General features: G+C 36.7%; 1 pseudogene; it reads left to right on the forward strand.

Annotated features, from left to right (window-relative positions):
- Positions 1–49,043: 49,043 nt before the first annotated feature.
- LOC121829668 (small ribosomal subunit protein uS2 pseudogene) lies at positions 49,044–49,801 on the forward strand (annotated as a pseudogene).
- The last annotated feature ends 94,378 nt before the right edge of the window (positions 49,802–144,179 follow it).

A 144,179-nucleotide genomic window follows, 5' to 3' on the forward strand; every position in this document is an offset into this window, starting at 1 on the left:
AGGAGACAGGGACATAAAATGAACATGATGTGAAGACAGGGTTAATCAAGACAGGGCTCCAAAGAAAACAACCCATCCAAACTTCATCTTGGACTCTTAGGCTTTAAAACTCTAGAAAAAAAATCTCATTCCTCTTGTTTACCCACACAATCCATGACACTTTGTAGTGGTTGTCTTGAAAACCAACACAGTGTGACATACACATTCCAATATTACTCACTGTTACAGCAATAAATGTCAGGAGTTAGAACTCAATAATCCATTTCATAGTACCATTTACTATACCAAACTATACCAATACAAATTGGCAAATTCACAGTCCCTTTAATTCCAGCACCTAGTTTGTTTGTTTGTTTGTGTTTGTTTTTCATTTGTTTGTTTGTTTTCTATGCTACTTTTGGTGTTGTATTGCAAAAAAGGAACAATTCATATTTGATGACATATCTTGGGATGTTAAGTTCATCTGGGTGGTAAAACTAAGATTTGACATTCCTTCTTGATCTCAGCCTGGCAGCTGGTACACAGAAATAAGTGAGTGGCTAATAAAGGATATGGATATATACTTACTTAGAAAATGAACTTTGGTCCTATATTTGCTCTCACCCTTTTCTTTCTTTTTTTTCTTTTTCTTTTTTTCATTTGACATAATTTCTTTGTTGATTCTATGGGAATTTCACATCATGCACTGAAATTCCACTCATTCTGAAAAAGCCAACCAAACAAAAACCTCTTTGCTCCTCTGTCTTTCCAGCACATCATGGGGCAGATGTTAGGATAGGTCAACCCAAGGCCCTGGATGTGAGCCTGAGTAGTAGCTGAGCTGGTCAGTCCAGGCCACTGGGGCCACTCCCTCCAGGTGAGGGACAAAGCCATAGTTCTTCTATGCCCATGCTATCGGGGTCAGTTCTGCCACGCCAGATGGTGAGGGGTGGAGCCATCCCTCCAGAGTGAGGTGTAGTGGAGGGGGCAGTAGCTCTCCCATGAGGAACTGGGCCAGCTCTCTTGTTGCAGTGTCAAGCTAGGAGCAAGGCCAGTTTTCCCACAGCCAGCAAAGGGCAGGACCAGATTGGAATGGCTGTCTGACTTCATTAGGTGGGATTCCTATGACCTCCTGTGGTAATATAGGCCATAGGCATCAAAACATAACCCAGCTGCAATGAGACCATGAACCTTGGCAAAAGCTTGGGTAGGATGACCCCATGACTCCAGGTCAGAGAGCAAGCATGACCCTGGTGCAGGCATGGCCCTCGGACACCAAAAAACTACAGGTTGCAGCCCAGAGTCAATGCTTCCTTGTGGCCTTTGGTGGCTAAAATAGGCCATGGACTTCAACACAGACCCTGACTTGTGGTTCCAGACATAGTCCTTGGAAGCAGCCTGAGCCTAAATGTCACCATGGTCCCAAGTGGCAGTGCAGGTCACTCAGATTGGACACCAATGTGGTCCTAGTTGGAAGCCCAGGCCCAAGTATCCACATGGCCTGCAATGGTAACAGGAGTGATAAACATCAATACAGACCCTGGTAACAGTAGTGTTATGGACCCGGACATGGCCCTCAGTTGAAACTCTGGTCCAGATGTCACTATGGCACTGGGTAGCAGCATAGATCTGTATGTCCCAGGCTTTAGCATGACCCTTGGACACCAACATGGTCTCATGGTGTTGCCAGACCACAGGCAATCACACAGCACTCAGTTGCAACAGGAGTCATGGATGTTAACTCAGACCCTGGCAGCAGCTCAGGCCTAGATGACACAATTGCCCCAGGTCTCACCCTTTCCTTAAGTTATGCTCAGTTTGAGCTCATGTTCTTTTCCTTTTTGACATTGATATGCCTTTATATTAATAGTTCTTAACCAAGGACAACAAATGAACAGCTTGGCAATACTTGGAGATGTTTATCATTTCCACAAATGAGGAAGTGTTACTTGCATTTATAGGAAGAGGTCCTGAGTGTTGCAAACTTATCACAATGTGAAAGGCAGCCTCTCCTATCAAATAATCATTGAAGCTGAAATACCAATCATTTCAAAGATCAAGAAGCTAGTTGTGATGGTGAGTGTCTATGACACAAGCTGTTTTTCAGTAGAATGCTTCCTGAGAACCACACATATTGAGTAATCTGCATACTATCGAACTCTGATTAGCAAATAATGAGATAACAGCCCTCATTGATGATATAATGGTTCTCCAGTTGGGAGCCATTGTGTGGTAGTACATTTTATATAGGCATGTGTAGATCATGAGAGGGAAAAGGAGCTACAGTAGATTCAGCCTGAAAGTTACACTCACATGCTTTTGTGAACAATGAGGCCTTTTTGGGTACTGGTGTCCAAATTCTGTGGGAGGTGAAGACTCCCTCTTCTAGGGAAGCCATCTGCTTCCCCCCATGAAATGACTAATGAGCTGAAGTTCCTGGATGTTCTACTTATGTCCCAGCTCAAGCTAGCAATCTGTGAAATTCACATGGGACTGGCTCATAGCATGGATTACAGCTCCAGAAAGGGGTGATTTCAGATGTATCTACAAACCTTGACTGCAACAATGTTAAGAATGATTTCATTACCATCTTCCATTTGCAATTCAGTTTCCTAAAAGGTTAGTTGATTGAAACTGGTAATGTCTGTCATGATTCCACAATACCAACATCATCTTAAATGATTAACCTGGAGATAAGTGGCATGGCTTACACTAATAAAAATATTTTAGAAGTACTATTTCGGTTAAATTATTTACCAAAAAAATTTGAGGGAGGAGGAATGTTTACCAATTGCATGGTGTACATGGAACTTGTTTCCAAGACCACTTCTAGAAATTAAAATTCATAAAACTTCATGATCATTATACAAATTAGAGTTGTATTTTCATGTGCTTTGTAACCTATATATTTAATCATATTTGTATTAATTACAACACACAAAATAATGCTATAGAAATACCTCATCCTATGTCTTTAAGAGAAATGATAGAGAAAATATTTTACATTGCAACCTTTTTCAAATATTTCCCATGTGCATATATGTAACATGGAACTAGTTAAAACAGATTGCTGAATGCTAATAGGTGATAATGATAGAATCCAATATCTCCATTACAATGATGCTGAGACTACTTTTAAAATTCATTATATGGGTTGTTATAAACCTGTAGGGAAGGTAATTTATTTTTAAAAATGTCCTTTGTTGTTATATGAGACCACAGAGCTGTAGAGCATCAGTGAAACAATATGCAAATGGCTGTGTGTTATAGCTACATATTTATCAACTTATTAGCAGCCCTAAAAGTACACATGACAAATTTCCTAGAGTGAAAACATTATAAATGATGTGTAATTTTCTTTGGTCGTTTCCCTGCTCAAAGCTCCTCACACAGTGACAGATGCCAGGTAGAAATTTAGTTATTTATCTGTTGACTTAATGACAGAGCAAAAACATGCAGGGGTTAAGGAAATTTGTTGAAAGTCAATAAACAACAGAGGTTTGCTAGGTTTCAAAATTATATTTGTTTAAATATCTAAGCCAATTGAAAAGAAAATCTTATTGGAAAGCAGAGTAGAGATTTATATCATTTATGTATTTTATTATATTTCTAGAAAGATGAAAGAAAATGAGTCGAAATAACTAGGTTTCATTTTTGTGAACTGGAAATTTAGATTTTTCTCAGTCATGTTTCTCTTCTCACAAAAAGTTCTTGCAAGTGTGTGTGACCAACCAAAGGTTAGGTTGATGGCCCTGCTCACTCTATACATAAGTCCTCTGTGGGGGAAAAAGAATTCTGGCATTGTCACAATGTCCTGAACACTATATTTAATGCATCAAAACAAGTCCTTAAAAGTCAAAGAAATTTAAAGAGTAAGGAAATGCATGCCACATCTTAATCAAAAATACTTCAGTTACATAGAAACGAGGAAAAGATACAGGGAGGAGATGAATTGAGCAAGTTCTTACCAATAATCAATCATAGAAGGCTCTATGTAGATCAATTCATCAATTTTTTCCCCTTTATCAGGATTAACAGTTTAGTAATTCAAGTACATAGTTATATTTCTGATTATTTGGAATATCAGATAGAACAAGATTGTTAAGTTGTTTTTTTTTTTAATAAAGATTCTTATTCTTGGATTAAGTATATTGAACAAATTGATATAAATCCTTCTTGGAAAAGAGCCAAAAATGATGGCCACATATTACCACAATACGAGACATTGCAAACAAGGAAGGCAGATTTTAGAAGTACTCCTGGAAAAGCTCAGTTACTTAAATAAGATGTTGATGACCAAATAAGCAGTTGCCAGTATTTGATCTCAAGCATGGGGACCTTCTGAGCCTCTAGAAGCCAAACCTGCCTAAGGAATGTAGCCCGCTATGTGTACATTTACAATTCCAATGTGAGCTGCATTGTCTGACCTGTGCCAATGCAGTTCAGAATCTGCATTTCGAAGGGACACCTTGGATTATCTGCATGCAAACCAGAACCTCAGGAAAAAAAGTAATTTCTATTGATTGTGTTATTGTTGTTTCCTTTCTGATACTAATTTTTTCCCTTCTTTTATGAAAAAGCTGGACATCCAAGATCCAGCTGAAAGGGAAGACAATGGGTTCTGGTACCTTTGAAACATTTAGTCTCCTAAAGACTTTAGGAGCATCTCTGTTGTCTGGGAAGAAAAAGATTTGTCTCTTTCTGTCTCTGTCTCCCTCTGTGTGTCTCCTTTATCGTCTACTTCTTTTCAAACCATTCATCAATATATTATTATTTATGCAGAGAAGGAAAAAAATCACTAAATTTATGCCTCCCCTTAACTCATCCACTCCCCACCCCCACAGGCACAATTGGGTTTTGTAAATTACCAGGGGCCTTATGGAGAGCCTGCTCCAAGGCCACATCCAGGGTAATGCAAGAAAATCCCTGAAGGCAGCGAGGGCTAGACCTTTTTTATCTGAGGGTATTTAGAAATAAGTTTCTATCTATCTGACTGGTAAAATAAGAAAACACACATGCTTTCTGATGTTAACTTTCTCTTTTCCTTCTTCTTAAGAATGGTCTCTGATTCTGTCTCCACATTGCTACATATCTCCACACTGCTATATTTTATACATGCAGCTGAAGATCTGTCTTCATATACAAATGGCCATACATCTCTATACACAGTTACATCTGATTTCACATGTCTACACATCTATCTTTTACATACATTTCTCTTCTACATCTCTTTTCTAAACAGCTTCATCTTCCTTGCCTCCACACAGTCACAAATCTCCACACAGCCACAGCTAAACATCTCGTTTACATAGCTCTCTCACCACAGAGCACTTTACACAGTTCTTAGGCACAGCTCCTCTATGTAGCAACAGCTCTTTCCCATAGCTCTCTCTCTCTACTACTCACACACATACTTCTAAATTATTTCCTTACTCTTTACTCATTCTTCTACCCACTCCCTTCCTCATGCTTCTCTCCTGCTTTTTCTCCTTCATGCTTCTTTTTCTTCATCTCTCTCAGCACACATACACTTCACTCATATTCTGCATAGCTTCCTCCTCTACGTTGCTGCTGTCCTCATCTCTCACTCTCTCACACTCAGTTCACATTCTACAGCAGCCCTCACATAACTCTATACACCTCTCTCTCTCCATACCACCTCTGCTCTCTGACAGCCAAATTCTGGACAATTATAAATTACATTTCTAGGGTCCTATCCATTCTCAAATCACAAGGTAAGTCACATAGTTTCTCTTAGGCTAGTATGTCACATTGATCTGTGCACATAACTCTAAGTTGGTGAAGGGTCCCAGACACTGTACAATTGCTGGACCTTGAGCCGTCAAGGTATATGCACAAAGAGAGCTACTGCAAGTAGCTTTGTTTCAGTGCTAACAACCTGGCCTTGATTTAGCAATAAACAATACCTGGGAATTAGTCTTCATGTATATTCTGTAGGGGCAGCTCAGTCTGTTTTGGACTAGTTCTAAGGTCTCTGCAAAATGTGTAAAAGGCTGTCTTTGAGACTGACAATACTGTTACTTTCCTGTGTTGGTAAAGAATATTCTGGTAATATTTCTGTTCATCAGAATTATACAGCTTAAACAGAAATCATAACCTGACCATTCACAGCTATAAGTGTGCCCAAAGATGTAAAACACACTACCAAAGGGCTGTGGAAAGCACCCAACACTGTTCTTATTAGGGAGGCATGACAGTGGCACCTGAGAAAGATACAGACAGAAAACAGCCGGTTTCCACAGCCAGTGACCCCACAGCTTCGCCGGGTGGGGCTCCCCATCAGGGAGTTATACATCTGGAGGGTCGACTTGTCAAACACTAGTTGTCACCTGCTGTATAATCCCATGGCCTTCTGCAGTAAACGTTTAATAAGACTCAAAAATACTTTTGTTGACTTTGCTTAGATCCTCATAGGAAATAAACTTAAACCTAATAAATACTAATGTCCATATCATTTATATTGCATGGATACCGATATATAGATATATAATTATAAGTCTATCTCTATCATTTATCTGGTATATGTGTTTATGTGTGTGTGTGTGTGTGTGTGTGTGTGTGTGTGTGTGTGAATATATGATTTAAAAGACAGGATGAGTAAAATTCTTTACTTCATGACATTTTCATAAAAATAGTGAAGTTTCCATTTTAGGAGTTTTAAAGTAAAAAAAAAAATCAAAGAAATGGTTAAAGTGAAGGGAAATGCAGTAATAAAAGGATTATATATATTAAATGCTATTGAAAAGTCCTGAGTTATGAAGTTTCACTCACTATGTTTTTTTGTTTGTTTTTAAATTATAAGTTAAATGTGGTATAATAGGTTTTAGCATATTGTTGTTGTTGTGAAAATAATTGAAATCTCTCTTTGTCTGCATTTTATAGTAGAGATCAAAAGGTGGGGCAAACTGGAGTAAAGCACATGCGTGATGATTTCAAGGATGGAGTTGAAGAATGCTTACACATTTCATGGACTTCAGACTTCTCCCTGCCCCCCGGCCCCCCAAAAAATGTGAAACTAACAGTAGAATGGCTAGTTTGGTCTTATGGTCCAAAAATAACACTGGAATGTCATGCTGAAACTTGAGGATTCGGATAAACAGACAATGGGGTATTCTGGGAAGTTTCTTCTGAAACCAAGTCTCCTGATTCTTAAAAAAAAAGTTTCTGTTTTGTTAGTTTTTTTAATGTTTCCAATCATATTTCCCTTAAAAAGTTATTCATCTGTAAGAATGTAAAAGAAGGAACAAAGTATTGAATAGAGTATGTGATATAGTTCTTTCTAAGAAAGGGCAATAAAACTTAGATCCAGGTTCTTTACAATGTAATAGTAATCACAAAGGAACATGACTTCATATGATTAAAACCAAAACTTGAAAAGGAGTTGAAGTGTAAATGGTAGGATTTGGAGGAAGGACAGGGAAGGAGATAACAATATAAAATTTCATTTTAATTTTAAAATAAAAATTAGTCACATGAGATGTACCCCATTAAGGCAGGGAATACAGTAAAGAAGGGTCCAGGTGTGGCAATGTCCCTGCCTAGAGCTCGGTGTGACACAGCCCCTCAAGAAGATTATGTAAGCAATAGCTCAGTGTGCTTCCATATAAGGAATTTTCTGCCTCTCTTCCTCAGTATTTTTCTCATCAAATTTCACTTTAAAACAAACAAGAGTAACAGTAGAGATTATTGAAATGATTACTACCAATGCATAATGTTATCCCTTTTTTCTCTACTGGCCCAGATTGGTAAAAATTATTTCCTCCTGGGAAATCAGACTAACTCTGGAAATCTTTACAATGACAGACTTTAACAGTTTCTTTGGAAGAAGCCTTTCAAGTAAATTCAGGTAAATATTGTTTTTTGTCTTAGCTGAGATTTCATTTTCAGCTTTCTGATAACTTGGTGCTGTCAGAACTTTAATTAAATTGTAAATTGCCTATGTGTTGAAGGAGGGCTATTTCTGAGGCAGTTTCATGTCATAAATTCAGAGCTACCTGAATAAATGTGTGGGGGTGGCACACAAGTATTGTTTTTACAGACACAAAATGATTTAATGACATATTTACTAGTAAAATTCTCTATTTCAAAGCATTGAAACAGCATGACTAAGTAACAGAAGAATAATGAACATAGTAAAATATTACTCACCTTTAAAATTGAAAATAAGGTGAAAAAGGAAGAACCAGAGAAAGAGAAAAATACAAAACTTCTCGTGTTTAGCATTATTATATAGGGTGGTATGGATTCCCCCAATAGCTGTGATTCTCATGCTGTTATAAATTTGATAGCTCATGTATTTGTATGTTACCTTAAATAAAAGGTAAGAATTAATTAAATTAATAAACTGACAAGGTATCATGTACAAGGTAAATGAAAACAATATTGTACAACAGCTAACTGGGATAAACTATTGAGTATTAATGCTTATGAATATGAAGTGAACAAACAGAAAATGAGTAGACAAAGCAAACTGGACAGGAAAAAGCCCATGAGGTTCAAGCCTTGACAAAGAACTTCAGACAACTAAGGAATCATGAGTTTTAAGGAAGAGAACACCACTTGATTATCATATACCAAATCGTCATCCTTGAAATAATATACATACAAGTAACATTATACATGCTGAGAAGGCCATATTTATGAATATATGTTTGTATGCATATGCATATATACATGTAAAAACAACTAATGAAAGTATTATAATAAAATAATATGGGCCATAAATTTGAAAAAGAGCAAGAAGGATGTATGGGAAGTTTTGGAGGAAGAAAAAGGAAGGGAGAAATGATGTAAATATATTATAATCTTAAAAAAACAAAATGAAAAAGGCATTAAGTTTGTTTTCTATTTGAATGTTCTCTCTTTCTCTGTCTTTCTGTCTCTCTCCTTCAAATGTGTGTGTAGTTGCTTTTCAGTTTGACACAGTTTTAATCATGATGCCCAGGCTGGCCTTGTACTTGCAATCGTCCTGAATCAGACTTACAAATTCAAGGATTTCAGGTCTATGTTACATTTTGCTGAAGATTCTTTTAGATTTTAGCAAACACATGCATCATTGTGTCATCTTTAAGTAAGGGAAGTGTTATTATTTACCTTTCCCCAATTTATATTTCTCATTTTTTTGTTGGTGATAGTCTGGAATACTGAAAAATGGATAATATAATGATGACAGGTGTCTGCTCATGTCACTGACTTCAAGAAAGGTGTTGGATATATATATATATTTTTTTTTTTACCAAAACCGATAAACAAGTAAGATGCTTGCCATTGTGTTATCAAAGTAAAGATGTTGTTTACTCTTTTTCATTAGATGACATCTTATAAAAAGTGGAATTCCAAATTTGAAAAAGGTAGATGACAATTATTGGGTATTAGTAAGTATAAATTGTTGAAGAATTTACTATGAGGACGTCTGATTTCTTTTCCCCTTTTATTGAAAATAGATTTTTTTTTCACATAATATTTCCAGATTACATGTTCCTCTTGCTCTACTCTTCCTGATTCTTCCTCATCTCCTATCCAATCTGGATCCACTCCCTTTCTGCATCTCATTAGAAAACAGGCTTCTAAAGGATAATAAATAAATAAAATTAAAAAAAAAACTAACACATGTAATACGAATCTTAAAAGGTCTTATTAATTAAAAAAAAGAAAAAATCAGAGCCTGAATCCTCAGACTGGAAGCCTCTGAGTCTTCACCACTGAGGGGTCAGATGATCTGCTTTCGCCACTAGCTTTCCTCTACAAAACCCTCATTCTAAAGAGAGAGACTTCCTGTTTCCTCATGCCTTATACACCTTTCTGTGCCCTGCCATCTTACTTCTTTCCTAGTGCTTGGGACGATAGAATTTGCTTTTCCTCTAGTACCCTGGCCTAGCCAGTCTCAGGTTCTTGGTCACCTGTGCAGTGTCAAACACAGGTTAAAACTCTAGGAGTAATTCTTAAGCCAAATCAAAAATTGGTTGGTTACTTCCATAAGCTTTGTGCCACCACTCTAAGCATATCTTCAAGCAGGACAGCATTGTGGATCATAGGATTTTTGGCAGGGTTGGTGTTTATTGTTCTTGTTTGTTAGCATACAGAGTACCTCCCTGTGCCAAAGACCCTAGCACATACAGGTGAAACACCATGTTAGCACAAGGTCAACTTCTCCATTTTCATTGAGTTGAGTAGGTGTTGCAGGGCCTTGCAGTCAGTTTGTAAAGAGAAACTTATAGTCTTAGCAACAGCCGAGGTTGTTTGGGGGTTCCCATGGGACCTCTTTAACAAACAATTCAAAATTGATGTAATCCAATTGTGGTATTGGAAGCGTCATTTGGTAACAAGAGATGTCCCCCTGGCTCCTTATTCTATGCCTAATTTCTGTGATTCTGCAGTTATAGCTGGGTTATGAAGGATTTGAAGGATTAACTCTCATTTCCTCAAATGGAAAAACAATTCTTTAAAAAAATTCACTTACAACAGCTTGTATATATATATATATCACAGAAATATTATTAACTCATAGAGAGGTTGCTGACAATCATGGTGTTTTGCTCAATAAAAGAATAAAAGTGTGGGCAAAAACCTGTGTTTTTTTATTTTGGAAGTTGCAAGTCAGTAGATCTATTATCAGATTCTTTCTAACAATTTACATTGTATACTTCTTGCATTATTTATTTTTTAAATGTAAGTAATTCTATATGGAAGTAAGATCAGACCATTGCCTCTAAGTTTTAATACACTACATTTAAAAGAAACAGTAGTCTTCACTACTAAATATAAATATTTCAAGGATAAGTAAAGGTGTGAGGGTTATAAAAACAGAGAGAGAGAGAGAGAGAGAGAGAGAGAGAGAGAGAGAGAGAGAGAGAGAGAGGATGAATGAACCGTGCATATTCCTAAATTCTCAAAGGAATACTGCTAGAAGAGCTGCAAGTAACCATTCTGTATGGAAGACTCAAAGATGATTAGTTCTTCATCTTACCTCTATGCTTTCTCCAAAAACATATACGTTTCTAGGGCTGCAACAAAACATTTTATTTTCACATTTGGCACTATTATAAATATTCATAACCACACATCTCTCCAAAAAGAAAACACCATGGAAAGTATTCACAGAGGAGGGAAAATTCCTTGAGTGGTCCTTGAAGAAACAACAATGTATGTTCCAGCCAATTGTTCTACCACTTGAGTTAAAAGTCCTGACCTTCAATAAATAAATAGTGTTTACCTAATGAGGAAGCTTCAGAGAAAAACAAAACCTTTTTTTTTTTTTAAAAAAAAAAAAAAAGGAAGAGTGGAAACAGTATCTGACTGTAGCATTATTTAATCCAGTGTTTGTATAATTTTGATTTTTGTGATTTTACTTTTTTGGAGACCATTTTCAAATGTCAAGGTTTTGTTTTGGGGTTATTTTTCCTTTCTTTGTTTTAATTAAGATTTTTTTTTTCATTTTACATACCAATCACAGATCCCCCTCTCTTTCCTCCTCCTGCCACCCCAAGCCTTCTCCCCAACCCACCCACTCCTAGTCCCTCCTCCAAAAAGGTAAGGCCTCTCATGGAAGGTTGACAAAGTCTTGTACATTCAGTTGAGTCAGGCCTTCTGCTTAAGGGAGACAGTTGCATAGCTTGAGCTGCTTAAGAGGACCCCTGGCAGTAAAATCGGGATCCGTCCCTGGTGCCTGAGATGGTCTCTTGGAGCCCATTACCTATATGGGGACATCTTGCACAGCCTTGATGCAGGGGGAAGGGCTTGGACCTGCCTCAGTGGAATATACCAGGCTCTTTTCCCTTTCTTATGTCTCTATTTTTCTACATTTAGCAAAACATGCTTTGTTTAAAATCCTGACCCACATACTCCAGGGATCCTGAGAGTTGAGGAGGAGTGGTCAGAGAAGCTGTCAGTGCAGGCTCATCACAGAGATTCAGGACCTATGCTGTGAACTCTGAATTCTAATTAACATGGAACTCATGGCAACTGACATAGAAAGAAAAGACTTAGGCTCTACAGGAAAAATAAAAATGCAATCTCAACCTTGTTGTTTATATTAAGAGTTCAGGATTTATCACCTTACCTTTTTCTGAGATTGTTTATTTTATGACTTACTTTTCTAGCTATATCAACCATGTATAATTTTCCTATTATACCAAGATTGAAGGAGGATCAGTAATCTACCAATCAAATTCAGAGCATCTAACTATGATTTTGAAATCTGAAGCACACTGCCCATGAAAGCACACTTAGTCAGATTTTTTTAAGACCACTTTTAAATGTGCCTTCATTCTTAAATACAAGAAATGTTTCCTTGAAACATCTGGAGTTTTCTTTAATGGTATTTAAATTATATGTCTGCAACCAGGAGTCTCGAATCATAATCTTGAAACCAAACATGATTTGTAAAGAGCTCATGATTACAAGATCAAAAAGACTACATTAATATGACATCAGCTCATTAATTTGTACCTTCATCTGTGCCCTCCTGCAATTTAAAAATAGCTTCACTGATTATGGCAAGGTTTTCTTCCTTTTGGGGCAAAAAAAAGGTAGCATAATTGAATTTTTTGATGTTATCTTTGATGAACATTTAGAAGCTTAGAGCCAAACCTTATCTTGGAAAAATTTAAATTTATCTATACAAAACAGAAGAAGAGCATAGACCTGAGGAGGAATGTGAATTGGATATGCTGCTGCTGCACATTTCAAAGAGTACAGTCTAGGAGTTACGTCTCAGCAAGCACCAAGAATTGCCATGCCTGCTATCCTGTTAACGTTTGTGTGTTCGTGTGATTTTCTGAGACCTACCATCATTTAAAACAAATGAATCTAAATCTCTCTGTAAGTACCTAGAGGTACTTACAAGTGAAAGAATTCTGTGTATTGGGTACTTTCCTCTTCTCTCCCATCCTTCATTTTTAGGAAAAGAAAAATTCAAACAGCTCTATGGTAAATGAATGTTGTTTGTTGCTATTTTAATGTAAGTCCAGTTGTTTTCTTTATAAATCTGGAATATCCAGAGATTAAGAAAGCTTTATTTTGTAGGTCAGAAAGCTCTAGAGAATTAATGATTTCTCATTTTGTTACTTTGTTGTTGATTATTTTTTTTTGACAAGAAAAATCAGTAACCCAGAGATATAACAACTATTGTTTTTTAATATCTAGAAAGAACTTTGCTATGGCCCTTTTCATGCAGAACTTTTTCTTAATAGTCTGGCCTAACTGAAGCCCCACTCATTCTTAGAGGTCTTTGCTAACTACTATCCTTAATGCCCACCATTTCACACCTTGGGCTCAGAGGAATAGGTGGTAACCTCACAGCTTTTTCTCTATTTACTTGTGACTCCTTGTTTACTTCGTTTTCTAGTGTATTCCTAGTACCTAAGCCCCGTCCCACATGTTTGTATTATTTGAATAATGCAAGTTCTGATTGAACTGACTACTAACTGATGTTCTGCCATATGGAAGGTGAAAAGTGGTGGAGGAGACAATCACTTGCTTTTGTATGGAACAAAGTAAAGAAATAGGGAAAAAAACTTACTTTGGTGTATTTTCAAAAATATATCAGGGCGTTTAATAAACATTAAAATAAAATAAGTTGTCATCTGCTGAGTTTTTTTTAACAGATATTTGTACTGAGGAACTCAACCTTTAGAAATAATTTTAAGTAATATAAAATATTCCTAGTCATTACAGTGTGAAGTATTCAGAAGCAGGTAGTATCTTCATGATAAAGGCATAAGACCAAACAAATCTTCCATCATTTGAGCTACCAGCTAATTTTTCAAAGATCTAAAGACCCTTCCCACTATTCAACTGGTCATAGCCTCCTGAATGCAAAACAGACTCTTGCATTCATTAGAATATCTCTGTTTTCAAGAACATACTATGCTTGTAATTACAGATTATTTTATGAGGCATACAACTAGGATCACCAAAAAGTGTATAGTCCATGGTTCTGAGAGTTCATGGCATTATTCATAAGTTTCCTCTTCTTTTGGAATCAGATTCTTATCACACACAACTATTAATGTGGTCATCAACCATGATATGTACCCAAGATATCTGCTTTCAATATTTGTACTGGGGTTTTGTTATATAGGTATAACTGAATGAGTTAGTGACTAAGTGATTGAACACAGTCTACTGCTTCCGCTCCTCCTCAAGTCAGTCTATCACTTGTCTTAGAGAGCCAATCTTTTAATCACACAATTAGTCATTTTCACTTGCCTCACATCCTGAAACTGTCTAGGAACCCCCTATAGCTCATCATAATCACAGATTGAGTTGAAGAATCCCACCATTAATAACAGAAATAAAAGCTAATATTGAAACTTTTCCACGTCTCAAAGGTTGTGGTGGATATATATTGTGCACCCCAATAAACTTATCTGGTATCAGAGAACAGCCACTAGATAGACATAGAAGCCAGGTATGGTGAGAAACACCTTTAATCCCAAAACTTGAGATCTTATATCTTGCTTGGGAAAGACACATGCTTTAATTGCAGGAAGTGATGGGAGGATTCATAAAGGTATATAAGGCATGAGGACTAAGAACTAGAGGCTTTTTAAACTTGTAGACTTTTGAGGAGAAGTTCAGCTGAAATTCATTCAAGTGAGGACTCAGAGGCTTCCAGTTTGAGGAAACAAGATCAGCTGAGAAATTGGCAAGTTGAGGTTAGGTGTCGTGTTCTTTTCTTTTCTTTTCTTTTCTTTTACAATATAATTTAGTTCTACATATCAGGCACGGATTCCCTTGTTCTCCCCCTCCCACCTCCCTCCCCTTTGCCCCCAACCTACACCCCATTCCCACCTCCCCTGAGGATTGAGATCAACCTGGTAGACTCAGTCCAGGCAGGTCCTGTCCCTTCCTCCCCGGCTGAGCCAAGCGTCCCTGCATAAGCCCCAGGTTTCAAACAGCCAACTCATGCAATGAGCACAGGACCCTGTCCCACTGCCTGGATGTCTCCCAAACAGATCAAGCCAATTAGCTGTCTCACCTATTCAGAGGGCCTGATCCAGTTGGGGGCCCCTCAGCCACTGGTTCATAGTTCATGTGTTTCCATTCGTTTGGCTATTTGTCCCTGTGCTTTATTCAGCCTTGGTCTCAACAATTCTCACTCATATAAACCCTCCTATTTCTCGCTAATTGGACTCCCAGAGCTCCACCTGGACTGCTACTCACATCACCAGGGAGGCTACCTGGAAAACAGGACCCCAAGAAAGACACAGGGATCGCCCAATGACGGAAAAATGGATGAGATCTACATGAACAGCCTGTACATGAGTGGTGTAATGAAGGGCCAGGGTTGAGGAAAAGAGAGCTTGGGGGAGCAGGAGATCCCAGCTGGATCAAGAACAGAGAGGGAGAACAAGGAATAGAAGACCATGGTAAATGAAGACCACATGAGAAGAGGAAGAAGCAAAGAGAGGCCCACAGAAATCCCCAAAGATAACCCCACAATAGACTGCTGGCAATGGTCAAGAGACAGCCCGAACTGACCTACTCTGGTGATAGGATGGCCAAACACCCTAATTGTCATGCTAGAAACCCCATCCAATGACTGAGGGAATTGGATGCAGGTGTGGTGTGCTTATATCTTTTCAGGGTGATATATTTTCTTTGAACAAATACTGTGAATTGTGAAGTTATAATATCACATATACATATAAAACTATATAAAATATCAAATAAGTCATTTAATATAAGCTTTCCTGGTATGTTTGATGACTTTTAATGGATAATTATCATTTGGATATTTAAAGCCAAAAGACCATACATTAAATCACATTATTGTACAAATTATTCACACACATTATTCTTCATTAGTTTCTTCATTCATCATTGTCAGCAGAAGAAACAGAGGAATAGAACAGGACAAAAAGAACTAATATATCTTTTACATAAAAAGTTCAAATATAACAGGAAATTAGAGTTGCTAGCTGGGCTTCTGGTAGGACTCCAGAGATCATGCGCAGGCAACTTATTTTGTTGCCAACTATCTAGCAGATCAAGATAATAGTGCATACTACTTTAATAAGTAAACGAAAAACCACATAAAACAAGTGCACCATCAAATGTCAAAGAACTTCTATGACATGAGATGAAACCAGTCATAATCACTATATACTTACAGTTTCTTGGAAGCTCCAGTGGAAGCCAATATCTTCCATCAACCCAGTTAACCTTTATGTAGTAATAACCCATCATTATTAAACAAAGCATCTAAAAAGACTGCAATCCCCTTTTGGGAAGGCTTGCCTTCTATCCACTTAAATGATAAAGCTTGATGCTACTGATGATTGAAAGAAAAAGAATTAAGAAGAAATACATTAAAATTATTAAATGATTAGTTTAAAAATCTTAAATACATTGACTGTTGAATTGAAAAGAACTAAAGGGACCAATACATTTTATCTAATGTGGATCTAAATTGCAAACCTAAAAATAATCCTGCCAAATCAACCCCATTATCCTGTTTAAAACCAAGAAATTTTAGACTTAAAAGGAATGCCAGAACTGACCAAGGTTACAGAAAAACAAATGGATGTTCTAGTGCACCAGTTTGATTCTTAACCTGCCAGACCATTAGTTATTATTTATTTTCACTGCACAAATTATGAATGAACAAATTATTATTCCTTTTTTTTGTTTCTTCATTCTTTTAGTGTTAAAATAGACTGGCATACTGTAAACCAAAGCAAGTATTTATGACTTTACATGTGTTTCACTGTCACATATCTCTTAATGGACAATTTGATGATGGTAATATACCATAATATGTCTTCAGGAATGATGAAGATAATCCCTTTGGATGTTCAACATACATCATTTTCTGGCAACTATGCATGAATGCGTGAAGAATCTGGTTGATACTGTAACTAACTAAATATTGCTATTCATTAAATATTCACTCCTATTTATATGAAAACTATGACTTTTTCTGCTAGTAACAGTTTATTTCTCCTCCATTATTGCATATATAGACATACTGTTATAATAAGATATGAATTATTTATATATTTATTTCTATGTCTTTGAAATGTGCAAGGAAAGGAAGAAACTTTTTGATGTTTGGATCATTTTCATTTGACTCATCTGTTATTTGTCAAAATATTCCATATACATTTTGATATTTTGATCAATGTTGGTGCTCCCTTGCTTACATTCAATCACACTGAAATATTCAATATATGAGTTTTGTTTTATTGCCCTAAAGTGTGAAATCTTTCAAAGAAGCAGACACTTGTCTGGAAACAAATAAAAAGTTAATCTGAAAAGTATTTTCTGAATCTTAACAAGAAATATGATCTGTATATTTGTTACTCCTTTTAATGAAATTATACTTTCCTACGTCAATTATATGTAAAATTTACTTGTCATTATTTTATCATAATCCCGTGGGCAAAGCCTATATGGAACTTTTTTTTTCTAATCACTAGTTTGCATGTTTGCTTTTTTTTTTTTTTTTTTTTGGTTTTTTCAAGACAGGGTTTCTCTGTGTAGCTTTGCGCCTTTCCTGGAGCTCACTTGGTAGCCCAGGCTGGCCTCGAACTCACAGAGATCCGCCTGGCTCTGCCTCCCGAGTGCTGGGATTAAAGGCGTGCGCCACCAACGCCCGGCGCATGTTTGCTTTTTTAATTGATCCAGGGTTCACATAATATAAAATTGACCTCTTTATGATAATAAGGCAGAACAATTATGCATTTTATGCATATTTTATGAAGTAATTTCTGTAGACTAAACTGTATTCAAGTGACAAAAATACTAGGTGAAATGAGAATTCTAACATTGGATTCATTCATATAGCAAAGGATAAAGTATCACTTAGTTATTTGTAAGCATTTCCTGCTCCTAATGTCCCTATATGTCTGACTCATCTTCTTCTGAAGTTCAAAGTCATATTCCTTCACACAGTGTTATCCAGGTGGTATAGACTTAAGAAATTATTAGTGCTATAACAATCAGTGCTAATTAAGTTGGGTGTAAAAATTAGTGATAATCATGTGTTTGTTTGTTTGGAACCTCCAGCGCTATCCTGAATGGTCTTAGAAGGCTTATTCCTGTCTCTCCAAACCATGCCCACTCAGAGAATTTGCTGAATAAAGGGAAGGCACCAAAAAGCCTAGTTCCACATTCTTGCCAGCCACTCCAGCTTCCTCCCCTGAAGTTGCCATCCATTCAAGCACTCACCTAAAGTGTTCAGGTTTTTACCATGCTTAGGCATAAACCCAGCTTGTGGTGGACACATCATTACCCCTTGCCTACAACCTATATAGTCTCCCTGCTTTCACTTGTGGATACAGCTTCTCCAGCCTTGATCTCCAGGACTGGAGAACCGGTCCTGGAGTTGTCTTGCTCAATAAATCTACTTTCGTACTTTTTCAACTTGGCTTGATTTGGCTTATTGAGTTGGCCGAGAAACCCTTAATGGGGGGAGGAAGAAGTGGAGGAAGAAACCCTATTAGTATTTGTTACCAATTCATCACAAGATAAGTATCAAATTTAAAAGTAAGAACTTGAGAAATTTTGTAACTGTCTTAGCTGAACATTAATATATACATTGAATCTAATAATGAACAATCAATTGTGTTATTTTATTTATTTTCTACAGGGCTGAAAGGGTCTAAGCATTCCTAACATATCAGATTTCCTCATCCTGAGAGCATCAGGAGTGGCTGCTCCCCCACCTTGGGCATCAACAGACACCTAAAGATAGGCTTCCCTGGGGTGCATATGCCCTGGTGCATGTAACAACTGATAAGCTCATGCATCTCCAAGGCTAAGAGATACCTTATCTGACCCCTGAAATATCCCAGGCATGACTTCCTTTCTTTTCTATATGACCTTATAAAGTTCCTTCCCCTGACCCCTGCTGCTCCTGAGTATACAAATAAAGCACCCAGGATGTTCTTGCCCAAATCAATAACATACCACTGCATGGATCCAACTGGCTATTCTTCTGGGAGTATAACTACCCCCTGCCCCTTCTTTAAAAACAGCTATCCTTCTCTCCACCCCCATTCAGGCTAGTGCACAACCGTTCAACCATATCAGAACAAGATGAGACTCAAGCCCAGCAATTTTCAAAATCTTTTTTACAAAATCATTAATTCCCCAAAATTGGATGGCAGAAAATTGAAGTAGTTTCTTTTCCTGTACAAACATTGTAGTTGAGTGTGTGCAGGAGCTGATGAAACAATGACTCAGTTTAGAAAGAAAATAGAACATTGATTCATGGCAATGGAGCCAAAGATCAGACACAGGCTAGCAAAGTTGTTTATGTGAAGGGCTTTGATTTCAAGGAAGACATTATGGTCTAGACCACTAATGGTGAAAATTCATATAAAATAATTAGAAAAGTAACATAAAAATCCTCCAACTAAACGGATTCCTTTATTGATAACATAGGAGGAAAGAACTGGGGACAAACTTTCTAGACGGTCAGAAATAATATCAACTATTAATATTCTCCTAGAATTGATAAAATTGATATATCATGTAGGAGTCAAAGTTTCTTCTAAACACATATTTCTTTGTTTGTTTGTTTGGTTTGATTTGGATTTGGGGGGTTGTTTTGTTTTGTTATTCAAGACAAGTTTTGTCAGTGTAAATCTTTTCTTTCCTGGAACTCACTTTGTAGACCAGGTTGCTTCAAATTCATACACATCTACCTGCCTTTGCCTTACAAGTGCTGGAATTAAAGGTGTGCACCACTGCAGCCCAGCCAACCCATATTAGTAAGCCCTCATATCCTTTCTAACTTTCTTGCTTCTTCTTAGATACGCCTACCTTAGCCTTTACATGTGAGAAGATATGAGTTTTTAAGGCTTTTTTGAATGATCACTGAGTGGGTATCTGTGAAATCAAACCCGAGCTCTCACACTCACTGCTTCCATAATCGTAGCATGTCATCTCCTTGAGTCTTGAACTCTTCTTGGGAAAATATCAAAAACATCTTCATAGAATATTCTTAGATTTGGAAAACGATGTCTGTGAAACAGTAATCAGGTTGCAGATTTATCTATTAGTGTTTCCACACATTTTTAGCAACAACGTCCATACTTTTCATTAGTCCAGAGTCAAAATTCATCCTTGTTCGTACAGAGGTTGTGACGAATGTCTGAAATTCTACCACATGTTTTCCTCTACCAAAGACTAAGGCATTTTATCTAATTTATTTCCAAAGTTACGCACTTATTCAGGAACATGCTATTTATCCTAAGGCACCAATATCTTTGCTGATTAGAACCTTGAAACATTCTTTTCATGTTATATATCTCTCTCATACACATGCATATGTTTCAAATAACATTTATATTTGGAGAGGAACAGAACAGTTGGAAGGGAAAAAGAAAGTTCACTAAGCCATGGAACTTTAAAATTGCTTATTGAACTTAAAAGTTGTATTCTGTAGAGATCATTAGTATTATCTTTATTTTTCATCTTTGAAAGAAAGATTAGAATGTAATATGACTATGGGGAATGTTTATGTGTGGCAAAAAAGTGAAATAGAAAATATTTTTATTGGCTTAAAATTGTTATTTTCTCAAAGCAATGCATATTTAAAAATGTACATATGCTTATTTTTGACATAGTGATTACCTATTCCATTTGGGTACAACATGTCATTTCAATACACGTATACCATAAGTGATGATCAAATCAGGGTAGCTGACAAAGGATTTCTAAATCATACAGATAATAATTTTGTTTCTAATTATTTGAGGCATCTCCTAAACAGGTGAACTAATTTTATAATTCCACCATCATTGTATTGCAGACCCTACAAAGAGAGAAGGGATTCTGAATGAAATCATATCTCCAGACATGGCCAAACATCTCCCATTGAATGATGCTGACCTTGATTGATAACTGTTATTCTAGTTGTCCTAGCAGTTTTCAATGTTTTTCTCACTCAAAACCACTAAAGAGCCAGACAGAACCCAGGATTATCAGAGTTTGAAGGTAGCAGATGTGTTGAAAGATACTGTAACCCTAGAGATTTTGAAGGTGGTGCTTATGATGAGTGTCTCAGGATACAGTTTGAGAACACTTGCTTTTGGTAGTCACTTGCTTACAAGAAAACACTTGCTTTCTTCAGGATCAGTTCTCAGCATATGACGTACTCCTCTATGTCCTTGTGTACACATTACATCACCCCTTTTCTCTAGGTCACTAGAGAATTTTGATCTCTCATGTGAAAGACGCCCATGCTATCACCTTGTCTTCCCATATCAGCATTCTGGTGCAGTCTATAACTGAATGGAGGCTGTGAGATTGTTTTCATGTGATCCTACCTCACTCTCGTCTTTGCTAAGGAATCCTGGAATGTATGACAGCACACCTCTGCATCAAGACTGTTATTGATGAATTCTTATTGGACTGGACCTAAAGTTTTCACTTTGATATAATAATGGAACTTACTTTCCTCAGGGCTCACTACTCCTTGACAATTCTGCTACATTTGTTTTTAATTTGCTCTTTGATATGCAGCCCCGACTTTGAGCTACCAGTACAAAAGGACATGAGAACAAGAGGGAAACTCTATGTTCTAATCTGCTGTTTTTAATATCTTAGCTGCAAGACTATATAAGCCTTTTATCCCCCATTTGACTGATCAGAACATCGAGTACTCTGACAGCTGGTTCTATAGGAAATTGTAGATAAGCTTATATACATTATCTTATTTGATACTCACAAAATTTTCAAGTAGTCACAATGACTACTAAATTCTGATTCCCATTTTAAATTTTCCTCTTTCTGATGGCATAGTGGAACTCTTAGGAGATATATTTTTAAAAATCTGCTGAGATAGAAAATACTGCTTTATATATAAAAATATTTCACAAAAAGATGCAGTCTAGGAAGAAAGGGCAAATTATTATTTACTTGAACTGTTGAACTTTCTTTTATATGTTTTTTATATAATCTTCACATTCTCAGGGACTTTGAAGATAATGGAAGTGAAATGGACTCTTCCCACCTAAGCTAACCATGGTAACAAAGTCATTGTTTATTTTCTGAAAGAAGACACAAAATCCCAGACTTTCCCTTGCTGGAGTCTCTGCTGATTTTGTAACATTCCTTTCCTTCCTTCAAAGCTTTAAGAACTGAGAAGCAATAAGATGGAGAATCTGGAAAAAATTGAAGAAATTTCATGCATGAAGATCCTCTATCCCCAATCTATGGGAAAGCAGAGTAAAAATTAATTCTCATTCGAGACAACTGAGAAATGAAATAGTTGGAATTCAAGAGATAGACCAGAGAGACAAATGGATTTGACTTATTTATTTTCAATATCAAAGCATGATCAAAAATACAATGTTTGGACAGGTACACAGCAATTCACTCTGTGTTCTTACTTTTCATTCTTGAGAGTGTTCAATCAAACATAGCAATTGTTCAAACCAAAACATAAAACTATAAAACTGACCTATGCAAAAAAATAACATTTCAACATTTTTCTCACCATCGTAGTCAAATAAGACACTTCCATATTCAATTGTCAACTGACTACCTTATCCACTATTTCCCTTCTCTCACAATACTTATTATAAAACCTTACCACATCCTGCCTTTTCTAAACAATTTTTATTAGAACCCAAATGAATTATAATTGACTATATTTATTCTGACCTAAAAGCTGATGTCTATCCCTGTTTATATTTTCTCTAAGAGGGCACTGAGTATATTTTACCTCATTTGCATACTAGTACAATTTCTTAGTACTGAATCTGGGCTTTGATCCTTAAGTTTTAATTTGCTACAGTCCTTTACTGATAGTTGGAGTCCTGTAATCTAACTCGTAATTTTCACTCTCAAACTTCTAGCAGGGCCTTGAACTTGATTCTTTTCTTCATTTTATTTCACTAAATTGGCTCAAAAGACACTTGTAGCTGCAGATACCTTAGTAGGCTTATACAAGGAAAGAACTTACTAGGTGAAAGTTCAGACATAATCACCAAATACTCATCACAGAGGTTTTCCACACTGGCTCAACAACATTACTTATTCTCATCATGATGCCAGATTGGTATGAGTGTTCATATTTGTTCCAAGAAAGTTTCTACATTCATCTTGTGACTCTGTACTAGGACAGAACAGGAGTAGGTCCCATGCCATATGATCACTTCTCTATCAAAGCTACAACTAGCACCAGGCAATTTTAGATTAGCAAATACTATTCATCTACAAATCAAAATACAAAAACAGCTTATCATCTTTCTAGATGCAGAAAAGGCCTTTGAAAGAATCCAACACCCCTTTCGATAAATGTCTTTAAGAGACTAGGGATATAACTCTACAAATTTTACTCTTTTTTAAAGTGTATTTATTTTATTTTACAAGTGTGAATGTTTTGCCTAAATATATGTATGTACACAATGTGTGTGCCTGGTGCCCAAGGACACATCAGATCTTTAGAACTCAAGTGACAGATGGTTGAGGGCCACCATGTGTGTGCTGAGCTGTCTTTCCAGCCCCCACATCTACAAGATTTTATTTCATTTGCTTTCAGTAGAAAAATTTGCACTGACATTTTCTATACTAAGACTTTTTTGTAATTATCAATTTAGAGAAATAAAAACTGTAAGGATGATAAGAAAGTCTTTTTAAGAGTTCATCAAAATGGTATGTTGGCAAGTTATCTATTTTAGAAGAAATGTATTTACCTATTACCCACTGATGTATAGTTGGCAAAATATGCTACAAATATGGGTGGTATGTAGTGATACTGCTCTCCAAGACTGTTATCAGATACTCTGTGGTAACATAAATGGTTCTTACACATTTGATATGAAGAGAATTAAATAGGTCCACATCAGATCACAGACATCTTGATCACTCAGGGCATCATTAATTTTTCAAGCCTTTCTGTTAAATCTCCTTTATAATTTATTTATTCAAAAGTATCTCCAATGTCTTCAGATTTTGCTTCAAGTTTCCCCATGTTGTTTATTTACCTTGATTTTTCAACTAAAGCTTTGAAGACCCATGTGATAACCTCCAGATCCCTTCTTCCTTAGGTCCTAGTTCAGCACTGCACAAAAATTTTTATTTAAATGAAATTGACATCTGCTCCCATTAATAAAGTTTATGCATTTTTAAACAAAAATGTGTGTGTTTACCTCCCCCATAACAAATAAAATTATTTAGACATAAGAGCTAGCTAAAATCCACCCAGCTAAAACTTCATTTGAATCTCAAGGAAACTTCTGTGATCTTAAGCATGAATACCACAGGGATGCACAGTTCACATACATAAAAGACAAGAAGAAAAGAGAGAACATTCTGAAGCCACATTACATCTAGGTAAAGCCAAGTCTCTTTCATTTTGCATTTCTTCTTTGTGTTTGTTTATAAATAACATTCTGATTCTCCTATCACACAGAAAATTCTTCCAAATGATGGAAGAAGAATGAGGCATAGGTTTTCACTCTCTCTCTATTAAAACCCATGAAGTCCAGTTTGTGTTAGCTAACTATTCTTGGTAGTGGAGTCTACCATGGAGTATAAGAAATATATCAGAAAAAAAACCAAAAGAAATGGCTGGAAAAGAAAGTAATTAGATGTGCTGTGATCTTTGCATCACTAAAATATTTTAAAATGTTTGTCTTTATTAAACTATTTTCTATAAGAAATAATAATTAATAAGTTGAAAAGTGAGAATCAAACCCTTTAGAGAATGGAAGAGCCAATCATTTCTGTACTAGACTGTACTTTTGAACATGAGGTGTGGTCAATGAGGAAATGAAAATGAAACACAGTAGTTCTCAGTCCCTGAAAGCACCTTCTGTGTTCTTGCCACATGAGTTAAAAGAGGCTTTCCTCCAACACTTCCTCTTCCACAGACTCTGTCAAGTACTTCCATGTATGGCTTCTTTAGGACACTCATGTGTTCTGTGCTTCAGATTAGACAGGATGCTACATGAGGCTCCTACACAGGAAGCAACATGCAGTCCACAATACATAAGCTACCCAGATCACTGCTTTTTGATTACTCAATTTTTCACGGTGATTTTTCAATGAAATGAAAGCTTCTATGTTTTATCTAGCTGAAATATTGTTTTGTTTTCCTCTGAATCATGCTGTGTGTGTTAACAATGTTTACACATCATATGACAGAACACACATTCTGAATTTTGACAGAGAATAAATAAGGTCAGTGTTTGTTGATACCTTATGCTAGAAACACCAACACATGCATACAAACCGTGAGAATATTCAACACAAAATAATTTGTCTTTTCTATGAGCAGCTGTAGCTATAAGGACTCTGCAGTGTCAAGTCATTTTTTTTTTAAGATATTTTTCCCCAAGAAAAGAATCACACTGCTTGTGATGGGGGTTGGTAGGAGAGTATGTGAAAGCAATTGAATGTAAATATAGTTTTGATTTATTTTTTTTCAGCAAGCAAAAGGAAAACCTCTCCAATGTAATGCTAATTATCATAACACATAGCATTATCTAAAATCAAGTATTAAAAATTACCACTAAATCTTGTTGTTATTATTAGTGGCATTTACCATTTGTATTTCATTTTGTATTTGTCATATATTTCTTTAGATAGTATTCTTGTATATCAGTGTATTGGTGAAGTACATCAATTTCTGTTTTTGTTGTTTGATATCAGCTTCTTAATTTCTTCTATTAAAAAAAAACCTGTATTGTCATTGTTGCCTGACTGCTGAAATCTCAGGAGGGTTTTTTGTCTCTGATTCCTAATTAATCCATTATAGAAATTCTAATACTGGAAGTCAGATCCCTCTCAAAATTCTATATCCTGAAGAAGTCAAATATACCACATAGAAAATAACTTTAGATCTTGATATAGACCAGTAAGACCTTCTATTATTGGAAACTCTCACTAATATATGCATAGTGGCCTAAGGTATTATGAGAAAATGATGCCATCTTCATTTTCAACAAATAAATTTATTTTTGAGGTATCATAAGATGTTTTTTAATTTAATGAATTCTCTTGCAGCACTTACTATTTCATACACACCACCCCACACACACACTCACATATAAATTCCAAATCTATAATTTGACCCCTTCTTCCTATGACAATAATGTAAAAATTCTTTATAAATTCTGTTTACTAATAGAAAATGCACATAAAGATTAGAACATATAATATTGCTAATATACCACAAGCAGTAGAATGAGACTTCTCTGAGGTTATTTATGGCATTCTTGAATCAATTAGGAAAAAGAAACTAACTTATAAATTTTAATTTTATAGCTTATTATGTGATTGAGCTGGAGCTGACTTATTCTTAGGAAAGGAACAATAAAAAGGTCAGGCTACAGCTTTCCTAACCATTTTTACAAAAGAATAGCATTGGCAGAATGTTATGAAATGTATGCCTTTTGCCTATCCAGTACATATATCTATGGTGAATATAACTAAAAAAAAAAAATTAAACTCAAGTTTTTTGATGCTTCTTAAATCACCACTGGGGAACCTGTGAATAAGAATTCCCTCATCACTGATCTAACTGCTAGTGAATGGGCACTCCATGTCCTCCGACATAGGCCACCCAGGTTTCAATGACTTCAAGAGAAAAATGAAACACTATCTTAAGGAGAATTGAGGTGGGTCAATTTGGATGCCTTGGGAACTGTAATGAAGTTCGGAATACAGATGTTCCAAGGAAAGGTTAAAATATTTTGGGTTCAAAAGAAAGAGATTTCTATTAGAAGAAACTTTTTATTCCATTCTGAATTGCACACCACTCTCTTGCATGTCTTACACATTAATCAAGGCTTCTCTCATGCATTTTAGTATGATTCATTCTCCTCTTCCTTCTGTTCCTCCCTTTGACTGATAGAAAATCAAATAAGTATAAATTCCAACTTCAGAAATGAAGGCAGTCTTTTATGCCTTTTTGCTCAGTAGACTAAAAACTTAATTACGAGTTTTAACCAGGAGTAATACATATTAAGAGATATTGCAAGTCCTGGCACTATGAAAGTTGATGTAGGAGAATCAGAAGTTTGAGAGTAGTCTGGATTTTCTAAACACAGCAGGCTAGACTACAAATTTAGCACAAGTCTCTGTAATCCATAAAAAATATACTACAAGTAATGAGTAGCTCTCAGACAACACAGCATTAGGTACAAGGGGTTCCAAAGCAACTTTCTTAAAAATCTACTTGCTCAAAATAATTTTTAAGGTAAGATAAACAAGGCATAAGTAAGCAGGCAAACTTAAAAATCTTCAATATTTCTATCTATCTACTGCATAGGGAAGGTGTAGCAGGAATCTTAAAAGTTCTTATTAATAAAGTCAAACCCGAGGCCAGTTATCGGGGGTCAATGCTGGTAGATCAGAGAGACAGAACAAGCCACAGCTATCTCACCTCGCTGGATCCTCAGCTGGTCTTGTCTCCTCAGACTGGAGGCCTCTGAGTCCTCATCCGGAATGGGTCTCAGCTGAATTACTGCTCAAAAGCTTGAATGCTTAACCAGCCAAAATCTTAACCAGCCAAATGTCTCTAGTTTCTGGTCCTCACGCCTTATATATCTTCCTGCTTTCTACCACCACTCCCTGGGATTAAAGGCTGGCTTTCTGGGATTAAAGGCATGTGTCACCATACTTGGCTATTTCCAATGTGGCCTTGAACTCACAGAGATCCAGAGGGATTTCTATCTCTGGAATCCTAGGATTAAAGGTGTGAGTGCCACCATTTTCTAGCCTTTGTATCTAGTGGCTGTCTGTTCTCTGACCCCAGATAAATTTATTAGAATACACAATATTTTGGGGAACACAATACGACCACACATAGTATTTATGAAATCTATTCATGTGTGATTTTTAGTAATTTTTTTTATTTCATTGTCAAGCAATAAAATTACATTTTGATTCAAATATATACTTGAGTGTTTGGTGGAAAGTGTAAAGAACGTTAGATTTCTTACATGGTGACCTCTTGCACTTCCTTCCCACAGCCATGAGAGTTTCTTTCTTTTTGATCCTCTCTGCTATGTTATCACAGTCACCTTAAGGTTTTATTTTCATTGTCCCTACTACTAAGAATCACTTCCCTCTGCATCCATTTTAACACCTCTAAGCTCCATCAACTTCCAAACGAAAATGTACTTTTATTCTTTTGATTATTTATCTCAAGCAAGCCCACTCCTGCTCTGCACTGTAGCACAATGACTTTACTGCCCGACACCATAGAGCAATTCTCAATTAAGTCTGAAGTACAGAATCATCCACAACAAATCTGTTCCATTATGGTCTATCATAAAAAATTGCTCCTATGTCATGTCTGAGAAGATGTGGTTGTTGATAATAGATAGGGGCAAATTCCACAAGTGATACTAGAGTACAACTCTACAGTAAGAAAAGCTTTTTATACATGCATTTCATCAAATTCAATTTCTGAATCCCAAGAGGCCCTTGCTATGGGAAATTTTTAAATAAATAACTGTTTCAGATGAACTCTCTAAACAACCTATTTTAATTGGAGGACATCACAAAGAGGAACATTAAAACTACATTGAGGAGCTCCAGACCCCAGAGCACGCCATTCACTGAGGAAACCACAATTTATTCACTGCTCTCCTGGAGGCACTGCTTAATATGTCAATGAAAGAAACATCTCCCAGTGAGAGGAGGAAGCAGAAGAAAGTGGCCATCTGAACTTTGCTATGGTTTCTTCTTAAATATTTTTATCCTCCATTCTAGACACATTTCTCAATTTAAAGAGAAATATCAGGTTAATAGATTTTAATGGCTGTCTTGCTCTACCAGTATGTATAATGAGCAGGTGAAAGACTCCATTCAAACAGCTGACTGATTGATTTTGTGTCACCAGGAAGCTACACAAACCTAAAGTCATTATTTTCTTTTTCATCCACTGGCATTAACCTCAGCTAGTATAACAATGGAAATCTGTAAAACTTCGAAAGTATTTTCATTTAAAATGGCTTGTAGGAAAGGAATTTTCTTTTAATGTTTCCATACCATTAGGTAAGCTTTTAAAAAAAAATCAGCCTAGATGATTACAAGTGATAGTTACTATTCATTGAGCAATTATTACACATATCCATGGTTAAGCTTTGTATAGGATATGAAATTATATGCAGTTTTCTTTGCAACCTTGAGAGCTACTGGTCTACTTCTTAACCTGGAAGTAAGGAATTCAAACCTTAGATATATCCAGCATATTATCCAAAGTCACACATTTCTACAAAGGTGAATGCCAGATGGAATAAGAACATTTGTTGTGTTCTTTTCTAAACAAAAAATGACAGGAGTTCTCATTAAAGAACCTATAGGCATAAAAATAAGTTTCTAGCCAATAAGAAACTCAATGTTGTCCATTTCTATCATTGATGCTCAAAAATAATAATGTATTAATGTTTCCATAATACTTCAAAAGAACAATTTCCTTTGCCTTCCTTAGGATTTAAGCACATTTCACTTAACTTCCGAGAATGAATCACAAATGACTGAAGTGACAAAGTATGTTTCTCCCTAAGTGACAAATTGTTTTTGAGCCATTTGTTTTAAAGGTGTCAGAAATTTTGAGACCTTTGAGACCTTCAAGATATATTGAAGATTAAAACAGAAAAATAAATGAGTGAGGGCAAAGCAAGGTTGAAGATAAGGAAGGCTAACAAAATTTTAAAAAGCAGATAAGGGGAGGAAGAGAGAGAGCACGAGAGGGGAAAGAAGGTGAGATGGAGGAGAGGGTGAGGGAGAAAAGAGGAGAGGAGAGCGGGGAAGGGGGAAAGAAGAGAGAAGCAGAGGATAAGGTGTGAAAGAATATAAAGGAAGGTAAGGTAAGAAGGGAGAGGAGAAGGAGAGGAAGGAGAAGGGAAGAGGAGGAGAGGAGAGAGAAGGGAGGAAGAGAAGGGGAGGAGGAAAAGGAATTTGAGTCTCCCTGTTGGTTTGGAATTGGCAACATTCACCACGACTTTTCAATACGGTTTATCTGTCTCCCATCTCCAGTCCTTTGATTTCTACTTGATATACATTGCTTTGCCAGGTTTGTGGTGTAATCCACAGTTCTTACATTAAAGCTTTTCTCAGTTACTCTGGCCATGTGTCTTCCAACAATAGGTACCAACATTCCTTCTTTGTGTCCTAGTTACTGCCAGCTACCTTACTGTTGTTTATGAAGGCTCTAACTTCCCCTTACTTAGCATTTACCCCAGTCCAATTCCTGTTTACATGGGAGCCAGAATTTTCCTCAGTACATCCAGATTGAGTATTATACCTCTTTCAATGACTCCTGATACTTAGCATGAATTAAGCTCCTTAATAAGATATCTAAAGTTCTCAAAATATACCAGTGTTGGGTTTTATACATTGCTAGTTCTTATATGGGATTCTGCCATGATTTGGCTGATGTTTTAAGGATCACCTCCATCTTTGGCATTTTGCTCGGCTGTTTCCTCATTTTTTAAATTTAAATTTAATTTAATTTAATTTTGTTTTTCGAGACAGGGTGTCTCTGTGTAGTTTTGGTGCCTGTCCTGGATCTCAGTCTGTAGAACAGGCTGGCCTCGAAGTCACAAAGATCCCCCTGGCTCTGCCTCCCAAGTGCTGGGATTAAAGCCATGCACCACCACCACCTGACTTATTTCCTCATTCATAAATATCTATTGTGCCTCAAGTTTTGGTTGCTTCTGTTGGTGGTGTCAGGGATGGAGGCAGAGCTCTATACTGACATCTTCAGTAGTGTGGAAGAATCCTTTGATTTTTGGTGAACTCAACTCAGGTAAAACTAGACTTATGGCTTTCAAAATGAAGAGAAGTCCAAGGTCGACCAGTAAGGTGAATGATTTGAATTCATTGAAAATAGGTAGGAATGTGCTCAGAGAAATAATAAAGATATAACCAAGTATGGCCATAGGCTTCTTAAGAAGAGTTGCAATTAAATATCTAAGCATTGGCCATGTAGAAATTTTGATGCCCTGAAAATTACATCTCAGAATGGTGCAAAGATAATGTCCTTCTCTCTTATTTCTAAATGGTCCAACAGGATGGGACTGGAGGTATCTTTGATGTGATTATAATTTGCCAAATCAATCTGGAAGCCATCGTCATTGTACATGATTATTTGGGATATGACTTTTGCTGTAAATGTGACTTCTGGTGAGATTCCTGGGAAGTTTTAGGTTTACAGTTGGCATGGAAAAATTGCCTCAAGCAACCATCCTTAATTATATTGGAATTCTTGTGTCTCTGCTGGTAAGAAGTTCAAACCATCTTCCTGGGGCTGAGGCTCACTTCTCTTCTCATTCTCCTGTAGTTTTTCTTTGTGTTTCAATTCATCATTACTGAACTCTTGTTTTTAAATACAATTACATTTTCTCTGACCCAAAGTGCACGTCCAACATCTCTGTTTTGCTTCTGTATATATGGATGCCACTCTTAGATAATTTCCTCATACTGTATAATTTAGTTATGTATCACCCTCTCATATATATCTTCTGAGAAAAGAATAGCATCTCTGTGTATGCTATGAAGTGTGTGTGTGTGTGTGTGTGTGTGTGTGTGTGTGTGTCTGTGTGTACCAGGAAGCTGACTAACTCAGGATGTCAGATATACTAAGGAAATGTTATACCTTAGAAAAAAGTCATGTTTTTTGTGTGCTGGTTTGTTTTGTTTTCAGTTTTTCTTTTCTTTATTTTTATCTCATACAATATATCCGAACCACATCCTCCCCTACCTCCCCACTCCACAGTTTCCTCTAATCTCCACTCTCCCTCAGATCCACTGGACTTCTGTTTCCTTTAAAAAGAAACAGGCCTCTAAGTGATATCAACTGAGCATATCTTACAAGATGCAATAAGACTAGTAAGACTAGACATAAACCATTATCCTGTTTTTAATGCATTATTAGAGAATTCCATACATTCATATAGTGATTTTATCAAATCTAGAATCCATTCCCTTTTCTCCAATTCCTTTCCTATACCCACCCACCTCTTTTCTCTCCAAACTTTATGTTGTTTTTTATAGAGCCTCCCTCTGCACTAAGGCCATTTAATGCTTCCAGTATGTGTGTGTGTGTGTGTGTGTGTGTGTGTGTGTGTGTGTGTGTGTGTGTGTGTGTGTGTGTGTCAGGGGAGGTGTGTAAAGCAATCTGTCAGAGAAGGGACTGAACCCCTGAAGTAAAGGGACTGTCCTTCTCTCTGCAGCCATCAGGTAAGAATATCTCCTCATCTAAGTAGGAACTTTATGACTCCCTCTCCCATTCATGATGGAATTTTGTCTGTCTTCGTCTTGTGCAGGTCTTATACAAGCAGTCACAGCCACTGTAAGCTTATGTGTGCAATAGCACTATCATACCCATAAACACAATTTCATTGCACTCATCAACTACCTGTGGCTCTTAAAATCTCTCTTTCTTCTTCAGTGGGGATACTTGAGCCTCAGAAAGAGGGCTTTTGATATAGATTTATCATTTATGGCTTCACACTCTACATTCTCTGGGTACATGTGTATTGACCAATTGTGAGTGTCTATATTAATGAATCACTACCAACCACAGAAAAGAGCTTCTTAAGGCTTAAGGCTTTCACTGTATGTATAGAGAAAAGTACCTAGGGTTTATTTCACAACCACATCCAGAAGCATCTAAACACATACATGGCCTTAATCCAGTTGCACTTTGGTGAGAACATATCCTAAATTGAGAGTTAGGAATTGTATTCTCTGCCGTCTGGTGTCTGAGAAATGCAATGTCAATATGACAACAGAGTCTGTATCTGTAACAGGCCTGCTTCCCAATTCATGTATGACTGCTCAGTATTGCCTCACATGTGAGGACAATTTTTGAAGGGCACTAATTCATGAAGGCCAAGCTTCTGTTGTGTGTCCTAAGCACCTCCCAGAGGCGCACATTCCAGTACCTTCACATTAGGGATGGCCTTTTATCATAAATATTTGTGTGCGAGCATTGGAGTAGATATAGGCTCAAACTTCAGAACATTGCAAAAGGTCTGCAGGAATGTAAATGCAGTGAAATAGGAAACAGTCAGCAGGGCCAGGCTGCAAAGATCCTAAAAGCTCATCAGGAGTTCAGCCTTCTTACCTCATCTTTCATTCCAGACTCCCTCCTGAGATAGCAACTCAAAGCTCAGTTGGAAATTTGTTCCCTGCTTTGATTCTTGAGTGCCCAGTTCACTGACTGTTTCCACTACTTCCCCTTCCTCTCCCTTGGGCCCTTATAAAAATGCCTGCTACGTTCGGTCCTCTCTTAGCTATACGTGTGCAGAAATCCTGAGAGTGAAGCAAAAGATCACCTGCCACACTGAACAGGGCAACATTTATTCTGTGCTCTACATTTGAGTTGTTTTTCCCAAAGGACTTCTGCTCCTACAGGGAAAGGGTTTTGTCACAATAACTCTGTTTTTACCTATACATATGCAATGAAAGCGTAAGGAATATCTAACAACTTTGATAATTTCAAGAGCTGATCAATTAGAACCTGTCCATTTGTTGCCTCATTTGGTGAGTTTTTGGAGGTAATATTCACTCCATTCATAAGAACAACTACAATCAATTGACAATGTTTTCTGCATCAATTTTTAAACTACGCAATTTTTCTGTAGTGACACATTGAATTTTCACAGCAAAGCTTTGAAATAAGATGTCATTATGTCGATATGAAAAGTAAGAATAATTTAGCTCAGGGATCCCTGACATCCCATAACTAAGCAGACCAGAAATCAGATTTGAATGTATGTTGCCTGATTCCAGAATCCTTGCTCTGTTAAGTATGCGATGCCATTGTATGGAAGAAAGCAGAAGGAACCTGCCTGATACACTGCTTGTCAATTTTACCTGGACTTGTTTTGACTGACAATCATTTGCTCAAAATCCTCCAACTGATAGGGGCTGAGACGGAATGTAAACTAAAGTGAACACAAACAGAGGGGAAAAGTGAAAGGAAGGTATCTATTTGACTTTCGTGCACACAATGTTGACAATTGGAGAAAGTGGAGTTAATTTAAATGAAGTAGTTATCATCAAACTCTATATATAGTATCAAAATTGTCTACTAGTTTTAAAATAGATTCGCCGTTTTATAAATAATTGCACATTGAGGAAGGGAAACAATTGGCTTATGGAAAATAAGTAAAACAATGTACTCACCACCAAGAATATATTTTTATACTTTCCAAATAGTGGAAAATGGAAAAAAAAAAAACTTGGTCCATTACTTTTTGAATTGACTAGAGGGGACTTGGCCCAGTTGATAGCCTAGGTTACTTGGATTCTGATCTCCTATTGCTGTGATGCACCCAACACCACCCCTTCTAAAATTTAAATTTGTTTATTTTAAAAATACATTGGGCCAAGCAGGACAGTGGTGGTGCATGCCTTTAATCCCAGCACTTGGGAGTCAAAGCCAGGTGGATATCTGTGAGTTCGAGGCCAGCCTGGTCTACAGAGCAAGATCCAGGATAGGCACCAAAATTACACAGAGAAATCCTGTCTCGAAAACAACAACAACAATAAAAATAAATAAATAAGTAAATAAATAATAAATAAATAAATAAAAGTACATTGGTCCAAATGTGTAGCATGAATCTTAAAATGTCTTATTAAGCCGGGCGGTGGTGGCACACGCCTTTAATCCCAGCTCTCGGGAGGCAGAGGCAGGCGGATCTCTGTGAGTTCGAGGCCAGCCTGGTCTCCAAAGTGAGTTCCAGGAAAGGCACAAAGCTACACAGAGAAACCCTGTCTCGAAAAACCAAAAAAAAAAAAAAAAAAAAAAAAAAAAAAAAAAAAAAAGGTCTTATTAACAAGCCACATCCAACCTCACCTTGCCAAATTCTCAGCTGATCTTGTTTCCTCAAACTGGAAGCCTCAGAGTCCTCATCCAAATGAACTGAACTGCTGAACTGCTGCTCAGAGCCTAAAAGCTTAAAAAGCCTCAGAAGCCTCTAGTTCATGGTTCTCAGTCCTTATATACCTTTCTGTTTCTTGCCATCACTTCCGCGAATTAAAGGTATGTGTCTTTTTCAAGCAAAAACATGAGATCTCAAGTCCTGTGATTAAAGGTGTGTACCATCATGGCTGGCTCTGTCCCCAAGGTGTTCTTGAACTCACAGAAATCTGAAATGCTACCACTGCCTAACCTCTATGTTTAATATAGTGGCTGTTCTGTTCTCTGACACCCAGATAAATTTATTGGGGTGCATTATATACCAACCACACAAATGTCCCATAGGAACTTTCTATTCTTATCCCTAATTTCATAGAGGTCTTCTAAAGAAACATGCTGCCTTCATTGTTTGCTATGAAATTGATCAATGATGGAGATTCTAAGAAGGGAAAGGGGCTGGTTACCACTTAGGATGTTAAGACACCCATAGCTCAATGGTGTCTGTCATGAAAACTTGGTAACATAAATTGGATCCCTGGACCAAACCCAAAGCTGGAGAAAGAGAATCAAGTACACAACTGGTCCACTGTATCATATACTTAGAAGCATGTGCATGACCTTACAGACCCAAACAGTGTATGGATCTCTCTGTGTGTGCTATGCCCACGTACACACTAGTAACAAATAAAAACTTTCAAAACAACATTCTCTTGTCTAGCTTGTTGTTTTATTTCATAGTGAGAAATTTTGCCCTGCTACCTACCTCTTAGCCGTTGGGACATTCTAGAAGGGATGGAAGCTTGAGAGAAATGGTATAGCATACCAGTTGACAGCTCATTCTGGAATGGCAGTGAATGAAGGTACTGGACACAGAGAAAATACCTTTCTGGCATCTCTCATCTTAGCCTACAGAATATACCTGAGTCCAGACTATAAATGCCTCATGTCATCCACAGTTACTCAATTATCTCCTGTCTTTATTCTCAGGTCCCTAAAACATGGAACACAGAAACTGTGTGAAGGGAGGAAAGAAAGGGGTAAAAGAGTCATGAAAAATATAATTTCATAGAAACACTTGACAGTAATCCTATTATTGTATTACATGCCCCAATGAATGTGTGCAGTGGGCATGTTTAATACCTCCATGGGAGACCATAATGACAACTCTACAAGGGATGTCCATGTGTACACTGATCCTTGCTAACAAATTGACCAAATGAAAAAAGAAATGTGATCCTCATGAATAGCCAAGTCTGTATAGAGACTTTAGGCTTTCCATCTTTGGATATATCCTTTAGACTAAGCTAATCTATCACATTGCTAGATAGAGTAGCCTAACAAGTAAAGGATAATCAAAACCAAGATTGTGGCATCTAGATAAGAGGGCTGAAATCTTCAAAATACCTTAGAGTTAGCTAGCTTGCTTCCACTTTAATTAGTAAAATTAGTCAACCATGCAACTTAGCAAAATAGGAGCTTTTCCCCAAACTGGTTGCTCTTTTCACCTTTCAGATGTATTCAAAAGCTCTAGCTGTTGGAATTAAAACCTCATTTGCCTCCTGATAGCACTAGGAGATTATTTCAAGCTGCACGTGCTGCTGTTTGTTAGAACAATTGTGTTTAAAACTGAGGACAATAGCCCAATGAAATCTTTTGCAAACTTATAAAGGATTCACTGAGTGACCAAATCAGCTCCTCTAAAATTCACATGCAAAATGCTTTGAATTGGGAGGTATTTTGAATTGTAATGAATGTAGCCCTGAATACTTCACCATATTTATCACAATTCAAAAGTTTTGCCATCTTGGAAGAGGTCCTGGTTATTCTCTAAGATTAAATCTCAGAGATTCCTTATATGTCAGCTCCTCTGCTGATATTTAGCATTGCAATGCCCTCAACAGAGTTCTCACCATCTGCTCCATGCTTGAATAGTTACTAGCCAACACATACCATGCGATTTGTTATAGAATATTAACTATTAGAATCCTCTTCCTTTACACAATTATGTGCCTGCCTGCAATTGTCAGACACAGTTTTCTATATATTAAAGTTAGTATAACACATCTCTATGTACACATATGATGCTTTTATTTTTAATCTGCAATCAAAATGTAATGGTGCAGCACTCCTGACCAGCAGTCTCACTTATCAAAATCTATTCTAAAGGATGTTTCCTGCTTTATGAATTGCATTGAAATACTCCAAGAAAAGACCACATAAAGTAAAATTTAAGAGGAAAAAAAGAAAAGAAAAATTAGTCTTGTCATGGAAGCTGTAGTGTGACACAGTGAGTTGCACAGTTAAACCTTTTTTATCCATGTGTTTGCATGTGTTCATGGAAAAGAGTCATTGGTTTGATCCAAGGCCTCTGGTTTCTGCTATACTATGGATACTGGGCTCTCACTGCAACTGGTGGTGGGCAGGGGCAGCTTTCTGGCTCTTATGGCCTAAGGGCTATCTCTCCCACCTGCCTCAGACATTGATGGGGGTGGGGATCTCCCAGAAAATTTTACACTTAAATTTTAAAGACTGTAGCAGACAGTCTAGGAGGGGGACTTATGTATACAATCTGAGACTGTTCACATATTCCATACAGGAACTAGGGCTGCTGCGGCTGATGATTCCAGGAAGAAAAGAAAAGCATGTCTTTGTCCCGGGTTTAAGCCACCAGCATGTCAGCAGAGGTCTTGGTCTTACCTTAAAGGGCAACATGTGTGAGATGACAATGGAAACAGATACAAAGGACAACTAATGGAGGCAAAATGATATCCTAAATCAATGCTGAAATCCAAAAGTTTATGAAAGGAAGAGGACGGAACTCTAGGACAAGGCATCTCCACCATCATGAGAAAGGAGGTGGAAAGACAAATTTAACAAAAGGTTTCTACTTGCATCTATCCTTCTAATTATTCAATAAAAAGGGTCAAAATCCAAGGCTTCAGAACAAAGCTTTCCATTTCATTCACAGTGTGATTTAGTTGAGAAAAGTTAGAGGAGCCATCACCATAGCTAGCTAATTGTTTAAGTCTCAGATCCTGTGTTGTGGGGCTACTTCCACAGAGCTAACGAATTCCCTCTAGGAGCAAAGGGGGGGGTCATAACACTGAGAAGCTGAAGGTAGCTTAGCAGCCTCAGGAAGTGAAGATAGTTACAGGATCATCAGCTGACTCTCAGAAAGGACATTGGCAGTGTACAATTGCTAAGGAGAAGAGATTCTTTAGCAGAACAACCTGCTGTATGGGAAGGGAGCTTCAAGGGTACAGATCTTATTTCTTAGTTCTCACCCAAGCTCAAGTGGGATTTTGAGAGACACACCAGTCGTGGAGTCATCCAATCTCTTTTAAGGAACCCTAGTGTACTCAGTGGTATGCCAATCCAGACATGAGTAGTTCATCTCTCTGATCTCTCACCTGTATAGATTTTTTTTTGTCATTTATCTACAAAGAAAGTTAGCATAACTTTCTGCCCCATTGGTTTAGTTTGTTTTAAATGAACATTGAAATTTGCCCAATTCATAGAAAATTGTCCTAAATTCTGCAGCCAAAGATCTAGAAAAATTGGCAATATATATATATATATATATATATATATACATATATATATATATGTGTGTGTGTGTATATATACATATATATGTGTATATGTGTATATATATATGCTATCTAAGTTCTCCCTCTATTAAAGAAACTGAAATGGTAGGATAGTGTTGAAAATACAGATGGGGAAACACTAATGCTGTTTTCATATTGCTTAAAGCCCCCTAGAACACAAATGATATGGGGTGGACATTATCTCTCACACATAAACGTAGGTTAGCTTTTGCTCAACATGACTAAGTATGCGGTATAAGCAGTATAGAAGGCAAAATATTCAGTTTGGCTGTTATCATTTGTTTCTCTCTGAGTGGTCATTTGGTTCAGTCATTATTTATTTATTTATTTTTTATTTATTTTACATCCAGACCACAGTTTCTCCTCCCTCATCTCCTCCCATTTCCTCTCCCCACCTCCCTTCTACTCCCCACCCCATCCACCCCTCCATAGTTCAGAAAGGGGCAGGCCTCCCATGGGTGTCAAATTAGCATGGCACCTCAAGTTGAGGTAGGACCAAGATCCTCCCCCTGCCTCAAGGCTGAGTGGTTGATGCAACCCAGCATTTGGAATATGTTCCCAACAACCAGCTCAAGCACCAGAGAGAGGTCATGATCCCATTGCTATGGGTGTCAAGGTCATGATGGGAGAACCCACAGAGAAAGCTGATCTGGGCTCATGGTTGTTTTAAGACTATGGTGTGACTAAGCATCATGGCCAGGACCATATGGTATAATCAAGCTTCTCATATCATGGTTGCCAAGAAAGTGGAAATAAGGAAAAAGTAAATTTAAAAAAAAAAAAACATTCAACCTGATTACTTAATTTCATTCATTAAGGCCCAATCTCCAATTCTCCTAACATCTCTAAAGAATGTTACTTTGGGAGAAAACATCTTTGACACATTAAACTTTTAGAGGATATTTGATTTGCAAGGAGTGATAGGAAGATAACAACATGGTGACCATAGTGTAGCCAGTCGTGTTGTGAGGGAATGCTCCTCGATGGTACCACTGAAAGAAAAGCAGTTTTTAATTCACCAAAAACATACAACTAAAGAATGGGAAAATGTGGGTTTTACAGTTAAAAAAAAAAAAAACACTGATAAAGTAAACAATGCATTCTCAACAAGAGACTGATCTGAAGCCACTAGACCTGGCGCCAATATATGCTTCTGGGTTTTACATGTAGAACTGCAAACTCACATTGATGGTGCCTACTGTGTGTGTGAGAAGCACTCAAAAGTACTCCGACGGGGAGGGTCTCCTTCACTAGCCTCCACCTTGGTTCCTTATCACACAGCTGCAGTGTTGGGTAGGGAATGTTAGAAGTAACTTTAAAAAAAAAAAAAAAAAAAAGGTTAAATGTCTGTAGTTGTTTGACTGTATCTTGAATGTTTTGATTTTTTTAATTTCTAACTTGGCTCACAACTATGCTGACTGATTGTGTTCATAAAATAGGACTCTTAATAAGGGATTAAAATGAAAATCCTATTTTGGTTCCAAGTGAAATGGGTTTTTACACTAATTAGGCCATTTTAGAAAGTTTTAATTTTTCTTCTCTGTAGGTGTTTCTTTAATGCTGCCATTATGAGAAGTGGAAGCTTGGTGATATTATTCAAGAATTTCCCAGAACCCTCAATTGCAACAGATTTATACATAGTAAAACACTAGCAGCTCACACACTTAGCCACTTACTAACACATTCTGACACACTGGTATACTGAATTTTATAAACTGAATAGTGGATACACATGATCTGTTAAAACATGTGTGATAAGGCCTCAAATATCAATTGTACACTGGGCATGAACTGGGAAACATAATATAAAGGGGAGACTATTCATTATGAATTCTAACTCCACTCATTGTAGAATCTTTGAGTAAGTCTGATTTTCAGTTGTCTTGGCAGTTAAATCATGATAACTTAGGCAAAACATGAACTCCCAGTAATTGTAGGTATCTACACGGGGTATAAAAGAATGGGCCTTTCAACAGCCAGACATGGATAGAGGACAGGTTCGGGCACTCAAGCTTGCACTGATAACTCAGTTATCACTAATAGATTCAGGGAGAGGGAGAATGATTGTTATAATCGATGATCTCTAAGCCTGGAAGTGGGAAAGTGATGTGTTACAGATGTTTAATTTAAAGCTGAATATTTCACACTCTAATTCTCTGCACTCTGTCTAGCTGTGGATCTCTGCATTAACTGCAGTCTACTTGACACAAAAAGAAGCTTCCTTCTTAAGGAAGGGTTAAAGAAATGAGTTAATCTGTGGATATAAAGACAAGAACTCAACGGTCAGTTTATTATATGTCCATTTGGAAGACTAATGACTACAAATACTCTTCTATGGTTTATGATCTAGTCATCCATGGTTTCTTGGGTCACTTAATGGTACCAAGTATTGGTTCTATTGTGGGAGTCCAGCTTCCACATTTTGATGGGTTTGGGTGAAGGAGAGAGGGATGAGAAAATATTAGATATAATGAAAGACAGGATAGCTTTGGGAGGGCTTGGGTCAATACTCAACAACATCTTTGTTTATTCAAAATGGCTTTTTTATACTATGCCAAAGGGAGGGGCAAAAGACCTCCCCCTTGAAACACCAAAGCACACCATATACCCAAGTGTAGACACTTCCAAACACCTGGTAACCATACCCATGGCCAAATCATCTCCTTATGCAGGCCTGCTGGGTAAAGCAAGCTCAGATTCTCTGACCCTGAGTAAGCTCTCACTAGGAATCTTCTGTGAGCTCCCACAGGTCCTCCTTCTTAATAATTTAAAGGACCCCTCAGACTCCTGAACTGTGGCTGTCTTAGGTCTCCTTCTTCACTAGACAGCCTTACCCATCTTTGAGATACACTTTCCACCAAGTTTATTCTGCCTTAGGTTGACAGCTAGCAAGAAGGATTTACCAGTCTCTGACTACCAACTTCTGGCAGAGAAGGATGCAGAGCTTAACTCTATGCAGCTCTGAAGCTGCTTTTACACTAAGAGCTTGAAAATAGCTAGAATAATTATAGCAATACTCCAGCTCCTTACAGCTGCTATGCTTCCTAGTAAAGGAGTAGAGGATGATAAAGATGGAATGGCCTTTTTGAATGAATCTAAGATGTCTATGGCAGTCTTAGCTGCACTAAGCCCTTTTTAAAATGATAAACTCCTGATGCAAATGCATCAAATAAATCAGTGAACTTCTGATGCAAACTCATCAAATCTAAAGACTCTTTAGCATCACCATTAACATTAACAGGTTAACATCCTAATTCTAGCATAAATATTACTACACACAATTACAATTCTTATAAACTTACATCTATTTACAAAAATAGAGCTATTTATAATTTACAAACTTTAGCAAATATCCAAAAGCAATTTCTTAATAGAACTATTTACACTTTTTGCTAATAAAACATAGGGTGCACTAGCACAAATTGACATCAATCCACTCAAGGGTGAAAGAAAATTTAAAAAAAAAAATTAAAAAACTGAGGAATGTTACCTGTCTTTTACCTGGGTAGAAAAAAAGCACATATTTCTATTTCTACAACAAAACAATTCCATAAACAGCTCATTTCCAAACAGCTCATGAGTCACTACAGTCACACTACATGTATGTGTACACAAACCAATTCCATTACAATTGAACCACACCTGCCCATCCCATTTCTTAAGTCTGAAAAGATCAAAACGTCAATTGTGATACCAGTCTTAATGTTCCACTGACAGCTTTCTGATACTAGTCTTAAAGTTAAAAATAGGAAGAAACCCACAACTAAAAACTTTTTGCAGTTCCCTTGAATGCCACCCAGTTCAAAAAAGTGTCTCTGAAGTCCCCCTCTAAGCTACAGAGACAGATTGTGTTAACTTTCCCCTAAGCAATCTGCTCTAGGGCAAAAGATGATAGGTGGCTGGGGAAGACCTCTTTGTAGAGGTAGCATGAACTGCCAGTAAATAAACTGCACAGGTTTTGCTACTGGCTCCATTCAGCTTCCACAGTTCTAGTCTACCTGTGTGTCCCATAACCATCTGCCCAGGACCCCGTGGCCTGAGGCTCTGAGGGTTCCTGCCTGCATGGAGTTGAACAATTGAATGCTACCCTGATGCTATGGCCAATGGCTTTCAAGCAGCAACTCAGCTCCAGGAGGAAACCCAGCCTAAGCCAGTCATAGCCACTGCACCCCAGCTCCTTTACCTGCTTTGCTGGGAGTCCTTCATGCTCTACCCTAATTGCATGGCCGAATGCTGCCCCCAGGGCAACTCTATGGCTCAGCCACATCTTACTACTGGACACTCGGGCTGCTCTAGGTTTCCAGCTTATCTCTGCCATTCAGCCCGTAGCACAGCTATGCCTTACTCAGCAGTTCCCATGCCTGCCTTTCCACGCAGGGGCATGTCTCAGGTGCTCATTGGATTGCTGCCTCTGCTCCAGTTGCCAACACCACTCATCTGATTGGAGCAGCAGCCTTGTGTTTGCAAAGCTTCTGCTGCTCACCACTGCTGCCTCTCCCAAGGCATCTCTGCTAGGCTCTGGCCACCAGGGACTCCACCTGCTGAGGTCCAAAGTCTCAACTGCACTCACTGATCTCACAACATGGTGTCTTGGCTTGTCAAGGTTGAACACAGCTGTGGTGATAATATTGTGTACTCCAATAATGCTTATCTGGGGATCAGAAGACAGAGCCAGCCACTAAATTTGACATAGAGGTCAGGCAGTGGTGGCACACACCTTTAATCTTATCACTCCGGAGGCAGAGATCCATGTGGATCTGGGTGAGTTCAAGGCCACATTATGCTGCATGAGAGAAACAGGTAAGGCAGTAGTGGCACACACCTTTAATCGCAGTACTGGGAAGCAAGCATGCCTTTAATTCCAGGAAGTGATGTCTGGACAGAGAAAGGTATATAAAGCATGAAGAAACAGGGACTCACTCTATTTAAGCTGAGGATTTTGTAGAGGTAAGCTGGCTGTTTTGCTTTTCTGATCATTCAGCTTTCACCCCAATACCTAGCTATGGGTTTTTTATTATAAGCCCTTTTAAGATTGATGTTTCATGCAGCCTCAAGCCATGTCTCTCCAGGGCTCTGACAAGCACCCTGGATGACTGTGCTTTTTTTGCTGCAGCCCTCTCATGGCAGAAAGTATGCAGAACCCCTTGGTACACGCTGGCTCTAGGTATCTGCTGCCTCTGGAATGATGCCCCGAGAGTCTCAGCTGATGGTGCCTGGCTGTGGGAACCTCTCATGCTCTGCTACTGATGCTTTCTGAAGCTGGCAGTCTCTGAAATGGCTTTTTGTTCTCAGACTGCCAGGTTCACAGTGTCTGCTCATCTGCTCATTCCTGGATACTGCTTTCTGTGTCCCAGGTCCTGTCCATGCTTGGTGCAAAAACTACTCTACCCTAAGTTTCTATTACAGCTAAAGCCTTCACATTATCCCTTCACCAAAATACTATTCTATCCTAATATGCTTAAGCCTACATTTCCCAAACTAAACTTCACAAAACTCCTATGACTAACTTTAATAGAGAGAAAAAGAGACAGAGACAGAGACAGAAACATCGACAGAGAAATACTTGTTGCAGCCTAACTTGAACTACTTGCTGCAGCTTAACTTTAGCTATTCTACTTTATATTTACAATTTTCCTCCTGAAGAATCAAATATCACAGCCTTTCATTCATTACTGGTCATGCCCCGTAACCCATGGTGCCCCCTCTCTTTTATCCTCTGTACCTAAGTTCTACATTCAGAGCTCCATCTGTGGGAGACCAGCTCTGAACTGCTCTTACCTTTCAAAGGGTTCTTAGGTGGAGGAGGGAGGGATAAGAAAATATCAGATAGAGAGACCTAGACAATGAGATGGAAGACAGAAACACAGAACAGCTTTGGGAGGGTCTGGGTCAATACCCAACAGCCTCTTCATTTGTCCAAAAGGGCTTCTTATAATATACCAAGGAGAAGGGCAAAGGACCTCCCCCTTACAAGATCAAAGCACACTGTACAGCCAAGTGTAGACCCTTCCAAACACCTGGCAAACATGCCCATGGACAAATCATCTCCTTATGCAGCCCTGCTGGGTAAAGCAAGCTCAGATTCTCTGACTCTGAATAAGTTCTTACTAGGAAGCCTCTGTGGGCTCCAACATTGTGTCTAATGGAGCAGGCTTTAAATCCAAACCTAAAATCCTGTTACTCCCATGACATTCATGTTGCTGTTGACTAGTGCACTTATTTGGCTACAGAGGCTGTTATTGGAGTTTGAATAATCACCAGTCATATCCAGTCTGGTAGAATGTATGGCACTTTCTATCACTGGAAAAGATAGGCAGTAGGGATGAATCTTGCAGTTGAGTACCATCTTGAATTTTTTAGGTCCTGTCACTCAAGTGTGTGGTGTCTTTACTGATAGACTCTTACCACCAAACTCTGGAGGAGAATAGATAAATAGTAGCAATGTTTGGAGTATCTCTAACACTCCACAGACCATAAAAAGGTCACCCACACCATTTCATTTGTTTGTTCATTTTGATTTTCAATACTTTAGAGCCTATGATGTCTGGAAAAGAAATTTTGGCCCTTTACCAATTATGGGGTGTGAGAGGACAACCAAATCACATCTCCTGAATTATCCCTAAGAACTGAAAGTGTAAACCAAGGCAAATGAGCACAGGAGTGCAAACTGTATCAGCTGCCTCATTTTTATTGCTAAAGTTCCTTTGATAAAAGAGTTACAAGTTTACATTTTAGAAGAGAAGCCTACTTCACAGGCATGCATGGTAAAGGTTATGGAAAGCACAACAATTTGTCTTCAAAAGCATCCCAGGCATGGGATTATCATTTGTCCTAACTATTCTCTTGTGGTTGAGGAAGTTTTCAGGGATTCATTTTTTTTTTTATAAATCTTCCAGCATTAGTTGCCATTCCAAATTCCCTTTTTGAGAAATATTAACATTAGATGTACCTATGCACATGCCACCAAATTCATTATATCCTCATATAACCTTAATTCAAACTGCAACAATAAGGTAACTCAATTTCAACTCCATATATGCATGTGCGAATGTATATATGTGTTTATATATACATTTATGTATATTTGAATGTATATATGTGTGCATATGTGCATTTAGAAGTTTCCATAGTAAGTTTTCATGTGACCATTTCAGAGAACTTGAGTCTTCACTGTGCCCCCAAAATACCCTCCTCTACCTGACTTTCCCATCACCATGAATTTAACACTTTTTCTTCCATTATTCCATTTCTTCCCTCCTGTTACACATTTGCTATCCATCTTCCCGGAAATACTCCTACTGCCATGGTTATTTACTTGTGTCATGACTTTTCTCGGTACTTCAATTTAATACATGTATCTAAAGACTCCAGGCTGCCACCCACATATGAGAAAGAACATGTATGTCTTAGTTAGTTTTCAATTGATGTTGCAAATAGTATGACCAAGACAAGTTACAGAAAGAAAGATTTATTTGACTTGTGATTACAGAGGGATAAAGAGTTCATGATGGCAGAATAGAGGTGTTCTATTTTTGCCAGCTATTCCTAGCAAGCAGCAGGTAGCTAAAGCAGCAGCTGAAAGCTCACATCTCATTCTACAATTTAGAAGCAGAGTGTGCTGACTCAAAATTGGAGGGAGTTCTTTGAAACTTTAAAGCCTGACCTCAGTAGTGTGTTTCCTACATCAACACCATACCTCCTAGTCCTCCCCAAACAGCTGGGGACCAATTATTCCAATGCTGTAGACTTATGGTGGGCATCTTACTCAAACCCCTGCATTTCACTCCCTGGTCCCCATAGTCTTATGGTCATAATATAATGAAAAAAAAAATCAGCCTAACTCTTAAAATCCCCTAGTCTTTCAGTCTCAATAATATTTAAAAATCCAAAGTTGAAAATCTTTTCTGAGACTTAAGGGAATCTCTTAATTGAAATTTCCTGTAAAATCAAAAGGCAACTTACATACTTCCAACAAAAAAGGCATACAATATATGTTACTATTCAAAGGGCAGTAGTTAGAATATAGTGAGGAAATACTGTAACAAATTAAGAGCAAATCCAGAAGGAAAAACTACAGACATGGTAGCCCAAAGTCCAATGTCAAAGGGCTTAGATGACTCTATCCTTCCACCCTTATCCCCTAAAGATATGGCTTTCTCTCAGGCTGTTCCATTCACAGTGCACAGCTATCTTGGGCAGATTTCCCTCAGTTCTAGCACCTCTAATTTCTTGCTGTCTCTAGTGTAAATGAGAATTCACAGTCACAGTTTCACACAATGATCTCTCAGGACCTCTATGTAGAGACTTCTCTGCCAAGTCCCTGGCCTCAGCAGGTTTTCATATTCATGGAGTAAGAGCCTTCAATTCCTTTTCTCACTTATCCTCCATCCTTCTAAATCCAGAACACCATGTGGACAATGCTACGAGGAATGACGTCTTCTGGAATCACATTTCTAGCAGTTTTGATCTGTAGCTTTTTCTTTCTTCCTTCTTTCCTTCTTTCCTTCTTTCCTTCTTTCCTTCTTTCCTTCTTTCCTTCTTTCCTTCTTTCCTTCTTTCCTTCCTTCCTTCCTTCCTTCCTTCCTTCCTTCCTTCCTTCCTTCCTTCCTTCCTTCCTTCCTTCCTCTCTCTCTCTTTATTTCTTTCTATTCTTCTTTCATATATTACATCCAAGTTTCCCCTCCCTTCTCTTCTCCTCATCACTTCCCCCTACTTCCTCTTAGACCCAGAACCATTCCTCCCCCATTTCCCTTCTGAAAAGAGCTGCCCCCCACCCCAGGGATAGCAACCAAACATGGCATAAATATTTACAATAAATCTAGGTACATCTCCTATTATTAAGGCTTGGCAAGGCAACCCAATAGGAGGAAAAGGGTCCCTACAGCAGGAAAAAGAGTCAGAGACACCCCACTCCTACTGTTAGAAATCCCACAAGAATGCCAGGCTACATAACCATAACATATATGCAGAGGATCTAGGTCAGTCCTATACAGACTTCCTGATTGTTTGTTTTGTTTCTGCGAGTCACTTTGAGCCTTGTTTAATTTGTTCTGTTGGCTATCTTCTTGTGGTATCCTTAATCCCTCTAGTTCCTATAATCCTTCCTCCTTGAACCCCCCCCCCCCACTGTTTAGCTGTGGATCTCTGTTTCTTCTCCTATCAGTTGCCGGATGAAGTCTCTCTGATTATGATTATTCTAGGCTCCCAACTAGGAGTGTAGAAGAACAGGGTTAAAAATCATTTCATTGATCCTTTTTTCAGTCATATTTGGGTCTATTCTAGGATCTAGCCTATGCAGCATCTGGTGCCTGGCGCTCCAGGCACTGTCTGGTATGGGCCCCTCTCCTGTCATTGGTCTTAAGTTTGACCAGTCAGTGGTTGGCCACTCATAGAATTTCTCTGTTCCCTTTACCCCAGCACATCTTGCAGGCAAAACAAATTATTGATTGAAAGTTTTGTGACTGGGTTGGTGTCCCAATCTCTCCACTGGAAGCCTTGCATGATTCAGGCTATGTATCCAAAATTAATAAAAATCTTTGCTAGGTTCACTCTCATAGATTTCAGGGATTTTCCATTGTCTTTGCTAGGGTCACTCTCATGGATTTCAGAAAGTTTCCATTGCTCTGGGTTTTTACTTCATTCCTGAAATATGCTTCCCCAAATCCAGTCATTTCTTCCTCTACCACCACCACCACCTGATCCCTCCTGTTCCCATCTCTGCCTGCCCAGAGTCCACTTGCAAAATCTATTCTATTTCTCCTTCCCAGGGAGATCCATGTGCCCCCAATCCACTAAAATCTCCTTCTGTCTGGATCTTTGGATTGTAGCATGATTATCCTGTATTTTACAGCTAATATCTACTTATGAGTGTGTGCATGCCATGTTTGTCTTTCTGTGTATGGGTTAACTCACTCATGATGATTTTTTTTCTAGTTCCATCCACTTTCCTGAAAATTTCATAATGTCAATTTTTAACAGCAGAGTAATACTCCACTGTGTAAATGTACCTCATTTTTTATCTTGACTCTGACATTAAATTTTCTGTTGTTCATTTTTTCTCCAAACTGTAAATTTTGATTTTATTTTTAGCATACTTATTCATTTTCATTGTAGTTCTGAATACAAGTAAATTCTAATAACCACATGGCAGAGTCAATATTAGGATTCCTTGGGAGACCAATGCCTTACCACTTGGCCAATGTGCCTGCCAGAAGTATAGCTGGGTCATAACATAAATGTATTTATAGCTTTTTTGAGTAATTCTCACACTGAGTTCCCTAGTGGTTGTACCAGTTTGCATTCCAACTAACTATGAATAAATGTTCTTCTTTCCCCTTACTCACATAAGTATTTACTGTCAATTCCTTAATTCTATCTATCTATCTATCTATCTTAGTCATTCTGATTAGAGGCAGGTTTTCAAAGGAAGAAATACAAAGTAGAAAATAGTTTTTAAATGCTCAGCATCCTTACCCATCAAGGAAACAGTAAATAAAATCACTTTGAGCTTTTTCTCTCCGGGCCAAGAACTGTTCCATATTGTCTTGTTCTTCATTCCTATAAAAACTTAAAGGGAAGCTCATATGATGTCCTGAGGGTTTAATGTCCTGCAGATGATAGATGAGGATGCCCTTAAGTTCCTTGCCACAGGAAACCACTTAGATGCCACCAAGCTTGATTTCCAGATGGAACAGTTTATCAATAAAAGGAAACAGTATATCTGTAAAAGTGATGGTTTCTATATGAGAAATCTGAAGAGGAAGAAACTGTTACTCACAGCTCAAGCCATGCTTGTCATTGAGAACACTGTGGATGTCAGTGTCATCATCCCCAGAAGTGACCAGTGAGCTGTATTGATGTTCGGTACTGCCTCTGGAGTTACTTCAAATACTGGCTGTCTCATTCCTGGTGCCTTCATTAAACCAACTCCAGCAGCCTTCAAGGAGCCACACTTTCTAATGGTGACCAGTTCCAAAGCTGACCACCCGGCCCTCACATAGATATTTTATGTCAATCTGCCAACCATTTCTCATTTGTGTTATGTAGACATTGCCACCACAATCAGCAGCAAGGTATCTCACCCAGTAGGTCTGTTGTGGGAGATGCTGTTCCAGGGCTTTTTCCAAATGTGTGGCATCATCTTCAATGGGCACCCATGGGAGGCTATGTGTGATCTCTACTTCTACAGAGACGTGGAGGAGATGGAGAAGGAAGAGCAGGCTGCTGCTGATAAGGGAAAGACCATGTCAGAATTTCAGGTGAATGGACATCACCAGCTCCTGTATTCACTGTTTTTCAGTTCCCTAGTGAAGAACTAAGGAACTCCAGGTTCCAAGCTAGCTAATGAGGTTGGCCTGAAATTCCCACTGAATAGGCCACCAAATGGTTTGCATCTACTACTGTGTGGTCAAGAGCTGTTCTACATGCATGTAAAAAATAAAAAGAAGGTAGAATTCAAAGTTTCTAAAAGCTGAAAAAGAAAAAATAAAAAAAAATTGTGTGTTTTTTAAGAATATCTTACAGTTATATTTTTCTTGTTTACCATGTATAATTTTACATTTTGCACATCAAATTACACATGAAAAATATAAAGATTGGAAACCTTAGATTAAATTGTGCTATTACTGTGGTTGATTTTACATTTCATGGACATCCACTAGAATTGAGTATTTCTGGGGTGTGGCTGTCTCTTCAAGAGCAATTACTAAGAGCTAACTTTCATTAATTTCAGTAATCAATAGTTATATTGAAATGAAAGCTCATAAAATGTAACATTCACTGATCTCCATTCATTGGGTAATATGCTTATTGCATTTTGTCCATTTCCTTGTTTTTTTCCATCAAACACAAACTCCAATGTGTAACACCTCTGTAATGTAGACTTCATGATTTAGTCTTAAATGTCTTCTGAAGTCTCTTACACTAAGTGCTTTGTGATAAACCTGTGGCACTATCAGGAGTTGGTTGAATCTTTAAGAGTTGGGGCCTTTATATTTCTCTCTGTGTGTTTATTGCCAAAGAAGTTCTACCAGGTACTTCCTGCAATGATGTTTGGATTCACTGATTGGACAAACTAATTAGAACTAAGATATTAATAACAGATAAACCTGGAAACATGATCCAAAAGCTAACTAGCTCCCTTTAATCTGTGTGTCAGCTATTTTCCCACTATTGTGATAAGACACTATGACCACGAAAACTTAAAGAAGGAAGGGTTTATTTGGGGCTTAAGGTTCTGGAGGATTGCTGTCCTGTTGGGGATGACTTTCTGTATGCTGTGAATGTGTTTCTTTTATTGATTGGTAAATAAAATGCTGATTGGCCAGTAGCCAGGCAGGAAGTATAGTATAGACGGGATGAGCAGAGAGGAGAATTCTGGGAAATGGAAGTCTGAGTCAAGAGTCGCCAGCCAGACACAGAGGAAGCAAGATGTGAAGACATAACTGAGAAAAGGTACCAAGCCATGTGGCTAAACATAAATAAGAATTATTGGTTAATTTAAGTGTAAGAGCTATTCAATAGTTAGCCTGAGCTAATGGCCAAGCAGCTTTAATTAATATAAGCCTCAGTGTATTTACTTGGGTCCAAGTGGCTGCAGGACTGGTGGGTGAGAGAGATTTGTCCTGATCATGGGCCAGGTGGAACACAGGAAAACTTTAGCTACAGTGTCCTTAATGGTATATACATCAAATGGCATACCAGGAGGTCAGAGGCCATGCTGAAAGCTGAACACTCACGTTTCCACCACAAACAAGAAACAAACTAGGAAATGACATATAGGAAACAGAGATAATATAGGAAATGACATATAGGAAATTGACATATTTTGTCCAGTCAGGATGCGATTCCAAATCATCCCCAAAGAGTCACCATCCTAGTATTCAAGTTCTTGAGACATGGATATATCTAATTCAAAGGACCACGAGTTGTTTACCTACTAATAGTGAATTTTGTCATAGTTACTGAATGGTGGCAAAACAGATGAACTAATTAAACATGAGGCTACATGAAGCAGTGAATGTATCTATGTTTTCTGGTTTGGTTGCTAAGCTAGATATCCAAGATAGATGTAAAAAGCCAATTCAGGAACATTGACTGTTGAGCCAAATCAGTTAATGTGGTTATTGTGTTCATTTACTATATCATGTGATTCCTTACCAAATGTTGAACTCTGTTTATGTATTCAAAGAATGTTTTACTGGGGCTAATACTTCAGAAACATCTCTTTCTTAGTCAGAGGAGAATATTAATGCCTAAGTTAGAACTGGGCTCTCTGAGTCACTTTAAATGTCTGCAATAGCAATATTAATTCATGAAAATATCCAGCCCTTCTTTTTCTAATGTTCATCTTATAAATAACATTTTCCTCATTCTTCATATATGCTTTTCTTTGTCTGGATTTCCACTGCTTGAAATGGTTAAAATGTTAATGAAATTCTTATAGATATGCCACATCATTTCAAGTTATAATTAAGCATTTGAATCTTACTCTATTATTTCTCTCATTTCCTGGCCACCTAAAAATATAATTTCTTTTTTTTTTTTTTTTTTTTTTTTTTTTTTTTGGTTTTTCGAGACAGGGTTTCTCTGCGTAGTTTTGCGCCTTTCCTGGAGCTCACTTGGTAGCCCAGGCTGGCCTCGAACTCACAGCGATCCGCCTGGCTCTGCCTCCCGAGTGCTGGGATTAAAGGCGTGCGCCATCACCGCCCGGCCATATAATTTCTTATAGTATAATATTAAGCAACTTATCTGCAAATATGCTGCCCATGTCAAGACCAATAACACAGCTTGTCAGATCTATGGAACCCCTTTCATTTAACATGAAATCAGAGAGGAGGGTAGGGATAGGTATGCCAGTGTGTGTTTAATCATTTCAGAACTGAAATTCAGCATGTCTTTCTACCACATCCAAAGAATAAGTCAGAATCTTGGAGACTATGAGATTGATAAGAGATAAACAACAGAATTAACAAACTTCTAATGTAGAAAGCTAATAATGATTTGTAGTAACTTAAAAATAGAATAAAATGGAATGGAAAGGAAAAGCTTTAAAAATTGCTTAATATTCAAGCTGCTTATCCTTGAGCTAATTTTGAAAGAGCTATAAAAATAATAATTCAGATCATTCTCTTTAACAACAGATATTATTGCTTTAAGAATAATGACTAATGAGGCAACAGCTGACAATTATGTTGATCAATAATTTCATAATTAATGAAGATGGAAAAAATCTTAAGACTAGTTTAATTCTTATGTGCAAAATATATTTAAGTTTATTGTGATTTTTAAATTTAATTAAATATTCGATCATTGTATTGCTTTAAATGTCTTCATTTTCTGATTCTTAATGATATTGTGCTATTCTCATACATCAATGCCTAGCCCAATTGTCATCAGAGAGGCTTTCCCCAGAAGATGATGGGCACAGACACAGAAATCCAAAGCCAAACCTTAGGCAGAGAGAGCGCCCAAATTAGAGATCTCCACTGGGTCCTTCCCCTTAGAGCTCCAGCACCCCTGAGGAAGAAAGGGAGGAAGAGTTGTAGGAGCCAGTGATTTCCTGGAAGCCAGGTGACTACAGCCCACAGAATCAACTAATCAGGGCTCATAAGGACTCACAGAGACTTAAGCAGAAATCACAGGGCCTATAAAAGTTTGTGCTAGGCTGTCTGCAGTGTGTTATGTTTGTTAGCTCGGTGTTTTTGTGTGACTCCTAATAATGGTAGTGGGGGTGTCTCTGACTCTTTCACCTGCTCTTGGGAACCCCTTTTCTCCCACTGGGTTGCCTTGCCCAGCCCTGATATGAAGGTTTGTACCTACTCTTATTGTATCCTGTTATGCTGTGTTTTGTTGATAACCCTGGTCAGCCTGCTCTGTATTTGAAGGGAAATGCCAGAAGAATGGATCTGGAGGAGAGGGGAAGTTGGAATGGGGCTGGGAGGAGTGGAGGGATGGGCAACTGCAGTCAGAATATATTATACGAGGGAAGATCAAATTTAAAATATAAAATAACTATCTTCATTTCAAAATCCATAAAATACAATTTTAAAAATTCTGATATTTAGCCTTAACATATTTAAGTAACTAAATTCTAAAAGCAAAATGGAATTGGAATGCTTATAGCAGAGACAGGTAATTATTTTCTAGTTTACTATGGAAAGGAAGGTGAATTCCTGTTCTAGTATCTTTTTTCTTTTTTCCTTTCAGAGGATTTGACTACAGATTTCTCAAAGGTGACTCCAGACTCTGTTGAAATGTATCCTAGTATCTTTCCTTCATACTGTTAGGCTTTCAGAGACACTCTGTTAACTTTTTAGGCTATATAGTGAGCATGTGTAATTCTCACATTCTCTAGGTCACAAAACACTTTGAGGGGAGGTATACTGTCCACATGTCTTTTGTCTTTAAATTTATTTATTTTTTTATTTTTTCCTTCCTTCTAATACCCCCACTTCTCCAACCTTCTGAACATTCTGATTCACCCCACTTCTTTCTCTTTATAGAGAAAAATACAGGCTTCCACTTTAAAATAGATTTGGAATCATTCATAGGCTCATTTGTTACATATTCAACTCTAGTGTTCATACACAACACAAGATACTTGAGTTACATATTAAGCACAAGTCTTTAAACAAAGTAATCAAATGAAAAATACACAGTCAATGCTTTTTATGTGAAACAAGCCTAGTAGGCTTATTTTGAATGCTTGTTCCCCAGAGAAGTGTGTGGTTTGGGGGCAGGGGGTAGATGGGACCCTTGGGTTTGTGGCCTCTCTATCAGAGTGGGTGGGTTGGCCTTGAGTGTAAGATCAGTTTCTAATTACAGCCAATCTTGCTGCTTCCTAGTCTGTCAAGATAAAGCAAGTCACATTACAGGCGCTTGCCACCAAAGGCAGTTGTTTCTACCATGACTCCTTCCTAGGCATGATGGCATAGAGCTTCTCAAACCCTGAGTTAGAATAATTTTTTCATTCCTTACATGGCTTTTGTCACCTTTTTTGTCCAGTGACTAGAAAAGTAATTAATAGAGTTTGAAATATATTGAGTATGTAAAAAATATTGTTAAAATATGAAAAATGAATCATTTAAAATATCATATATCCTTCATAATAGTATAGTATCAGAAGAGATGAAATTTTCCTCACATTTTTCAGCACACTGGATGGCTGCATAATTTTTGACATACGTTTGTCAGAAAATAATTGGGATAGTAGATACTTTCATCTTTGGAACTGAAGAAATTGTGAGAACTCCTTTGTCTTCTGTCAGAAATTGGTCTGTGTTAAAAGAGGGCAAGAGAGTGAGCATAATTCCGAGGTGTGTCATCTTCCTGAGGCCTTCCAGCTAGATGATGTGCTGCATATTGAAATATAGAGAGGCTTCTTCCCCAGGGAACATGACATTTAATCCCCTGCTGGCATTATGAGCAAACCCTGTCATTGCAGCAGTCACAGGAACACAAGTCTATTTCTTCTCAGAAGATTCTCGCTAATATATATGAAATGCATTGGCACTCTCGCTTTGAGATATACTCTCTCTCTAAAATACTCAGAAGGTGGCCCAGTGGGTGATCTTTTCAGAATCACACTGACTGTTAAGAAAACAATCAGAAATCCCCCTTGGGGGCTCTGCACCTTAGGAATCCTTTCATGTGAATGTACAGCATCTCAGCTGTGCCACTTTCTCGTCCTAATGAAATACTGGTGAATTTATCAAGAAATTATTTTAATTTTTCTGAGAGGTCCATTAATATTCTAGGAGTTATTTATCTATAAAATATGTCTTTTCCTTAAAGTGATTTTGAATCTATATTTATTGGAAAATTGGTATTGAATACATGTATTAAATATAACTTAATAATGTATATGCATAATTATTTACTCATGATATTTTATGAAGTATAATGACCATATTTTACAGTTATGGACCCAACAAAAATTGCATTAAAAGTGCTGTTTATTTCAGTTGTCACTTGATGTGCATATATGTGTGTGTGCCTATGCAGATATATATAGATTCATATAAACATATTTTTATATAAGGTAAACCAAGTGTGATTTCATTACTATGCATTTAATAAATTACTATGCATGGTAAAAGGTTTTCCATAACTTATCATGTGAGTGTGATTGATAATACAGAGTCTAATTTTTCACTGAAGCTTTAAAATATCTAAGTGGACTTGAAACATCAAGTACACATCTTGAGACTAATATTTGCTTTCTTAATGGGATGTGGTAAAGAAGAAAAAAAGTTTGGTGGAATGGGAATGGATTAAAAAAGGCATCCGTGTAAAGGATGCACATTCTAAGAGGATCAAGAAATGATAGGTTTGCCTACTAAAGACACAGGTAAGCTGAAATGTCTTCTGCAGGCTCTGTGTTAAACGGTAACCATTGTGTGGTGGACAGTGCCCTGGCAACAGGTCTTCTTATTGAAGGACCGGTCCCTGTTTTGAGTGAGCTCTGCCAAACAGTTTCTTTCTGCTATCAGAGACCTTGAGGGATGTTTCTATTGCAAAGAGCCATCTTGTTTGAGGTCACATTAGCACTGAAAGATCAGTGAGGGAAAATAATAGCAGTGCATCTTGGCCCCATTTGGGACTACTTTTAAGAGACAATTCTATGCTCTGATGCTTTCAGTGTTTTAATTATAACATTTTTTATATGTATATTATACTTGGACCATCCTACCGTCCCCCACCTGCAAAACTGTCCTCCTTTTCTTGTGCTAACCAAACCTATACCTTAGTATAAACAAGTTGCATGCTATAATCTGAGAGCTACTTCATCTGGGAATCCAGCATTCAAATCTGTAGGATTGGGGGAGACTAGCTGTCTTTGAGGAAATTGTTGAGTACATTTGCATTATTTATCCTCATGATTGGGACACTTATTTAAAAATGAGGATTATTGTTGATAAAAGAGAATAGAATGGATTGTTGAGATGGAAAGATGTTCATTCTTTTAAAGTCTATTAAACTCTGGGAAAGAATGTAACTTGACCATTAGAGCATTCTTTTCCATGATAATTATTCTCAGAATAGATTTCCTTCTTTTGAAAATTTGTGAGTCAAAGTAAACTGCCTTTATTTAAAAATCACAGAGTAATTCAGACTGTGCTGTGGCTGCCAGATCTTGGGAAAATAATCACTTACTTCTTGTCTATTTGTGACATACTACAGCAAAAGTATGGTGTTTTAGAAAATAATTCCTATGTCTAAACATACCTTTTCCCTATTCTCCTTCTTTGGGGTGGTTAGAGATGTTGAAAGAAAACAAAACAACCCCAAATACCAAAATAATCATCCTCAAAGTAAGAAACATGTGCTAAAAGACAGACATTTCTACCCATTAGCTTCTCTACTGAGTTTCTGTTAATCAGGTTTAATAGCATTTTATATTTATTTATGTTTATGCATGTATTTGGTTTTGACTGTATGTGCATCAATGTGTACAAGTTTCCCAAGATGCTAGAAGAGTGTGTCTGATCCCCTGAAGCTGGAATTACATGTGCTTGTGTGTTGTCCCATATTGATGCTGGAAACCTAATTTAGGACCTCTGCAAGAGAAAAAAACAGACAGCCACAGAGTCATTTCTCAAGCATCATCTTCTAATATTATTTATTGTCACATGACTTATGTAAATAACTGGTACTTCCATAGACCAGGGATGGAAAACCATATTTCCAATCATTTCAAATATTATTTATTAGTATCCCATACATTATTCAATGCAAATCAAACATTTTCATCCATAGCTGCATCTCTCCAAATCCTTTTATTTATTTTTTATTAGTAAAACTGTAAGGCCAATTATTACTTCCCATATGCAAATGGACAGGTGGCTACCCACTATGGCATGGCACCCTGTCAGCATCCACAGGCCTAAAGAAGTATGACTTTCTTACTCTTAGCAGCCATCAGTAGCTTCTTTGATAGAATTAGAGCCTCAGGGCTGATGCTTCAGCCATGCTTTAATTTCAACTGGCTTGATCTTGTGCGGATAACCACACATGCTTCAAACTCATATGATACAGCCATGCCATGTCCAAATGCCAGCATTTCATTACTCTCCTCTTTTCACTCACTCTTCCTCAAGTTTAAGTTTTGATCTACTGCTAGAGGGATTGCTTATTTGAGACGCTTTCTGAATCTGTACTTTTATTTACTTTGCTATTTACTTTTTAAAATAATAGTAATCTCAAATTGTATCACTGGAATATTAGAACTGGCTTTTATATATTTGCAAAAGACAACTATTCTAAAATTATCAATGGCATGTCTCATCTATCAAACATGAGCATTGCAGAAAATAAATTCCATAAAACTTAATTTATTACTTAATACACTAAAAGTATTTTACATTGCTTCTCATGATATTGTAGATATTAAACAATGCATACAATTAACTTGTATTGATAGGTAAAAGTAAAAAATTAATTTCACCCTAATTATTTTATGGTATCTTAATAATAGCTATATTATTGATATTGTATATGGCTATGGAATATTTTCAATGGAATTTGGGGTAGCAATCTATTCTTAAGTGCAACTTACTTTTTTTTAAATACAGGAATTCATTTATTTTACATAATAGCTGCAGTTCCCCCTCCCTTCTCTCTTCCTAGTCTCTCTCCCCAACACTCCCTCTGTTCCCAGCCCCCACACCACCTCTCCATTTTTATTTAGGAAAGGGTAGGTCTCCCATGAGTATCAATAAAATATGGCACATCAAGTTGCAGTAGGACTAAGCACCCACCCATGTATTAAGGCTGGGCAAGGTGACCCAGTATGAGGAGTAGGGTAACAAAAGCCAGTCAGAGTCCGAGTCTGTTCCCACTGTTAGGAGTCCCACAAGAGGACCGAGGTACACAACGGGAACGTTTGTGCAGAAAGCCTAGGTTAGTACCCTGCAGGCTCCCTGTTTGTCAGTTCAGCTTATGTGAGACCCTTTGATCCCAGCCTAGTTGATTCTATGAGTTTTCTTGTGGTGTCCTTGACCCCTCTGGCTCTTACAATCCTTTCTGACCCTCTTCTGTGGGATTCCTCAAATAAGCCTAATGTTTGGTTGTAGGTCTGCCTCTGGTAAAGCCAGTCTCTTTCAGAATTGTAGACCAGGATAAGGAGTCCTGGTGTGTGTGTGTGTGTGTGTGTGTGTGTGTGTGTGTGTGTGTGTGTGTGTGTGTGTTGTGCTCTGTCTGGGGATTTGGGGAGAGCATAAAGGGGTATTGTGGACAGTAGGTAGTGTCTTACTGTAAGGCCTCCTGTAAGGCTTTCTGGGCTGTGGACCCTAGAATAGAACTCTGAGAAGGGGATACAGTCTGGAGTTGCTGGATAGACCTTAAGGAATCGTAGCTGGCTGTGGGCAGTGTTATAACTGGAATTCCTTTTTTGTGCCTGCCCTCTGATAAAGCCAAAACTTTTTCCAAAATAGTCGGCTGGGATATGCAGCCTAGGGGTGGGGGTGCAATCTGTTTTTTTTTTTTTTTTTTTTGACAAGATAAATGGAATTTAGCGGTTGGTAAGTGTTTTCTTCCCTGGTGTTCTTAGGACCACTCTGGCCTCTGGTAAAGCTGTCCGGGCTATGGGCCCTAATGTGGAGACCAGGGGAGGAGGCTCACAATTTAGTGTTAAGATCAAAATCATGGGTGCAGCAAGGTAGCTCAGTAGGTACAAGCATTTGCCGCCAAACCTGAGGATCTGAGTTGATCTCTGGGATCCACATGGTAAAAAAAGAACTGACTCAGGTATGTTATTCTTTAGCCTCCAAGTACATGCCAAGGCATACATGTACCCCCCCTTCCACATACCACAAACACACAAACACACAGGCATCAAATAATTGTAGCAGCATTTGAAAAAATTCGGTATATAAAGAATAATTATTTCAAATGGCAGTTCTTTTAATACCATATGTGATAATGCAACTTTGGAGCTTTAAATTGGATACAGTTGCGACTTATACAGCAGAAATAAGTAATTATTACAAATTAAGGCTAATCCTATCTCGTTTCCCTAGACACAATTGTTAAATGTTTACTAGAACACCAATACAAGACCTTTTTATTTGATACTTGCATCAAACTGAAGGAATGATTGTTATTGGCCTACTTTCCTGATGTTGTTATACAGCAAAATATTTTCCCTTCTAATGTGTATGCCCTAGGTCTGTTTGTAGGTGTTGGAGATGTTTACCAAAAGGCAGTCTTTAATTTACATGCCCTTCCTGAATTCTTTGTTTTCTTTTCTATGTTGTAGTTTATGGACATACTCACTGTTGAGGAAGAGATGAACATTACTAGAATTACATCAAACAGGGGCAAGATATATGTCCAAATTATTTCCTCCCTCTGACATGTAGGTACAGTTAGTACATCTTATGCTCTATGAGACCCAAATGAGAATGTAAAGCCATTGTTATTTTCTATGATGCTTTTGCATCATTCCTATTCTAGTTCCTTTCTTATAACTTTGTTGTATGAATGAAATCTTGAAACATGAAATTATTCAAACCAAAGGAGGCTACTCAAGCTCCTGGTTGAACCTAATAATATCTCCTTGTCCTGATGCGTGGATTACATTTGTTATAGGAAATTCTGATAACTCCCAAAGCCAGAATTTTGTGCCTTCTCAAACTTTTATCACTCCATGGAGGTTCTTTGCATGGAATTACAATCTGAGAAGACAGGATTGAATAATATTGTAAAAGAAGGTTAGGGCATGTGTTTTACTTAAATGGAGTTTCTGGTTTGATGCCTAGAAATAAGATACAGGCCATATAATTAGGCTGAATACATAATTGCATATTTATTCATGAAAAACTATGGTTTTTTGTTTTTTGTTTTTTTTTTTCAGCCAGGACATACTCCCTGTTGAGGAAGAGATGAACATTACTAGCATTACATCAAACAGGGGCAAGATACTCCTTATGTAATGTAAGGTGCTTTAAACTTTTTGGTAATCCTCATGTTTCAGCCTCATGAGTGCACTTTCCACGCTAAGGAGGAATGTGGATCAGGAAATAGGCAAGGGAATGTGAATGATTGAAGACTGACATGTCCTTTGCTCTAAGACACATGACAGCCATTTTTATACCCAATTCTTTATATGTAGCATCTGATCTTAGGAGCCTATCATGGTGGAAAATGATAGCCAAGTTTTGGGTAGATTACAGGAATAAAGCAAATGTTCTATCCTGGTTAGTTGTTGTTGTTTTGTTTGTTTGTTTTTAGTTTTTTTGCCCATTTGATTTGAGCTAGACTAATTTGAGAAGAGAGAATCTCCAGTCAGAGAGTGTCCACATTAGACTGGGTTGTGAGCAAGCCTCTTGTGTGTTTCCTGATTGATCACTGATTTGCACAGGTTCAGTCCACTGTGAGCGGTGCCATCCCCAGGCAGGTAGTCCTGAAGGGTATAGAAAAACAGGTCAAGAAAACCACAGAAAGAAGCTACTAAGCAGTGTTCCTCCATGGTCTCTGCTTTAGTTCCTTACTCCAGATTCCTGCCTTGAGTTCCTACTCTAAATTCCCTGGATGTTGTACTAAAAGCTACAAGATAAGATACTTGCACCCAAGTGGCTTTTGGCCTTGGTGTTTTATCACACCAATAGAAGTGCTAAGACAGTAAACCATGTCTTTTCAAAAGTAATCATTATTATTCAGCAAATATTCATAACAGAATTAATTCATTAATGAATTAACATCCTCATGATCTTAGAACCTCTCAATACTACTTCAAGCTGTGACTTTGTTTTTCTTTTTTTGGTGTTTTGAGACAAGATTTCTCTGTAGTTTTGTAGTGTAGTTTTGGTGCCTCACCTGGATCTTGCTCTGTAGACCAGGCTGGCCTCGAACTCACTCAGATCCATCTGGCTCTGCCTCCTGAGTGCTGAGATTAAAGGCATGTGTGACTACGGCCACGGCAGTGACTGTATTTTTCAACACATGAGTTTTGGGGGAAGGACTTCACATCCTATCCCCAGTCCATATTCACTGCCTACATCCAAAATGGATTTCCTTCGTCCATACTGAGATGATGTATGCCCATTCCCCACAGCAATACACTTTGTGAAATTTTACTCTATATTTTAGTTTATAGATTAACCAATGTGTATTTCATTCCAAGGCTTTTACTTCTCACTGTGTTTGGTAGCACTTGCATCAGGATCCATGTCATATTAGAAACAATGTAAAATGCAGCAGGTCAATTTGAGCCTGTTTTTTAATGAGTCAGACTTAAAAGAGCCAAAATTCTAATTGGAGAGGAGGGGAGCTTTGGAAGTTATGCTTGTTATTGTTCAGTATTTCTGGATGGCAGGGAAGCTTATCTATTAGGAGTCCTTGGATAGCTGGTTTCAGACTCAATGCCTTTCCCTCCAATTCTAATTGCTAATTCATGTGTAAATACTAATCCACCTCAAGAAGTGGCAATGAATGTTATCCAATATAATGTGCATTATGTGTGGTGAACTAAACTCTATAATATGTTCAAAGATCAACAGTGGCTCATGCTGTATTACTGAATCTTTCTCGTCTATTAAGAGAAAAGAAAAACAGCTGAGGCTGGGTTGTATGGTACATTGGCTTCTCATAATTTGCCCTTATATCTTTCTGTCAGCATTATTTCCCTTGGTCTATCATTTGCAACAAACAGATTAGTAAACACCATTAGCTAGAGTCTAGTAACTACAATCAAATTATCTTTGACCAGAGAAATAACCATGCCAGAAATCATTTACTACTAATGTGATCTAACTGTTCTTCTAAAGAGAAAACCCTGGTTATAATTACTGAATTACCAAGAATCCCACATATCGATTTATAAGCATCAACAACATCTCATTAAAAAGTACATACCACTTCATTAAAAAAATCTGTTTATATGGTATTTGAAAAACAATGGTCTCTATGCCAAGAAAACAGAACCTGAGGTTAAGTGGTTAGGAAGGTCAGCATTGGTTCAGTAGTCCAGCATTCTATGTGGATATCTTCATGCTCCGAGTATTATGGAGTCCCTGAACTTTACAACTGTATTTCCAAGATGAAAATTTGATCTTAGATCCTCTTTCCTTGTTGCATATTCATATTTCAAAGCACAATGTCTACTTCATCATAAATGCCTAAAATAAAATAAAATAAAATAAATCTCCCCAATACAAATCCACATCAGAGAGAATTCAGAATCTTCCAACCATTATACAGCTTCAAATTAGATTCCCCCAAAAGTCTATTCCAGCACATTTTAAGAAATAGGTAGATCAGGGCCGGGTGGCATTGGTGCAAGCCTTTAATCCCAGTACTCGGAACGCAGAGCCAGGCAGATCTCTGTGAGTTTGAGGCCAGCCTGTTCTACAGAGTGAGATCCAAGACATGCACCAAAAACTACATGGAGAAATTCTGTCTCAAACAAACAAACAAACAAAAAGAAGAAGTCAGAAGACATTCATTAGTGTTTCATAAAACAGTGTTATACTGTGGAAACTACATGCAAAAGTGAGGTCAAAGTAGAAGCAAGCAAATAAGATATTTTAAAAAAGAGGCTCCAAATATAGTTACTGGTCAATTTATGTGCAATATTTAATTACACAATTCAAGATTAAAAGTTAGAAACAATTTGAATAATGTGTATTAAAAATAATTTTCTACTTATACTAATGTTAGTTGCTTACATGGAAGGGAAGTGCTGTAGAATGAGCCTGATTAATTGTCTTTCGGCATTTGAGATAAAATAATACTATTTAACAATTTCATTTTCTCTGAAATATGTGGACAGGAAATTCTTTCTATATATTTTACAAAGAAAGTTGTTTTTATATTCTAATTTAATGTAGAGATGTTCAATATTTCTCTTAACAGTATCCCTAAGATAATCCAAATAATTACAGGTATTACCTTGAAGAATATTATCTTATTGAGTCAATAGATGTGAATTTGGATGAAATTTAGATACAACATTAGAGACAGAATTGATCTTTTGTTAATTCTTTATGTTAACAGTTGTTCAAAAGGAAAGTGGCATAAATGTCTGTTATCTTGACAACCATTCTTTTCATCACAAACTGGTCTAGATAATATCTAAAATGGGTTCTCTGATTCTGAAAAGCCTTCAAAATCCCAAGTAGTCTTACCCTAAACCCTAAGAATCTCTAAAATTCAGACGCAGAAAACACAATAATCAGTTGTATACCTTGTTTTTGCGAGGAAAAATTTTGCTTAGTATTCAAATCCCAGTTCTTTCAGCTCAGAGGACAGAGGTATGATGAGAAAGCAGACATATATTATTACATAATTACATGGATTTCTGAAAGTTTGCATCACAGTCTTTCAAGATGTTGGCTGAAGCACTCAGGATATTATACTTAGAAAATCTACATGTCACTCATGATTGTAGCCAATATGTCCACTGGGGTAGACATTTGAAAAAGAAAATTGGACTTTGTACAAGTATTTCATTAGTTTATTGGAGACTCTGTATACTTAGTTTCATCAGCACAAAACAGAAGGAGTTATACATTATTGATGCTTCAACAACTGCATGCTGTGGTAGTTCAATTGTTTCCGCTCTCTCTTGTTTTGTGACGGTTGTGCTCAAGGCTTCCCATTTTCCCAAATACTATTTTAGCTGTATCACACAAACTTTGATGTGGAGTGCTTTCATTGTTATTTAATTCTAAGTGTTGTGCAATGTTCATGGCTTCTTGATATGGAACTCAAAATTCAGTTGCAAATAGAAACCATTTTCAAATAGCTGTTATAAATAACTGAAATAATACTATTGCCATAGCACCTCAAGTATATTGAGTTTAAATAAGGTTTGGGCTGCTGTCTGCAATCCCAAACACTAATCTACTGAGAAGTTTTATGGAACAATGAACCATAACTTGAAAAGCAAGCCTTAGTAACAATGATTTCTTAGACTAAATGAACATTTTAGAGTTGATGTCTGCCTGTATTGGTAATAACTGTTATTATTGAATATAACTGTAGCATACTGAAGTGCTAAGAAAAATTCGAGATGCTGATTCTAGTTCTTTCTGTAAATATTTTATTTATATAGCTATATGGAGATTTCTTAACAGAAAACATATTCCAAATATACTATGCCAGGGCCTTCCTAAGCAAATTTCTCTACCTACACCTGTTCCAAGGCCCTTAAATTGCTGTGCAAATGTGGTAGGTCACAAACATAAATGGACAGTAGTTGTATGTAACTCAGTGGCCATTAACCCCTGCCTAGAGTTTTCAATTTTAGTTTGAAAGTCTAGTGAGTGGCTGTAAGAAGATTATTTTTAGCAAATAAGCTACTTTTCTATAACTGGGTATATTCTGTTGGTCATAGGTCTTCTTTCTTATGAAACAAAACTTTATTAGGTGGAAGATCAACCACAATACTGTTGAACTTATGAGGAGACAGTAATTACTTTCAATGATCTTCTAATTAATAAATGTATCATCCCTTGGATTTTTTATAGTGTAATTCCCTAATTAATCTATCTGATCAGAATATTAGTACATCTTTTAATTTTATCATTTCACACTGAGAGTCTATACTATTTTTATGTACTCAAATCAAGTATTTTCATTATGTTTCTGTACCTTTGATAAAACACATGACCAAAGCAACTCACAGAAGGAAGGGCTTGTGGGGTTTATGGTTCCAGAAGAATAAGTTGACCAGTGCATGTATACATGACAGCAGAAAGCTGAAAACTCACATCTACAACAAATTTGAAGAGATAGCAAACTAAAAGCTGTTATGAACTCATAAAACTCGCCATCGAGGGGTTGGGGATTTAGCTCAGTGGTAGAGTGCTTGCCTAGCAAGCGCAAGGTCCTGGGTTTGGTCCTCAGCTCTGAAAAAAAAAAAAAGACAAAAAACTCATCAGAACACAGATTTTTGAAAACTACTTTATTGAATGTAGTCTTAAGATATTAAAAATCAGCCCCAAACAGTATGAAATATTTCAGTTAACTCATTTGCTGTTGTTGGTTGTTTCTTTTTATAAACAATGCCTCATCATGCAGTCAGGCTGGCCTGGAACTTGTGTTCCTTTGTCACCATCTTCTAAGGACCAAGATTATATGCAGATGCCACTGTAACCTGCTATGAACTCTAGTTTGTTTGCTTTTTAAATTAATAATTTATTAATTCTTTGAAAATTTCATGCAATGTATTTTGATATTTGGTATTCACACTTTCTCACTCAACTTCTCCCAGATCCATCCTTTTCTCCCTCCTGTCCCTATCTACACAACCTCAAGTTTTCTTTTTTTTATTTTTAATTCATTCCAACATCTTTTGTACACCTACTTTTTGGAGTAGGGTCTGTTTTGGAATGTTTTCAAAACTGAATCTTCCTTTCACAGCAACTATAAAATGTCCATAGGGATGGTGTGCCCACCTTCCCTCTTCCAAGGTGGAATTTTCTCACACATGAGTACTCCACCTTTTGGGTTGTGGTTGAATACTCCACAGGCCCTTCTCTCTGCACAGTGACAAGTTGAGAGTTTCTGCTTAAATGGCATCTACTGCAAAAAGAAACAGATTTGATGAAGCTAGAGAGACACATTAATATATGGATATTGACAATATGTAATTAGGAATAATTATAATATTATGTCCATATAGCAGAATAATAGTAATAGATTGTCCTCTAAGGCTTATGACCTACCTGATCACCATGCTCTTGGCACCATTTACTGTACCAGTTAGGGGTTCCATCTTAGGGAGTGAGCTATAGTTCCAAGCAAAATATAATTGTTTACTCCCATTAACATTCATGCTACCATTGTAGCAATGGGCATATCTTCCCAAGCCAGCCATTATTTTAGGTTGTAAGGTTCACAGTTGGGTGAGACAGCAGTTGGTAAATTTTTAACTTCCTGTATCATGCATAGTTCCTTGCAGCATGATGAAAGCTAGGGATGATACTTGTAAATGAATACCAGCTTAATATTACCATGTTTCATGACTTAAGTATTTGGTGCATTCAGCTTTTCTCTAACACTATTCCTTTTAAGATTCTTTAAACCATGTATTCATCATTCTTCTGGCCCTATATGAGATTATTGATATTTCAAATAGATTGGTTCTTAGAAGTTCATTATCATTTATACTGAAGACAAAAGTAGTTCTGTATTTTAACTATTAATTAAATGTTTATCTCTGGATTTTATAATAGCAAATATATTAAGTATATGATACTAAATGTTTTAAAGATACACATCCTATTTACCTTATGTAAAGTAGTAACTAGAATGCACTCTTACTAGGGCACTTGCTAGATAGGAACTTTTGATTGTCATGTACACACACTCTAGCTTTATTGTAATAACCAGTTTCTTTTCCAATTCTGAGAAACCCTTAGAGGCAATGATTCAAAGAGCAAATGAATAGAAATGAATGTCATACTAGTGTGTCCTAGAGTTAAAGATGTAAACCTCAATATTAACCTGCTTCTATTTAGGAGCACAAAAACAATAATAACTAACTTTTCTTGGATAATCACTTTGTTTTTTGTTTTGTTTTGTGTGTGTGGGTGTATGTGTGTTGTTGTGGGGGTGTTGTTACAATTTTTCTGCTGGGAATTTGTTACTTTGTGAGATGAATTTTCTATTACACAATATAAAGATTAATGTTTTCCTTTAAATTTATCATAAAAAACACAGGAGACACACTGAGCTGTACATAAACCCTTATCTACCATTCTGAGCATTTGAACTTGATTACACAGTGAATATAGCATGGTTTCTGAAAAGAACAATAATTATCTGTGAGTATTGAAATGTAAATGTTTGGAAGAGAAGTTTCCATTGAAAAGGTTCTACTTTTCATAAATTATTTGCATATATCTACTCAGGTACTTTTATGTCTCATAATCACACATTTATATTATGGACACTAGAAACTTTCATTAAGAATAACTTGTTATGTGAATGAGTTCTTTTAACAAGAAATGGGGTGTGTCTAACACCCAGTACATCCTAAAAGTAAGAACTTTGCCATGTTTTATGTAGTCTTATAGGACTATCTACATCAACTTTCGTATCTGACTTGGAGGGAAATGATCGAAATATTAGCAAATGTGTAGTTCATATTCAGTTCCTCATCAGTCACTTGATAAGGAAACAGCCATATGCTCTCTCATCTCCAGAGTTATTAAAAAATAAAATAAAAATGAAACTTCAAAGTGAGCACTTCAAGTTACTTTCTATTGTCCAGAGATAAAATGAAATTCTAAGCATAAATTCAATTCATCTACTACCTAAAATGTAACTCTTGGAATCTCCATTATACAGCTAATAAAATAGTAAAAGAGGAAAGCAAGCCTGATCAATACAGGAAAGATAAAAGAAAGAATGACATCAAAGAATATTGTGGACCACAGGCTTTCAAATATACTCTCACAGTAAAGCAATAAAAACAAGGGTGTAGAGTTTCAGAACTAACTTCATCAGATTTCTGTAAATTGACTAAACACATGTTACAATCCAGGAAGCATTGATTAAGTAAAAAAAAAGCCTAAATATTAATAAGAACAGGGACACTTCTAGTGTCTTTGAATTAATTCTGTTCTCCCAAGTTCTGCAACAGCCATGAAAACCAAACAGAGCAATGTCAACAAATCAGGCAAACATTTGAGTAAGCAAAAGGGTTGGGATCCCTCTAATACTTCATTCATGAAGGCTTGTACTATTGTATCTCTCTGCTTCCTTCATAAATCAGCAATTTAATTGTGGTTAACAACTGATTGTCAAACACATCCTTAAGGAAAAGAAGTTCTGCATCAGATCAAGCAAAGAACATGACTGAAATTAGGCAGTTAGCTTCATCAGATTTCTGTAAATTGACTAACCACATGTTGCAATTCAGGAAGCATTGATTAAGTTTAAAAAAACCTAAATATTAATAAGAAGATGGACAATTCTAGTCTTTGCATTAATTCTGTTCTCCTAAGTTCTGCAACGGCTAAATAGTCAAATAATGAATGGACAAACTTCCTTAGAATGTTAACCACATTTTTGCCAGTGTTCGGTCAAATGGCTCTATGTACATACTGAGGAGTATCTTTAATATTCAATGAGAAAATTTACAAGCTTATCTTTGGCTTCAAATAATGCTTACAGTGTCTCAGATTAACCAGAGATGGACTCTTAGAACCTTCCTAGCAATCCTGAACACAGTGCAGGGTAGAACAAAGGCATAGCTTTTCCTATGCATGTGGACTTTATAGTGATTGGGAACATGTGATAGCTTCCCAAATCCTTTTATGGTTATTTTATGGATATTTCTAGAAAATTCTACAGAACTCTCTTTTAAGGTTTTAGATTTTTAACACATTGTTTTCCATCTCTGGTTAATCTTTATTTGAATACCAAAACAAATAGTATGGATATGTATTTTTATAAGCATCATGAATTGTTGACCCTGTTTACAAGTCTGTTTTGAACTCTATTTGGCTACCTTGATCAACATTCAGATTATTACCATATTTATTTTACTGTTTGAGTACTGAAATTAGGCAGTTGCAATTGTCAATATTGTCCTTTTGCAGTATTATTTCTACTATCATCTTCACTTGCATTTCCAAACACAGCTGAAACTGGTTTGTTACTGTTTCCAAAGATCTACTGTTGTTCTAGGGATTGCAGTTGCTGTGTTCCTCAGCTAGAGAGAGTCATCTTTGTTTATCAGATATTCCTAACTACAGCTATGGTTTAGTTTTTCTTTATTCTGTTGTTTTCTATTATTGTTTGGTAAATTTTAATATAGATAATGTACATACTCCCACACAAGGATACATAACATTTTTGGTCCTATAATAAGTATTATCAATGAATAATCTCTGACAATATAAGTATGGACCATTTTTTTGTTTGATGACATGGTATCTTACCACGTGTTTTTAGCTCAATCAGTATTTCAAAAAACTTTTTTCATATACTACTTGATATTCCTTCATGTAAAGATTCAGGTTATTTACAGTCTGATAACTTTTAACTCCAGCTTTCTAGTCTCTTATTTTAAATTGGCCAGAATTTTTTTCATGCAATGTTCTCTTGCTACATGTATGCCTTGGAAAATAGAGACTACCAATGATGCTCTGACATAGAAGGAAGAGACCTTTTGAAAATCTCTTGTTGAATCTAATTCACACATCTGTCCTGTGAAAATTAGTTGTTGTTTGCTTATTTGTTGTTTTGTTTGTTTAAGATTAACATTCCCTTGGAGTTTAAATTGTCTGATGCTTCTGCCACAAATAAAGGACTGAGGTGTCACTTGATGTTAGCAATAGAACACAAAAGACACGACAGACTGGGACCTGTCCTTAGTGCATGAGCTGACTGGAGCCTGGGGCCTATGCAGGGATACTTTGCTCAGCCTGGTAGAAGGGAGGAGGGGACTGGACCTGCCAGGCTGAGCTGAACCCTAGGGCAATTCTTGCCCTGGAGGAGATGGGAATGGGGGTGGGTTGGGGGGAGGAGGCGATGGAGGAGGGAGGACAGGGGAATCCGTGGCTGATATGTAAAATTAGATTAAATTATAAAATAAAAAAAAGAGAAGACAGAAATAGAGAAAGAAATTTACAGCTACCTGTGCTCAACCTGTCAGGTGCTCAAAGATGGGATTTTGCCATCAAGTTATAAATGTGATGCTGCACTTTAGCACCAAGCCTTCTTCTTAGCCTCACCTCAAAATTTTGAGAGGAAATACACTAGAAAAATCAAACAACAACAACAAAAAAAACCCACAAAAAAACCTTGAAAAATTCTCCATACATCCTTGAAATTATGGTGTCTTCCCTATCTCTGCCTGCTTCAGAATTCTTCAGTTGTTGGCCAAAGATATTATTTAGTCCAAAGATATTATTCAGTCTAGTAGCAGAAACAGGCTAGAGTAAACTTATTTATTACTAAGCACAAGAAAAGTTATATATTTGTATAGAAAAATGCATATAAACCCTTAAGACAAAAATCATCAAATGCTGTACAAATTCAGAAGAATTAAAAGAAAATATTACTAATTTTTCTTATATAAAGCTAATATATTTTGGACAGAAAATTAGAAAAAGGCACTGGGAAAAAACAAAGTTTCAACTTCTACCCAAGTTATGAACTGTGGTATTTTTTATGAACATGTAGCTTGTAAGATTGCATTTTTCAGTCCTAAAATGAAGAACTAGTTATTGACTGGAAAACATTATTAATAAATTGTCCTGAATAAGAACACAGCACAAGCTTTAAAAACAATATAATACTTTAATTAATTGAACTATGAATTTGAAAGACATGAGTGCTAATATGTAAAATACATTATTATTTTTCCTCTAACTCTTCCCAAAACCCCAGATCACAGCTTCTAGTTAAGGAGTTTTAAAGTGCCTTTTTTGATTTCCCTGTTGCTCTACAGCTCTCCCAAACTTCTGGCCCCTATAATCTTTCTGCTTCTCTTCCATGATGGTCCCTGAGCCTTGATGGTGGGGTGAGAGGTGATACAGATGTCCCTTTTGTACCTGACATATTTTATGCCCATTGTGAATTTTTCTATTAACCATCCTTGACTGCACAAAGACACTTCTGTGATGAGGTCTGAGAGCTATAATATTATTTGGAAAGAGAGATATAAATTTAAAGCAGAGTTTCTTGCTATGCCATTTAGTGAAATAGTAATTAGTGTTAGTAATCTCATTCTTGTGGTTTTTGAGCCTCCCAAGCATGGGTCCTAAACTAGGTTTACATTACCAGGCATGCATTTCCTCCTATGGACTAGTCCTTAAAAACATTCAGAAAACTGTTTACCCCCATTCATTCATGCAATTTGCCACATCCATGGGCACATCTTGGCACACTAGTCATTATTATAGTTCATGGAGTTCATAACACAACTTGTTCCTAAGAGAGCTAGCAAGTAGGAAGTGTGTGTGTGTGTGTGTGTGTGTGTGTGTGTGTGTGTGTGTGTGTGTGTGTGTTTGCCTGTGTATGTGTCTATATGTATCTGTTGTATGCAAATAGATGAATAACCTGCTGAATCAATTTAGCTTTGAGCATATATACATGTGTACAGTGCTGACCTCTTGAGATTGGACACGCTAGGTGGAAGTTCATTCCTGACAGTTATTTCCACTGATTCAGAAGCCATTGACCACCTGTAGCTCTTTAGCTTGGGGTGACAATGTCTAGAATTTCTTCTCTCAACATTGACAAGTCAACTGCTGTCATATTGTTCTCGTTCAGACAATTACATTTGGGGAAGTTCATGTTGGGTGCATTTTCTCTGTCTTGTCTAAGTGACACTTACCTAGCAACAGGTCTCCTGGGCCTCCCGTTCTTGCAAATATTTCCCCCATCCTCTGTGATTTTACTTGAGCCTTAAATTTATGAGTTCTGTTGTAGATGTCTTGTTTGGGCCCATGAAGCCCACATTCATTTATCCTCTACATTTTCACCAGTAGTACTTCTATCTGTTGTGAAATCAGTAGTTTTCATCTGTTTCAAAAAGAAACTTCTTTGAAGGGGGGATAAAGCTACACTTACCTGTATATATAATGACATATTTAGAGATATAATTTTTATTGATTTAGGAAAATGGCAGTAGTACATTCTTTTGGGTTTATGGCTCCTCCAGCTATAGGTAGTTGGCTTGATTAACAATACCAATTATTAATTCCCTCTGTCAAGAGAATCTCCCGTACAATTAGACAGCTGTTAGTTATTCCCAATGTAAAAGTACTACTATTTCACAACTGTGGCTACATTACTGGTGTTGTTATTGTCATGAATATAGGCTTTATAGCTCGGTCAGAGTAGAAATGATTGCCTCTCCTCCTTAGCAGTTTGCATAGCATCCTTAAACACCTTTAGTGTTAGTTATCTATCTTGTACACCCTCCCATGCCCTGGTGCCCCATCTCTCTCTTCAAGAAAACCCCCCTCCCATAATTCCCCCTTTCTGTTCATTACACCTGTGTTGTAATACCCATCACCCTCGCTGAAGATATTTTTCCCTCTCTAGTGACCCCCTTTTAGTTCCCTGGATTCTACAGGTATTCCAGGTTAATTATAAATACCAAAGGGTTGTACACTAAGATACTTTGAAATAAGAGTTTGTTTCATGGGTCTCAGTAGCTGAAGAGTTTTCTCTCTCAAACCCCAGCAGTTGACAGCCCACTTATAAAATAAACACACAGACACTTATATTGTTTAAACTGTTTGGCCTAATGGCTCAGGCTTCTAGCTATCTAGTTCTTACATCTTTTTTTTTTTTTTTTTTTTTGGTTTTTCGAGACAGGGTTTCTCTGTGTAGCTTTGCGCCTTTCCTGACACTCACTTGGTAGTCCAGGCTGGCCTCGAACTCACAGAGATCCGCCTACCTCTGCCTCCCAAGTGCTGGGATTAAAGGCGTGCGCCACCACCGCCCGGCTAGTTCTTACATCTTAAATTAATCTATTTCTAGAAATCTACACCTTGCCATGTGGCTCATGGCTTACCGGCATCTTCACATGCTGTTTGTCATGGCGGTGGCTGGCAGTGTCTCCTTCTGCATTCCTGTTCTCTCAATTCTCCTCTCTGTTAGTCCCACCTATACCTATGCGTACTGCCTGGCCACTGGCCAATCAGTGTTTTATTTATTGACCAATCAGAGCAACACATTTGACATACAGACCATCCCACAGCAGGTCTCCTCGGGAACTTAGAGCAGAATCTGAGAGGGCTAGTTGGCAGTCACTTTGCGTAAATTCTAAAAGCTTTTGGCTGAGTTACTGAACTTTCACTTCTGCTCTCCATGATCATAGGCTGGTTTCCAACTCTTCCTTATCAGATATGATTCCAGGTTCACAACAAAATCATTTTTTTTAACTCTACTTAACAGCAACATATAATCATTGGGCAAACTGGCGAGTGTGGAGGTCTTGGAGAAGCACAAATTGGACTGGAAGTTAGAATTCAAGTGGTAGCTTAAGCTCCAGTGCTGAGCCCATGGCGGTTTTGGATCTTACATGGTGTATGAGAGTTTCTGTAATGCACCATATGTTTCAAAAAAGCTGGTAGTGTTTTAAAAGTGTCTACTCTAAAACAATGATGATGTTTAAAATCAACATATTTAATTTGATTTAAAAAGTATGTAGTGCATATGCTTTAAAATAGCATATAATGTCCCATAAGCAGACGCAATTTTGTGACCAAATAAATGTATTTTAATATTGAATTTGAATGAAAAATTATTTGAATTTCAACCAGTAAATATTGAGGAACTGGTAAAATCTAGGAGAGAAAAGAAATGGCAAAATAATCAGGATTAATTGAGTAATTCTTTGGGTATGTGAGCATGGAAAAATTCAACAAAAAAATATTGAATAACTTTAAAAGTTGTAGATCTCTAAAGGTCAAATAATGTGAAGACCAGCTTGTAAATAAGAGTGTTTTCATCAGTCTCCCTCTTCTTCCTCTTCCTTTCTCTCTCCTCCTCTCTCTCTATGAGTAATCATATGCAAGTGAAGAAAAATAATTTCTTTTTCATGGAATTTGGAGTTCTAATGAGTATATGAAGTAAGTGTATTTATTCAAACAACTGTTATCTTTGATACTCTAACTTTAGCTCTCATTACTGCTATTCTTACTATAAACACACTGCAATGGTTACTTATCATTGTCAGTTTGGCTGGACTGATAAAGCATGGGAGCCTAATGAATCATACTTCAGAACTCTCTGTGAGATTTATAAGGATATAACTAGAGATGACAATAGCATGAGCAGTCTGTCTTCACAAATGGATTACTCATGGGATCACTCCATAATATGATGGCATATTAGGATGATGACAGGTGGTGAGGGACAGTAGTACCTGTTTAGAAGTATGACACTGGGAGTGTCCCTACCTCATAACTTGACCTTCTGAATATCTTTTTCTCTGCTTTCTGGATGTATTTGAATATGCCTTGCCTGAAATGATGGACTGAATTTTCTGAAACTGAGACCTAAAGTAAATAACTATTCTCTGTTGTCTATTTAAGGTATTTCATCACATTGTTTAAAAAACTGACTAACTCAAACATTAGTAAACAATACTTTTCTTCCTATAGGATGTATACCTACACATTGAAAATTTTCCATCTTTAACTTGTTCTGTGGTAGTTTCAGATTCCATATTTCTCTCTGGTAAGCACTCACAAAAATTGTTAAGTTAAATTAATATGTTTTTCAAAATAAGTAACGCTTTCTTATGTGATTTTCTATTATTCCTGCATTCTAAGAAAAATTGATATGTGACAAGCAAATTGTGTTTCATAGAAAAGTAAACCTATATATATATATTAAAGATACAGAACCAGTCTTATCTTTTAAGCTTTCTAGCATATACTGAGATGGAATAATATAACATATACCTATGGAATATTGCACAGCTATTTCAAGATGTTTCCTTCCTTCTATTTTACCAAAAGTTGGAAGGCAAATTGTGAATTGAAAACATAGATGTTCACTACATAGAAGTAGTTCAATATATTTGATACATTCTCATTTATTGTTATTGGGGTTTAGAGTATCAGAAAAGCCTATGAGATTGGACTACCTCTTCTAAATCATAAAAATTGTTCTTTTCATTTTAGTTCACAGGAAAGATGTAAAGACCTCTACCTATCAATTTTTAATGATTCTGTTTATTATCATTCTAGGGGAAGAGAAAGTCTCTGAAAAATATATCATTTGGTAAGTGAAATGATGTTAAATCTTTATCTTTTCTGTTTGTTAACAGTGGTACATGGTACAGGTATAACAGGTCTACCTTTCTTCAAAACAACGGAAATGTAGTTTTTGTCTCCATGCATAACTGTCATGCAAAATTGCCCAGGAATTAGTGAAACTTTATCATTCAAATTATATCCTAAGATTTTGGTATTGTGAGATTTTGATAGTGGTATGTGTAAGTCTTAAATACCCATTACCCACTAATATTGATTTCAAAAAATAAGTCAAAGCACATGATAATGTCAATAAATAGGTTTTTGGAAATGGAATAAGAACTAATAACATTTGTGGTAGAAATATTCTAGACCTGCCTTGGCTTTGATCATTCATTCTATAAACACTGTGTACAGTATTCATTTAGATACACAGGTGAAGTATTTCTGCTTTAATATTTTATGACCTAAATATATTTGCTGAAATGACAATAATTTTTAAGGATATTTCCATAAAAGTCAGTACTTTGATCATTCAACCTTAAATGTTGAAGATTAAAATTGGCTCATTGACCACCATTATTATATTGGGTAATTATTTTTTGACCTATAATTAAAGATAAATAAAAATTATAATAAATTTTTAGAAAACTATAATTACATTTTCCACTCTCCAACCTCTCTCTTCTTACTCTCAATGGATGGTCTCTCTTTATTTTATCATTATTATTATTATTATTATTATTATTACATATATAATATACAACTATATATATATATAGTTAGATAGATAGAAATATTTATTTTTTATTTTTTATTTTATAATTTAATTTAATTTTACCTATCAGCCACGGATTACCTTGTCCTCCCTCCTCCCACCCTTCCAACCCCCGCCCTCCCCCCAATCCACCCACAATTCCCATCTCCTCCAGGCCAAGGACTCCCCTGGGGATTCAGCTCAACCTGGTAGATTCAATTGATGCAGGTCCAGTCCCCTCCTCCCTTCAACCAGGCTGAGCAATGTGTCCCTGCATAGGCCTCAGGCTCCAAACAGCCAGCTCATGCACTAAGGACAGGTTCCAGTCCCACTGCCTGGTTGCCTCCCAAACAGATCAAGCTAATCAACTGTATCACTTATCCAGAGGACCTGATCCAGTTGGGGGCTCCTCAGCTATTGGTTCATAGTTCATGTGTTTCTACTAGTTTGGCTATTTGTCCCTGTGCTTTAAGCAATCATGGTCTCAACAATTCTCACTCACAACATCCCTCCTCTTTCTCGCCAATTGGACTCCCGGAGCTCCACCTGGGACCTGGCCATGGTCTGCATTCACTTCTATCAGTCATTGGATGAGAGTCTACCACGACAGTTGGGGTGTTTGGCCATCCTATCACTAGAGTAGGTCAGTTTGGGCTTTCTCTCAACCATTGCCAGCAGTCTATCGTGGAGGTATCTTTGTGGATTTCTGGGGACCTCTCTAGCACTTTGCTTCTTCCTATTCCCATGTGGTCTTCATTTATCATGGTCACTTTTTCCTTGTTCTCCCTCTCTGTTCTTGATCCAGCTGGGATCTCCTGGTCCCCTAAGCTCTCTTTACCTCGACCCTTGCCCTTCAATACCTCCACTCATGTCCAGTTTGCTCATATAGATCTCATCCATTTCTCTGTCATTGGGCAATCCCTATGTCTTTCTTAGGGTCCTGTTTTCTAGGTAGCCTCCCTGGAGTTGTGAGGAGCAGTCTAGTCATCTTTGTTTTACACCTAGTATCCTCCTATGAGTGAGTACATACCATGTTTGTCTTTCTGAGTCTGGGTTACTGCACTCAGGATGATTTTTTCTAGATCCATCCATTTTCCTGCAAACCTCATGATGTCATTGTTTTTCTCTGAGATAGATATAGATATTTCAAGCTATTGCATCTCTTTAGTGTGGCTTGTGGGGATATTATTTCAGGGCTGACTACTTATTTTAGATAATGATTTAGGAGACTCGTTGATGGAAGTTTCTAATTCTCCCTCACTCAGCAGTCATTAGTTTGCCTGTAGGCTTTTGGGCAGGGACTGTTCCTGTGAGGTTTCCCCTTTCCATGATAGTATGTTTATTGATAATGTCATCATTCAGACCTTGTTTGGACAGTCATAGTATCAAGGCACCATGAGTATAGTTTCCCTATCCTTTTTAGGAGATACCATATCCTATCAAAATTCTTTGTCCTTTGGCTCTTACAAACTTTTCTTTTCAATATTTTTCTACAATACATTCTGATCAGGGTTTCTTTTCCTCATCTCTTTCTAGATCCTCTCTTCACCCCATCTGTCTAATTCAATGACTTCTTCTTCTTCTTTTTTTTTACAATACCATTCAGTTCCACATAACAGCCACAGACTTCCCCGTTCTCCCCCCTCATGCCCTCTCCCCTTCCCCCCAGCCAACCCCCCCTTGCACCACCTCCAGATCAAGGCCACCCCAAAGGACCGAGATCGACCTGGTAGACTCAGTCCAGGCAGGTCCAGTCCCCTCCTCCCAGATTGAGCCAAGCGTCCCTGCATAAGTCCGAGGCTTCAAACAGCTATCTCATGCAGCGAGCACAGGACCTGGTACCACTGCCTAGATGCCTCCCAAACAGATCAAGTCAATCAACTATCTCACCTATTCAGAGGGCCCAATCCAGTTGGGGGCCCCTCAGCCTTTGGTTCATAGTTCATGTGTTTCCATTCGTTTGTCTATTTGACCCTGTGCCTTATTCAACCTTGGTTTCAACAATTCTCGCTCATATAAACCCTCCTCTTTCTCGCTAATTAGACTCCCAGCGTTCCACCCCGGGCCTAGCCGTGGATGTCTGCCTCTAGATTCCTCAGCCCTTGGATAGGGTTTATGGCACAACTATTAGGGTGTTTGCCATCCCATCACCAAAGTACGTCAATCCTGGCTGTCTCTTGGCCATTGCCAGCAGTCTTTTGTGGGGGTATCTTTGTGGATTTCTGTGGGCCTCCCTAGCACTTTGTTTCTTCCCCTTCTCATGTGGTCTTCATTTACCATGGTCTCCCATTCCTTGTTCTCCCTCTCTGTTCTTGATCCAGGTGGGATCTCCTGCTCTCTTTCCCTCTACCCTCACCTTTCATTGCTCCCACTCATGTCCAGGCTGTTCACACAGATCTCATCCACTTCTCGGTCACTGGGCGATCCCTGTGTCCTTCCTGTGGTCCTGCCTTCCAGGTAGCCTCACTGGTGATGTGAGCAGCAGTCCAGTCATCCCTGTTCCACATCTAGTATCCTCCTATGAGTGAGTACTTACCATATTTGTCTTTCTGAGTCTGGGTTACCTCACTCAGGATGATTTTTTCTAGATCCATCCATTTGCCTGCAAACCTCATGATGTCATTGTTTTTCTCTGCTGAGTAGTATTCCATTGTGTATATGTGCCACAATTTATTTATCCATTCTTCAGTTGAAGGGCATCTAGGTTGTTTCCAGGTTTTGGCTATTACAAACAATGCTGATATAAACATAGCTGACCAAGTGCTCTTTTGGTATGATTGAACAATTCTTGGGTATATGCCCAAGAGTGGTATAGCTGGATCTTGGGGGAGATTGATTCCCAATTTTCTAAGAAAGCGCCATATTGATTTCCAAAGGGTTGTACAAGCTTGCATTCCCACCAACAGTGGAGGAGAGTTCCCCGAGTTCCATATCCTTTCCAGCATAAAGTGTCCTCAGTGTTTTTGATCTTAGCCATTCTGACAGGCATAAGGTGGTATCTCAGAGTTGTTTTGATTTGCATTTCCCTGATGATTAGGGATGTTGAGCAATTCCTTAAATGTCTTTCAGCCATTTGAGTTTCCTCTGTTGAGAATTCTCTGTTTAGTTCTATAGCCCATTTCTTAATTGGACTGTTGGTCGTTTTGATGTCTAATTTCTTGAGTTCCTTATATATTCTGGATATCAGTCCTCTGTCAGATATGGGGTTGGTGAAGACCTTTTCCCATTCTGTAGGCTGTCGCTTTGCCTTGTTGACTGTATCCTTTGCTCTACAAAAGTTTCTCAGTTTCAAGAGGTCCCATTGATTGATTGTTTCTCTCAGTGCCTGTGCTACTGGTGTTATATTTAGGAAGTTTTCTCCTATGCCAATGCATTTTAGAAATTAAAGAGGCAAACAAACAAAAACCAAACAAACCAAGAGAAGAAGAAAAATCTAAGAAATGCACACAAAACCCATAATAACACAAAATTAGAAATCAAATTACTCTAGCAAAGAACCAGTAAGACAAAAATGACCCCTAAAACCCAAAAGCAGTAAGAGTCAAGAAGTCTACAAAAATACCATTAACTCCATTTTGTATTGTCCCTCTATGGCATGGGGCCTACACTAAGTGTGGTTAATATACACAATGAAAATCCACTGGGGAGCACCACCTTTTCCTTTGCAAGTGGGTGTCAATTGCAGATGGCTTCTTGGTTAGGGGCATGAGCCTGTGTCCGTGTCCCCCTGTCAGTATTGGGACCCCTTCTTGCTTGTAGCTGTACAGGCCCTGTTTTAGCTGCTATAGTCTCTAGGAGTTCCTATGTGCAAAAGTTCTTTTGGGTCTAGGAAATGCTTTTTACTTGGAGTCACCCATCGCTTCTGTCTCTTACAATCTTTCCACTGTTTCTTATGCACAGTTCTTGGAGCACTGAAAGGAGGTGTTTGATGAAGACATTCTATTTAGGAAAGTGTTTCAAAATCTCTCACTCCATACACTGTCCACTTAAGGATCTCTGTGTTGGTTTCTCATTGACTGCAAGAAGAAGCTTCTCTGATGATGGCTAAGTGAAGTACAGATTTGGGGGTAGAGCAAAAGGTCACAGGGAGTAGTTTAATTGGTACGTTACTTCAAGAGAACAATAGTATTTGGTTTTTCCATAGGACTTTGACCTATCTAGTCTCAGATTTTGACTACCTGAACAGGAAGGGTCCATAGCCTGGAGTGGATTTCAAATCAAATCAAGAATTGTTGGTTATCCCCATATTTGTGCCTCTATTACACCAACATATGTTGAAGGCAGGTCACCACTGTAGATAAAAGGATTTGGAGCTATGTTAATGCTAACCTTTCTCCTCTGGCTGCGTACAGAGTATCTTCAAATACAACGCACACAAGTCATCCTAGGTGAAGGCTCTAGTTAGGAACTGGCTCTATTTTGTGTGTGTATTAAATGAGATATGTAAGTCTCCAGCAATAAGGTCTTACCATCAGTTTGTGGAGAGCAACCAACAACCTAGGCAAAATCCTGGGTTGTTTTGGGGTTTCCATGGTGCCCCTTTGGCCAATGACTGAATTAGATGTAACTCGTTCCTGTCATCGGAGGTTTCATTTTGGGGCAAAAGATTTCTATTGGAGCATTGTCTCCCTGTTATTTAGTGAGTTCGTTTAGCTTCATTTCATAGATGTATATGTTAGGAAGTTTCTACTGTACTAGGTTTGCATATGACCCCTCAAGTGATCATTAGTGTTAGTTGTTGCTTCCCGTATTCCCTCCCTTACCACTCTCAACCATCTCTTTCTTCCCATTTAATCTCCCCACAAATTTAAAGAACTACTAAGGAAGCATGAATCCTTTGCTACCTAGATAACAACCAGCGACAGCATAAATGTGACTGTCTGTATAATTAATGTACAATAGCAATACAGCACCTCATAATTGCTTTTTCTTCAAGTAGTACTACTGTCATTGGGATTCTGTACCTCAGCACCCCGCTACCTCTGCTCTGATGTCTCACAGGCATCATTAAAAACAACACAGCTTCCCACCTGCATGGGACCAAACTAGGCTCTCTGAATGTGGATGAAATTTATGTGACTTGATGTGTTTGTGGGTCACCTGGCAATGGGACCAGGACTTACCTTGGGTACACAAACTGGCTTTTTAGAGCCCATTCTCTATGGTGCGAAGCCTTACTCAGCCTTGATGCACGGGGAGGGGATAGGTCTGGCCCCAACTTGGTATGTCAGCCTGTGTTGACTACCCAAGGCCTTACCCCCTATGAGGAGGGGATGAGGTGGGGTGGGAGTAGGTGGGGGGCAGTGGAAGAAGGGGAAGAAGGGGGAACAGGGATTGTTATGCAATAGGAAAGAAAAAAATTAAAAAATTATAAAAAATGAAATTAAATAAAATCATCGAAATGGGTTGTCAGACCAAAAACTAAAAAAAAAAAAATTAAAATTTACAAATCTCCTTCTCTTTATCCCTATAATGGCTAAAGAATCCCACATCTGCTATTCTGCTTTTCTTGATTAATACAGATGTGTAAAATAGAAATTATCTTTCCATCCTCAATTGGAAAGAAAAAAAAAAGACTTGTATTAACTAAACAAATTGTAGATGAAATACAATATGTTCCAGCAACTCAATGCCCGGAGGGCTTAAACCATTGTAATGGCATGAATTGTGGTGGCACACCACTTCATGACAGATTGAAAGTCATTTCTCCTCAATTTATGAATAAAAGAAAATATTTCCTTTAAGTCACATAAAGATCTCCTTTCAACCTGAGTTTTGCCATGAGTCTGTGATAATTGATTACACTATTAATCTTGAAACAGTAATCATTTGCCATCAAAAAATCACTCACAAAGCTTCTGTACAAATAGTCCCATTTCCCCCCAAATGTTATTGAGTATAATGATAACAAAATAATGATGCAAATATCAGTGAGGAATGATCTTAGTTTGTAACAATGTGAATATTATTGGCAGAACATAGTCTATGTTTCAGATACTGAATCAATGAACAAGTTGGAAAACCCATAAAAAGTAACTTTTTGGAATTTTTGTTTTCATTATATTATTTTGAACATAAAATATTTTGTGGACATCTTAGCATCTATTCTATTAGCAATGTAATGTACCTGACAGGTTGATTTTACCTCTGCATAAAACACAGCAGAGAACAACTTAAAACTGAAATTTTTCATGCTAATTTTCTCATTGTACATTCTTAGAAGGTAAATTTGGTTCTAGAAGTACGCCAATTTCTGAGACTTTGCATTTTGATATATACTGCTGGTAAGAATGCAATTTGATTCAATTTTCAGTGAGGAACATTTGACAATATCTATACTATCTCTACCACCTCTTGCAATAATCTATCATTCTGTATGTATGTCACATTTTGCAATTCAGGTGCTAGGATCTAGGTCAACCTCTGTTTGACAAAAAGTCATTTTAAAAATTTTTGTCAAACCAATAAAATGTGTATGGATAGATGGTCAATGAAAGAGATTTTTATTTCATTTCTTGCCTACCCACTGCTAGATTTCATCACAATCGCACCAATTGTGTCAACAGTATGAAATTAGTAGGGGCTCTGTCAAGACAAAGATTAGATTAGGTGTTTTGTGTTCTTTATTTCTGAACAAACAGACATAAAAAAAACACCTGTCAACAGAGTAACAGCCAAAGAATTAGGACAAACAGAATATAGAAGCCAATGTCACTATTACTAGGGAGCTTTTTATTATTTCCCTAAAAGCAGTAATTTTGTTCTGTTTTTAATACAGCAAAGCAATATTTTGAAATAACTCTATTCTAATTTATGCATTCAAAATCCTCATTATATATAATCACAAATCCCTGTAACAATGAAAAGTAAGAATGATAGTGAATATGCTTATAGTTATCCTCAAAAATAATATTCCCAGATTACTTAAATCCAAATTAAAACTGTGAGGGATGAACTTAGTGATAACTCAGTAAGTAAATGGAGTGATAAAGACATCTAATGTCAATACTTACCTCCAAACTCTCTCTCTCTCTCCCTCTCCACCTCTCTCCCTTGCCCCTTCTCTTTTCCTCTCTTTCTCCATCTCCTTTTCTCTCCCTCCAACCCTCCCTTTTCCCTCCCTCAATGTCTCTCTCTCTTCCTTTCTCTCTCACACACACAGACATACACACACAGACACACACGCACACACTACTTTGAGGGAATAGATTATCATTAGCATGTACAAGCACAATAAATATTTCAAACTAGTAGGGCATCACATGCAAAACTATGCAATATAGTTTTCTATAAAATAGATTTCATTTCAGTTGAAATGAAAAGTGAGTTGTAGATAATGAAAGTAAGATAACTCTTACTTCTCAAAAATAGGCTGCATGTTGCCCATTATTGCCAACCAGAAGCACTGATATCTGTACTTAGAAATGTACTGGAGAGTTAATTGGTGCAAACAGACAAACAAACAATACCCAGAATATTAGTTTTTGTTTGTGTTTTAGTTGAAAAATACAAAATGTAATGTGATAATGTGGTCTGCTGACACATGATAGCTAAATTCAAACCCCAAATTCAAAGTCTTTAAAACCAAAGCCATCTGTGAGTAATTAGCCTTTTGACTAGTGACATCTAAGTTCATCTATAAAATCCAGCCAATAACCATGTAATCTCATTTTGAGCTGGCTGCAATACCTACTAATCTGGAGAACAACTTGTTAACTATTCACATTAAGTTGAATTGAATTGGAGGATGTAATTGTTGCAGAGGTTTAAGTGAATAAACATCTGAATTTCAACCTTCGTTCTCAGCACAATAAATGGATTAAATCTAAGTGTAGCCTCATGTGATGTTTAAGCTCACCATTTTTGACAAGATAATGGAGAAAAATGTTAATAGAGGCAAGCTCTATTTGGGCTCACAGTTTGGAAGGTGAAGTCCTTCTTGGTGGCAAAGACATGGGAAGTTTATGGCCATGGGATGAATTCCTACATCCCAAATCAAGAAACTGAGTGTTCTAGTCAGAACAGATGTCAACCTGTAACTCTCAAAGATCACCCCCCAGTCATCAACCTCTGACATATATGCTTCCTTCCCTAAAGGTTTCATCACAACCAAAAGCATAGCCATTATCCAAGAACCAACCAATTAGACAAACACATGAGCCTATAAGGGACAGTTACCATATAACATTATCTTAAAATTAATTTTTGTGTGTGTGTGTGTTAAGGTATGTGTGTATTGGGGGATGTAATCCTATTTATGGTTACTGCATGTGTTGTTTTGAAAATCAAATAATGTAATAGGCAAGAAAGAGAGTTGAAATTTTATTTTAAAATTTGTTGTCAGAAACAACAACAAAATCACACCCTCTCTATATTCCTTTCCAAATGTATTGAAAACCTCTTTCAAAGCAAAAAAAAAAAAAGAAAAAGAAAAATTATACACATTAGAGAGAATGAAATACAATTTATTTTTATTTTAGATGACTTCATTGGAGACCCAAAATAATCTATCTACAATGCAGATGTGTCTAATAAACAATATAGCTGATTTTTAAGTTTATTTAATGTATAAAATTAGAATGCTTGCCTACACATCTATAAGTAAAGAGTTGAATTTGAAATTTAGAGACATAATCTTATTAACCTTAGAAATAAAACTACACATATGTGGTTTTAAAAGTTAAGAATAACATACTCTACATGTAGGTGTCACACATGTTTAATCCCACCCAACACTCAAGAAGAATTGCAGGTGGATTGCTGTATGTTTGAGGTCAGCCTGGCTTAAAAAGAAAACAAAATAGAACAGAATAAAAAGGCAAATTTAACTAGTTTATGTTTAAATGTTGCATTATGATACATTGTTTCTAGTAAAAGTAAATTTTCTGACACTTAAACTGCATTTCTAAGCCAAATAATAAGAGAAATGAATAGTAAAAACCTATATAGCAACATACAGTTAAAAATTAATACAAGAGGGAAGTAGTGAAAGATGAGGCAATATATTATTTTACCTCAGTGTATGGAAGAATGATAATTATATTATATTATATTAAAAACTTTTTGGTGAAAAGGTACTATTTCTGTGAACGTGTGAGTGACTCTAGTGAACAATGTTGTGTCACCCAGCAGCAGGCCAGAAAACAGCTGCTGTATTCTGGGGACAGCAGAAAGTTCCATGAATAAGCATATTGCCTTACCAGTTAAAGTATTAATAAATAAAAATATATTACTGGCAAAAAATGAAAGATTATTGAAACAACGCAAAGAGAAAAATAGGCTTATGTGAATGTACTTACATCATCTTTGACAAAACAGTGAAATCTATAAAATGAAGAATTTACATAATTTCAATCATTACTTCTGGAACTATAGTTTGAAAGTAGATATATCATAGGCACAAAAGTGCATTAAAAATTATAAATTGCTTACTTGTAGGAAATATAAAAATCAAAACTGAAAAAAACAATCAAAACTGATGTTATATTGATGAAAGACAAGATTAATGGAAGAAATAAATGATAAAATAGATTTATAAAATAATGATTTTTGATGAATTAATGACACAAAAGATAATGAATATAATTCACTCAAAGAGAACATTTATAATATTTATATTTCATAAATGACTATTTTCTAAAATATGCAAAGAACTCTTAAGCTCAGAAATAAGAAAATAAAAACACATTGAAAAACAAGCATTTCTTCAAGTAAATAAACAGTATGTCATTAAAAGAATCAAATTTAAAACAAAAATAAAGTATTACTTCATACCTACTACAATGGTAAAAGCTCAGCAAATGGTCAAGGTCAAATATTGATGAGGATATGAAGTTGTTGGTGAGAATACAAAGAACAAGATGGTTTGGAAAACATTTGACAGTTTCTTATAAAACTGAGGACACCCATGGTCCAATACACAGCAACTCTGCTCCTTAAAATTTATTCACATGAGTTAAAAACACATCCACACAATACACCTTACACAAAGGTTACCCTTTTTATCCAGAATTTCCAAAACTTAGGGGCAACGAGATTCTTCCTCAGTGAATGAACTTATAAACTCTTGCAAAACCAGAGCATGTGGTACTATTCATCATTAAATGAACTAGTTATAGTCTATAGAAAGGGGTGAAAGGAATTTATATGTATATATTAAGTAAAAGAAACCAATGTGAAATGGCTGAGTGATTTATGATTTCTCCTTTGTGGCATTCTAAAAAGATCAAAATGATGAAAGGTAAAATGCTGTGGACATAGTTCTATATAAATAAATACTGAGTGGCCAGTGGCCAAGCAGGAAGTATAGGCAGGACTAACAGAAAGGAGAAAAGAGGAAACAGGAAGGCAGAGGAGGAACTGCCCGGAACCTCCGCCAGGACAAGGAAGATTTAAGGTACCAATAAGCCATGAACCACGTGACAAAGTATAGATTAATAGAAATGGACTAAATATAAGAGTAAGAGCTAGACAATGATAGGCCTGAGCAAATGGCCAAGCAGTTTAAATAATGTAAGAGTCTGTGTGTTTATTTTGTACGTTGGCTCCGGGATGGGCGAGACTTGGTGGGAGCTGGAGTAAAATTCTCCAGCTACAAATGGCGCCCAATGTGATGGCAAGAGTTTCCACCTAAAACCTGAGTAAAAAGATACTAAAACGAAGCTGAAAACAGTTCCTAGTTGTCTCTTTCAAGTTAGGGGCAGCCTGTGAATTTGACCTACTATCTACTATTGCGGGTTCCTGATGTGCATGCTTGACCTGCTGTATGGCAGAAATGAGGCCTCTGCAAGTGGCACATTAAGCTATGTGATGGATTTAGCCTTTGCTAGTACAAAACAAAAAGAGGTTTCTGGGCTACACGCTGCTTTGATAAAAGCATAGACCAACTATTTCTGAGAGTTGAGGGCTCCCAGAGCTGGTGGAAAATGTACTACCGCCATGTTGGGAAGCTGAAGTGGGTGGAGCCAGCAGCTACAGTGCCATTTCAGTCTTAGAATGCTGCAGTTTAAAGCAATAGGTTCACAATAAGACTGATTCAGATGGAATAGTTTGCAATGTATATAAAAATGTGCATAGGCTTGAAAGAGAGAGAAAAAGAAATATACACAGTTATATAAACAAATAGATAGTTTTTAAAAATAAAGTCTTTAAAGAGACAGTAAAATTAATATAAAAAATAAGCCATGTAAAGATGTCTATCACACAGAGAATCTGGATTATATTCTCTTTGATATTTGTAACTGAAGAAAAAAATTTGATTGTAAAAGCTGTTGAGTGATGCCAAAATATAAATTTTAAAAGTACCTTGACTTCAAAATTTGGATGTAAGGATATGTTGCTTTGGAAAAGAGGCTCTGCTTTTGTTCCCACAGAAAGCCAGAGGCTATGGATTTGTTCCAGATTAAGATACATCAGGTTTGACCAGCCAAAACCCCCTGAAGGTCTCCGATAACACCATGGCCCAAATGATCCAACGTCCAGATCGGATTCAAGGCAACTGGCTCACACAATACAGCCTCATGGACTATTCTATAATCCTAAAATTTTCTTTATAGCCCCATAAGATACAGCGCCCCCCTCCAGCAGGAAGTAGTAAGAGAAGCTACCCCCAAATTCCCAAATTATATGTAATTTTACTTTGTTAAGGTTAAAACCTTCCTTTTTGCCGGGCGGTGGTGGCACACGCCTTTAATCCCAGCACTCGGGAGGCAGAGGCAGGCGGATCTTTGTGAGTTCGAGGCCAGCCTGGGCTACCAAGTGAGTTCCAGGAAAGGTACAAAGCTACACAGAGAAACCCTGTCTCGAAAAACCAAAAAAAAAAATAAAAACTAAAAAATAAAAATAAAAAAAACCCTTCCTTTTTGAAAAAAAGAGGGGGTGGAGTGCTGTGGGATGTTCTGTATGTCCTGTGGGAGCCCATTCTCAGGTTCCTAGTGGCTTTACCCAGCAGGTCCGCATAGATGGGATGATTAGGACCACGGGCCTGAGTGCAGGTGTCTGAGATGATCTGCACTTGGCTATGCTGGGGGATGGTCTATATATCAAGTTGCTCTAATTGGTCAATAAATAAAACCTGATTGGCCAATGCTAGGCAGGAAGTATAGGCAGGACTAACAGAGAGGAGAAAAAAAAGAACAGGAAGGCAGGAGTCACTGCCTGGAGCCGCCGCCAAGACAAAGAAGATGTAAAGTACCAGTAAGCCACGAGCCACATGGCAAGGTATAAATTTATGAAAATGGATTAATTTAAGATATAAGAACAGTTAGCAAGAAGCCTGCCATGCCATACAGTTTGTAAGCAAAATAAGTCTCTGTGTTTACTTGGTTGGGTCTGAGTGGCTGAGGGACTGGCAGTTGACAAAAATTTGTCCTGACTGTGGACCAGGCAGGAAAACTCTAGCTACAGCAGAATGCTTTATATTTTTAGGGCAGTGACACAATGTGATGCTGTATTGAAGAAAAAAAAAATATCATTGTACACTTGTTTAAGGGACAGAAGACATAGTACCTGGTGGGACCAACACAAACTCTGAATTACAATGTATCAACTTAGTTTCTTCAGTTTAAATAAATTTACCTCTATTATGTGATATGTTGCCACTTGCAAAGTGTATGCATATATTCAAATCTATGAGATATAGAGTATATACCTGCTTTCTTCTCAATATTGATGTGAATCTGAAGCTCCTTTGTAAATACAGTCTGTTTAGCTAAATGGAAAAGTTAAACAAAAAAATTATTCTTTTAATAATCACTAACCATCTATTGGAAAAGTAGAACTAAACCTATCTTTACTCTAAATCTTTAAAATTCCAGCTAAGGCATTTAATGTAACAGTTGCTCTGATCAAGGACAATTAAGAATTTGTCCCAGAAAATCTTCATTAAACATGATACACAACAAATTTAAACTTTATCAATGTCCTAAGAGCCTTTGGTATAGAATATTTCAGCATTATTTTACTTTATCCCAAGCCAAACACATAATCACTTGAGTATGAACGTTACAGGCACCTGCTTTGAATGTTTAGTCCAGATTCAGTGGCAGGAATATTTCAGAAGGCTGAAGACACTTTGGAAGTTATGGTATAGCCTGGAGAAATATGTCACAGAGAAGCATGCTGTGGAAGGTTCCTTCCTGTCACCCCCATATACTCCTGCTCTCTTTCCTAGAGGCCTTGATGTAAACTATATTCCATCATCCTCTCCTGACATACTGGCTATACATTTCTGAAACACGGAGCTAAAATAAATCCTTCCTCTGTTATATTGTTTTTATAGATACTTTACATACAGTGACTATAATTGACTAATATATAGACCAAACAGGAATTTTAAAGGCCTTATGCCAGAAATGCAGGCTTCCTGCATTCTCTAAGAATTGTATTCATTTTCTAATAACATGGATACAAAGTGTTCTTTGTACACTTTTCATGGACTCTCATTTGTTCTTTAAGGATTTAAATGTCCTCCAAGCTGTAGAATATTGCCACCAATAGATTATTATCATTCTAAAGTAGAAAATGAATGACTATTCTTGATGAATTAGATACCCACTAATTGAAAATAAAATATTTGCTTGCTTCCACAGCCCTTAATGTATCTGGAGCTTTCAAAGTGTACTTGAGTACAAATGAGATCATAAGTATCTACATCTTGAAACATTATATTAATTTAGAAAATGAACCTCATTTATTAAAACTTAAAGCCTGTATTTCAGGCTTATAGACAACAAAATTTGAGAGTTGGTGACGCATATGTACTTGATACATGCATATAAAATTTCCAAAATCTTGGAAAGAGAAGACACCACCAATTTAACTGTTTTTCATACATGTTTTATATTTTAAATATTTGGTGATATTACTCATTAAAACTACAGAAATCAAAATTATTAAATATATGACATTATTAAAGTAATGTAACTTGGTTGAATATTGAGGAATCACATGCTACTATGAATGAATTGTCAAAAAAAAGTCTAGATTCATTTCCTTTCCTTTGTAAATTTAAAGCAGAAGTTGGGCTTCCTAAGTAAACCATTGCAGACTGAAGACTCCACAGTCTTCACAAACCTCCTTAGTGTTAACAGTTACCCCATTTGTTCGAAATCTACCAACCAGATGGAGGTATCTTATTGTAAATGGTAATTCATTTATTATCTACTGAATGCAACCTGAATATTCTACTTCATAAGTGCTTTATCTTTTTTTTGTACTTATATTTAGAGCAAAACATTCTATTTTCTAACTATTGAGGCATGTATACAACATTGATAGTTCTCTTTACTTTTGAGTTTAACCCTTCTAGAATATTAAATCAATGCTGTTCATAAAACAATAAAGGCAAACAAAAAATCACCTTGTATTCGAAGAAGAAAACAAAGCAAAATAATAAAATAATAAAAAATAATAAAACCCCAAGCAATTGCTTCTTAATTAAAACATCACATCCATTTCTACTTTGTAATAAAACAATTTGAATTTTTCTTCAGCCAGAGGTGACAGCTAAGGGTCAAATACTGAAGGGTGATGAAATATCCAAAGTATTCTTTTTAAAATTCAAAAGTTGCTTTCCAAAAGACAAACAAACAAACAAAAAAAAAAAGAGCTCAGTTGTTCTCAAGTCTGCTGACTAAATGATCCAGATTCTGGATGTCAATCACACATGACCTTAAAGTGAAAGAGGTACCTGTGCAGCAGGTGTTTTTACATTTTTGCTCTTGGTGGCCACATGGGCACAGTGAAGGAAGTCTTGGTTTCCTGTGCTGTGTTTTGATCTAATTATAAATGCTGATGTTTCACTGTCAATTTATCCAGTTTATCCTTGAAAGTACTTTTGAGGAAATCTGATAAAAATGAGGAAAAAGAAACTGTTTCAAGCACCTAATAGACCCGAGTAGGTGTAAGTCACAAAACCAATGTACAGTTTAGGACAGGAAAGGTAGTCTTAATACTATGTATAGTCCAATATTGCTCAGAGTTACAGTTCTGGATGAAATGAAGTCTTCTGGCTAATGTGGTGCAGAAAAGACAGAAAACACAAAGTCTCTGATATGTTAATAATGAAGTGTTTCGTTTTCTTAAGTTATCACTAAATGTGGGTTTACTATTACAATGCAATTGCAATTAAATCACAGCAAAATACATTTAAAACACTATGAAGGACCCCAGCCACTTCCTAAGGCTAGAGACAGGCCCCCTGCTCCCATCCTGTCCCCGACTTCCCCTCTGGACCAGAGGTGAGTATCCGGGCCCATCCTGGACCCCATCCCTGGGCTCCAGCCACCCCTGGGAACACCTACCCAACTTGGCCCCAGGTTCTGGCCACCGAGCAGGTCCCCTTCTAGTCCCACCAGGAAGGATCCCCTTCTCCAAGCCCCCGGCAGTCCCTGCAATCTCCATGCCCTGCCCCCAGCTCCCATCCTGCCCCTGACTTCCCTTCTGGACCAGAGAGGGCTCCCATTCTGCCCTGGACTTCCCTTCTGGACAAGAGCTCCCATCCTGCCCTGGACTTCCCTTCTGGACAAGAGCACACATCCTGCCCTTTAATTCCCTCCAGGATAAGAGCGCCCATCCTACCACTGACTTCCTGTCTGGACAAGAGCTCCCATCCTGCCCCAGTTTCCCATCCAGATAAGAGCTTCCATGCTGCCCCGTAGTTCCCATTTGGACAAGGGAGCTCCAATCTGGACAAGAGAGAGAGAATTCCTGAATCTGTCAGCTCTGTCTGAAACAAGTGCACTGGTAAGGCCAAGAACGAACCATAAGGAGATGGGCAGACATCAAGGCAGAAGTACATACAACAAAATGAAGAGCAATACAGCATCACCACAACCTAGCCCGCCTCCAACATCTAGATCTGAACATCAGAAATTGGAAGAAGCAGAAGAAAACAGCCTTATGAATAACATCATGAAGAAGTTAGAGGCTTGTGTAGAGGAAAAGACAAAAAAAAAATGGGAAGAATGCTGTAAACAACAAGAGGAAAGGGCAAACAAATTAGAAGAAAACAATAAAGTCCTAGAAGAAAACAATAAAGTACTGGAAGAAAAGAATAAAGTACTGAAAGAAAATCATGAAAAAGAAATGATACAAATAAAGGAAACAGTCCAAGACCTGAAAAGGGAAAGAGAAAAAAATGAAGAAGACACAAACAGAGGGAATGCTGGAAATAGAAAATCTGAGTAAAAGATCGGGAACTTCAGATGCAAGTATAACCAAGAGAATGCAAGAGATGGAAGAGAGGATCTCTGGCATTGAAGATATAGTAGAAGAAATAGATTCATCAGTCAAAGAAAACACTAAAACCAACAAAGTCATGAACCAAAATGTCCAAGAAATTTGGGACACCATGAAAAGACCAAACCTACGAATTACAGGGATAGAAGAAGGTGAAGAATACCAACTCAAAGGCACAGAAAATATATTCAACAAAATCATAGAAGAAAACTTTCCCAACTTAAAGAAGGAAATGCCTATGAAGATACAAGAAGCCTATAAAACACCAAACAGACTAGACCCCCCAAAAAAGTCAACTAAATGTACAGAATAAAGAAAGAATATTAAGAGCAGCAAAGGAAAAAGGCCAAGTGACCTATAAAGGCAAACCCATCAGAATAACACCGGATTTCTCAATGGAGACTTTGAAAGCCACAAGGACCTGGACAGATGTAATGCAGACACTAAGAGACCATGGATGTCAGCCCAGACTAATATACCCAGCAAAACTTTCAATCATCATAGATGGAATGAACAAGATATTCCAAGACAAAACCAGACTCAATCAATACTCATCCACAAACCCAGCCCTACAGAAAGCACTAGAAGGAAAATTCCAACCAAAGGAAGTCAGATACACACCAGAAAACACAGGCAATAGAGAAAGCCACAGGAGTAAACCCCAAAGATGAGAAGTACACACACGGTACCACAAAAAATAACAGGGATAAACAATTACTGGTCATTAATATCCCTTAATATCAATGGACTTAATTCACCTATAAAAAGACATAGGCTTACAGAATGGATATGAAAGCAGGACCCATCTTTCTGCTGCATACAAGAACCACATCTCAAATTCAAAGACAGAAACTACCTAAGAATAAAAGGCTGGGAAAAGACTTTCCAATCAAATGGTCTTAAGAAACAAGCGGGTGTAGCCATCCTGATATCCAACAAAATAGACTTCAAACTAAAATCAATCAAAAGAGATCAAGAAGGGCATTACATACTCATCACAGGAAAGATCCACCAAGATGAAGTTTCAATTTTGAACATTTATGCCCCAAACACAAGGGCACCCACATATGTAAAAGAAACATTACTAAAGCTTAAACCACATATAAAACCCCACACATTAATAGTGGGAGATCTCAACACCCCACTTTCACCACTGGACAGATCTCCCAAATCGAAACTTAACAGAGAAATAAAGGACTTAACTGATGTCTTGACCCAAATGGACCTAATAGATATCTACAGAACGTTCCATCCTAACAAAAAAGAATATACCTTCTTCTCAGCACCCCATGGAACTTTCTCTAAAATCGACCACATACTTGGCCACAAAGCAAATCTCAACAGATACAAAACAATTAGAATAACCTCCTGTGTTCTATCAGACCACCATGGTTTAAAGTTAGATTTCACCAACAACAAAAACTGCAGAAAACCTACAATCTCATGGAAAATGAATAATGCTCAACTGAATCACCAATGGGTTAAGGAAGAAATAAAAAAGAAATTAAAGACTTCCTAGAGATCAATGAAAATGAAGACACCACATACTCAAACTTATGGGACACTATGAAAGCAGTGCTAAGAGGGAAATTCATAGCACTAAATGCCCACATAAAGAAGTTGGAGAACTCTCACACTAGTGACTTAACAGCACACCTGAAAGCTCTAGAACAAGAAGAAGCAAAGTCTCCCAGGAAGAATAAAGGCCAGGAAATTATCAAAGAGAGAGGTGAAATTAATAAAATAGAAACTAAGAGAATAATACAAAAAATTAATGAAACAAAGAGTTGGTTCTTTGAGAAAATCAACAAGATAGACAAGCCCTTATCCAAACTAACCAAAAGACAGAGAGAGAGAATCCAAATCAACAAAATCAGAAAATAAAATGGGATATAACAACAGACATTGAGGAAATCCAGAGAATTATAAGGTCATATTTCAAAAACCTCTACTCCACAAAACTGGAAAACCTAAAAGAAATGGACAATTTTCTGGATAGGTACCACATACCTAAGTTAAATCAAGACCAGATGAACTATTTAAATAGTCCAATAACCCCTAAGGAAATAGAAATGGTCATTAAAAGTCTCCCAACCAAAAAGAGCCCAAGACCAGATGGTTTCAAGCAGAATTCTAGCAGATCTTCAAAGAAGAGTTAATACCAATACTCACTAAATTGTTCCACATAATAGAAACAGAAGGGACATTACCAAACTCCTTCTATGAGGCTACAATAACCCTGATTCCCAAACCAACCAAGGATACAACAAAGAAAGAGAACTACAGACCAATCTCCCTCATGAACATTGATGCAAAAATACTCAATAAAATACTGGCAAACAGACTCCAAGAACACATCAGAACAATTATCCACCATGATCAAGTAGGCTTCATCCCAGGGATGCAAGGGTGGTTCAACATACGAAAGTCTGTCAATGTAATACACCATATAAACAAACTCAAAGAAAAAAACCACATGATCATCTCACTAGATGCAGAAAAGGCATTTGAAAAAATCCAACACCCCTTCATGACAAAAGTCTTGGAGCGATCAGGAATACAGGGAACATACCTAAACATAATAAAGGCAATTTACAGCAAGCCAACAGCCAACATCAAATTAAATGGATAGAAACTCAAAGCAATTCCACTCAAATCAGGAATGAGGCAAGGCTGTCCAGTCTCCCCATACTTATTCAATACAGTACTCGAAGTTCTAGCCAGAGCAATAAGACAACATAAGGAGATTAAGGGAAATTGGAAAGGAAGAAGTCAAGCTTTCCCTATTTGCAGATGACATGATAGTATACTTGAGTGACCCCAAAGATTCCACCCGGGAACTGATAAAGCTTATAAACACCTTCAGCAACATAGCAGGATACAAGATCAACTCAAAAAAATCAGTATCCCTCCTATATACAACGGACAAAGAAGCTGAGAAGGAAATCAGAGATACATCACCCTTTACAATAGCCACAAATGACATAAAATACCTTGGGGTAACACTAACCAAGCAAGTGAAGGACCTATATGACAAGAACTTTAAGTCCCTGAAAAAAGAAATTGAGGAAGATGTCACAAAAATGGAAAGATCTCCCATGCTTATGGATAGGCAGGACCAACATAGTAAAAATGGCAATTTTACCAAAAGCAATCTACAGATTCAATGCAATCCCCATCAAAATACCAACACAATTCTTCACAGACCTGGAAAGAATAATACTCAACTTCATATGGAAAAACCAAAAACCCAGGATAGCCAAAAGAATCCTGTACAATAAAACAACCTCTGGAAGCATCACAATCCCTGACTTCAAGCTTTACTATAGAGCTACAGTAATAAAAACAGCTTGGTATTGGCATAAAAACCGACATGTGGACCAATGGAATCGAATTGAAGACCCTGACATTACCCCACACACCTATGAACATATAATTTTTGACAAAGAAACCAAAAGTGTACAATGGAAAAAAGAAAGCATCTTCAACAAATGGTGCTGGCATAACTGGATATCAACATTAGAAGGCTGCAAATAGATCCATATCTGTCACCGTGCACAAAACTTAAGTCCAAGTGGATCAAGGACCTCAACATAAATCCAGCTACTCCGAACCTGCTAGAAAACAAAGTAGGAAGTAGTCTTGAATGCATTGGCATAGGAGATCACTTCCTAAATATAACACCAGTAGCACAGGCACTGAGAGAAACAATCAATCAATTGGACCTCTTGAAACTGAGAAGCTTTTGTAGAGCAAAGGATATGGTCAACAAGGCAAAGCAACAGCCTACAGATTGGGAAAAGGTCTTCACCAGCTCCACATCTGACAGAGGACTGATATCCAGAATATATAAGGAACTCAAGATATTAGACATCAAAACAACCAACAGTCCAATTAAGAAATGGGCTTTAGAACTAAACAGAGAATTCTCAACAGAGGAAGCTCAAATGGCTGAAAGACATTTAAGGAATTGCTCAACATCCCTAATCATCAGGGAAATGCAAATCAAAACAACTCTGAGATACCACCTTATGCCTGTCAGAATGGCTAAGATCAAAAACACTGAGGATACTTTATGCTGGAGAGGATGTGGAACTCAGGGAACTCTCCTCCACTGCTGGTGGGAATGCAAGCTTGTACAACCCTTTGGAAATCAATATGGCGCTTTCTTAGAAAATTGGGAATCAATCCCCCCCAAGATCCAGCTATACCACTCTTGGGCATATACCCAAGAATTGCTCAATCATACCACAGGAGCACTTGCTCAGCTATGTTTATATCAGCATTGTTTGTAATAGCCAAAACCTGGAAACAACCTAGATGCCCTTCAACTGAAGAATGGATAAATAAATTGTGGCACATATACACAATGGAATACTACTCAGCAGAGAAAAACAATGACATCATGAGGTTTGCAGGCAAATGGATGGATCTAGAAAAAATCATCCTGAGTGAGGTAACCCGGGCTCAGAAAGACAAATATGGTACGTACTCACTCATTGGAGGATACTAGATGTGGAACAAGGATGACTGGACTGCTACTCACATCACCAGTGAGGCTACCTGGAAAACAGGACCTAAAGAAAGACACGGAGATCACCCAATGACGGAGAAATTGATGAGATCTACATGAACAGCCTGGACATGAGTGGTAGCAATGAAAGGCGAGGGTAGAGGGAAAGAGAGCAGGAGATCCCACCTGGATCAAGAACAGAGAGGGAGAACAAGGAATAGGAGACCATGGTAGATGAAGAGCACATGAGAAGGGGAAGAAACAAAGTGCTAAAGAGGCCCACAGAAATCCACAAAGATACCCCCACAAAAGACTGCTGGCAATGGCCGAGAGACAGCCGGGACTGACCTACTCTGGTGATGGGATGGCCAAACACCCTAATAGTTGTGCCAGAAACCCCATCCAAGGACTGAGGAATCTGGATGCAGACATCCACGGCTAGGCCCCGGGTGGAACGCTGGGAGTCTAATTAGCGAGAAAGAGGAGGGTTTATATGAGCGAGAATTGTTGAAACCAAGTTTGGATAAATCACAGGGACAAACAGCCAAACGAATGGAAACACATGAACTATGAACCAAAGGCTGAGGGGCCCCCAACTGGATCAGGCCCTCTGAATAGGTGAGACAGTTGATTGGCTTGATCTGTCTGGGAGGCATCCAAGCAGTGGGAACAGTCAGTCCTATGCTTGCTGCATGAGATAGCTGTTTGAAACCTGGGACTTATACAGGGATGCTTGGCTCAATCTGGAAGGAGGGGACTGGACCTGCCTGGACTGAGTCTATCAGGTCGATCACAGTCCTTGGGGGTGGCCTTGATCTGGTGGTCGTGGGAATGGGGAGTGGGCTGGGGGGAAGGGGAGGGGGGCAGAAAGTGGGAGAACAAGGGAATCTGTGGCTGTTATGTAGAACTGAATATTATTGTAAAATAAAATAAATAAAAGAAAAAATGTAAAAAAAATAAAAAAATAAAAATGCAAACATAAAACACTATGGGAACTGAAAACAACTTTTGCACTTTGTTTGTAGTTATTACTGGAATATTGAGTATATAAATTCAATGAATATATATGTATTAAGCTACTTTCCAAGTAACTTTATCAGAAAATACTAACTTGCTTTCATCATATTAATATAAAACTCATTAACTCCACATTATTAAACTACACAATAAAAGTTTTACAATGAGTAATAATTGAGTAGAAATTATTTCTAGAAATTAAATCTTCATAAGTTTATTTACCATTGTCTTATAGAATAACAATTTACTACTGTAAATTGGCTTAAATATAAAAACAAAGATGTTCTATTTTATATATCTTTATAACTTGATTATTTCATTTTCTCTACTTCCATCAGTAACATGTTCACTATTCAAGGGCAAACAAAATTCATTCTCCTTCTGTGCAGACTGTATCTATCCTAAGACTGTTCAATGAAGATGAGGAGCTGCACTATAGACATTAGGTTCTCAGAATTTGGAAATACTCACTGATTCTTTTCAGAGCCTGTTTTCTTTTTACGTTTCACCCTGATGCCTTTTCTCTTTATCACCTTCGCTTCTGAAGACACCCAGACTTCTCATCTATCTGTATTTCTTCTTTCTATCTCACCTGCAGCCTTGGAGTGCTGGCTTCTGAATCTTCTAAGAACTGAAATCTTTTTTTTGATGGGATGACTAGAAAGGGTCTGTGTGCATTCTTCATAGGCTCAAGTTCAGATTTTAGGGATTTAAATGTCCTCTGTGCTCTAAAAGAGTTATCTGAGTAGTTTATGTTCATTTAGGATTAGAAAATAAGTGGTTATTCTTGATGAATTAAATATCCACTAATTAAAAATAAAATATTTGCTTGCTTACTACAGCACAAGGATTTTAAGATGACATGACAGAATTTTATCCTATTATATTCTCATGCCATATTTCCTTTTTTATTTTATTTATTTTTATTTTATAATTTAATTTAATTTTACATATCAGCCACAGATTCCCCTGTCCTCCCTCCTCCCGTGTCCCTCCCCCCAACCCATCCCCCATTCTCATCTCCTCCAGGGCAAAGACCCCCCTTGGGATTCAGCTCAACCTGGTCAATTCAATTGAGGCAGGTCCAGTCCCCTCCTCCCAGGCTGAGCAAAGTGTTGCTTCATAGGCCCCAGGTTCCAAAGAGCCAGCTCATGCACTAAGGACAGGTCCTAGTCCCACTGCCTGGTTGCCTCCCAAACAGTTCAAGCTAATCAACTGTCTCACTTATCCAGAGGGCCTGATCCAGTTGGGGGCTCCTCAGCTATTGGTTCATAGTTTGCATATTTCCACTAGTTTGGCTATTTGTCCCTGTGCTTTTTCCAATCATGGCCTCAATAATTCTCAATCATACCATCCCTCCTCTTTCTCACAGATTGGAGTCCTGGAGCTCCACCTGGGGCCTGGCCGTGGATCTCTACATCTGCTTGCATCAGTCATTGGATGAGAGTTCTAGCACAACATTTAGGGTGTTTGGCCATATGGGATCACCAGAGTAGGTCAGTTTGGGCTTTCTCTCAACCATTGTCAGTAGTCTATTGTGGAGGTGTCTGTGGATTTCTGGGGACCTCTCTAGCACTTTGCTTTTTCCTATTCCCATGTGGTCTTCATTTATCATGGTTTCTTTTTCCTTGTTCTACCTCTCTGTTCTTGATCCAACTGGGATCTCCCACTCCATATTTTCTTTTAATAGAGCCATAAAATATTCATTTTATGTATATATGATGCCTGAGCTCAAATTCCACTCATGCATGGAAATCACATCATCCAAAATGTTTATATGTTCTGTAGAAACTCCATCTTACAACTTTCGTATGATTTGCTGGTTTCTTGTTTAATATTGCCACTTGCTTTAATTCCCTCCTATGCCAGTCTCCTTCCTCTTCCCATGCACAAGTGACCTTCCTTCATGTGGAGTCACCAAGTTTGCCATCTCACAATGCCCTGTACAGCCTGCAGCAATGCCAAGCAAAGACAGTCTGGGTGGTTTGACTATGGACTCTATAGAAAATAGAACAGGTTTCTGTTTCTGTTCAGTATTGCAAAGTAAATATAACCATGTCTTAAACATTTTAACTTCTGAAATACCTCAAGTTAACACATCATTAGTGTGATCTTATTACAGTCTTTCTCTGTTACCACTAACATAATCGTTTAAAAATCGTGTAGTCATTTATGTTATGCTAGAAATCAATACACAGTGTTAAACACAGTAGATTTGGTCTCTATTCCAGAGGTAAACTAAAGAATAAAAATAAACATGTAAATATGTAATCATATTGTTATTGATAATACATATTATATATAAATTACAATGTATAAATGTGGTAGAATATAATTTATAAGTGTTTTCTCATATGAGTATTATAATTCATTATATATTGTCCTTGCAAGCATTCTAAGTTTCTGACTTGGGGATATTTGAGAAAATTTTATATCCATTTGATTATGTCTTAAGATATGACTGCATCAATTCAGTATCTCCAAGATTTATATTTTGAAAATGAATGTGGATTATCTTTAAAGAGAAGTGACCTAGACTTCTAGTAATGGTATTACAACATTTAGATTATATTATTCCTTCACATCTACATACATAGTGGGAAAATGAATATATATATATATATATATATATATATATTGGGTACTAATTCCTAGGAAATATTATTCCAGTTATTCAAATTGGTAAAATATTAAAATCAACTTTCTCATCTAACAAGTGTTGGCTATTGTTTTATATTTCCATGCACGGTTCTTGTTGTGTTTCAAATATTCTATGTCAATATTCACAGTAAGATTTTGAGTTAAGGACTTCATATCTCTCTATTGTTGATGGGGACCAAAATAAAAGGCTGAAGAATTCCCCCCAAATCTGGAGCCTGAAGATACAGTGTTCCATTTTAAAAATATACTATCTGAGTATGGAACTTCTGCACTGTGACCCAGCAAAGTCCACTTAAGTTGGATGGAAAGCTCAGCTGACAATATTCATTATTAAACATGTTGCAGGATTGTAGAAATATTGTCCTCCTCCCAAATATTTCTCCTAAATAGGAACTGAAAAGGGAATGGTATTTTAAATTCATATACTAAAATATCTTGAGTTCAGTAGTTTAAGACCCTATGCCTTATCCAGACAGGGTATCAAACGCTTTCTACTATGATTCCTAAATGCTCCAAGGAAGTATTAGCTGTTTACAATTTGTTGTCCACAAATTTATTATCGGTTGTGATGATTTGAATGTTAATGGGTCCTAAAGACTCACATGTTTTAATGCTTGATCAACAGTTGTTAGAACAGTTTGGGAAGGATTAGGAGGTATGGCCTTGTTGGAGAAAGTATGGGGTTGGCTTTGAGGTTTTAGAAGTCCAGGACAGGTTCAGTCTCTTGCCTCTTTCTCTAACTTGTAGGTCAGGATATAAGCTCTTAGCTACTGCTCAAAAATCATGCCTTCTTCCTGCCATGCTGCCTGCATCCTCTAAAACTCTAAGCGAGCTACCACTTAAATGATTTCTTTTATAAGTTACCTAGGAAATGATGCTTCTGCATAGAAATATAAATGTAGCTAAGATACTTATTTAGGATGATTTTTACGAGTATAAAGACTATTTTTTAATCATTTGCGAATGACTGGTTATGCAGCAATAGGAAAACAAACAACCAAAAACCCATTTCAGATCCTGAAATACACATATTTTATACTACTAGCTCTTCATTTTTGAATTGAGTTTTAAGATGGTATCCATTATTAGTTATATATTTGATTTAATACAATATTTTGGGAAATATAATTTAACATATGCATTGAATGCAATATTCAACCACAATGCAAGCATTTGGAAATCAGTATGACTTAGAATAGGACCAATTTTAATATAATATTTTGTGTTGGTCTTGTGTACATATTAAAGTCATATTTTCTTTTTATACTGGAAATTGTAAAGGTTGAAAATGAAGATGAAAGGAAATGGAAAGTTCCCGAAAAAACCCAGAGTGAAATGTCGTATTTTTAAATAATTTAAATATGGCATTTTCAAGAAAAATAATAGAGATTTAAAAGTGATGTCTTTTTTGGCAGTAAAGTTGTATTATATTTGCTCTTGCTATCTTATTTGTTGGGAAAGGAAATTCTTGACATTTATTTTAAAAAAATGTTTGGAAAAATTTTAATTTGATAAAACAAAGAAAATGTAAGGTTTTAAAAATAATTGATTATAATATGGATATGGCATGAAACCAAAGAAGAAGATTTAGAATTATTGATTTAACTATCACAGTGTTATAATTATTGAATACGCTGAATTAAAGTTTATTAAAATAATTTGATACCATAATGAACAAAATAAAATGTAGTTTCAATTTTAACCAGAGTTCATCATTCATTTTTCATTCTTAGTATTGTTATTCTAAGTCATTTTAATGAATATTTTTAATAAACCTGGAAGTCCTGTTTGCTATTGGAATTTCTTAATCAGTTTATTGGGTATCTAATAGTATTCAAGAAAAAGCTAATCAGGAATTGAGAATACTAAGTGTAATGTAGCTTGTCTGACAAGAAGATCACATTTCTGTAACATGCTCTGGGTAATAATATGAAAATATTTCTAAGTTAATACAAGTATTTAGGCTTTTGTGTAACTTAATTGCCTCAAGTCATTGGAATGTTGTTCATTCTATACCACTGCTTGTCTAAGTTACCATTCTTTTCTGAATCCTTCCTAAACAGTTTCACCAAATAGAAATCAAGCATTCAAATAGATGAGCCCATAGGAGCCATTTTCATGCAAAGCACCACAAGTGCAAAATTATTTTCAATCCCTTTTCTGTAAGTTGCCTAAATAACATAATCTCTCCCACACACCAGAAACTTAGTAAAATGGTATAAAGTATGAAAAGTGCACATAAATCAAAGTGATTGGTGCTAATAAAATACAAGTGTAGTAAGTGACAAATATAGGAAATATTTTATAGATGGTAACAGGACAAAATCATCCACAATATTTTTTCAAATAATACTGTTACAAATTGTAGGCTGCCACACAACCAACTGCTTGGTATAGGGGAGGGGTCTTTAAGCATGAATGTGCTCAATTGTGATAAGACTGTATTGACATACTAAGTTATAGGCAAAATATTAAATTTTTCTAATTTTAATTTAGATTCTAAATTAATTTGTAAATAGCATCCATCACCAAAAGTCCTACTATGATGTTGAATTCAGAGACACTCTTCTCCAAGTCTGATATTAACAAAGGGGAAACTTCCACTAAAACAATGCTGAGTGTGAAATATAGGCTTTAGACACTGGACACCCTGTACACTTGGTCATGCTGAGAGCCCCAAAATGCAGATGATTTTCTTTGCTCCACACAGACAACAGAAATAGACCAGAACTGTTCAGGGTCTCATGCTAAGCTTTAGTGCAAACGAACTGCCCAGTTGATACAGTAAAATATTGTAAAACCATAGAAAATAAAGTAGCATCATAAAAGCAGTAGAAACTATAGAAACTGGCCATCAGAGAAGAGAGAAGAGGAGAAAAAGGGGAGTATGGAGACAGAGTGTATGAAGAGTAGGCGAGAAGGAAAGGGACAAAAAGGCATTTTAATAGACAATAATAAAATTTTTGCATTCTATAATACAGATCTTGAGTAACTGAAATATCAATCATATTATAAAACTTAATTGATATTATACCTATGCCAAGTTTCCTCTGATCAGTAAACAAATATGTTATCTTAATAAAAAGTGAGTCAGAATTTGTAAAGAAACAATCATGTAATACAAAATGTGGAGACTTTTTAAAAACAATTACAAAGAATTTAGATAAATTCTATGATTTATTTAAAAATTTAATCTCTACTATAATAAAAATTACATCAATACAATGGCTTTTATAGAGTACAACATAAATATATCAGAGTCAGATTTGCATAGTTAGAACAAGCATAGAATAAATTAATCTGGTATTTCAGATGAATAAATGAAAATAAATAAAGTAATTGAGGATAAATGTTAAAAATCATAAGGATGGATTGTTATCACCCACAGCTCAAATCTTCCAAGGACAAAATAAATTACATTAATCTGTTATATACAATTAATAAATTATATCATAAATATATATAAATAAAGGAAATGCAGTGTAATTTATTTAGAGTCTGTATTAGGCAAGATTTTATTAAATAAATCTTAAAATATGAAAATAAAAAGTAGCTTGCTAGGTATCATATTATATCATATCAAATGTTATCCATTGTGGAACTCTAAAAACTCAGTGAAGCCAACCAGGAATTTGACCAATATAATTGTGACATAATAATTATAATAAATGGAAGCTGTTTTATGCCACTGTTTATTACAGCTTGCTACACAACAATGGAAAAATTAATAGTACTTAAGAAAGAGAATCTCCATATTTCCCTGCGTTAATGCACAAATTTCGAAGTTCCTTTCTGTTGACAGACACATTTTGTTCGCTCAGATCTATGATTTCACTTCATTTCCTATTTCTTCCTCAGGAATCCTGATAACTCCTTTACCTCCAAACCCCTATTCACCCTTGTTATCGCATCTACATATTAGTTATTTCAGAACTTTCAGTTTGAATCATTCCCCACTCATGATCTGATCCTCCCTCTCTCTATTGTCCTCTCCCATTTTTCATTTAAGCTCAGTATTTGTTGTAGCACTGCAACTTCGATTACTGGCCTATTTATCACATTGCTGACAGAAGAGCTTTCTTTGGATGCCCTACAGGCAGCTCTCTGGCAATAGATCCCATACAGTTGTCATACATTCTTGCTGCCTCTTCATCTCAGAAAATGGTACCAACATCCATCCAATTGATCCAAAGGGAACCAGTCCACCACATCATCCCATATCCAATAACTTACCCTACAGACACTGTAACTCTCCTGACTTTACCCCTTCCACCACTAGTCTTTTCAAAATATCATGTATTATCTCAATTAAAAATAGACTGAATGTTTTCACCACTTTGATCTTACGCTGGAACTCCTAAATAGCCACATTGCACTTAGGAATGTTGTTAATTCAGCAACCATGGCAAGTGGGTGATATTTTAATTTAATTCTTAAAACACACCCCAGCTCATCAATGTGGAAACTGAATATTGAAGAGGTCAAGTTGCCCACATCAAATGCAGGTAATGTAAAAGCTGCTTGTCAGATTTCAGTACTCTGGCTGTAGCTATTAGCTGTTAATTATACTGTTGCTTTATTTTCCTGAGCTCTACAGTTTATACATTAAAAATAACATTGACAAGGGTTACCTAACCTCCTCAAGCTAGTTTTGAGTGAGTGAAAGTAAGAGCTCAGGTTAGCATTCACTGTCATCTTTGACCATCACTTTAAACTTAGTGAGATCATCAAAGAAAAATACTGAAGGGTTTACCTGGCCTGTGAAATATTTCATTACTGTTACAGTGTTGGTGAAATAGAAACCAATTTCCTAAGCTCCAAGCCACTTATTACAATTTTAAATTATCTCCCAAATATTTACCAAGTACCTTTTTATAAGAAAAACAAAGTATTAAAGTTGAACACTAAAAACAAATATAATAGGGAACCACACAGGCATCTTTCTACTGCTTGGTATATTAAATTTTGGTGGAAAGGGGAGACAGGTGAGTGATGCTTTGATTGTTAGTGATTTATTTATATCTCCTCTATGAAAAGAGAAAAGTGGCATATGAAAAGAATGGAGTTGCATGACCTGGGCTGAGCATGCTTCCAAGGTAAATAGTGATTGTGTTACTTTTGACCACAGTTAGGGAATGATTGAATGAATTTAAATACTGCCACCACCAAGATCTGTGCTTGTTCAACTTCTTACATGAGGAATGATGAGAGTCAGAATCAACATTTCCTTTCAGATATAAAATGATAGTCATTGCAGAGCCATGAGTGAAGTGTCTTAATACTTAAATTTTTCTGGATTGGTAAATGAATAGCTTTGAAATGCCTGTTATCCTTGATTGTTCAAATAAATAATTATCTGTCAGGGAAGATATCATGATCAAATAAATCTGGAAGTAACTGATAAATAACTATGAGTTAGGTACCTTGCCCTACATTAACTTTTATAATTTTGTGGAGGTAAGATGTAACTTCTACAGGTTAAACGATGTAGAGAACAGTATTTTATAATGCACACAATAGGAAATAAGGTGTCACACTAGGTATTTATGTTCAAATGTGACATGCTTCTTTGCTAAATACTTCCCACACCAGCTACCTGATTTCAGCATGCTATTTGCTTTCATTTACCAGACATTCTGCCTCATTTAACATTAACTGACACATGATCTCTTTTCCTATCCTGTTTGTTTACTGTCAGCAGTTTCCAACAACTTAGAAAAAAACTCAGGTGGTGTAGCTGAATGTTTTCCTGTGTCCCACCCAGTCCGCAGCTGCTCAGACCCAAGTAAACATACAGAGGCTTATATTAATTAAAACTGCTTGGCCATTAGCTCAGACTTACTACTGACTAGCTCTTGCACTTAAACTCAGCCCACTTCTGTTAATCTATATATCACCATGTGTTCTGTGACTTTACCTGTATGCTATTATATGCTGCTCCCTGGATGGCAGGCTGGAGTCTTTTGACTCAGCCTTCCTCTTCCCAGAATTCTCCTTATCTGCTTATCCCACTTTTACTTCATACCTGGCTACTAGTCAATCAGCGTTTTATTAAACCAGTGTGCAAAAACATTATATCACAGCAAGGCAGTTGAAACCTGTCATATGGAAAGTTTCTAGACTCCTTTCACTTTTATTCAGCCTCTAAATAACTCCAGCCTCTGTGTGATTACTCTACTTACAGCTATTCACTCCCTCGTTTACAGGGTCATACATTGAATCATTAGGCAGTTCAAACCTTTTTTAAAATTTTTAATCTCATTTGAATCACATTTGCCATAAGAACATACAATAGTAGATTTCAGCATTGTTTTCTATTTCTTCTCATTTTAACTAGAAGTTCAGCAAACATTTAAATAACTTCTGACCTTGGTTTTACTTGGAAAAACAGACAATACAATTGCAATTTATTAACTTGTAAGTTGGTGAGTCTGTTTCTGGCCTAATTCCTACCTTAAGAATCATTATTTTTTCATGGAAATTCAGACAGACATGTGCAGAATACAACTGAACATGTGTTTATAAATAAGTTGTCAAATATAAAGATTCATAATATCTGAAGACAAACATAACCTCTGAGACTTTACAACTAGGTGAACTGATGATACTCCCCCCCCCCCCAGGTCTTGTGTTCAAAATGTCTCAAAATAAATCATATTAAGTCTAAACATGTGAATGTCATCACATGAAAGACTTCTTTTCTTAGCCTGTAGACTTTTTAGTATTCCTTAAAACAATATACATATATATGTACATACAAATATATAATATATATGAATTTATGAATTTATTTATATACTGATAGTCACTGAATAAATGGCATGGTGAATGTTTGGAGGGCAGAGAACACATTATTCTTATGCCATTCCACCATGTGAATTCTGGGGATTGAACTCAGGTCACCTCACATTGGCTGCAAGCACCTTCAAGCCCTCATCCATGTCACAGACTTGTGTTCCAAATATTCATGTCTTCTCCATATCAGCCTTTGTCATCCACTATGACAGCTGATTGAATGTTCATTCTCCTTGCTATGCAGACTCCAAAGAGCAATCATGTCTCACAGTAGGTTCTCCAATTCCAGCAACATCAAAGCCTAGTCCATATTAGGGGTAAATGTATCTTTGATGAACAAATAAAACATTGAGTTTTAAAATTTTTGTGGTTTGTAAGGAAAAACCCTAAAAGCCTGGAAACAAGGTTCTACTTCAGAAGAAAAAATAACCCCAGGAAAACAAATGTGCCTTGTAAAATGGTTATTCAATTGAACAAATAAAGATAAAAACCTTCATTTATTTTCCATGTTCCATTGCTAGAATAAATACATCTTTACATGAATTGGGAAAAGTCAAGACATCATTTGTTAGCAGGTTTCCAGAAGTGACTCTTTTGAACTTTGTGCACACTTTTCATTATGTAAATTTGTACATTATCTTGAATAATAAGAAAAAAAGAAAAAAACACTCTTTACATACACATTTATTTCTGTTTTGAGCCAGTGTCTTGCTATGTAGCTGCAGCTGGCCTTGAACATGCAATGATCCTGCCACAGCATCTTAAATCCTGGGATTTTTAGGGTGTCATCTACAGGTAACACTGTATATTTTGATATAACCACTGTAAGAAGTTCTAAATTTTAAATGCGATATATTATCATTTGTCTTTAAATGGCTTATATTGTGATTTAGTGTTTTGCTCCATATCCACTCTCCTTCAAAAAAGATTTTCTGGCTTTCAAGATTTTTGTTCCTATAAAAATTTCATGTTAAAAGAGTAAATGTGCTATGTTTTACCATTGCTAATGAATTGACAAAATGTATTTTACTGTTTGTCTGAATGTTTTGAATTAAAAAAAATCAACCATAGCTTGACTCATCCTTGAAATATGGAAGAAATATAAAATGACTAATTCAAATATATGATATTGAGGATGAACATTTCTTATAGGAAATCAAAACAAAAGGAGACATTAACATCAATATTGTTCTACACATATTATTCCTGTAAGACAAGTAGGCATAAACAGTCTTTAGATGTTAAGATGTTAAGTGGAATGTGTCCATATTCCAGCACAAAGCAACAATATGGGGTAATAGAAGGGAATGCCTTGAACCAGAGGTCATTTATAGTGACCTATTTAAGATTAGCTGCAAGTTCATCAGTCTTTGCATTTGCTTAGCTTCTGATGACTTCCTAATTAGGAACTGGGCTCCAGCATACAAAATGGATCACTCTCTAAGCCTGTCAACAGAAAAAAATAAGGTATGTCTAATCCATGATGTTGGCCTTCTTCAAATTTGTGTATTGGCTACCTTCACTAGAATTAACATCACTTCCTTTCAGAAAAGAGATGATACTTCCTAGAACTATTGGGAATGATGGCTATACATGTAACAAGAGAGGAAATTTACACACAAATCCATTTACTTCCAGTACAATGTTTCTTTGACAATAAAATACACTTCCTATCAAATTTCTCCTGCCTTAAATTTATTAGATTGCTTATTATATAAACACAAGGATACTCAATATCATTGTCCCCTGTATATACATATGTCTATAGATGTATGCTTATATGTAAATATATGGTTATATAAAGATAATGATATTATATAACATATATATTATATTTATTATATATAGTAGCTTTTGGAAGGCAAAATGTTGCATTATTTTGCTTTTATAACTTCTGATTTCCTTAGAATTCAAATCAGGAGGATTCAGGTCTGAAAATTCACCTGTGGCATTCATTTACAATATGTGAATTTCTCAAAACTCAAACCATGGATTATAGTGCTTAAACATGAATGCTAAAGTTGCTATTTGGGAGAGTTTGAAAAAATAAATTAGAGTACTTTTTCCTTGGGGTACCAACATCAACATGAAATAAATTAAAAATTTATTTCCCCTATTCAAATTTCTCTATTAGACTATCTTATACACTCCTAGTGGGAAAAAATCCAATAATTAAAATATAAGTTAGATGCATTTATGGCCAAAAAGTTTTGAAGATACAGATTATAGATTGCTCTTCCAAGGCTGGATGTTAAAAAGGAGGAGTCATCTAACAACAGAATATCAAAGGTTTTAGCCAAGATAATGGCTTTTTTTTAATGTGCCAACAAAGACAGAGCAAGGGTATATCTTACATTTATTTTGCTATTTGCCTAAAATATTGTATATCAGTTTAGAAACACGCAGGTAAGAGACAAGTATCGCTGAAAAATTGATAATTTTAAACTATTAAACTGAGCAGAATTCCGTAAGATATATGGAATAATATTGCATGATTTGTTCAACTTTGAGAAAAAAAATATATTTTTATGTTTTTTTCCTGGATCTCGCTCTGTATACCAAGCTGGCTTCAAACTCACAAAGATCCGCCTGCCTCTGCCTCCCAAGTGCTAGGATTAAAGGTGAATATTACATTTATGAGTTGTAACTTTTCTACTGTTCTTAGTTATCCTTCCATTTTCTGCCTTGAAATACAGTATAAGCAAGAAAGCTAAAATATATAAATTAACAGGTTGAATCTTATAAATCTTTTTTTTTTTTTTTGATTTTTCGAGACAGGGTTTCTCTGTGTAGCTTTGTACCTTTCCTGGAACTCGCTTTGTAGACCAGGCTGGCCTCTAACTCACAGAGATCCACCTGCCTCTGCCTCCCGAGTGCTGGGATTAAAGGCGTGCACCACCACCACCCGGCTCAATCTTATAAATCTTGTTCAGTGCTGTTCTTAGATTTCATGAGCTCATACATGAACTTAGCTCTATGTCTTGCTGTTTCTCAGTATAAATTGCATTGAGCCCAGTTACATTTGAGTGAATAGGATTCAAGCACTCTTTAACTCACGCTCTGAGTGCCCTGTAAGAAAGAAGTTGACCACATATTTGTCTATCAGCACCAATGAGTTGTCTCCTATATACACTGCTGAAATTACTTTTCATTTAATGATTCTGAGCAGCATTGGGTTGTCTAGGATGCTTAGCTGTGATATTTACAAACACAAAATTCCCTACTTCATCAAAGAATTTTGAAGAAAAATATTCTTACAATGTATAGTGAACATAAAAACAACCCTTTTATCCCAACGTCATTGGCACACGTTAAATTCCTAACAGCAGTATAAACTACAGTACCACTATGACCATCATTCTTTAAATTTTATCATTTGTTTCTGGGAACCCATGATATAAATTATCAGAATCAAGCTTGCTTTTCAGATAGCTTTCTTAAAGCAACTTAGCCTAAACTCTGCCTAGTTCTTGCCATTTTATTGCTGGAAATCTCCTGTTGGTCCTTTGGTCCATACTCAAGAGATCCCACATGTCCCTCAATTAGAGGGCTAGAGAGGTCTATTGTATGTAAGAGGACTTTAACAAGCATTTATAAGAACTACATGCATTTGGGACAGTATAAATACAATCAGAATAGTGTGAGTAATGTTTTCTCACATGATGATTTTATATTTTAGAAAGAATAGGGACAATATAGTAGGTATATCTTGCTTCCATAACTTCCATGTAAATCAGAGGATTGACACTTAAATCAGGAAAATACCAAATTGTAGGTATAATGTTAAGAGGTAACAGGGCATTGAGTTACTGGATAACTTTTAAATTTTTTTTAATGTGTTATTAATAACAAGTAAGTGGTTTTGAATTTTCAAATAAATATTTAATACCTATATGTTTGACTTTCATGAAATAAGGAGTGGCTATTTCTTCTTACCCATCAATTAGCCCAGGCAAAAGTCATAAGGTGCGTTTCAATTTGTTCATTTGAGAAGAATTTAATGAAGAGCCTATCACAAAGCTGAAGTTCAGGGCAGATGCAGGGAAGCCAGAGAGAGTATGCTAAGCAGCAACAAAAAGCAGTAAGGAGCAAAACAGCCAGTTCTAACTCCCGAATCTGAAGGATGAGAGCAAGGCATGTACCCAAACCCCAGGACAAAACAGCCAGTTCTAACTCCCGAATCTGAAGGATGAGAGCAAGGCATGTACCCAAACCCCAGGACAAAACAGCTCATCGGGCAGAAAGTTTTGCTTGAAGCTGTAAGCCTGTTTATGGGTAGCAGAGGACCCAATAACATACTGGAAAGAAGGAGCCAGAAACATAACTGTGTGGATAGGTCCCTACTTCTCTCTATCTTTATCTGTTATCCCAAAGCCTGAGCCCAACAGGAAGCAGAGGGCAAGAATAATTTTATGTGGAGAAAGATGGTAGGTAGATATCCAAGGGGGGAAATGAGAGGTAGACAAGACCATTCTAATGATATTCCTGGAAAATATTTTTCTTTAAGGAAGCACAGTGAATGTACCACTTTAAATTTTTAAATAAATAAAACCTAGATAGTCTCTTAAGAGATAAAGAAAAGGAATATATGGCTACTTATTGGAGCAACACTACATTTGAGAAAGAATATTGATAAAAATAAATGGTAAATACATAACCAGTTAACTAAACATGTTGGAAAATCTGAAAATTTTAATTATAATATGTGCCAAACACTAATAGCATGTATGAAAATGTACTTGAACTTTTGTTTCAGATGCCAACACATAAAGCTCTCCCTGGAAACCCCCATGCTATTCTGGCTAGGGAACCATGTAGGCCATCTTCCCCTCTCCACTATGCGCCAATTCCAGTTTCTCAGTCTTATACCCAGCTGTGTAGTAGGCAACATGCTGATCTCCCTTCCTAGGCAACTAATTCTCTGCTCCTCCTCCTTGAGGACTAAACAGATCTCTTACAGCTTTTCTCCCTCTCCCCATCCCTTCATTTCAGCCACCAACACCTGGAGGCATTTTCTATCTAGAAGCCCCATGGATTGCTTTCATTCTCTGCCTCTACTCCCTGGGGACGTTACAGATCCCCATGTTTTCCTCTCTCCCGTTGACAGACACTTTCATCATCCCATCACCATTGTCTACCTCCATTTCTTCCTGTTAGTCTCTGGTATCTAGAAAAATATTCTACCCAGTACTCTCAGTGGCCACCCTTAGCAGGGACTCAGAAATACTCCCTGCCAGGCAATCCACAGCTACAACACTCTCTCGTGATCCAGAAATGCAACAGACACCTAGGAATGGAACAGGCACCCAAGAAAGACAAGACCATGTATCATCACCTAGAATTATAATCATCCAAGGCCCAAATGCCCATACACCAATGTAAAAACACAATGAATACTAGCCAGAACAATATGTCTCCATTAGATTCTAGCAACACTACTGCATGAGGCCCTGAAAATGCAATATAGCTGAAGCACAAGAGAAGTACTTCAAAATAGCTAATATGAGTATATTCAAGGACCTTAAAGAGGATATAAATACATCTATTAATGAAGTCTGTGAAAACACAAACAATGGAATGAAATGAAGAAAACAGCTTAAGACAAGAAAATGGAAATAAAATCACTGAGAAAAACCCAAACTGAGGGAAATCTGGAAATGAAAGATCTAGGAACTCGAACAAACACTTCAGAGGCATATCTCACCAACAGAATACAAGAGCTAGAACAGAGAATCTCAGACATTGGAGATAGAAGATAGAAGAAATGGATGCCTTCTTCAAAGAAAATGTTAAACGATAAATCTAAAAACAAAAAAATGATTCTGGCACAAAACATCCAGGACATATGAGACACTATGAAAAGACCATACCTATGAATAATAAAAATAGAAGAAGGAAAATAAACTAACATAAAAGTCACAGAAAATATTTTCAACAAAATCAAAAGAGAAAATTCTAACCTAACAAAGGAGGTGCCTATCAAGAAACAAGAAGCACACAGAACACAAAATAAACTAAACCAGCATAGAAATTTCCCACAACACATAATAATCAAAATTCAAAATACTAAATGTACAGATAAAATATTAAAAGCTGCTAAGGAAAAAATAACATATAAAGTCAAGCATTTTAGAATAACACCTGGCTTTACAAAGCAGATGCTAAAATCCAGAAGCATCTGGACAGATGTTTTACAAACTCAAAGAGAGCACAGATGACAGCATAAATGAATATAGTCAGCAAAACTTTCAATAGCAATAGAGAAAGAAAGATATCCCATGATAAAAAAATTAAGCAGTATTATCTATAAATCCCACACTGCAGAAGGCACTAGAAAGAAAACTTCAACCTGAAGAGGTTAACTACATCGAAGAAAACAAAACAAATACAAGGAATAAATAATCCCAGCTCAACTAATAAAAAGAGTGGGAGAAACACCACACACACACACACACACACACACACACACACACACACACACACACACAAAAGCGGGAGGGCCAAAACAACAAAACTTTAGGAATCATAAAATACTGTACCTCAACATCAATGGCCACAATTCCCCAATAAAAATGATTGCATTAAAAAATATAATATATATCATTTTGCTGCATTCAAGACGCACCTTAACATCAAGGATAGACATCACCTCAGGGTGACAGCTCAAACAATGCTGAACAATAAAAGAACTGATGGAGATATCATCACTCCTGGTCTAAAGTTGTTTTGCAGAGCTATAGTGATCAAACCAGCGGGATATTGGCATAAAATATAAGTGTTGATCAATGGAATCAAACCGAAGACCCCAAAATAAGTCCCCATTCCTATGGACAGCTGATTTCTTTTTAAATAAAGAAGCCAGAATGGGAAAAAGACATAGCTGTCAACAAATGAAGCTGTTCAAAATGGTTGTGGCATGTAGAATACTATCCCTACAAATCATGTTGCACAAAATCAGTTCCAAATAGATATTAAAAAAAAAAAACCTGTAAGATATAGATAAAGCAAGATACTCAGAATCGGACAGAAATGAAAGTAAGGAACAGTCTTGAATTCTTTGACATAAGGAGAAACCTTCTGAACAAAATACCAATGCCACAGACACTAAGATCAACAATTAATAAGTGAGACCTAATGAAACTGAAAAGTGTCTGTACCGTAATAAAAGGCATCATTCTGTCAAATCAGCAGGTTACAGAATGAGAATTTTTTTTTTTTTTTAAAAAATACACATCTGATAGAGAGCTAATATCTAATATATAAAGAACTCAAAAACTCAACTCAAGAAAATAAATAGCACAATTAAAGATGAATTTTGGGTCTAAACAGAGAGTTTTCAAAAGAATTTATACAAAAGTCTTTAAAAAAGTTTTAAGAAATTTACAGTGGAGAAGACAAGGTAGGCCAGATGCCCGTGAACCTTCTTTAATCTTTCAGTTCCCTCAGGTAGACACCCCTGCCCAACCACAGGACACTCCTTATGGAAGACCAGACATAATTCTCAGTTGACCCTGGCCCTCATTGCCAAGTCCCAGTCCCAAACATGGGCATTCCTGGTCACCAACTCAAACAGAGACTTCCTGTTTGACAAGAGGCCACAATGGCAACTAGAACTTCAGTTAGGCCACCTACCCATAGGCCTCCTCTACTCTCTTGGTGGCCCCATTATGACACTAGACACTATCCCCAATTCCCTTCCCTTTCTTTTAGCCATATTCTGTTACACAATTCAGGCAGAGAGCCACGCTTGACAAGAGAGCATGCCTGTCACTGGAATTCCAGTCCCCAAATTGGTGTGTACCCTCTGCTCAACCACAGGACAGAACATCAGAGAGGAAATAGAAACAAGGAAACAAAACACTCAATCAACAAAAAACAAACTCATAAATTTCCACCTAAACCTATAACCATCAGGAGCCCAGATGCCTAGACACCAGGGTAAGAATGTAATCAACAACATCCAGGAATATATGTTACTACCAGAGCCTAGCTATCCTATTATAGCAGTCTTTGAATATTTCAACACAGCTGAAGCATAAGAAAAATACCTTAAAACTAACTTTATGTAGATGATACAGGTTCTTAATGAAGAAGTTAATAAACCCATTAAAGAAGTCAATAAAATGTCAAACAAAAAATGGTGGAAATGAGTAAATCCCTTCAAGAAAGTCAAGAAAAAAACAAACGGTTGAAGGAAATAAATAAACGCATTCAAGACTTGAAAACGGAACTAGAAGCAATAAAGAAAACACATACTGAGGGACTTCGGGAAATAAATATTCTATGTAAGAGAACAGGAGCTACAGATACAAACATCAACAACAGAATACAAGAGATAGAAGAGAAAATCTCAGGTTTAGAAGATATGATAGAAGAAATAGTCACTGGACAATGAAAATGCTAAGTCTAAGACATCATTGACACAAAACATCAAGAAAATCCAGGATATTATAGTAAGACAAAATAAAAGAATGATTGGAATAGAAGGAGAAGATTCCCAGATCATAGGCCCAGAAAATATATTCCACAAAATCATAGAAGAAAAATATTTCTACTATAAAGGAAGAGATGAATATAAAGGTACATGAAACATACAGGACACTAAATATATTGGACCAGAAAAGAAAGTCCCTCACTACATAATAAAAACACTAAACATACAGAAGAAAGAAAGAATATTAGAAGTTGCAATGGTAAAAGATCAAATAACATATAGAGATAGACTTATTAAAATTACACCCCACTTCTCAAGAGACTCTAAAAGCCAGAAGGGCCTAGACAGATGTCCAGCAGAATTTAAGAGACCAAAGATACCAGCCCAGACTGCCTTTTAATGTTCAACACCCAGCAAAATTTTCGATGACCACAGATGAAGAAAACAAGATATTCCATGATAAAGACAACTACAAGAAACAAATCTCAACATCAATGATAGATATCACCTGTAGCTAGAGAATTTCTCTTCAGGTCCCACCAAGTCCCACCAGTCCCAGAGCCCACTTATAAAATCAACACACAGACTGTTACATTATTGAAACTGATTGGCCAATAGCTCATTGGCTTATCATTGTCTAGCTCTTACTCTCATATTTAGCCCATTTCTATTAATCTATACTTTGCCACATGGCTCCTGGCTTATCAGTACCTTACATCTCCCTTGTCCTAGTGACGGCTCCAAACAACCTCTCCCTTCCCTTCCTGTTTCCTCAATTCTCCTCTGTGCTAGTCCCACCAATACTTCCTGTCTGGCTATTGGCCAGTGTTTATTTATACAGAGAAATATCCACAGCACTTCCCCTTTTCTTCTTTTTCAAAAAGGAAGGTTTGAACTGTAACATAGTAAAATTACATAAGTAAAGCTTTAGAAAGAGATTTTCCAGCAAACAGTACTAAGAAGCAAACTGGTGTAGCCATTCTAATATCTAACAAAATAGACTTCAAACTAACATTAGTCAAAAAAGATATGCAAAGACACTTCCTACTCATCAAAAAAAAAGTTCACCATGGTGACATTTGTATTCTTAACATCTATGCCCAGAATATAAGGCATCCTTGTTTGTAAAAGAAACATTACCAAAATTTAAATGACATAATCATCCTCTCACATTGATAGTGAGAGACTTCAATACCACTCTAACCAATTGACAAGTAATCCCGACAAAAAACAGAGAAATGCTAGAGCTAAAAGACACTTGAAACAAACAGTCCAAACAGATATCTACAGAACATTTCACCCCAACACAAAAGAATATACCTTCTTTTTAGCATCGCATGGAATTTTCTCCAAAATTAACTAGATACTTGGTCACAAAGCATGTCTCAATAGATACAAGAAAATCTAAATAACTCCCTGCACCCTATCAGACCACCATGGTTTAAAGTTGGATTTCAACAATTGCAGAATCAAGAGAAAGGCTACAAACTCATGAAAACTGAGCAAGATACTGAAAGATTCCTGGGTCAAGGCAGAATAAAGAAAGGAATTAAAGACTTCCTTAAATTCAATGAAAATTAATGCACAATGTACCCAAACTTAAAGAACACAATGAAAACTGTAGTAAGAGGAATGTTTATAACACTACATGCTTTAATAAAGTAGTTGGAGAGATCTCATACTAGCAACATAACAGCATAACTGAAAGTTCTAGAACAAAAAGAAGCAAATGCATCCAAAAGGAGTACACAGAGGTACACAATCAAACAAATTGCTGAAATCAATAAAATAAAAATAAAGAGAACAATACAAAGAATCAATGAAACAGTTATTTCTTTGAGAAAATAAATGTAAAAGACAAACCTTTATGAAAATTAACTAAAGGGCTATATTGATTTCCAAAGTGGCTGTACAAGCTTGCATTCCTACCAGCAGTGGCAGAGAGTACCCCTTGCTCCAAATCCTCTCCAGCATAAGCTGTCTTCAGTGTTTTTGGTCTTAGCCATTCTGACAGGTGTAATGTGGTATCTCAGAGTTGCTTTCTTAGAAAACTGGGAATCAATCTTCTCCAAGACCCAGCTATACCACTTTTGGAAATATACCCAAGGAATGCTCAATCATACCACAAGGGCACATGTTCATCTATGTTCATATCAGCATTGTTTGTAATAGCCAGAACCTGGAAACAACCTAGATGCCCTTCAACTGAAGAATGGATAAATAAAATGTGGTACATATACACAATGGAGTACTACTTAGCAGAGAAAAACAATGACATGAGGTTTGCAGGCAAATGGATGGATCTAGAAAAAAATCATCCTGAGTGAGGTAACACAGACTCAGAAGGACAAACATGGTATGAACTCACTCATAGGAGAATATTAGATGTAAAACAAAGGATGACTAGACTGCTGCTCACAACTCCAGTGAGTCTTCCAAGAAAACAGGACCCTATGAAAGACACAGGGATCCCCCAATGACAGAGAAATGGATGAGATCTATATGAGCAAACTGGATGCGAGGGGGGTTAATGAATGTCAAAGATCCAGAGAAAGAGAGTTTAGGGGAGTGGGAGATACCAGCTGGATTAAGAACAGAGAGGGAGAACAAGGAAAAAGAGACCGTGATAAATGAAGACCCCATGGTAATAGGAAGAAGCAAAGTGCTAGAGAGGTCCACAGAAATCCACAAAGATACCTTCACAATAGACTCTTGGCAATGGTTGAGAGAAAGCCCAAACTGACCTACTCAGGTGATAGGATGGCCAAACACCCTAACTGTCATGCTAGAACTCTCATCCAATGACTGATGGATCCATGGCCAGGCCCCAGGTGGAGCTCCAGGAGTGCAATCTGCAAGAAAGAGGAGGGATGGTATGATTGAGAATTGAGGTCATGATTGGAAAAAGCACAGGGACAAATAGCCAAACTAGTGGAAATATACGAACTATGAACCAATAGCTGAGGAGCCCCCAACTGGATCAGGTCCTCTGGATAAGTGGGACAGTTGATTAGCTTGGACTGTTTGGGAGACCCCCAGGTAGTGGGACTGGGACCTGTCCTTAGTGAATGAGCTGCCTGTTTGGAACCTGGGGCCTATGCAGGGACACTTTGCTCAGCCTGGGAGGAGGAGACTGGACCTGCCTAGACTGAATCTACCAGGTTGAGTTGAATCCCCAGGGGAATCCTTGTCCTGGAGGAGATGGGAATGTGGGGTGGGGGGAGGGACACGGGAGGAGGGAGGACAGGGGAATCTGTGGCTGATATGTAAAATTAAATTAAATTATAAAATAAATTTTAAAAATAACTAAAGGACAATGTGAGAATATCCAAATTAACAAGATCATAAATTAATTGAGGGACATAACCATAGACACTGAGGAAATCCAAAGATCATTAGATCACACTTCAAAAACTTGTACTCCATGCAGGCGGTGTTGGCACACACCTTTAATCCCAGCACTCAGGAGGCAGAGACAGGCGGATCTCTGTAAGTTCGAGGCCAGCCTGGGCTACAGAGTGAGTTCCAGGAAAGGCACAAAGCTACACAGAGAAACCCTGTCTCAAAAAACCAAATAAATAAATAAATAAATATAAATATAAATAAAAACTTGTATTCCGCAAAGTTGGAAAATCTAAAAAGAATGGATAATTTTGTTGATAGACACTATTTACCAAAGTTAAGTCAGTATCAGATTAAACAACTTAATCACACCTATAACCCTTAAGGAAATAGAAGCAGTCACTAAGTCTCCCAACCAATAGAAAAGCCCATGACAAGGTGGTTTTAATGCAGAATTCTACCAGAGTTTCAAAGAAGATTTAATAACAATACTCTACAAATTATTCCACAAAATTGAAACTGAAGGAACATTGCCAAATTCATTTTATGAGGCCACTATCACCTTGATACCCCAAACCCACAAAGATTTAACCAAGAAAGACTATTACAAACTATATAAACATAGATGAAAAAATATTAAATAAAATATTCACAGAATCCAAGAACACAGCAAAAAGATCAGGCACCATGATCAAGTATGCCTTACCCCAGAGATGTAGGCATGTTTCAACATACTAAAATCAATTAGTATAATCTCCAATACAGACAAATTTAAAGGAAAAAAACTATCATCTCAATAGATGTCTAAAAAGCCTTTAACAAAATCCAACACCTTTTCATCATAAGACCCCTGGAAAGAGTAGGGGTTAATTCATCTATCATGATACTACCTGGATAGTAACTTGTATGAAATAGCAACTTGTAGATTATAGAATACACTGTTTTGTCCCCTGGGATTAATGAGCAAATTTTAAAAAGAAACTAATTTCTGTAATAACCTGAACTCTAATCAACCTCCTTATTGTGTGATATTTATGTTGACCTTGTTGCAATGGGTGACAGGCATGATTGTGAATTAGGACAAAGGCTAATTGTATTATATTAAGAAAGTTTCAATTTATTATTAAGCAACTTACTCACATATAGAGCCCATTGTTTTCAAGTAATGAGAGATTTATAAAAACACTCTGGGTTGAAAGGGTTCTGATTCTGGTTGGATTAGCTTTGTCCTGAAGGGTTTTCACATGAGGGAACTAGACCTTACAAAGGTGGGGACCAGAGGGAGTTGCTTAGGTCTTTGGAGACCCTGCATTTAGAAGGGACTTATGCTCCTGTTGCTGACTGGTAGTATTCTCAAGGCTTTATAAGTTTCTTAGAATGTATGTTGATACGCTGTGATGAACATTCCATGTATTTGTTTTTTTTTTTTTTTCATGAAATCCTCAGGACTCACACACACACATTCCCACCAGAGATGCCACCTGCCACATCATGACTCAGTAAGTTCACACAAGATATGTTTGCCTGATCCTTAACTTTCAGCTTCACAAACTGTGAGCTAATCAATCCTCTTTTCATAGAAAAAAAAGTTCCAAACTTCATGGAATATGTTATAACAATACACAAACTGATTAAGACCTGATTGACAAATTCCTGCAGAAAATAAAATGTTTTAAAGATTTTTTTCACTTAAGACTTCCATATTTAAATTTATGATATTAAATGGCAGGCTTTGGTAGCTTTAACCATTTTACATTTCTTACTTTTAGTTATGTAAATAAGCAGGAAAAGCAGGAGCATGTCTGATACTGTAATGGAATCTGAAATGCATGATCTAACTAGAGATTTGGGGGTGTGATTGAAATGCTTTTTCTAATGTTTTCATTACTATTCCCCCATTAGACTGAAGGCTGCCCAAATACACAATGAAAAATGAAACATGGAAAAATCTAATGCATATTATAAGCAGTACCAGTAAAACAAGAAAAGAGTAGAGGATCCATCTAGTTCCCCTCCATAACAGTGTTTGCCAGTGACAGTGTCATGAAGGAGGGAGGTGACTGATTCAGGGAAGCTTGTTACTGTATTACATAATTATGAATGTGTAACTCTGTTTCTCCCTGGTGCTTTGGTTACTGTAATTGACAGACAGAGCAAACATGATTCTAAAATCATAATCATAGAGGTTTAGAAGTAGCTTCCATAGGTCACTTTTCAATGAATGAAGTAATTCCAAGGAAATAGGAGAAGATAGAGAGATAGCAAAATGGAAATGCCACTGTGATCATTTTGGCCATGACAAAATTTCCATAGAAATAATCTTAGGAACATACAGAGAAAGACCACCAGTAGGCACTTTATTGAAGAGATACCTGACATACATGCAAAATTACAATGTAGCACAGATTTTTAAATCTCAGGGGCCAAGTATTAAGGTGAATTCGGAAAGATCAGAGAAGCAGAACAAGCTACAGCTAACCTCCCTCCAAAACTTCTCAGCTGATCCTGTTTTCTCAAACTGGAAGCCTCTGGGTTCTCATCTGAATGGATCTCAGCTGAACTGCTGCTAAAAGCCTAAAAGTTTAAAAGCCTTTAATTCCTGGTCCTCATGCCTTATACACCTTTCTGCTTTCTGCCATCACTTCCTGGGATTAAAGGCATACGTTTTTCCCAAGCAAGGCATGAGTTCTCGAGTCCTGAGATTAAAGGTGTCTGGCAACATGTCTGGCTCTGTTTCCATTGTGGCCTTGAACTCACAGAGATCCAAATGGATCTTTGCCTCCCAAATGATAGGATTAAAGGTGTGTGTGCCACCATTTTCTGGCCTCTATGTCTGTCCAGTGGCTGTTCTGTTCTCTGACCCCAGATAAGTTTATTAGGGTGCACAATATATTGGGAGACACAATACAATACATATTACAATAAACTAACTCCAAAAATATTGTCTGACAATGTATACTTAGTCATATTGAGTCAACACAGGAAGCTTCTGAGCACTTATTCTGGGAATGACTCAAAACAAGCTATGATCACATTCATTGTACAGCTGAGGGAACTGTAAGAGAGGCTAAGCCATCTTCACACAAGGTGCAGACTATATAGAGTTAATAAATAAATACACAATATCTCACTCTATTTATATAGGGATGATTGAGTAAAACAATGAAAATATGAAAGCAAACCACCAAGATCACATTGAGAAATAAATGTCAGCTGGATCTGGTGTCATGCTTCTGAGATCACAGCACTCAAGGAGGTGGGAGAAGGATGGAGAGTTTAAAGTCAGCCTTGGATACAGAGCACAATCCGGTCTCAGAAGGAGCTGAGGGTTGACAGCACTGCTCAGTGACTAGAATGCACAAGGCCTGGATTTGATTTCCAACAGTGAAAAGAGAAAATTACTGTGGTCTTCACAACAAATGGAGATTTTCCAACTAAGAGTAACTAAATTAATTGGTTTGGGATGGTGAAATCTAGACATGGTTATAAATTGTAAGTGATGCACATGGATAATAGTGTGTTTATTTCCATTTGAGTGAGCATAAGTATTATTTACTAATATGAATCAATTGCACACTAGTTATACTGACCCCTCCCAGGTTGTGTTTCACCATCTCTGAGTTGAAAACTATTTTCTGATTTTTTTAAAAAGATGAATCAAATAAGGTACAAGCATGTAGAACAACTTGCCTCAGACTCCACAGCTAAATGAATATAGCTTTCAAGTCCACTTTAATCAATTCTTGAAAGCTTCCACCTTGCCTTCTAAAATTCATTGGATCCAATTTGCCAGGAGTGTGATACCTAGAAAGAAGTGGAGAAGCCAAGTCGAATCGATCCATATGTTTTCTTGGGAAATGATCAAAGTACTCAGGGAGAGGCCAGGACTTGAACTTCTCAGGTGACCATCATGTAATAACTTGACTCTTCTAGTCTCCGCAGTACAGAGATAGTGTCAAAAATAAGTCTCAAATTCATTTTTAAAGTTACCAAAGGCTTCTAAAGTTCAACACCAAAGTTGTGTATTTGTCTTTAGGGTCAGCAATTCACAGAGCAGACAAGTCTCTGTGGGTCTTGTTCACTATTTCTCATCCTCACCCATCCTTAAGAAAAAAAAAGATAATGGTTTTGTAGAGATCTAAACATTCTCCTTTAACACTTGGTATACTAACTCTAAAAAACTTGTGATGTTTAGACAGCTTTAGTTTTCAGATATGAACATAGCATAGCATTTCCTTAGGTAATGTATAAAGAATAACAATAAAATGATATTTACAAGTTCAAGAGAGTCATTTCACTTTACTATTAAAAGTAAGAACAATCAAAGTTGGACAGTTAGTACAACATCTAACTTAAGGCCAAAATACTATGTGAGATCCTGAGACCCCCTTCCAGTGTGTGGGTTTTAGATAGTCATGTCATGGATTGTGTCTATCAACTGCAGGCTTGATCCAAGGTGTTACTTTCATAGGTGTGAAGATTTTTATCATCATGGGTTAATTTCCCCTTAGTTATTAAGCAGCTTTCTTACTTTTTGTGTACAACCTTCAATGCACCAAGGAAAGGAAAATGAGAAAATCTTATCATAAGGCACTGAAAAATGGATGGAAAATTAAATCCAGCTATCCAAAAGACTATTCAAGTTAGTTATAATTGGTAGTAGTAAATGTGTGTGATGAAGGATGTGAAGCATCGGTTGGTAGTGAATAGTTAGAAAAATGGTAACATTTGTGACAGCTGTTGAACAATACTACTAATAATAGTAACTATACATAATACTTGACTGTGATATTATAGGGAACTACTTAAATTTTTCCCCATAAAGAGGAGTCTTTTCTGTTCTCTTGCTGTGACCAGGAAAATGCTTCAGTTTCATCATTGCCTATGGCTTTCTACCATCTGTAGACCGAATGTGTAAGGAAGACTGACGTGGACATATTTCTGGCTCAACCTAGCACTCTAGTCTGACTAGCTTTGAATACTCTTTCTTAACTTGGCTCCTACATAGCCTGTATGACTATTATAGTAGGACCCAGTTTCCTCTCTCCTTTTCCTTCTATGCTTCCTATCTCATGACCTTCCTAACTTCATCTTTCCCTGGGATGTGTTCACTATTGTAACCCTTTCATGTTTAATCCTCTCTGGGGTGAGTTTTCAGAAGAGTTGAACTAATACTTTTTTTTTCAGCCTTCTAAATTAGAATGAGAGAATGTGTTTCAACAATGATCACCAAGGCAAATGTCCATTAAGCTATGGGAATGACTTTTCATTTGAGGTTTCTGATTTCAGAGTCTTTGTTAGCAACCATTGTGCCACGTGGAAACATGATAGCAGTAGGAAAAGAATAATAATAATAAAAGAACGCTTTGAATCTTTATTATTTGTATAAGGACAATAGAAACCTTATGTTTACTAAGGGTAAAGTAGCACGTGGCAATCAATATACAATGGCTGTTCCCAACACAGAAGTGACTGGAAACTCCTACTGCTGTCCACAAACAGAACTTTATGTTCCCTGTTTTTCTGTGAACCCATAAATTATGCTTCACAAGAAATTTTATATTGAAAAGTATTGAAAAATATATTATGACCCTAAGAAACTATTTTTTCTTCAAGTTATCAAATGATAGAGTTAGATATAAAACACCATCAACAATAGCTCAGTTGGTAAAATATTTCCCAGGTATCCCTGAAGAGATAGATTTGATCCCCAGAACTGCATAAGCATTGTGACAGTGCATGTCTATAATTCTAGCAATGTGGAGGTAGATTCAGGATGACCAAAAGTTCAAGATCATCCTCATCTACGCAGTGAGTTTGAAGCAAGCCTCAAATAAATGAGATTGTGTTTTTTAAAAAGCAAACATAAAGTTGCCACAAATCCTAGGTGTTATTAACTACTCTGAAAAGTGAAGTCTAAATCGATACAAAGTATGTAGTTCTCTGAGGTGTGGAGGTTAGTACTTATCAGTTCTGAAGTTTAGATGTCAAATCTTTCCCCAAGGTCTGTCTGTTGAAAACATTGTCTCTGACTATTGCCTTGAAAGGGGGAAGAACGTTTAGAAGGTGGAGGCCAGCAGATCATTAGTTTATTAAAAGTTTGTCTTCAAGGTGAACTGTTGAACCCTGGGACATTCTCTTTTGCTTCCTGGTCATGATTGGCCAGATTTTTTCACCTTTGGTTTCCCTAGCCCTTGCCATCAGACTCATAAATCAGATGCACAAGGGGATGGAGCCATAGGTCACAGGCAGGGTAAAACTAAAAGCCGACACAAATCTCTTTCCATATAAGTTAGTTATCAAAGGCATTTTGCTACAGTGGTAGAAATTTAATCCATTAAGTTGACCTCTTCTTTTTAAAGGCTAAGAGGTCAGGTGATTTGGTCACTCTTTATCTCACTAATTAAGTCTGAATACCCCAAATGTTTTCTACTATCCTCTTCTTTTTGTCATCTCCCTTTGGAACCGAGTCTGATATGGATCTTGATCTTTTTGTAAAATCCTCTCTCACTTGGCTCCATCAAATTATGTTCAAATTGCTGATCATTGCACTTGGGGCATACCAGGGGGTTGGGGGCACCATTCAAGCACAGCCACATTTTTTTGATCTATTTAGAGTCTTTTGTGCATTTCACCTTTCTGGTGACCCTATCTCACCCTCTTTTTTTTTCACTGACAAAAATCTTTACTATCATTTACTTGGGAAGAATAAATATGTTCTCTCAGCTGTTTGAGATGTCAGATATCGCTTCTAACATTTGTGAAGATCTATGTTAGTGTATTGACGGCACAAACAAAAGATGGCACCGGAGCTTTCGGGATACTTTCGGAAAGGATTAAAAGATGAATAGGGGAAAGAACAACAGTTCCATTCTCCTGGTGTTCTCTCATTCATTTTTGTAACTTTTCCTGGAGAGAATATGTGATAATATTATTATTGATAATTTGTCATTAATAAAATAATGTGATAATGTTTGTCATTTCTCAAAAGAAATGTCCTAAATCTGATGATTTATCTTACATCGATCACTAGGGCTACATTTATAGATTAATATTTTTCTATATAAATATAGTTTAATTTAGTAGGAATCTGATGAATGCATTCAGGGAATGTCTGCTCAATATTTTAGAGTTAAATATCTCTAAAAATAAAAGCTAAGAAATATTATTAATTGCTCATTTTAGGACAAAGTATGTAACTGGGATTGTTATTATTTTGGAACAATTTCTGTTAGTCTGAAAGTAGCTTTTCTCTGAATTTATGCTTTCAATTAGCACTTAAATGTATTTTAGTAAATAGATCCACAATAAGACCTATAGCTTTTAGATTGTCCATGACAGGGAAAGTTTCTGTACAGAAGCTTGTTGATCCAGGCTGCCTGCTGGGAATAGTCTGAATGGCCTTAACTCCTTGAAGGTGGGATGGTCCTGGTAGTTATTACCTTCTTGCAGAAGTACATGCTTCCAGGTGCTTAGAAATCTGGAGGCTGATGTTGGAATGTCATTGTTTTTATTGCATTAAAGGTGTCACATGCTTCTCCTCTCCTACTAAAGCTTGTCTGCATTTGTTTCCTTGTCTCTGTCTTGCTTTCCTTCATATTCCTCCTTGTCCATGATATTTAAAAGGTAAAATGAATTCTGGTGTCAAAAAGACACTTCAGGGATAAATGTGCTCACCATGCCAAACCCTCACTAGTCAGTTGCTTATATGGGAAGGATGAAAATCAGGTGATTTATTTATTTTCATCTGCATGTTTCCTTTAACATGGGAGGAGATTCAGTAGAACTCTACAAATAGGATGAGAAAAAGCAAAGCTAAATTCATGAGAGAAATTTTAGATTATTTTATCGTTAAATATTTGGGAATAATTAATTATAGAGTACACTGCAACCTATCCCAACTAGAACCACGATTTTACAAATAGATATCCCCTTCCTTATCAATTTTCAAAGTCTTTTAAATCATTTTCTGATACTTTTTTCTTTCTATTTACTATTCATTCTCAATTCAGGTTTTGTGTACCTAGTACTTTTTTCTTAAATAATATATGATATTACAATATGGAAGAATGTAAATAACTGGATTACTGAGTTATTAAGACTACTCAATTTGATTTTTATAGAGTTTGATTTTCACACTAATTCTATGAAGTAGAACATCTATTTTCATAGGCACCTAGATATTTTTTTAAATGTAGTTTAATTGTTAAAACTTAAATTCATTGTCTAAATTATTATTTAATAATGTTGGTAATATTGGAGTTCTATAAAATGTAGTCATAGTCTGAATCTAATAGTGATGGTTCATCAGTAAGAAATTATTTGATGGAAGAACTCTTAGAAAGTTACTTCTTTGGGAAGGTATCATTGAATATTAACTCAAAGGCACAAATGAACTGAGAACATTAGTTTCTTGAATGCCAGTCATTTCCAGACTAGAAATTCTGAGATGTCTGTGGTCGATATATCTTTCTCTGTACCACATTTCCTTAACAGAATGCATAAACATCAGAAAATCAGTAAGTGAATAGATTCATGTCATAACCAATAATGTACAAAGAAAAGTAGAAGATAGTTACAGAGACAAACCAAAAGTATGAGACAGCACCCCACTTTCAATTTTATTTTATTTGGGGGCATATTTATTAATTTTGAGTATGTGTATGTGAGTGTGCATGTGTTTATGTGTACTACAGGCATGTAGGTCCACAAAGGGGACAGAAAAGTGTTCCAAAACCCTTAGAGGGTAGTTATGACTATTCTGAACCACCTGATATAAGTGCTGGGAATCCAAGCTGGGTCTTCTGTAGACACAATATGTGCTTTTAAGCACTGAGACATCTTTTCAGATCAAGTTTTTAACTGTAAAAAGCTGTGTGTGTGTGTGTGTGTGTGTGTGTGTGTGTGTGTGTGTGTGTGTTTGTGTGTGTGTGTATAGTCATATATGTGTGTTTTGTGTATATGTATGTGTATGTGTACTTATCAAAACCATGTGAAATATTTTAAAAGTAAGGAACAAGCTTAACTCTGAGATATAATAATGAAGATAATTTTGTTCCTAAACAGGAAAATGTAGTCAGCTGTGTGGTATTCTTATATATACACACACATCTACTATGTGCTTAAGAAACACCTAGGAAGCCATAAGACTGATCTTACCTGTGTGAAAAAAAATGTAATGTGTTTCATGTTAGACCTTATATCTTAGACCTCTGGTGGATTTCATTACTGGTTCTTTTTTTTTTTTAATAGAAATTAAATCCCAGTTAAGAAAAAGTAATTATATTTCCCAACAGAAAGATAGATAGCAAGTCTCCCAAAACTGGAAATCATTTCAGGCTAACAAAGAGCTTCCTTAAAGAACTATTCTCTATGCAGCTATAATTCTGGTCAACTGCAGGTTTCTGTGGTAATATGACATGGGTGTTTGAGTATGCTTCCTGTCATCAGACTGAAATAAAACATTTGGAGACACAGGGTAAGGACTGTGTAGGAGCAGAGCAATGTACTGATCTAGCAAGTTGACAACTATTTCTAGAGAGACTTTATGGCTCTTTAAGAATAGAAGGAGGTCACTGTCGTCATGACCCCCACCAAAGTGTGCTAAGCAGGCATACAAATCAAAACTGTTAAATTTTCTCTTTAAATTATTCATGAAACATGATTTGCAAAATTCAACCTAAATTCCTATCTCAAATCTTTCTCAGGCAAGTTATTAAATAATCAGAAACACATTTTCATTGCTATCAAATTTAAATAAGTGATTTTATTAAGCACTGCTTACTAAAGTTCCTTTAAAGAGAGATAAATTCTGGAACAGAGTTTTATGAATCCCCTGACCTTCTTTGGTTTTTTCATTCACTACTCTGTTACAGTCTATTTTACCAATCATCATAGGCAATGGAGTTATAATAATCAAGGGAGACACACAGATTTTATTCCCACATAATTTAGAATCTAGATGGATAAAATACAGTGAAGTTGCTCTAAAAGTTATTACATGAACATGATTCAACAAGTAAGTACAGACTGACATAAATGTTTGTTAGGGAAGATTTATTTTAAGAAAAGCTTATAAGAATGATTCTGACTTGCCAGTATGTGGTAGGTGGAAGCAGAAGGGTTTGGAGTTCAAAGTCATCTTCCACTTCATAGAAAATTTGATTCTCAGGGTAGCCTAGGAAACATGAGACCTTCCCAGAAAACCAATACAAAACCTAGAAAAGGAAGGAGGAAGAGTGAGGAAGAAAGAGAGAGAAGGAGAAAGAGGAGGGACATGCACATGCACACACACACACACACACACACACACAGAGAGAGAGAGAGAGAGAGAGAGATTTGTTAATACTAAAAAACTTTCAAGAAACTCCCTAGAAAACAGACATTTGAACAAGAACATGCAAGTAACATGCAGAACTTAAACAAACAAGGGAAAAAAAACACTAGGGATAAACACAGAGCAGAAATGTAGCATGCAGAAATAAAAACTTGAATAAGAAAGCCTTAGTGAAGACAGGATAAAACAAAACTATTAGGAAAGAAAGTAAGTGTACCATGGTGTGACTGGAGCAAGTGAATTTGATGTCAACCGAATTATCAGTAATGCATAATTTTGGAAGTTGGAGACAAGGATTCAGTCAATCATTCCTCTATTCACCATTACAGCAAATAAGAGTACAAAGATTTGACTCTGGGAACTATGAAAGAGCCTTGGAGAAAAACAGCTCTGAGGTGAAGAGAATGTCCCTGAAAACAGGCTCACTGCTTTTTTTTAAAGTGTTGTATGACATAGAGAGTAAGGGGACACAATAATACGATGAGAGTACATGCACAATAAGTAGGCATCTAGCTTCCTGCCCTCTTTTGATGCATGGATAACATATATCCCTTTACTAAAAAAATTTTTCTTATCCTCTTATGATACCACTGACCTGTACTACCAGTATTCTAGAGCTAGAAGAAAAGGACCTCACAGTCCAGAAATTCTGGGCCACACAGTAAGACCTTATCACAGAAACAAAGCAAAATTCTTAAAGAACTGATATATTTATGTAATTCATTTGTGTGCCTGGCAACATGCTACAGCTTATGAATACATGATTTGATAGAAACCAACCAGAGCAGAGCAAGAGCTATCACATCATCGAAGGAAGAATATTGTTTAATATGTGATTTAATAGTACAACAACAGTTCCATTTCACAGTCAAGAAAAAGTCTGCTACCAATGTGAACTTGCAAAAAATTTTTATTATGCTTAACTGAAATGTTCTCTTATGCTTTTGTTTTCATTATTGTGCTTGATTGAACAACAACTTTCAACAATTGCAAGCCTTATGGTATGAAATTGATAGCCTGAAACAGAGTTCACATCATAGTACAACTGTCCAATTTTAATTTAGACATCCTTGATGATTTCTGGATATTTTAACACTTACACAAATAAGCAATTAAGAAGCATTAATTTTGTCATGGAACTAGTGGATATTTGGAGACAAATAAGATCATTTCTGTGTTCCAGGAAAGACATGATGAAGAAGAAACTTTCATGAGTAATTAAGGAAAATGTCAGAGACACAGATGCTTTCGCAAATTCCTGAAGGATGGGTATGCATTTGAACAATGTTCAGCATCATTTCATCACAACTATCTTACCACTGGGGGAAATAGTGATTTGCAAAAACCTACAACTCTTCTGTTATAAATAAAGAAAGAAAGAATGAGAGAGAGAAGATAAGGAAAAAGAGAAAGGAAGAAAAAGAAAGAAAGGGAAACCAATGAATTACTACTCAATTAAATGAAACATTTAGCTTTTCAGAAACATTAATATTTAACAATTGTCATGTTTTTAAGATAAAAATGATGTGACTGACAAAATCCATGGGAAAGTATCTGAATGGAGAAATTTCTGCTCAAACCAGAAAACATTTCTAGTGGAGCAGTCCAGCAGATTTCACATACCATAGTCAGCTAAAGATAAGATGGGCCAACCACATCTCAGAGTCATTGAGTAGCAAGGAAGAAGTAATTTGCCTTAAAATTCATCGAATATAAGGGTACATATATTTTACATCTTGAAAATCTCCTTCAGAGAGGTGGGGAAATGGCTTTAAAGCATTGCAATAGTTTTGTACATATTTTCCCATTGAATATAAGTTTAGTAATCTCCCCAATGCAAAGTGTGGGGAGAGGGAAGCTCTAGAAACAAGCAGATAATGATGCAGCCCACTGTGAAAAATCCTGAATACCTCTTGGTGTTGGAAGACTCCTGTCTTGTTCTGTCATTGCAGAACAGCCCAGACCTGAAATCATGAGGAAAGAAATGGAGTCAGCTGTACACAACAAAAGAACTTTTACTTATATGATCTAAAAGTGTCACACAAATGCTTATACTGACACAAAGAGATGTGTGTAGGTACACACAGGAGAAAAGGACACACACAAAGACTGAGAAAAATAAGCAACGTATCTTTTTACTTATAAACATCAAAATAAACAAATACAGAAAATATAAACCTAGAAAGAAACCCACTTCATAACACAATCTATCTAAATACTTTGGAGGAAACTAAAGATTGGAAAAGGAAGACTTTTCTAAAGCCACAGATGACTGACTCTAAAGTGGTCCCACAATTTACTCCAAGACTACACTGTTAGCACAACATTGACCACAGTTAGTGGTGAGAGACTCCTGAGCTATCTATGACCTGGAATAGCAATGCTATTCTACACTGCTTTTCCTTGACTGGTACAACACAGACTGTCATATATGCAGGAGGGGCTGGTACATGGCTCAGTAGTTAAGAGATCCCTGGCTGCTCTTCCAGGAGACCCATATTCATTACCTATGTAACCCTGTGTAACTCAACTTCTGGTAGAACTTGATGCCTTCTTTTGACCTCTGAGGGCACCAGGTATGCATGTAGTGCATAGATGTACATGCATGCCAAATATTCATACTTATAAAAAATGTATAAATCTTTACATTGTATATAGGATCACGGATATATTAAAAATAAAACATTAACTCTGTAAATAAACATCAAGGGCCAAATGCACATAAAAGTTTGCAAGTAGTATATTTTAATACATAGAACTTGAATATCAATCAAATATATGTACTGTTAGCCATTAAACAGTGGTTTCAACTACTTAAGACACATTTTTGTAAGTAAAATTTTAGTTGATGTGTCAAGAGCTTAAAAAAACCCTCAATTTTTTGCACAGTATTTGATTTCAAGGGGGTTTGTATTAGAGAAAGAAAATTTATAAATTAAATAAATCATCATAAATGTTTCTGACATTGTGAAATACTGAAAATATCCTTTTTGTTTAAAATGTGTTAGTGGCTAAATAATGGTATATGTGGTACATGCAACCATACAACATTTTGATGTAATAGTTAAGAATAGTTTAGTGATAGGAAACCTGTCTACATTAAATTATAGATTCAAATGAGGTGAGAATATAAAAGTTGAAACATTGAGCTTTAATATAAAAGTTTGATCAAGGAAACAATTATAGAAGAAAAGATAATGTGCTATCAGTGGAGGAAAATTGATTTCTGTTAATCAACTTTGAACTTTTCATTTTGGATCCATGTTTATTATCAAAAGTTCATTTTTCAAAAACTCTAGAATGACTATTTAAAAACTAGGAAAATACATTTCAAATGTGATTGTAGACATGAGTAGATACATATGTATTTATGTTCAAATATGAAACAGCTTTTTGTTATCCTGTAACAAACACTAGTGTTTCTATGCCCTATTTTCTCCTAGGAATTCTACTAGCTACATACATTTGGTAATACAAGATTAGTCAGAGCCCACAGACAAGCACTGGCATAAGAATGAAGACAGGTTTAGGATGTAGTTCAATGGTAGAAAACTCACTTTGTACCTATAGGGTTCTGGGTCCTAGTCCCTATAATGCAAAACAGAATCACATATATTTATGTCTCACTTACTAATACCTGTGTAAAATGACCTCTGGAAAATTTTAATTCCTGAATTATGTTGTTGTGATTGGGTCTAAGTAAGAACACTGGTTCTACTAGTGACAGTCAAAATTCACATTTTTAATTATTTCATAAAACAGATTTTCATTGAGGAGTGATGTGTCCAAGAAGGTACTATGATCATTTCTGTCAGACTTAAAGAAGTTATTGTAAAACACATTGTTTTTATCAATGTTTGTACTTTATGAGACATTATTAGGTGTCTATTATTTTACAGGCAAAAGATGTGCTCCATACTCATCTCTTAAAATGGTTATGGAAGATTCTTGATAGAATAGTCTTCACCATGGTCAGAATGACTGGAATTGTTAGTCAGTTCATACATATAATATATTAGCAAAAGAGAATCATGAATTTAAAAACAGCACCTGAATCACATTGCCTTACTAGCAGTTTTGTTGTTATTTTGTAGGACAGACATCAGTTTCTCATTTAGCAATGTATTTGCAGAACACATGTAGAAAGATTCAACAGAATGAGATGCACAGATCATAGTGTCTCATGCAGTACCCAACCTTGTTTACAGACATCTACTGTTTTTGATTTATCTGAGTGTAGACAAGCTTTTTCCTCTGTCCCACCTGCCAGCTCCCAAATCACCAAACAGAGACTTGTTATTTATTATAAAAGATTGGCCATAGCTTAGGCTTGTTACTAACTACCTCTTACAACTTAAATTAACAAATTTTTATCAATCTAATTTATCTCATGCCTTTATTATCTTTATTCTGTACCACCCATGCTTCTTCCTCTATATCTAGCTGGTGACTTTCCACTTCTACTTCCTAGAGTCCTGTGTTCCTGAAAATCCTGCCTAGTTATTGGCCATTCAGTATTTCAGTAAAGCAATCAGAATGACACATCTACACAGTGTACAAAAATATTTTTACACAATATTTCACCATTTTTGTCTAAATGAAAAGGAATGTATTTAATTCTAACACAGTAAATCTATATATAAGAATAATTATGAAGTAAGAATTACATTCACAATGTTCATTCCATTTTTTTATTTTGCAATTTTAGAGAAAATACTCCATTATTTATCCTATCTTGGTGAGTCCAAAATTCTGTGTCTGATTTATCTTCTATCATAACTAAAAAAAAAAACAAAAACAAAAACAAAACAAAACTATAACTATCTTATCTTCATCACCATCAAAGACCCCAGAAGGATATATTATTAGCTTAGTAATATATGAAACGCATAACAAGCAACTTCCAAAACTAAAGGAAATGAAAGAAACAGCTGGCTGCCACACGCAAGTTTCCTCTGCAACATTGGGCCATCCATTGTTCACCTACAGTTCTCGAATATCTGACAGATTTTTCTGTGAAGCAGGAATTTTCAAAGAACTGTCCTACCCTGTCTTGGCAAAGTTTGGCAGTCACTTTTCTTTTTGTCCTGTTTGACTGGTTTGGACAACATACTGTCAGCAATCAAGGCAAGGGGAGTTTCTTGCCCAAATGGCTAGCTTCTGCTATGCAGAAAACAAAACAAACACCATACAGAGTTTCTTTGATGCCCATCATCTTCTCTGAAGTAAATTGTTCCTGCCAGGTGTGTCTCAATATCATGATAAGCCTTACATTATTAAAATATTTTAAATGTCATAATCTGTAGATCTTTGAAGTGTTTGAAGATCACCTAGCTATCTAAAATATATCTCTGTATGACCTTGAAAACATACCTAATATGACTGTAAGTTTGATAGTTATAGATGACTAACTCTTTTTTTTTTTTTTTTTTTTTTTTGGTTTTTTTCGAGACAGGGTTTCTCTGCGTAGCTTTGCGCCTTTCCTGGAACTCACTTGGTAGCCCAGGCTGGCCTCGAACTCACAGAGATCCGCCTGCCTCTGCCTCCCAAGTGCTGGGATTAAAGGCGTGTGCCACCACGCCCGGCTCAAGATGACTAACTCTTAACCTGTATTATCATAAATAGCTTTCAAAAATTAAAACTTTACATAACTTTTTAAATGAGCTGCATAGGTACAATACAAACAAGAATAGGAACACATATACAAACTTAGATTTGTATCAATATACAAAAATCAAGTCCAGAATAAAATATTTGAGACTAGGGGTTGTTTAAAAGTAAACTCAATAATCCACCATTTTATCTCATCATTTCTGAATTATTTCCCCCTTTTTACTTCAGAAAGAGATCCTTAAATCTAACTCCTTTGTTTAGTTTTTTTTTCCAACAGTGACCAATAACAACTTGTAACCAACCACCCCTAAATGATGATAGACATCCATAAACCATCAAATGACCAAGAGCCGTTCACCCCTCCTCTTGGTAATGCAGACATCATGGGTTCAAGACTACTTCCTGTTTGTTGTCTTTAGGAGACCCTGAAAAAATTGGCATAATGGTCAAATCCTGGGAGAGTGAGCTGTATTATTTGTTTTCTAGTCCTTGTGCAATGAGAAAGTGCTGGAGTAGTCTGTGAGGCTGGACCATCTCAGCTAATCATCCTTGGAGCTGTTCTAGAGGCAGAACTCTGAGGAAACTGTAACAGAAGCACTTTGAGAGACTAGGTCTCATAGACCATCATTTTCATTGGTGTCTGGTCCCTTTCCTCTGAAAACACATAAACTTTTAAAGTTAACACACATATCTGCATTAACACAAGTATAGACTGTGAGTTATACATAAGTCAGCCAAAAATAAATTTTTGTTATATGTTAAAACAGATCAAATATATGTTACTTGTCCTGTAGCTATTTTAGGTTTATTTCTTTATGTCTGTAACCAAGATTTTCAGGGCATCTTTCCCAGTCAAATCTGATATCTATTAATCTGGAAGGAATCTACAGCCTTTCATTTCGCATGGAAGCAAAAGCATAACCTCTTCCACAATGCAACACATTGTATGTCTTTTATTTTGAAATTAAGACTTTTTTAAACATATAGGTTGAATTAATTTAGTAGTTCCCATAATCTGATATCTCTCAGAAGCTATTGTTTTTTGTACATTAGCGCTTAAAAAATTCAGAGTAGACAAGACACCATATAGGATCCAGACTCTCTGTGTGATTTTTAATCCTCACATGGCCTCAAGACTTTTTAAAAATTACTTTACTCTTTCCTTATAGACTATTTTTAAGCTATTTTTTGTTTTCCTATGGCTGTCTAGACCCGTTTTTTTCTTAAGCCTAAGCACATTGTTAAATTCACTGTAACTTTTTTTGTCTAAAACTGAATTACTGTGTATTTGTAACCTTTTCTGTCTGCCTTAAACATGCCACACAGCTTAGCTCATGGTGCATTCATGGCTCAAGCACAGCATACAGGCAGTTGCCAGGAGATGTGTCTCTGTATTAGAGCTGGCATAAGACAGACAAAACTAGGAAGTCACACTTGGCTTCATTTTTGTGTTTTAGAACCTTTCTTCAATCTTTCTCAGGTCTTGTGTGGATATATATGGCCAGATGTTGGGCACCATTTATAGGTGTAAATTTCTATTTTTTTTTACTAAGAAATATTTTATTCATTCCACATACCAACCACAGATTCCCCCCTCATCCCTTATCCCACTCCCACCCAGCCTTCTCCCCCAGGCCACCCTCCAGCCCCTCCTCCAAAAACTTATAGCTTCCCATAGGGAGTCAGCAAAATCCAGAACATTCAGTTGACACAGGTTCAAGCCCCTCTCCCTGCATCAAGGCTGTGCAAGATGTCCCACCATAAGCAATTGGCTTCAAAAAGCCAGTTCATGTACCAGAGGTAGATCCTATTCCCACTGTCAGGTCCCTTCAAACAGACCAAGCTACACAACTGTCTCACCTATACAGAAGGCCCAGTCCAGTCCCATACAGGATTCACAGCTGGTGGTCCAAAGTTCCTGAGTTCTCACTAGCTGGGATTGGTTGTATCTGTAAGTTTCCACATCTTGGTCTTTTTATTTTATTATTATTATTAAGATAATTTCTATTCATTTTACATACCAACCACAGCTTGCCCTGTCCTCCCTTCCCCGGGCCCCTAGCATTCCCCCCAACCCATTCCCTATTCCCACTTCCTCCAAGGCAGGATCTCCCATGGGGAGTCAGCAGAGCCTGATACATTCAGTTGAGGCAGGTCCAAGCCCCTCTTCCCTGCACCAAGGTTGTACAAAATGTCTCATCATATGTACTCACTCATAAGTGGAAATTTTATATAAAGCAAAAAGGATAAGCAGACTGCATCATGGTCTTGATGTTCCTTGCTCATAGAATGCCCCTTCCCTCTCTTCTACTGGACTTTTGGAGCTCAGCCTTGAGCTTGACGGTAGCTCTCTGCATCTATTTCTACCAGTAACAGGATGAAGTTTCTATGATTATAGTTAGGGCATTCACCAATCTGATCACCAAGGTAGGCCAGCTCACACACACCCTCCACCACTGCTAGTAGTCTAAGCTGGGGTCATTCCTTGGTGAATATTTCTCTGTCTTGCCTTCCAGCTCACAAATCACAATACAGAGACTTATTATTAATTTACAAAATGCCGGACATGGCTTAGGCTTGTTACTAACTAGCTCTGACAACTTAAATTAACCCATTTTTATCAATCTGCTTTTTGTCTCCTGGCTCCATTACCTTTACTCTGTATCATCCATGATGCTTCCTGACTGTCTAGCTGGCAACTTCCTCCTTCTTCTTCCCAGCATCCTGTGTTCCTGAAAATCCTGTATAGCTATTAGCTGATTAGCTTTTTATTAAATCAGTCAGAATGAGACATCTTCACAGTGTATAAAAAGATTATTCCACACATCTAGGTAGTAATTAGCACCACAAAGCTCTAAAATTCAGTATACTCCTGAGTTCCACTCAGCTCTCCCACCTTTCCACCATTCCTTCAGCTTCATTATTATTCTCAGTTCCCAGATTTGGTCAGGAAACAAAGGTAGATATTTAATTAAGATATTTTTCTTGAAGTCATTCCTTAAAAGAATGAAGTCAACAATTGGCTGACCCATCTTTTATAGACAAATCAATTAGTCTTCCAGAAAAATTGACATGACTATATGCAAATTAAGAAAACTTGATCAAAGTACCTTGACATAATGTATTTTAATATACTCATCTCTCTTATCTTTAAGATAGTTAAATACAATTACTATTTAAAAGGATGGATTTGGCATATATTAGAAATGCCTATTCCTATCACATAGTAGGTATTCAAAATCAATAGAGATAATACTGCATGTGGGTTTTATTTTTAATAGAAAGGAGTTTAAAATAGGCATCTCTTTTTCCTATTTTTAGCAGGCCAACTATTAATGCGTGATTTGGAGAAGGGAAGGAAGTGTGTCAAAAATACTTCAAATTTAAGTTTGCAAAAGCGTTAGAAATAGCAATGAACTTAGGCATAGCTGATGGGTAAAATTAGTTATGTCTATGTAATTAGGTTGAGAAAGCTGGTATCTATCAAAATATTTTCTCATCTCAGTCGAACATACTGCTACTTTTCTGCAAACATACACAATATATCTGTGATGGGTATTAGCATATTTTCAGCATCTAAGGAGAAATAAGACCCATTAGAAGGTAGAAAGGTAATTAGGCTATAGCCTTATAGAACAATTTTAAAAATTTGTCCTCTTTATTTTATTTTATTTTTGCTAGGCTTCCATCATGATTTGAATGTGAGATTTAAATCGTTAAAATTATTATAGCCACATGTTTGTGCACAGTATAAAGGATTTCTGTTTGATGGAAAATTAGCAAAAGTGGATAAGTTGTAGGATGAAAGTGAAAGTCAGGGACAGATAAGGAAAACAAAAGACACGGTCCAGGGTAGAGCTAAGGTCAAGTGTGTAGTAGAGGTAAGTCAGGACAAAATTTTGTCTGACTTATGATGAAACTAAGAACAGGAAGAGATACCTTCCAAGGTTCAGAGAAAGTTATGATATTTGTAATGATCATAAGTAGTGTTTTTTTTTTTTTCTGTTCAATGTGTACCAGAGAGTGTTTGGGTCTCTTCATTCTTTCATGCTCTTCATATAAATAATCATTTATTTTCTTCTTAAGTTAATTATAGTAGTTTCTTATCTCTTCAGAGATGTGTTTTACTATGGATATTTACAATCATATTTTACATATGCATGTCTATACATGTACACATAACCATATATATATATGTACATATATATGCACATCAGTAAATATTTGCCTACATTTACCTAAGCATGTTTTATTTTTCTTGCTTGTATATCCACATGAGAAACAAGATCCATAAAAAAATGGACTTGTACCTTATTTTTCTTCTTCACTGGTAAATCCCCACAGCTAGAATGATCACTACAGCCAAGCAAATATTTGTTAAACAAATGAAGTGTAAAGAATGAGAACAATGAGTCTCTGAGTGGTATAAATACCAGTGACGCCTTTTATCACTGAGTGATATTAGGTAGGTTAGTTATCTAACACTCAGTGCCTTACTCATTTTTCCTATAAAATCTTATTGAGGCCATGTGTTTCAAGGGACATTATTAGGAAACATATTCCAGTTCACAAATCAGTCTGATCAAACAAAATGAGAAAATCAAGACATGAGGCAGGGAGAGTATTTTAACTCATATTTCCACTATTGTTGCAAAGAATACATAAAGATAAAGACGATCTTGATATGAAAAGTACCTTGCATCAAGGGAGTGAAAGAGTTGAGAACTGACCCTCATTTGATCATGCCATTTAAAGGAAAAATGAATGAATGCATAAACACACACACACACACACACACACACACACACACACACACACACACACAGGAGAAGGGTACAAAGACAGGAACAGAAGCAGAGACAAAGAGAAAGAGAGAGAAAATAGGCAGAAGAAATATCATTTACTAACTATAGAAGGGTGTGTGTGTGTGTGTGTGTGTGTGTGTGTGTGTGTGAGAAAGAGAGAGAGAGAGAGAGAGAGAGAGAGAGAGAGAGAGAGAGAGAGAGAGAGAGAGAGAGATGAAGAGCAAATAAATGTGAACACTGGGTAACAAGAGCATTAAATATAACCATTAAGGGAGTTTCCTGCACTGATTTACATATTCTATATCATTGTCCTTCTCAATAGACAAAATAAGCCTATATATATATAATATAATTTTAAAAACATAAATATTATTTTATTTAAGATTTCCATCTCTGCATACTACATTGTTCTGTATATGCTGTGCATATGATTGAGCCTTGAAAATTTTTTGTTAAAGATGTAATGATGTCATGGTGTCATTAATTGTATTTGCTTCCAGAATGAAATCTTAATACTAAAAATAGGATATGTACTTAATGCTGACTCAATGATTAAATAAAAATAAATTTTAGACATTGGAAAAGAACAGGAAACAAGATTATTGATATCTTTAGGATGGGGGAGTGAGATATTTATTATAAAGGAAAAGTAAGTCTAGCTTAGTATTAAGTGGGATCCAAAAGATTACATAAGTAAAACTTATTCATACTAAGGAATATGACTTACATACTGACCATGTAATAAATTGCTTCAGTTGTGAAGAATGTGTATATGCATTTGGTTGGAAGTGATGGCTCAGAAGTTAACAGCACTTGCTATTCTTCTGGAGCACCAGAGTTCAATTCCCGATACATGTCAGATAACAATCATCTGCCACTTTAGTCCTAGGAGATACAAAGCCTTCTGGCCTACCCAGGCATGGACACCAGAGATGCAGTATGGACATATGTACATGCAGATAAAATACTTATACACATAAAATAAAAATAAATAAAATATTTTAAAACTAAAAATAGAGAAGCAAGTGGTGGGTGGGTGACCTTTGTGGGTTACCTATCAAGCTCAGACAATATATTAAATAGTGTTTTGTGTTTACATGTCGAACTATGTTACTCATAAAAATATGTCCAAGTGGGATAGGTAGTGCTGTATAAAGGCAACCATGGTCACCTTATTCTCTTAACATTCATTAGTTAAAGTTACTGTTAAAGAAACTGTTAGTTTTCAGTTAAAAAGAAGATTTTAGACTGCATTCTTGAATTGATATAGGTTATTTTTGTGCTCAGTATTTGACATGATTGCTAAAAGTTCTCCTAAGGAGGAAGGACTAGTTACTCATATTACTGCCTGGTATTACAACATTGGGATAGTCATTATTATTTTAGGAAAAATATTTTCCATTCTCTTTCTCATACTGTTTCTTTACACTTATCCACTGCAATTCACACATACACACACACACACACACACACACACACACACACACACACACACACACCAGTCCACATCATACTTTCTTCTAAGTTCTTTACAATTACATTTCACTTTATCATTAGGTAAACAAATTAACCAACAAGCATGTAACCATTGCTCTGTCCATAGCAGAAATAAATGAGAGAACATAATCAGAAAAATTAATATTGCTCATTCTTATGTCATCAGGAAGACATGTAGTATAGGATTAATTTATTGTTTTTAATATTCATCATTAGTTGTGAAACATTCTCTTGTCAAGTGAAATTAAGAATCAAACAAAATACAAAGTAACATGCCGGGCGGTGGTGGCACACGCCTTTAATCCCAGCACTCGGGTGGCAGAGGCAGGTGCCTGTGAGTTCGAGGCCAGCATGGTCTACAGAGCGAGTTCCAGGAAAGGCGCAAAGCTACACAGAGAAGCCCTGTCTCAAAAAACAAAAACAAACAAACAACAACAACAGAAAAAAGTAACACAACAGGCTTAGATTGAAACTGACCATCAACTATCACAGCTCAGAAGTATGGCCTGCACTCGAAGAACAAACTCTCCAAGATGTGGCAGCAGGTATCAGAACATATTGTGGTTCCAAATGCTTTACTAATTTGACTCTCACCTTTAACCTTACTTGCTTTTTAAAGCATTTTCCCTAAGAATTTCCTATAACTTGTTGCCCATATTTCTAATCTTTCAAGTTCATTTTTTTTGTGTGTGGGTGAAAACATTTTAGAACCTATTTAAAAAATATAATTCTAATTTTACTGATCATATAGGATACTGTGTGTTTGGGAAGACAGTTGGGAAAGTTTTATCTTTACTAGTAAACAAAATTCAAGGAATTTGGATAATATTTACACAACATAAAGGCTAATAATGCTGATATCCTGATTTGTGCAAATAATATAATATGCAGCTCTAATAGGTACTGGTTGCATTTTTCTATGCTAGAAAGGATCTATATAGGGGGATTACGAAACTTTTACAAGCTACTACATCCTAAACATGGCCTGCATACAGAAAAACATTATCTTAGCTTTCATTTCAATCCCCTAACAATAAATTAAAATGTCCTCATTTTTACACAATATGAGAAAGCAAAACTGTAAATGAAACATATAAATTTCCTGGTTTGTGTTTCACACATTAATCTCTACCTGTAGCTCCATTTTTCTATAAATCTGACACAGCACTAGAATCCATTTTATTCTGGGATTTGCAGAAACTAATGCTGGACATAGATGATAAGCTTAGGAGGAGCCAGATCCACAGGAAGATAGTTAATGAAGACTAATTGAAATGACTACAATTTGCTTAAATAAAAGATGCTAAAAAATTGCTGGGCGGTGGTGGCGCACGCCTTTAATCCCAACACTCGGGAGGCAGAGCCAGGCTGATCTCTGTGAGTTCGAGGCCAGCCTGGGCTACCAAGTGAGTCCCAGGAAAGGTGCAACGTTACACAGAGAAACTCTGTCTCGAAAAATTAAAATAAATAAATAAATAAATAAATAAATAAATAAATAAATAAATAAATAAATAAATAAAAAGATGCTAAAAAATAAAGCAAACTTGTCTGGAAACAAAAGTTAGTAAGTATAATAACACAAAGGATTGACCATGCATAGAGAAGTGTGTATTCACCACAGTTGGACTAAGAACATGGATTGAAAGTAAACAAGGTCCATCTGAAAACTGGAAGAGTATCTTAGGTTTTGTAGACACTGTTGATACTCTGACTGCATATCTGAGACTTTTTCACTCATATATTCCAGCCTTGTCCAACTCTTATTGTCTACCCCTGGAAGACAGTGGGATCATAATATGCTAAGTGACAAAACACAATCAAGTGAGAATTCCTAGTAATTGACAAATGACTGTATCTATCGGTGGATAAATGCCCCTCCTCCTGTACTCTCAGCTAAGGGGTGTGTACATTTGACACCTAACACTGTTTTACAGTCTCCCTGTAAGATTAAGTTCTAGTTGCTCACAGGATTAACTAACTTGAAGTGTTCTTCTTTCAAAACTTATCTAGAAATTCTCCAATTTTGTGCAAAACACACAAGATTCTGGAATCCACTAGGATTCTGTTCCTACTCTCAGGATTGCACCTGCCTCATATAAGGCCACCTGCCAGCCTCTGAACACATCGGGGACACAGCATTGCCAAATCTCCTTGGAAAATGGCCATGATTACTGATTTGAATCCCCTGGACTAAACCCACATCATCAAAGCAATTACCCAAGGCTCCAAAAGATACCTCATACATTTGGCTTCTCTAACACTTTGACATCCAAATACTTCTCAACAAATAATACTTGCAAGCATTGTACAATATAATAGATAATGTATGTGACATCCAGGGCCATTTCCCTTACATTTTATCTTCAGAATAAGAAAACAGCCTTCATTTTAGGAACGAATCATTGTCAGTCCATTTCCCCTTCTTACACAGACCCTTCCAGAAATCTGGAGGAAGCTAAAAGTAGCTTAACCTACTTCACAATTTTGCCTCAGGCCAGCCCGAACTAGAAGTACTACCAATGGAAAAGAATTTGATTTAAATCAACATGAAATCAGGTTGAACAACTGTATGTTCTATGTTTAACTACACATTCCTTGACCAACACATTAACAACCAGTTTTTAACAGTAAAAAAAAATAGCTAACTTTATGAAATAATTAAAGCCATGGTTGTAGAGAGAAGAAGGGGAGAAGTGTGTGATCTCCAAACCTCCTGTCCAAATAACCAAGCAGATAAAGTAAGACTTGTCAGCAAAGGCAGTACCTATCTAGGTCCAAACTGATTAGAGGGACTCTGTGCCTGTGAGACTGTGTGATTGGTATAAAATGCCATGCAAAGTTCAGTGGGGAAAATGTAACTTCTTTGTAGTACATCTTTTATAGGACTGAGATTTGAAATTGTGGTGTTTTAATAGGTTCTTTAGAAAGTTTCAGTTCAGTTCATGTCAAATCTGGTTAAAAGGTTAAAAGTTCAAGCTGACAGGTAAACCTGTAGCCAAGGTTTTAATTATTTCCAAGGATCTTTAGGGTGTGGAC

This window comes from Peromyscus maniculatus, chromosome 5 (genome assembly GCF_049852395.1).
Source record: "Peromyscus maniculatus bairdii isolate BWxNUB_F1_BW_parent chromosome 5, HU_Pman_BW_mat_3.1, whole genome shotgun sequence".
Classification (NCBI taxonomy): Eukaryota; Metazoa; Chordata; class Mammalia; order Rodentia; family Cricetidae; genus Peromyscus; species Peromyscus maniculatus.